This window comes from Poecile atricapillus, chromosome Z (genome assembly GCF_030490865.1).
Source record: "Poecile atricapillus isolate bPoeAtr1 chromosome Z, bPoeAtr1.hap1, whole genome shotgun sequence".
Lineage (NCBI taxonomy): Eukaryota > Metazoa > Chordata > Aves > Passeriformes > Paridae > Poecile > Poecile atricapillus.
Genome location: NC_081289.1, coordinates 15,156,381 through 15,300,559, shown reverse-complemented (window position 1 = coordinate 15,300,559; position 144,179 = coordinate 15,156,381). Strand labels below are relative to the sequence as shown.

Below are 144,179 nucleotides of genomic sequence, written 5' to 3'. Positions count from 1 at the left end.
GCAGCAAAAGGAGGATGGAGAAACTCCCAATCGTTCTGCAGGATGAGAGGGAAAGGGACACTCCCGTCACACTCCTGTCACCCCTCTTCCCTCCCCCACCCCAGTCACTCCCAAGCATCCCTCGGGGCGCGAGGGACAGAGACCCCTCGAGCATCCCCCCGAGGACCAGACAAAATAAAATTGGCAGAAATGCAACTTAACAACACATCAAATGCTCTGACTGATACTAGCTCTCCTAAAGAGTCACCGGTGATGAAAATGCAAACAAATCGCAAAGCCCCGGCTCTCCCCATGGGAAAAGAGGACGGAGACAACCCTGGCCACCCCACAGGGACGTGGAGGAGAGAGGAGCCCCGGTCCCCCATAGGGGAAAGGAGCAGAGAGACCCATGAGCCCTTCCCCTGGGCAAGAGGAGGATGAGACCTCCTGGCAACCGCAAAGGCGAGCTGAGGATGGGGAAGCCCTCACCCCCCCCCAAAATAGAGGAGGACGGAGAACCTCTCTCCCGACCAAAGTTAAGGACAAACACAGTCCCCCTCCATCCCTCCCCCAAAAGGGGAGGAGAACGGAGACCCCCCAAGCCACCTGAAAGGAGAGAGTGGACAAAAGTTCCCTGGTCCCTCATAGGGAAGAAGAGGAGGGAGACCCCATGGATCCCCTTCAGAAGGGAGAAGCACGGAGAAACCCCAGGCACCCCAAAGGGGAGAGAAGGGTGGACAACCCCTGGCGGCCCCAAAAGGGAGGACCATGGAAACTCCCTGGCCACCCCAAAGGGGAGAGGAGGACAGAGAAGCTCCTGTGTCCCCCTCCCTTCCCCCATGCACCACTTCAGGCTGTGGGCTGCTCACAAGAACAGCAGCTTTCCAGAAAACCATTGGGGGTCACACTTGACAAGATCAACGTCACACAGCGATAGGCACTTGAAGCTGTGCAGTGCAAAGATTCCCTGGGCTGCATTATGGGGAATTTTGTCAGGGCAAGGCAGCTGAGAACCAGGCTCTTATCAGGGCTGACCAGTCATGGGCAGCAGAAAATCAGCACAAATTCAAAGAGAAAGAATAAAAGAAAATGCATTTCAGCAGAAGACAAAAGTGCCTTTACTCCAAGAGTGATTGAGCACAGGCACAGATTTCCCAGAGAGGTCATGGAGTCTCCTTCCTTGGGGGTATTTGAAACAGGATTCAACATCTTCCTGGCAAACTGGCCTAGCTGCTTTGAGCAGGGCTTTGGACGAGGCAGTCTCCAGAGGTACATCACAGTGTTAGTAGTTCTCTGATTATGTTATTTAGGTTTACTTGCTGGTAGGTAAAGTTTATGCAAGAGATGGAAAAGTGTGGAGTTCATTTATAGCCATTCTGATGTGGTGGCATCAAGAGCTCATTATAGCAATCATCACCAAACAGCTTCTCAGCTCCACTCAATATTTAGTAAATTAACTGAAACTTAGTGGCTCATTTGTCTTCACTTTGAAACAAATAACTTAAAAAAAAATCCTTGGAAGCAAGGAGATAAAACCAGAATTATGTGGCAAAAAGAGTAAATCAATGTACCTTTCTGAGCAGGGCACGCCTTATTGAAATCCCCCTCTGATTTCTGTGTGGCAGAGCGATGTGGGCCATCCCAAACCCAGGCCTAAGGCAAATTCCATGTTTAGCCTTAAACATAATCTCAGGCTGTCGTGGTTTGATGCTGGCCAAATGTCAGGCACCCATGAAAGTCACTCCCTCACCCTCCCCTGCCACAGCACAGGGAAGACGAGAGAAAAATTTAATGAAGGCTTCCTTAGTTGAGATAAGGACTGTGAGAAAAACACTCCAAAGGCAAAACAGACGCAGCTTAGAAGTACAAAGTGAATGTATCACTAAAAAACCAAAGGAGGATAATGAGAAGTAAAATAAGCCCATAAAACCACCTTTTTTTATTCAATCCCTCCCTCCTTCCCACCAACAGTGCAGGGCCTGGGGGTTTGGTCAGTTGACCACATGAGATCTTTTGCTGCTCAGGGAGAGGAGTCCTTCCCCTGCTGTGCTGTGGGGTCCCTCCCACAGGAGAGAGTTCTCCCTGAAATCTATTTCTCCTGAACTTATTACCAATCAAATCAGATTAGGATAACGACAAAAACAAATTTTATAAACACCTTACTCCCACCCCTCCCTTCTTCCCTGGCTCAGCTTCACTCCTGATCTTCTCTAGTTCCCTGGCTGCAGCTGTATAGGGAGATGAGGAAAGAACATTGTGGTCAGTCCATCACACCTTGTCTCTGCCACTCCTCTCTCCTCAGGGGAAAGAGTCCTTACACTCTCCTCCTGCTCCAGTGCAAGGTCCCTGCCAAGGGAGACAGTCCTCCAGGAACTTCCCCAATGTGAATCCTTCCCAATGGCTGCAGTGCTACGCAAACCTTCCCAGACTGGGTCCCTTCCACTTCAGGAACAGACTGCTCCAGATTGGGTCCCTCATGGGCTCACATGTCCTGCCAGCAAACCTGCTCCAGCCTGGGCTCCTCTTTCCACAAGAGTCTGCTGCAGTGTGAGCTTCCCACAGGGTCACAGCATCCTTCAGGCATGCCCCTGCTCCGGCATGGGCTCCTCCATGGGCTGCAGGAGACCCTCAGCTGCAGTACCTGGAGCACCTCCTGCCCCTCCTTCTGCCCTGACCTGGGTGTCTGCAGGGCTGTTCCTCTCACATGTTCTCCTCTTTCTGGCTGCAACCAATGTTGCTCAGCAACTTTTTTCTCCTGCTAAATGCATCATCCCAACATCCCTGATAGGCTCAGCCTTGGCCAGTGATGGGTCCAGCACAAAGCCAACTGAAATTGACTGTGCTGGACATGGGAGAAGCTTCATCAGCTCCCACAAAAGCCACTGCTGCAGTCTCACTGTGTAGAAGCTAGGGCTCGGCAGCTCGGAAGATATCGGGATGTAACGGAAAGATAGTCACCCCCTCCTCTATAGTGTATGGTAATGACCCCCGTAAATAGCCAATAGCACCTAGCTGTGATGAAAGCAGATGGGACCTAGGTTATGAAATGTCAAATTCTCCAGCAATAAATGCCATTCTGCCATCCATCACATTGATGCCTGTGTGCAGTTTGGACCAAGTGGCCTGAGCGTGGACACCGTGCTGCTCTTGAACCAGGGTGTCTGCCTTGCTGGGCAACAATTTGGTGCCGAAACCCGGGAATCAAATTTGAAAAGCAGGATTCAAATCCAGAAAGCAAGGATCGCCTAGAAAACGGGAGCAGTGGTCAGGATGGCTGGACCAGTCCTGGCGTGAGAGACATTCCTGGGCCCAGAACGAAGATGGAAGCGCTGAAAAAGGTTGGATTGCAATTACATAAACAATGTAGTAGAGATTGTAAATCTAATTCTTTTACTCTTGCTATTGCAAGGCTTTTGTATATTGGGGTCATAAATCAGCTAGTAAAGATTATCCACCCTAAGGTGTGGGACAGATGTACTAAAACCCTTGCCGAAGAGACCTGGAGGGCGGCAAAAAACTGTCTGTAGGCCACCCCAAAATTTGTGGTCAGAGAGGCCACCCAGACATTACAGCCCCCAGATGAGAGCGGCTGGGCTGAGCCAAAAGGGGCCCAAGAGGGTGACAAGTCCCCTCAATCCCTGAATCCTTATCTGGTCTCAGAGAGACAACAGAGAGCAGAGAAGTTTTTTAGAGAAAGTTAACGGAAGAAGCTAGGGGTGCTGCACGAAAAGCCCGGGTGGAACCACTGCCCCATGTACCCCAACATGGTGCTGAGCAAAAAGACATAGGGCGGGAAAGGAATGTCCTCAGTGAGAACAAAGAACAAGCACTGGCATTGATGGATGAACATAGTCGGGGAAAGATAAGGTATGTGAGGAAGAAAGAGAAACTGAAGCGAAAGAGATAAGATTCGGGGAAGGTGCTCAAGGGGAGAGGGAAAGGAATGTAAGAGAGGGGGAAAGGAGAAGGGGGTGGAACAGAGGGCAGAGTGAAAGGCGGAGTGAAAGGCGGAGTGAAGGGCAGAGTGAAAGGCGGAGTGAAGGGCAGAGTGAAAGGCGGAGTGAAAGGCGGAGTGAAAGGCGGAGTGAAGGGCAGAGTGAAAGGCGGAGTGAAAGGCGGAGTGAAAGGCGGAGTGAAAGGCGGAGAGAACCAGGAGGGCGGGAACGGCCCACCCACAGGGGTTGTAGGCTAGGGCTGGAGCCCAACAAAAAGGTACGGGAAACTGGAAATAATGAGCCAGTTGAGCTCCAACTCTGACCAAGATGCTAGCGAAGGCGAACGGTCGGAGACTGACTCCTTAGAGGAGGAAACAACAAAGATAAACAAGAATACCCCCCTCCACATTAAAAAAGAACTGAGAGAGGATACTCCTCTCACAGACTGGGGAGAATAAAAGCAGCATGTGCCAGCTGGATCCCTTCAGCTGCATTAGCGTTCCCAGTCCAGGTGACAGAGGGGAGACAGAGTTCACTCACCAATAAATCCTAAACTGCAAGGCTCCAGCCTGCAGCGGCTGATGAGCACAGACTCAACAATGATTACCCTATGCCTATCAGTTTATAACTTCAGTGTTTCTAATGATTTTCGTGTACAAGTTGTGATTGTTCCCAGGGTCCTGTACCACCCAGATGAAGAGTTGAGCCTGCAAGTGGAGAGACTCATCTGACTTCAGAAAAGAGAACTGGTGACAGGTGTGACCATAGCAATGCTGCTTAACCTAGGAGCAACTGGTGCTGCCACAGGTGTCTCTGTCATCGTGACCCAACAACAGAGACTGTCTCAGCTACAAATGACAATTGATGAAGACTTGCAGATAATCGAAAAACCATGTATTTTAAATAAGCTTGTGTCTTTTGTTAAGAGCCAACTAGAAAAAGTCAACATCCTGTTTGTAGAAAGACAACAGATGCTCTAAGAATACACTTGGTTACCGTGTGTGCCTTATGTTTGTTAATGAAAAACTGCAGTGTCTATTTTATAAGTTTTAAGCCTTTTAGTTAAGTATAGTGTACCTTATATTTTACCCAAGTTTATAATATCTAATTTTAAAACTTTTTATAATATAGATAAGTTAGATAAAATGTTTAGAGATAGATATACATAAAATAACGTTAGAACTTTTAAGACTAATATACCTTATATTCTAGCAAATTTAGTTAGGCATAAAGAGGGGGGAAATGTAGAAGCTAGGGTCTGGTGGCTCGCAAGATATCGGGATGTAACGGAAAGATAGTCACCCCCCTCCTCTTTAGTGTATGGTAATGACCCCCGTAATTAGCCAATAGCACCTAGCTGTGATGAAAGGAGATGGGAGTAACACTGTGAACCTAGGTTATAAAATGTCAAATTCTCCAGCAATAAATGCCATTTCTGCCATCCATCAGATTGATGCCTGTGTGCAGTATGGACCGAGTGGCCTGAGCGTGGCCACCGTGCTGCTCTTGAACCAGGGTGTCTGCCTTGCTGGGCAACACACTGCTACCAAAACCTGGCCACATAAACCCAGTACAATCCATCATAAAAGCTCCAGTTTTCTTTGGCAAATTGGGTGCCCCGTGGAGTGCTATCAGTCAGAGTTGAGTCTCTGCTCATGCTGGCTAAAGAGTGCCTCCCCTGAGCTGGATGCACACCTCCACCCTGATGGATCCAGAAATGAAAGACAATTGCAGAAGAACAAGGTCTCTGAGAAAGAGAGACACTTAAACACTCAAAATAAATACAGATGCCAGGAGTTACATTGTTTTTGGTAGCTGACAGAACTGCTGTTGTGTTAGCTTATCCAACACAATGCCAGGTTGAGTGACATGAATAGACCAAAGATCTCCGGCTGAATACATGGATCTCATCAGGTTATGTGGCTTCTCATTTCATGTCTGTCTTTTTCTCTTTCTTTGTTTTTTTTTTTTAAGTACCATTTATAGGCTATGAATTAATGACACATGTACTTGGTTTTGCAGATTCTGACTATTATTTACTGTTTATTATTTTTATAGCTCTTCGAGGCATCAGGGTCAAGACTCTTCTTTCACTTACAAACGAGTTTAAGGAATCGTATCTCACCCAATGATTACATTGTAAACAATTCTAAAAGGAATAATTTCATGCTCAAATTAGAATTTCTATAATTTTTTTTCCAGAAAAGGAAAGTGTGTTGCTTAGTGTTTCATATGTTTCAGCAGGCAGCACCCTAGCTATTTACAGTTATCATGGATTTAATTTTCCATTTCCATTTATAAGATTATTATTTAATTAAATTGATTCTGTCATTGGCAGAGGACTGAGACGATTTTGCAGAAACAAGGATACTTGAAGCAGAAAAGTATATATCTCACATTTTGATCATTTAGGAGCTTTTTGTTTCTCACACCTCCTTGTTCTTTTTTCCCTCCCTTTTTGCTGACAAGGGAGTTCATCCAATCTTCACCATGACTCTGTTGTGCTTGCCCTGGCATTTGCATTTCAGAGCCACTTATCCCTTGCAAGAAGTTTGTTCCTGGGTACCTTTCCAAGGAAGCTCATGCTGAAGCTATTCTGAGAGCAGTTGGCACTTTTTAGCTTTGGGGTCTGTCAGGCCTTGTTTGTCGGCATCCACCAGGGACGTGCAAATCATCCCTGATGTAATTGTGTTGGTTTCACTTCCAGAACTTTTACAAGTGATTATTGTAAGATGTGTCAGTCACTCATTATATGGTAGGGTAGGGGTGGGTGTGAGACACTTATTAAAAGCAGAGATAGATCTGTCACTGAAATTTCATTACTTGTCCAGTTTCTGTTAAAAGCTTGGCCTTTTTATACAAATGGTAAAAGCAATGTCTGTCTTTAATGTGCACCTTTTGTTTTACATAAACAGAAGCCTACTGTTTATTTCTACTGTATTGGCTTAGATTATTTTTTCTAATATTCTCAGAAGTATGAAGATAAAGAATAGTCTTCTAATTATCAGACTAATGAGCACAAAACTCACTTTCATGCTCTGATATGTTTCTTGTCAGGATGCCACACTGGTGGCTGGGTTCTTTTCCCCCTTGGACTGAGATTGATGAGAGGCAGTTTTCTCTTGTTCGGACTTGGTTGCTTACTCTTATCTATATTACATATACACAGGGTACAAGGAGCTATATACACTAAGATAGAAAGGATCACAATGGGTAACAAAGAACTTCTTTAAGGTCTTTTATATGCCAATTTATCCAATTAACAAATGCCAAGTAAATTATTTTTCTTAGTGACCCAATGACCTGACACCTGTGTGCTGCACTGTGGCATCCTCCATCCAATCACTTATTACTACCCAAAAATCCCTAGAAGAAGATGAAGAAGGAAGAAGAAGGAAGAAGAGACAACACCCTAAATCCTCCATCTTGTCTTTTTTTTTTAAAAAAGAGCTGAAACCTTAAATTCTAACTTCTTCACCTAGCGACTTAAGAAAACTCTCTAACCTTAACACACTCCCAGTTTTTCTAACTAACTTTAGCAGCTGTCTCCATGGTGTTACATGAAATTCAGTGCTTTCTTGGATGTCAGAGCCAAGTATCATAGATAAGGGCACACACTCAGTGCCTCTGACTCCAACAGTTTCTTTCCATACTATTTGGTAGCATAAGATTTGATTTTATCTTCTGTATATCTATAAACTAAACTGGAGAAGATACTACAGTACATGATGCTACTAATTTCCATTAAAAAAAAGAAAAAAAAATCTTTATTTTATTGTTGTTCCATAGGCAATTTTAGAAGTCTCCTTGTAAAAGCAAGGTCCCGTATGTATCTCCACAGATCTGGAAGTTTTAGACACCTGTCTGTCTGTATTAGACACCTGTTCCAAGAGAGCAGACCTGGCATTCTCCAGGTTTGCAGTTAAAAACATTACCTGAGTTCTGCAAGCATGGTTTTATTTCAATCACTGCACTGAGGCTGTGCAGAGGAAGTGTGAGTTATTCTGGAGTACAAGATGGCTTTTTTTGAGACTTACTCCTCACTGTAATTTCACCCAGATATAAGGTCAAGCAGGTCCTGAATGTCAAGGTTCCCTCAGCAGAAAGTCTGGTTTTTCTCCTGCCTCCACCTTCTGTGCAATCCCTCTTCCAGGGCTTCTTTCTGACTCTAGGTTGTTCCTGAACTAGAAGTGCCATAGTGCTCATTCTTCTTGCAGTGCCTCACTGGGTGATAATTTCTTTGGTCAGTAGCATACTCTATTGCTCCGGTCCCAAAACTGCATCAGGATCCCCTTGTATTTTTTCAGCCCCTCTACATCTCAGAGACTGTGGCCATGTGAAAATATTCTCTCAGCTTTCCAGTGGTCTCAGGTCAACACCTTATAGGCCTACAGAGACATCAGGAAGCCACTTTCCTCCAGGACAAATGCACTGAGGAACATCTGGAGACACCTCTGGGATCTGGCCAGTGCTGCATCCCAGAAGTTGGTGGGGGATGCTGTGAGTGGAATAGCCTGGGATGAGACCCCTGTTTGGGAATATTCTCCCACAGTCCCTTGTTGTTCTATGTACCCCAGTTTCCAAGTTACATCATCCCAGTTACATCATCCAAGTTATTTCACTCCTTGTCCCCGCCCCAAAAGTTATGGCATTCCTGTTCTCCACCCCAGTTCCAGAATGTTCCCTTCTCCTGTCATCCCTATTGGTCCCTGTTCCCTGTCACTCTGCCCCTGAACCCTAGTTAGCTGTTACCCTTTGACCCCGCCTTCACACTACCCCTGTGCCCTCAACCCATTGGCCCTCAATCCTGATACTCTGCCCTTCCCTGGTTGTATAACACCCTGGTCCCTCCTTTGTTCTTGGTTCTTTGTCCCTGGTTCCCTTCAGTGTGAGGTTAATAAATCCACTGGAATACCACACAAAGAACCCCTCTCATGTCCTTTGTCAACCATCATATACCAATGCGGTGTGTGAGCGTCTGGTGCCCTGAGCTATCCCCTTTCTGTAGAGACAAAGCTCTCGGGAAGGTGGTGGTTTTGGCAGCTCCTGCTGCACTGCCGCAGACCAGCATAAGGCTCTGTGAAAACACTCACCTGATCAATCTTCTGAGCACCTGTTGAGCTGCCAGAAAGTCCTACACCTGGCACATGCCATGTCCCTCCTCAGCCCTGGACTCCAAAGGCGGCTCTGGAGAAAGGCTGTGGAGCTTCTGTTGCTCTGGAGAACCCTAGGAGCAAAGACGAGGTCCTACAGTGAAGTGAGTGTCTAATGGGATCTGACAGCAGCACTTGTGCGTTAGTCAGCCACCTGTGATCTAACCTGATGCAAAAGAAGTGGGATAACAGCACATCCCTTATAGAACACCTTTTCTTGTGTGTTGGCTTTTCCTTCACAAGTTGCATGGAGCCTGTGTACTGTCCAACAGCCTCCTCCAGCCAGTCCCTGAGCAATTCATTCAAAACCGCCTTCACTTTTCCTGTTTCTCTGCAGGCTTTTCTAGATGCCTTCTGGGGCTTTTCTGTCTTAATCTTTTTGTGGGCATTTTGTCATTCTCTCTTTCCTCCTCTTACCCTCTTCCCACACAAATCCTGTAAAGAAGCTGGTCATGTGTCGTGGTTTTAAAGCATTAGCTAAAAAATCACTAGAAAACTTACTCATTGCTGTGAGATATGGATTAGGAAAAGGGCAAAACAGGCTTAAAACTTAAAAAGGAATATAGAAAATGTATTAACAAAACTACAAGAATAAGAATTCAGAATAAAACCCCCAGAAACCCCTTTTCCCAATTACCTAACCATTTCCCTTGTTCACATGACAACATAGAGACAAAAAAAACCCCTGGTGGTTAAAACAGTCCCAACTTTGCTATAGTCTTTTCATCAGTCTTCGTAGAGAAAAGGTTCTCTTATGTCCATTTATGGAATTTTTCACAAGAAAACCATTTTCCCATGGCTTTCTATTTCTCTGATGCCAGCCTCCCAGAAAACACTGTGTCCTGTGGTGACTTTATGATACTGCTATCCCCAATTGTCTGGTTTATGTTACATATTAAGTTCTGCATCTTTATGACTGGCTCTGAGAACGAAGTGGGAGGGAAGAAGTGCACAGTTTGTGTTGAAAGAAAACATCACTCCCCCATATCCCGCTTCTGGACTGTGGTGTCTGCAGAATGGACAGACAGCGGGACAGAGCTTCTCTTTGGCTTTTAGTTAATTTTAGCTAGCTGAGGCAGAGGAGTTCCATGGATATTTTTTTTTTCTTTCCCTTTTTTTCCTGGATCTGTGCAAACCTGTTTTAGACTGAAAAACACCCAGCCAAACCCCGGGAGCTCACGCCTGTGGCCACTGGGGCCTGGGCCTCGGGACTTTCCGGCACGGGAGGGACTGATAAGAACCTGAGAGAGCCGAGCTACACCACATTAAAAGGACTTTTCTTCCTAGATTTGCCATCCCGTCAAACAGTGAGAAGTTTTATTGTTTAATATTATTCAATTTATATTAAATAAAGGGCTTTTTCCACTTCTCTCCAAAGAATTATTTTTTTTTTCCTGGACCAGTTTGGGGGAGGGGTCATTTGAATTTTTTTTCCCTGAAGAAACCCCCATGTGGAGTTTTCCTCCTAAATTTGCCTCCCAACACTGCCATCAGTCCTTTCCTCCCATTTCACCCCACTCTGAGGTGTGTTCATGGGCCATGGTTCAAGGGGCATCATTTTAAGGATGAGTTATTCAAAGGCAAAAGTTCTCTTCATTTGTCTCTGTGATCATCTCTGGAAACAGAAGTTTTCTCTTTGCCTCTTAAGGGCCACAAATCTTCAACAACTCTCACTTCTCCGTTTCTGTTCCAGCATCTCAGGATCACAACTACTTCACCATTTATTTAGCTCTATGAATGAATTTCGTTCAGATCCACACTTTGAATACTCCATTCCCCCCAAAATACTCTTTCATGAATTAAAGGAGCTTTATCAGAACATTATTATCCATCTCTGTAGCTTTAACAAAAGAATGTTTCGGCTTATTAAGGCATCTCCTTATTTCTCTCCCCCATCTGAAGCTTAATTCCCTTCTTCACTGTCTTTGATAGTTTATGTTGTCTCTTTACATGTTGATCTCTCTCTTCCCCTCTCTCTGAGAAAAAAGATTAATCTGCAAGTCTCATCTGGGTAGTAAAAGGGTTAAAATCTTGCCCAGGCCTTGTGAATGGTCCTGTGATCTCTGCCAGGGCAGCAGCTGGAGCTGTCTGTGGTGGAGGATTTTCGGTGGCTGCTTTGGGGGAGTGTGGCCACTGTCTCAGCCCGCTACAGGTCAATGGCTTTCCCTCCCCTTACTCGGCAGCCCCACTGTACAAGGCCCAGCGAGCCCTCCGAGGGGTTCAGCCCCTCTGGGAAGGGGCTCCTGTCACTTCACAGTCTCCATCCTCCCCGGGAACCACAGAACTCCGGCCAGCCCCGTTCCCCCCGCGGCCTTGTCCGGCCTGGGGAGGGGGGAGGAGGCTGAACTGGAGCTCTGTTACCTCTTCAAAGCCAGAAACCAAAGAGAGCAAGAAATTCCCGGGCTTAGGTCTTAAGGTGGTGTTCACAGGTTCACTTTTCAATGGTCAAAACTACTGTCAGTTCTCAGAAATGACCAGTTATTGGCCAGGAGAAAAACTCCCAGCAGCCTCCAGCAGTTTTAACTTCCTCAGGTGTTTCTCTTTGTTTCTTAAATGTCAATCTATCACATCATGTCTGTCTTCTTTCATGCTGCAGGTACAAAGTTCAAATCAGGAAAGTAAAAAAGTTCAGTAGCCTACTGAGATGTCTGAGAGCTTTCTTTCTGGAACACCCTCTGGAGTTTATTGTGGGATATCACCAACCTGGGTGATAGAACAGGTCTAGATGATGACAAGCATCCTCTTTGCACAGAATGTCCCTGCTAAGAAAGGAACAGACCAGACAAATGGAAACTACTGATTTAAGTAAATAAATACATAAATAAAGAAATAATGGTTGGAAGAGACAGTGCCCCCTTTACATCCCTTGCTAAAATAATTTTTTAACTCTTCAAGGTCTTTGTCAGCCAAAACATTGCAAAACCAGTTGCTCATCACTGGTGCTGCTTAGTGATATTATGCATCAAATCCATTCCTGGTAATCATACAACAGGTAATAGAGCCAAGCACATGTGATGCAGCTCTCTTCCTATTCCTGTTCTTTAGGCTGGGAGTTATTGTTGAAAAAGAACCCCTACAATCTCCTGAATATAATTTTAGATATGAGGCACAACTTTTTCTCTCTCCACCCATCAACCATATCAAATTAATTGTGACAGCTCAAGCTTTGAACCCTGAAAAAACAGGGGTTGCCTGATCACTGTCATTTAACATGACCTGGCTAAGAAGCCATGTAGCGTGACCAACTCTAGTTTCTCCTTGGGGCTGGTTTTTGGTTGGTTGGATGGATGGTTTCCAAAGCGGCCATACCCTGAAACACTGCCTTCCATTCATCCTCTTGTTTCCACAGAACAAGCCACAGCCACCATCTAGGGCTGTTCTGACATGCTTGGTGTTCTGCAAACACAGATCCAGCAAGGGGAAAGGTGCCTTTGTTTCCTCGACTGATGTATTTTGTTACATCCAGCTTAATCAGAGCTCATGGCAAAAACTGGCAGAGCCAGCTGAGCTGTTGATGGATTAGTGGGTTGGAAGGTTACTGATCTGCCTGGGCTGGGACTGCGTTACCCAGAGTCAGGGAGTTGTTACACTCTCCTCATCTCTCATTGCATTTCCTGGCTACACCTTCAGGTCCTCGGGATGGAAAAAGCAGTTCACTTGTCTGCACTGTGTCTGCACTCCTCCCTGCTGGTGAATAAGGTGAATTAACCCCTCTGGTATATTTTCCTTAGCTTCAAGAAGAAATAGAGATCTGGATGTGAACAGATGTTCTACTGCATTATCAACAAAAAAAAATTTGAACACACAACAAAGCAAAATGGAAAAATCAATCTCCCCAAACCCAACTGCACAATGCCATTATAAATTTTCATAGATTTCAAAGGAGCTGTGCTCTGCTCCAGCACTTTCCAAAACTGCTTTCAATGAACTGTGCAGCAGCAGTATGGTCACCTCAGTGTTCTGCAAAAAGAATTTGACTGTCCTTAAAAGGTGTTCAAGGAAAGAAAAGAAAAAGAACACAGGGGAATACTTGCACAGTTGCTTTGCACCTTATTCAAGTGAAGGTTGGATGTTACTGTTCTGTTTCAGTAGCATTTTGTGCTGCTGTAATTGACTGTGCCAAATAGATGGCAGCAAAGAATCCTTTTGAAAGGAAAAATAAACGGAGAGAGAAAATGTGCCAAAGCAGGGTAGGGCAATAAGCTGAAATCAGAGTACAGAGTAAGGCATTGGTAATTGGGTGCATCCTAGAACTGCTATGTAAGTGTGTCAGAGCATGCAGCGCAATGCTGCAGGAAGATCTAAGCTTTCACAGAGCTCATTCAGTGGATTAAATCTCACATTTGCACAGCTTTGAGAATGGAAAACAGCATATAAGGCTTCTTCACAGCAACTGACTTTAGATTCACAAGGACAAACTTACCTACATCTAGAGCAGTGATTTTCAATTCCTGAATTCCTGGATTTTTAATTTCTGTTTGTTGCAGTCTTTAAGAGTTTCTTACTGCAGGTGAAAAATCCTGTAAGCTGAATTCAAATACACTGTGAAAAGGTTTGCTGCTCTGAGGTACACCTTGCAGCACCCTTAGAGGTGGAATACAGGATAGTATTATTGCTTTATGGTTGAGGAAAAATGGAGAAGTTGTCCCAGTGTGCCTTTCAGGACTGAAGGGATGTGCTGTGTCAGACTCTGGACAAGCCTCCCTCTTTGCAGGGCTGCAGAAGGGCTCTGTGAAGACAGGTTTGCTCTGGCTGAATCTGCCCATTGGAGGAAGAGGAAACCTAACTATATTAATTACTGTCCTAATCATGCACTCTAATCAAAATGTGCACTTCACAGAAATTTAATACACACACAACACCCATATGGCCCCCATCCTTTTCCATTCCTGAGAATGAACAACATGCTCACAGATTATCTCAGTGCAAATTCTTATTTATCTAATTAATGATGGCAGAGATGAGGGTTATCCTACTGTTTTTCTCATTTGTTTGTTCTCTTTCATCTGGCCTTACTCAGATCAGACACAGGACACCCCAATCACTTGGATGAGCTGTTCTCTTGACTTGTCATCTTTTACAACACATTTTAAGTACCTGTGCACTCTCTGAAATATGTGTAGTTAAGGCGACCTTGCTGTTTCCTCAGTGTTCTGTAAGTGACAAATTTTTTTTTTTTCCCTACAAAGTGAGGATGTGTTAAGAAGCATCAGGAGGAGCTGAAGGGAAATTTGGAGATGAGATCAGGTGGCTGCAGATGGAGGCCAGGACTCCAACTTGTGTTACTGCTTTCCTATTTAGACACATCTGACAATCTCATGTGTGAATCTGGGTGACAATGCCATGCACCCCAGCTAAAGAAACTGTCTAAACAAGGAGTGAAAGGGATGAATTATCAGAGTGGTTCAAGAGGATTGGGAAGATCAGATAAAGGGGAAAAGTGTTTATTCAAGAGTTGTCTACAAATAGGTTTGGTGCTTATGCATGGGGTTTTATTTTTCACATGATTTGTAACTTCATGATATATTGCCTGGTTTCAGTGTCTTCTTACAGTACTGAAATATACCTTTTCTTCACAAGATTATTAAATACAGTAGCTAATTTGTACTAGGTGAAATATCCCCCCCTCAAAAACTTGAATATTTATGCTGTAGTAATACAAGTAACAGCCAGTCTAATTTACTAAAGAAGATATCTCAGTTCTCATTAAGAGACAACTGTCCATAATACTTAAAAAACCCTCAAATGTTTTACTTCATACTAAACTAGACTACTGGCAGCACTATTATTCTAATGTTGTTATTGTTAGTAGTGAAAAAATCACTAAAAATCAACTTTTTTTTATGCCATGTTCTGGTTGACACTTCATATTTCAATGTGCAATTTAAAAATGGCAAATTCCCTAAAGCAATTTTTCTTCAATGACATTTTCTGAGCACTTAAAAACAAAACCGAAGGAAAACTGGTTCCACAAACTGATTTACATTTGTCATTTAAACAAAGACAAATTTCAAAAATTGACCAAAAAATAGAAACTCAAATTTCAATCAGTTCTACTAATGAATCTCTGCAGAATGCTCTATTTTATAGCTGAATTATATAACAGAACCATATTCTATTGGATGGGACCTTAAAGCCCATCCAGTTCCAACCCCTGCCATGGGCAGGGACACCTTCCACTATCCCAGGTTGCTCCAAGCGCTGTCCAACCTGGCCCTGGACACTGCCAGAGATGGGACAGCCACAGCTGCTCTGGGCAAAAGAAGCTGACAGGATGGGATCCCTTCTGGGTTTTTTTCTAAAAGAAGGGCTGCAATAACTTTATCATTTGCAAAAGGTTCCTGCAGTGGAATTTATTATGATAAAAGATAAAGAACAAACCAACCTTTTGGAATTTAATAACAGCCACAGAGTTGGTATAAATTGCTTTAAATATTTGAAAATTTTATCACCTCTTCTCTCTCTGCTGAGGAAATTGAAACAGCAGGGAGTGCTAGGAGAATGACAGAGTTGGGTACAGAGAGCAGGCATCATGATTTCCAGGTCTTTGTGTTCCTTAGTCCAGTGGTTAAAGTACAGGTAGTAAAACTAAATGGATCATAAGGAAGCTTTTATTGAAACACAATAGCTCAAGAAATGAATAGGAAACATATTCCAATTTAGAGAAGGTGCTTTAGAATAAAACTGAATCAGGAGAGAAGCACATGAAATCTTTTCTCTTTGAAAAAGATTTGTGTTCATGGTATTGAGCTTTTAGAGCTCATGTTGTAGTACTAATAACCCCTACTGGGATCCAGGGCTTTAGTGGTAAAAATAAACTGGGTTCAACACAGTGCTATGAAACCATTTGTTAGATGAACAAGGGAAAAAAAAAACCAACTAAATCAAGCAGACATTAATCTGGCATTTAAAGCAGGTCAGACAAAGCAATGCATTTTATTTTTATATTTTATTCATGCTACTTCCTTCTCCTCTCTCCATCTCTGTTTAGAATATACAAATGATTGAGTCAAAATTTGCTTCCAGGCAATCTAACTCACAGCAACAAGCAGAACAATTAGAAAAAAACACATTAAAATATTAATCTAGAGAAGGAAAGTGTATCTATAAGCTCCCCAAGCAAGAAGGAAAGTGTCTTTCTTACAGAATCCAGAAGAATGGGACTCCAAGGGCAGAAGATGCCCCAGCCCAAAATATGAAATTAGATTCTGAGAACGTGATGCAGTTTGTGGTAGTGGGAAGTTGCCAAAGTGTATCCCTCAACATCATCCCTCAAGTAGTGTGTTTAATTTGCTTTGCTACCTGTTCCCTTGAACTCACAGCAAGATTTCAAAAGCATCTTTATTTGGGGTCTGTTATCAAGATATTTGGGCATCTTGTGCCCAATGATGGTTTTTCAAGCCTCTGTTTAAAAATGTATTTAATTGATGTACATATTTTTCCTTGATCCATTTAATAATAAGTTTGAAGCAGTTTTTATGAGCTGTCTCCTTTTTCAAGCTGCCAAAGCTACCACTAAGCAGAGATTTCAAAGTCCTAATTCTAAAAGTCATGTTCAAGATTTAGCTTTGGTTAATATTTCCACTGAAATCATAAAACGATTTTTTACCTATCTTTCCTTAGGGCCCTGCTGGGATGTGCATGTCCACAAAGGTATACTGTCTCCTGGGGAAATTCCTTGGCATTTCAGAAAAAATGATGTAAATAAGATATTTCACACTTCCTGCAAAATGCTGAAAACCTGCTTGCTTGTGTATATTCAGATTTACTTCTTTCAAAATGGAGGGAGTCTTATTTATACAACATCTGTTTTCAAAAAGACCTTGTGGACCTTGATCCAACAGACCTCTAAATCCTCATGATTTAAACTGTACCCAGGTGTACAGTTTTAGCTAATACACCAGTAAAGGCTCACAGTTTTTATTTGTCAGGAAAAGTGCATGTCAGAAAAATGTCTGCAAGTCTTCATGTATATTTTTACATCATTCCCGAAGTGCTATGGCTTTAGTAAACACAGCTAAGAAAACAAACTTTGAGGGACCACATTCACACATTGAGAGCAATTTTAGAATTTTCCTCTGCTTTAAATGATTTGCAGCTTAAAAAGAAAATGTTTCTGAAAAGCTGGAGCAACATATTTGAAAAATGGTAGGCAGCTGAAGAAGAAAAAGTTTCTGGAAACAAACAGTTTCAGAAATTCTAAGTCTCTCAGGATTCTTGTAAAAGCAGATTGATTAGTCCTCCTGCCATATTTATGAGGCTGACAGGTTTTAATATATCCATTTTCTCTTGGGAGAAGCTGAGGTTTGAATAAAACAAAGTGAAGAGAGATCATAGTTAATGTACAAGAGTCAAAAATAAACAACTGAGTACTTCACCTCATCATTCACCAGGTCAAAGGTACTTCTGTGCTCAAGAATGATCAAAGCTTTGGGTAATAGTCAGACAACATATATTAGGAGCAGTCCCTTATGTCAGCACACAAATACAAGGGTATATTTTCATCACAGCACGATCAGCGTCACTTTGCAGCCCCAAACACTGGCAGCACATCGCCTGAGGAAGAAAAGCTCCATCCCCTGTAAGAAGTGCTGCTTTGGAAACAGCAGAAGGCTTGAGAGGTACATCTCCCCCAGGGAACTGATTCTGGCAGAATCCTTACTAAACAGAGTTAATGCTGCACCACCTGATGCAGAATTATAAGCCAGTGCTGTGTACATTCATTTTTGCTTTTCTGTAGAACAATGAATAACGCTGTTTTATATGCAGAAGGTTTTAGATCTCTTTTTCAAACATCTTGGAACTTTGCAGAGCCTAATAGACAGCATATATTTTCACTGCAGTTTAAAGTCATGGCAGGAGTGCTCTTGCTTTTTCCTCAGAAGTCCTGAGAGCATTATGTTATTTTTTCCTTCCTTTCCTCCCTGGATTACAATATTCCACTTATGTCCCTTGAACTCTCACATTTTTACTGAAGCAATGGCAATAGTAGGTGTTTAGCAGTAGGATTGTTTCTTGCATGCAAATTCAACCTTGAGAGTAGTATGAATGAAGAAAGACAAATGCCATTTCTTCCATGTCAATATGATATTAATTCTCTACCCCTCCATATTAACATTTCAAGAGACTGGGATAATCATTTCGTTAAGTAGATGAAGAAAACTTCTTTATTAAAAATCTAGAGCTGCTTTTATTAATTAATTTTGTTTGTTTTATTCCTTTCTGTTTTCCTCAGGAGTTCAATTGTTCCATTTTTTTAAATTTTTATTTTTAATTTATTATTTTTTAAATTTTATTTTTATTTTCCCCAGTTCCCTTCAGGAAAATCTTATCAAATTCTTAAAAGAAACAATAACATGCCACAGAAGCCATATAAAATTCTGCTGAAGAAAATGTCATGCTAGGAACAGAGTGAATAATGATGACTGGAGGTTTCAAAGTCAGATAACTGGTATGGATGGGGATTGCAAGGAGTTCAGGAAAAGAGAGGGTCCTGTTGCCAAGTAAATCTCCCACTCAGGGTGGAAAGCTGTCCCTTCCCTTCCCTTCCCTTCCCTTCCCTTCCCTTCCCTTCCCTTCCCTTCCCTTCCCTTCCCTTCCCTTCCCTTCCCTTCCCTTCCCTTCCCTTCCCTTCCCTTCCCTTCCCTTCCCTTCCCTTCCCTTCCCTTCCCTTCCCTTCCCTTCCCTTCCCTTCCCTTCCCTTCCCTTCCCTTCCCTTCCCTTCCCTTCCCTTCCCTTCCCTTCCCTTCCCTTCCCTTCCCTTCCCTTCCCTCCATGCTTTTTAAACAACTTTGCAGGTCCAAGAAATGTCAGACATTTGCATTTGTCCTGAAGACTCAGAACTTGCTGCTACAAGAAGGGTTTCAATGACACCTGTGAGGTCACTCAACACCCATTTGTCTTTTCTTCAACGTTGCTGCCTTCAGATACAAACTGCGCGAAAGAGGGAGGGTGAATCATGCAATGCATTTTCCATCTCAAGGGGAGAGAATTGATTTCTCCAACTTCTTTCAAAGCTGGATGATAAATCACTCATTTTTGCATCAGACCTCATAACTTTGGCAAGGAGAGCACTCAGCCTTCTGCACTGCAGTTTTCAAGGGGGGCAAATTCTAAGCCATGTATTGCAAAGCTTAGCCTAGGTGTTGTTTGAAAAAGGAGTGGATAGTGTTATAGATGAGTGATGGGATGATTGGCTCTGGCAATTAAGGGATGAATATTATGTGTACAATTAGGAGAAGTTTTACTGATGTACAGTTATGTTATTGTGGGTCGTTGTTTGGATGGCCTCTGTTCTCCCTCTAATCCCCTTCCCATCCCCTGTGTGCTTGCCAAGGGACGGCCTTGGTAGTCGGGCATGTGGAAGGAGGGCGTGTACCTGTGCCCCTTGCATGGGGCAGCTGGGAGGAGGGCAGGCTTGTTGCTGGGGAGCCTTGACAACACCTGACCTCCAATGAAGCTGCAAGAAAGTCTCCACCAAAAAACGGCAAAGAAGAGTTGACTGATGGACTGTGAGAGGGGCCAGGGTTGCCTGATGCAATCCCAGAGGCATAAAAGGTGGAGAAGCCATTTTGTAGAGGAACACGTGGCAGATGGTCACAAAACTCCCAGTACTGTCATTTTTCCTTATTCTGTCTTTTGTTGTATTTGTTAAGGTTTGAAAAACCTGCTAAAATTTTAAAAGTAAGGGATCATTTCTCACAATAGAGATTGGATGCTCTGTCCATGTCAGATAATCCAGAAATCCACGAGGCATCCCTGGTGCTGCCTAACATCTTCTATGGGTCTCCTCTTCAACCTCTCCCCCCATTCAATCTTTTCATTAAACTAAGCTGTCGCCTCTCCTACTCTGCACACGGTGTTTCCTGAAGGTTTTGGTGACTTTTATTTTTTCTCCAAGCATCCTCTTGGACATGATAGAATAATTCAGCTCCAGCTGTCTCTCCTCCCAAAAATTTGTACATATATTCATCTTTGCTATGAAATTTTATCTTTTTAATTGAGCTAATTCAGAAGCAGGAAAAGTAATCCTTCAAAAAGTCCAGATTGCTGAAATTCCTCTGCTGTCTAGAATCCATTATATAATGACTTCCAAACTCAAAAAGAGCTACAAACAACAACAACAAATCCTATTAAAGTTTAATTTCAAATATAATTTTTCTTTATAATTTTTTTACCACATGAGTAGTGAAATCAGTGGAAGCTTATGGCTTGGTTGATTTCATTGCTTTCTGTACTTGCTATTTTTAATTTCTGAAAGCTAATTTCCTTTCTCTGTCTAGTACAATGATAGACAAGCAAATTTACCATTCTCTCAAGCTTTCTTTGGTTTTTCACACGAACAAATAACTTTTCATGTGAGAAAAATGAGCATTCTCCGTCACAAAATCACACAGGCAGCTTGCGGTTCCTTTTTGTTTTATTTTGCTTTGAAATTTTATTTTTTTTTACAAGCTAATACTCCATCCAGGTTTACCTACTCAGGAAGCTCCTGAGGGCCATGCTTGCAGAGTCAAAATGGTAGAGCCTGACAATCACCACAATTATCAGTGAACGTGTTTCCAGTGAAAGAGTCAAACATTGTGATTGCCCAAAAAGCACTTGCTGAGAGAGTATTTATGCATAGAGGAGGTTGATGCATTTCTCTCTTCTTGCCTTATGAAAATGGCTTTATGAAACGACCTTGCTGTACTGCGCCAAGGTTTGACTGGATGTGCAATCCTATCAGCTTCTGTTGTGGCAGAACACTTCTGTCATGAGAAACATGACAGAAACGAGGCTCGAGCAACAAAGCTCATCACAGATCTGATCACATCACTGGAAGCTGAAGAGGTGGAAGCATTTTGTAGGCAATGGATTGCTGATAATCTACACACACGTGTACATGATCTTCAGAGGTATTTTGCGCTCAGTGCTCTGTTACTTCATGTGTGCACATGGAGGCCCAAGACAAAAATGAAAAACATCACCTTGTGCTTCAATAAACTGTTATTGTTTATTCCAAATGCAGTATTGGCTACCACAGGTAATGCCATGCTGTAGTAACTAAATACATAGAAGAGAATGAAGCAGCCTGCTTGAAATGAACTATCACTGTAAGCTATCAGTGAGATTTTCTGAAGGCAAAATAATGATTTGTTGATATGATAAAAGTATTCCAACCAGACTAAAAGAAAACAGATCCTGAGTCACATGTGAGAAATAAATATTAATATCTAGTTATTATATCTTTGTATTCAGATGGTTGTTTTTTTTCACAGAGTTCCTGTTATGTAGTAGTTAAAAGCAGAAAACAAAACCATCCAGTCATCTTTTAACATCTTAGTCCAACCATCCATATTACCACGGGTACTTCAGCTCTCTCATCTTTGTCTCTGTTGCATGTCTCTGTGCATTCTTTTTTGTTGTGGTCTTCATTTTTATTTTTACCATTTCACAATCAGAGCCCTGTGAAAGAGGAATAGCTACAAGAGCTGAGTGTTCTGAATTCTGAAAAAATTGAAAACTGAAAAATCTTTGATCCTGATTTCTTCTGACAACTCATTTCTGCATTCCTGCATAATTAGTAATTTAAGGCTCCTTTTTGTTAAACTATGGCTAACTAATTTCAGCTGATTTTACTGTGATCTGAATATCTTCCTGCATTTAAAACAATGCATGAAGGAAGCTCATCAGGGAAATTTAGGCTGCCTGAAAATTTGATTCCTTAGGTCGAATCATTTGCTGTTAAAGGGTTCTATCTTGTTAAGTTCTCCACACAACCTGAGGATGTCAGGAAGAGCAGCTTTCATAAAATACACACATCCTTTCAATCATTTACATTACATTTTAATAAAAAGGATGGTGATCTGCTCAAACATGTTCCCATTTTTCTTCTTCCTGATTAATTAGATTGGGCAAATGCTGGGAATAGAGATCTCCAGAGGCAAAGAAATTCTATAAATCCCTTGAGAAGGCTACCCCAGAGGTCCTGCCTTTCCTAAAAGCCTACCATGCCCATGCACACAGATGTTGGGCCTGCTCACCAGGCAGCTGGCAATCCAGTGGGAAACTATTGCCCTGTACTATTTAAACAGGATCATCCTAATTCTTGCTGAGTTCACTTCTGAGTTTACAATATTACAGCTTAAGGTTATTTCCCACGTTATTTTTTCTCTTGATTCTCTTTTTTTCTCGTTGTTGCTGCCTCAATTTCACCTCAATCTTTTTTTACATTGCACGAGACATGAAAAAAATTCAGCAAAAAAGAAAAATCTTCTTTCAAAGTTTGCTGAGATCACACAGCCTGTGCTTCTAGAAGGCAGGCAGTGGTCAAGGATAGATGAACTCCTGTACAGTAGATCATGGCACAGTCATTTGTTCTGGAACTTTTTAAGTGTTTTGTAGTCCAACATTTAATAATTTAGTAATAATATTTACCTGCTGTTTGGTGTTTAAGTCTGGTCTAGTAAGAGTCTGCCACACTGTGAATATCTTGCTGCAATGCTGATACTCCCTACTCATGAAAAGACATGTCAGTAAGAAATTGAAAATAGCCAAAGGAAGAGACTGTGCTACCCAACTGCAAAAAAGACAAAACATCTGTGCTTGTAAAAAATTAATGCTACCAAATGAGATGTAGAAATAACAACCTGAATATTGTATTTGATTATTATGATGACACAGTATTCTGTAGTAATTTTATGAATAAACTAGGTTTGTGCTTTGTTTTAGAAACCCCTCTTTTAGAACGGTTGACAAGGTGTCTGCACTTCCTCTAGTATCCTTGAGGAATATCTGGAATATCACAGACCAGATATCAGTAGGGAATAATGGATAGCATGATCTCATAGATATATAAATATATATATATAAATTGAGTGCCTTGAGAAAATGTAGTGTACATTTCTGACTTTCTGCAAAATACTACTAGGTATTCTCTCATGGTAATATTTTTCTAATTGTATTCCGGCATGGGAGAATCCAGTAAAATGAAAAAGTCTTGTAAATGCATACCCCATAACTGGGTTTTGTCCTGAGTTCTGTAAGGTTTTGGAAGCTCAGTTTCATTTCTGAAACACAGGAAATACTGGGATGTTGTCAGCTCACATTTCTGTCCTGAATTCCAGATTGAACTGTTTTGGATGCAAATCAAAATAATAAAATATTTGCTGTAGGAGAAAACTAGAAAACTGGTCAGAAGTGTAGATTTACAGGTTTAGAGATCAGCTAATCAGGAAATCACCAATCTACTTTTGGATTCCCATTAGAGTTGAAAGATTACAGTACAAACATTCTAAGGTCTATGGTTAAAAAATCAAGATTAAGGCTCGTGTAACATGGAGCCTGTTTGTGTCTGGCATCAATCACTTAATGCAAAGTGGCTAGGCATTTTGTGATGTGAGGCACTTCAGACTTGCACAGACTGTTATTTGTTTAGGCATAATTTGACCTGAAAACATGAGATACTTAACTAATTATTTGCAACACTATGACATTTCACTGCTGGTTATTCAGTACTCAGTGCTGCCACTAAATCAGTGAAAAGCAACAACAAATTTCAAATCACAGAATTATGGAATAGTTTTGGATTGCTTTACAGGAAGGACCTGTAAAGATCATCAAGTTCAACCCTCAACCCAGCACTGCCAAGTCCACCACTCATAACCCACACCTTAACCCACATCCTCAAGTGCCACATCTACATGTTTTTTAACACTTCCAGGGATGGGGACCCCACCACAGCCCTGGGCAGCTTGTACCAATGTTTGATAAACATTTCAGTGAGGAAATTTTCCCTATTATCCAATCTAAACCTTCCCTGATGCAATTTGAGGCTGTTTCCTCTTGCTTGTGTCTTGTTCCCTGGGACCAGAGCCTAGACCCCTCTGAGCACTGCAGTACTTGCACTAGTAGGATCCTTTTAAAAAAATTAACATTTGTCTTTTTTTTGTCTTTTTTTTATTTGCACTCAACATTTACCACTTTCTCTTTCTCTTCAGGTATTATGTCCACATGAGGAAGCTGTTCAATTACTGTTATTTAAGAAATCAACCTGTCCAAAGTCCTTTTGGCGACTTTCCATGCATAGCTATGATCTTCCTTCATCATAAACACCAGGTTTGATACAACTTGATCAGGCTGACAGATGACAAGATCTGTTAATAACATCTTCTTACTTTAAAATATTAATTGCATTTAAATGTAGGCTTAATTTTTAAGTTTTCTTCTCAGAGTCCCTAATCTTCACCTGTACCTTGGCTGAAGGCAAACATATCATTGGGAAAAAAGTGAAACTGTGAAATGTGAATTCCTTGTATTAAGAAAATAAAAGCAACATTGCTTAATTAATTCCCTCTGTCTCACAAGAGAAAATAAATATCAGTAGCAAAAGGATTTTTTAAAACACGTTTGCAGTTATGTGCCAATTAATATTCTGTTTGGAGTTTGACTCCTTTTTAACTCCTTTATAAAATAACTACGTTATATTTGTAACAATATATGTTACTCCATTAATCAGAATGTTAGTATTTGTCTACTAGATGATTCAAAAATCATCAACATCTTCCATTCTGTTTCAGTTTGCTTCACTTGGTCTGTATTATAGAATCATGGAATAATTTAGTCTGGGGTATCTAAAAGTACAGAAGACAGACCCTTTCCAAATCCAGAGGAAGAACCAAATTGAAGAAAACGTTAGAGGGCAAGCTGACTTGCTATCAGAAATATAAGAAGTAGGTATTGGGAGCCATAGAGATAACAAGGGTCCATTTAACATTTTGTTGCTAAATAAGCATTATGTAAAAAATATTTCAATTCAGCCCCTCAGATAATTGAAGCTGGGTGGCCATAAGTAGGAGTGAGTAGTAGGAGGTAAAAATCATTTTAATAGAGACATGATCTTCTGCTTAGAATAAACTTAATACTTACAGCATTTGACTTTTTTTTTTTTTTCCAGCCTCTAAGCAACACAAATCTCATAGGTAAAGCTGCTACTTTGTAAAGCTACAGGTAGAAATGTCTGGGAGAAAAACCAAGGTTAATTACTTTTGCATGTTTTGTATTATATTTTTTTCCCCTCTGGATGCTTAATGGAAAAATTATTGCTTTGCTCAGAGTGAGTACCTCACCAAGATTGAATTGCTTGCATTGGCAAGAATTCAGAGAAAAACTGAAATCTGGGAAAGCCAAGGAAAGCTTATCCTTTAATTAAATGAAATAAAAAACAACAAAAAAATAGATGCTCCAGAGTGAGTTTTGAGGACCTGTAGCATATTTCCCAGTGTATAAAACTACTTGCAGTCCTCTTTAGAGGAAACTGCAGATGTTTTGACTCCGTGCTCTTCTCACACAGTTCATCCTTGTCCATCTCACTCCAAAAAAAGCATGTAACACTTTTTTCCTACGAACTCCCACAAGACTTCAGACAGATTATTACTGCATCTCGAGCTGAAGCCTCCACATTCTCCCCAGCCCTTGACACATTTGAAAGCTTCACTGCTATCTTCATTTCCTGGGTTCAAAGGGCAGCTTCCTCAGGCTGGCACAATTCCCTGTTGTTTCTTCACCTCCTTAATCAAATTATGCTCTCAGCATTTTTTTTCTTGAGATTTCTGGGAAGCTGTCATGAACCGACTCTGACACACAAGCAGTTTAATGTCCTAACAGGTTCTTAGTTGGGAACTGTTCCTCTAACCTGCCTGCTTTTCGGAAATTTCCCAAAGGAATTTTGCTAAGTTTGCAGATTTGTATGTCTCCTATACAATGTCTCTTGGAAGAGTTTCTGCAGGAGCTGATACTTATCAAGCTCTCTATTCGGTGTCCTGAAAGATAATACTTGCAATAGTTCTCTCTCATTCTGGGCTTCCCAAAAACTTCTCTTCTGGTTAGTTTTCAAACTCCAAGATCACAGTCTTTGAACACAGCCACCCCTCACTGACTATTCTTTTAATTCACTTCTCTGTCTACTTGTTCCTCATTTTGGTGTCAAACAGTCACCATCAGTTCAGGTATGGCCTTTTCAGTCTTGACAGAGGCCTGGCCAACCTGTGAAGGCAGATATTTATGTTAAAGAATATGCCTGTGATGCAGACAACCAAAACTCTTTTTACTCAGAACCTTCCCAGCAACCATCAGTAACTTTCTGCAGACAGCTGGGGCCTCCTCTGGTAGAACCACTTCCTGTGGTTTCTTTCCTTGCCAGTTTCCTCCTGCTACATTTTCAGTGAATGAAATCTGAAACTCATTTGCTGGAATGACAGAATCACTGAGGTTGGAAAAGACCCTTAAGATCACAGAGTCCAACCGTAAAAGAAGCTGTAGGTTGTTTTTCCTTGTAAATGCAAAAATTAAATTGAAACAGGGCTTCCACTCTCCTGTTGAGTGCTCCAAACCAATGTGACAGCACCTGGGTATTGGAGAAGGCAGAAGCTTTTCATCCATCAGTATGAATTATGAAGGCAATTTTGATGTTCAACATCTCACCCATTTCTGTGGGACGAATTGCCTGTACACTCTGTATGACCCTACTCCAATCCATAGGTGTAATGTAGAGAGCAGGTGACACAGACCTTGTGTCCTGCTTGGATTTTTATGGTCCGCCTGGCTCTTAAAAGCCCTATGTCCTGTGTCACATGAAGGTACACGTGGCACGCATACCGTAAGGACACCCGGCAGAATGAGGAGAAAATGGGAAGGCTCCGGAGACTCCACCTAGTCTTAGATCGTGCCCACATGTACCAACAGGCACTGGTAGGTCTCATGTGGAAGTGGCAGGCACCCGTAGCCTATAAGCTCCCCAAGCAAGGAGCTAGAGGTGGGAGAGCTGCAGCTGTGGGTGCAGTACCTAATTCCTTTGTGTGGGGTGTTCTGCTGACAGCTCTCATACCGATTCAGTCATCAGTGAGCAGCTTACCTAACCTCTCGGGCTGGCTTTTTCCCAGCACTAATAAACTGAAGGAAATAATGGAATTAAACACAACCTTGTAAAATTAATTAATGCTCATACATGCTCTAAGTGTAATAAGAGGTTATAAAAACGTCACATATTGCTGATTCTGATGCTGAGTTGAAAAGATCTGAGGCTGTATCTTATATTACCGAAGCGAGAAAATTAATGCTGGTGGCAAAAGCAGGTATTCCGGGCTGAGTAGGTATGCAGCGTATCTCAGTTTCTCCCTAGCGCTTATAAGACAAATTGGGTAATTAACGTAATATGCCTATTTTATAACTCTGTTTCTGTGCGCAGCATTCTTCTCAACCATTTTAATCGCAGCCGTAAATTCTGCTGTAAGCTGAAGAGAGTAAGGAGGTGTAATAACCTTGGAGGACACCCAAGGGACCACTCGCCCTGCACCTTCACCATGGATTTAGGAGCTTTCGGGACTCCCCCGCCCTCCTCTGGATGCCTGCGGGGCTCCAGCGCAGCCCGGCCGCGCTTCCCGCATTCCCGGCCGCCGGCTCACGCCGGCGCAGGCGGAGCGGGGGAGGACGAGGGTGGGGAAGGGGCTTGGGGAGGCGCTGAGGAGGAGCCGCCGCCGCCACTCGCTCTGCTCCAGCCCCAGCGAGCCCGGAGGCGGCAGAGGAGCCCCGGCAGCCCGGTAAGGAGGGGAGCCCTCCGGGAGGGATGAAGGGAAAGGCGAGAGAGAGCCTTTTCTTGCCTGCCCTACTGGTTCCTGCACGGCTGGCGCGGCGTGCCCGCACCCCTGCGGCACGGCCGCGGCGGGGAGCGGCCGGGCCGCCGAACGCTCCTGTGCCCCACAGCTGAGGGGCGACGCCGGCGGCGGCCGCGGAGGAAGGGGCGGCCTCAGGCGGGGGTTCACGGGCACACGCGGGGCCGAGCGCTGCCGGGGGTGGCCCCGCTCTCCCGCCCCGGCGGTGCCCGGCGGCTCCTGCTGCAGAGCCCGCGGCGAGGAGCCGGCTGGCCCAGGTCCGCACCCCGGGCGGGCGCGCATCCTCCCCCTCGTCCGGGTTCGGAGCAGCGGGGCAAGCACTGCTGCTCCCCGCTTCCCTCCCCCGGCCGGATACACACTGTCACACCGGGAGCGCCACCGGAGGTTTGTTAATTTTATTTGGGGTGGGTTGTGTTTTTTGTGGATTTTTTGTTTGTTTGTTTGCTTTTTGCTTGCTTGCATTTTCTGTTTTCCTCCTTCTCTTCTTTGCCGGGAGTTGCTTGCGTGCTGGTGAAGGTGGGGGGCAGCGCTTTGGAAACAGGAATTGGTCGGAAAACCGGCAATTGAAGGTAACAACCCGCTGGGGCACGGCGGAGGGAGGCAAAGGAAAAAAGCCAAAAGCACCAAGGAGGCGGTGTGGGGGCGAGGGAGAGGAGGAGGCGACGCTGGAGACGGAGGATGCCCGGGAGGCGGCGGGGCCGGGCCGGCGGCGGGGCTGGGAGGCTCCGGCAGGGCCGAGCCGGGCAGGTACCGCGGCCGGGGAGCCGGGAGCGGCTGGGTCGGGCCCTTGGCACCGGGCGGTGCCCCGGGAGCAGCGGCGGCCCCGGCCCCGCCGGCGTTTCGGCTCTTCCTTGGGTGAGTTGAAGCCGGGATGCGACCCTGTGGAAGAGGAGAGATGTGGCGAGCGGCTCCCGCCCTGCCTCGCCGCAGGGTTGGCTCTGGGTGGGGGTAAATCATCAGTGCGATGCTGTTAAAAATAAAGGAAGATCTGATCTAATTTTGGGGGAGGGTTGCGTTTTTCTTTTCCTGCTGTTAGGCCCGGACGTTGTTTTTGTTTTTTCGTAATAGAAGTGTGGTATTAGCCCTAGAGTTTTAATCGTGAGAGGGAAGTGCCTTACTCAGAGCCTTGATGCTGTTCTCTGTGTCTTGCTTGGGAAATGACTGAATATCCCTGCTTACCCCCCCACCCTCAGGGCACCACAAATGCAAATTTTGGTACAGGAGCCGGTGAGGATATTCTCAGTTCTCTGGAAACTAGAAACATGTGACCTTGTCTTGTCTTATATACAGTTCTGTACTGTAACGTTGTTACTCAGAACAATTTGTTTTTTATGTGTTTGCCTTGGAACCCTTTGAGGGCATAGCTAGGGAAACAAATAACTAATGACAGACCATTATCTTGTGGGGGAAGCAGTAAAATTAAATGGGAATTCACCCAGAAATATTGAGCTATAAATTCAATCAAAAGACTAGTTTTGCATCTTTATTTAGACTATTTATTTGGAGAGTTTGCTATCTCTGAAGGTCATTATTGGGCTAGAAAAATGTGTTCCAAAATCCATATCAGCTCTAATCCTGGTTCACTTGAATTTGTATTAAAACAAGTGTACAGTAGAATTATTAGATGATCCCAGAAACAGAACAAAATACAAAGGCTTTCAGAAACTTTCAATACCAAAGCTCACATTATTTTAGCTTGTTAGTTTAGAGTGTAACTTTCTGTGGGTGCTGGCATTCTGGGAGCCTTCATCCCCACTTAAGAAGTTGGTGGCACAGAGATACGCTACAGGAGTTTGTTTTGATTTGCACTGCTATATCAAAAGCATCATCACTTCCTGCTTACCTATAATGTTTTTGCAAGTTCTGTTCATTACTGAGTTAGGTACTGATCTTCTGTTTGAAGGAGCTACACAGTTTAAAAATCGCACTGATAGTTGCTTTAGTGAAGTTGTAGAATCCCTGCTGCAATGTAGTGCTTTAACCTCTAGATCTTTTATGTTGTTCTGACAACTTGTTTCTGCATAACTATAGTGTTTTAAAACATTTCCTCGGTGATTTGGGGATTTTGTCTAAGTTAAATTCACCATAAATTTCAGTACATAGGTGATGAGAATTGGGGATGAGAAAATTGAGGGGATGGGGATGCTATCTATCACTCAAAGGTATCTGAATTAAACATGAATCAATAGCAGATTTAGGCCAGCCTTCTACTATATTTAGTGTATGTTTGAGGATGCATCTGATATTGTAATAATGCTGCAAATTCTTCAGTTCTTCCAATTCAGGATTCAAGTCTAATTCCCATCAAGGCTTGTTTAAATTAGTGGTGAGGAAATGTAGTTTTAAAACATCTTGAAGATCATGTGAGAAAAGGCTGAGTAAATAGAACCCATAGCATGTCAGCTGGGAAAAAAATATCTAGAGATCAACTGCTAGAAAAGTCATAGGAGATGGCCTGTTAACAAAGGCATAAAGTTTGTGGCTGTTACTTTAGGCAACTTTTACTGATAAGTTTTTTGTATCTTCCCCAAAGTCAGTTCAGATGTGATAAACCTGAATCTTGGGGAGGTGGGTGAGTTGGGAATGTGTGGGAGTCTGGCAGGGAGAACATGGATGGTGGTGGGGCAGAAGGTTTGTGACAGGGACTGTTGGCAATAGGACCAAAGGCACAGAAACTGCATCTGTCTGCATGGTGCAAGTAGAGAACACGAACAAGTGGTCATTGACTTTGGAAGTCTTCTGGATACTGATGATTTCAAGTCCTGTGGCAGGGCGTAGATCTTTGTTCCAGAGGAGCAGCGTGCAGAATTAGACTGTCATTGGAAAAAAAAACCACTTTGGTTCTTTTTCTATACATTTCACATAGAAAGCTTGTAGTTCTGAAGAGTTTGCCAGGTTTTTCCCCAATAGCAAGTTATTTTGACCTGTACAAGGGACAGATCATGTGAGCAACTCACTAGGGTGGATAAAAATGTACTGATGAGTACCTGACTCATCTGGGGACTGTTGCTTATCTTACTATGTTTTGTGGTGTTGCTGTGTTTGGAAGAAAATGTTGGGAATAACAGCTGCAGGGGGATAATGTTAGCTTTCTCCTATAGTTGCATTGTTTTGCATTATCACTGTGAAAAATTATAGCATTCTGTTTCCCTAAGGGTCCTGAGTCCACAAAGGAGGCTTAAGAAATGGAAGTTTGAATATTGTCCAGCAAGATTAAAATTATCTAAATTAGTAGGAGTGAGTTGTGGAAAGAGTCAGTCATCCAATTGTGTCTGTAAATGTTCACTTCCCTGACTCAGGCAGCTATTTCACAAAGACAGTCCTTGTTGGGGAGCTCTTCACCTGTGCCCATGTGGAGCTGTGCTGGCACTCCCCAAACCTTGCTCCCTAAATGTGGGCTCCTGCCTGACCAGGGGGTCAGCCTGCCTGCCTGCCTGACCTCTGGCTACGCATTCCCGACCTCCTGCTTGGGATGGGACTATTACTCCTGGCCAAACGCAAATCTGCTCTTGTTGCTTTTGGCCTGGTTTTCAGTTGGATGAATTCCTGGGTGTGACTCAACGCCTGACTAAAACACTCTGAGGAATCAGCCGAGATCGTGCGCTTGGGGGAAGAGCGGGCTGCTCCCCCTTGCAGCAGGGGACCTTCAATCTCATGAGCTTGCTTGGTGCAGCACTGATGCTTCTGCACGGCCTCCAGATTTAATTTGGCTCCTATCTGGCCAATTTGGAGAGGGAGGAGAGGTGCCTGCCTGTCTCCAGTCACCTGTGTAGACATACCCTTCAAGGGTCTGATGAACTGAGTCCAAAAGGAAACTTTCTGTCCTTCAAGGTAAAACTACAGCAGATGCTTTTTCTTTTATTACTGTTCTTTTCCATTCAGTTTTTGAACGGTAAGCCTATATTTCCCATTTCTTAATGCCATCTTAGGCAGACATTTTGTCTGTGGTGTTTTTTGTATTTTTTTTTTATTTTTATTCTTATTTTTATAGTGCTTTAAGGCTTTCTTTAGAAAATGGAGCTGTCTGTGAGTGACATGAAGCATTAAAATTACAGCCAACTAGATCTTTAATGATGTGAAATGATAATAGCAGACATGTAATTAATGTTCTGTTGAAAACTGGAAACCCTTTCTCCCTCAGATCTGTGGCTACATTTGTTGTTAAAGCATGAGGCGTATTGAAGGTTTGGCAAAAATACTTGTAATTTAGTTATGATCATGTTATGTTCTAAGCTTATATTATCTGTGTTTTGCAAGAGTTGCTTGAATGTGTTTCTCTTTGTATGTACCTCTGCATAGGCAGTTTCAAGTATCTGGAAATTGCATGGGGCTCTGTTCTTCCACCCATGCTCACAGAAAAAGATCTCTTGTGCCTGAAAAATACACTGTTGTGTTTGACTCTAAAGTTTTCTCCTTCCCAATTATTTTTTCTCCTTCCACAATGTAATTGTGGTGCAGCTGTGCCCATAAAATATGGTTATAATAGATTTTCCTCATAATTAATTACTCTCTATACTGGTATCCATCTTCCATATATGCTTTGAGTAGCAGGTGATTATCTTGTGAGGTTAACAGAAAAAATACAAAACTCGATGACTGATTAATGCATTCAAGAATGGCGGGACTGGTCACAAACCAGGGTGCTTACAATGTAATTTCTAAAGACATCTTTCAGCCTTGCGTTTGTCCAAGCCCAGGTCCATGTTTTATTCTGTCCAATGGTAAAAGGCAATTTTACCATGGGGTGTTCTCTGGAAACAAATACAAGGTTTTGATACCAGTTTTAAATGGCTTATGTTTACCTTTGTAGCAGACTCAGTTTTCAGTACTGTTTCTGCAGTGCTGTGTAAAATTTGGACTGGCTGGACTGACAGCTCCTTTTTTTGGTTTGTTTGTTTTCTGTTTTATCTTCCTGAAAGAAGCCATAAACCTAATTGTTTGAAGGAAAGAAATGTTCCCTGATTTAATGTAAAGAAGGGGGATTTATTTTGCTGTAGATGGTTCAAAAAGGCCTCTTCTTATTTGGAGGCTGCTGAATACAATTACACTGTGGTGTTGCAACCCTTTCTAGAATATTCCTTCGTAAAGTACCTTGATACTGTGGGTAAAATTATGAAAATGTTAATTGACTGCAATTTTGGGAACAGTGCAATAGATAAACAAGAAAAAGGTTCTTACAAAGCTACGCAGTTGTATTGTTTAAAGAAATGTAAAGCAAGAATAAGTGTTACGTTGATATTAAGCCAATCACTCCGGTTTCTGAGGAAAACCTGAAAAATGGAAATGCTGTGTAAGAAAAGTACCAGGCCTTTTCAGGAGTGTAGTTCCTGCCCTACACTTTCATAAATATTGAAAGAGAGATTCTTAATTTACTCACAAAATGTATGGGTATTAGCAGAGCAGTGTTCTAAAAGGTTCTTTGGAATAGGTTGTACTGTGGAGGTTATGGCTGAGATGGTTACAGGTGGTTTTGATAGTAGACAGAGGTGGCACTATGTAATGATTCATTGATAGAATGAGAAATTGTCTGAGTCATCTTTTTAGGTGTGCAGTAATAGCTCAGAGAAGAGTTACAGCTGACTGGTGTTGTGCTCCAGCTAAGGCAGCGTGCCCAAAACGACAGCGTGATGCTCATGCTGTCTCTTTGTCATTAGTGGGTCCTTGTTCCCTGAGCATAAATAGCAGTAACTTGGAGAAGGCTGCATCTGTAGCAATCAACATGGCTTTGGCCAAGCACACAACACTCATTGGAAATGCATTTTTCTGGCACTGCTGTAGTTTACACATGAAATAATGTTTTTTTACCTGTTTTCTCTTTTTTGGGATGTAATGTGAATAGCTGTGTTTTAGTGCACTTTGCTCCCATTGCAATATTTCTCTAGGATTAATTGACATGAAGTTATTCACCATTTGTCAAAGTTTGGCTATGCAGGGTTGCAGCATCTGAGATGCCTCCTTCATTACTAGGGGCTTCAGAAGGAAGTGCTGGTGCTTTGAGCAGAGCTCTGGCCTGTGGGCAGGTGTGTGTGCCAGGGCTCAGTGCTGGAGCGTGCTGCGATGCTCTCTCTTGGGCACCATCCCATGGTGTGGTCAGAAGCAAAGTGGTCCTGGTCTGTGATGAATGATTGCCAAACCCAGGAGCTCTGCCCACTCTGATCCTGGCTGGGACCAGCAAACACGGGGGTGGGTTTGTGTCGTGTTAGGTGGCCTCCCGGCTGCTCAGCCTAGAGCGATGGCTTGCGTTCAGCTGGGCTTCTGCAGAGAGGAAAAAGCAGTTTGAAGGTGGGATGAAGAACATGAGTGAGTTTTGCCTGTCCTTTCCTGCCTTTGTGGCAACCAGTGAGATCAGCTGCTTTCTAGAGTAAGGAAAGGAAAGAAAAGAAAACGAACCACTTCTTCTGCCAGTACCCTGTGGAGCTTCTAGGATGGTGGAGCCAGGGACTGCCGCAAATCTTTTCAAAACCATCTGCTTTTACCACCTGTCACTGCTTATTCACTAACATGGGGGCTTGTTGGGCATTAATTTTAAAAATGTTTCTCTGTAAGTACAGAAATGAATAGGTTTCTTCTACAGTCCCATGCTTGAGCTGTGGGTATATAATGGAGGAGTTTCAGAAATGCTCTGTTGTGAGGGAGAGTCAGGGGGTGGGGGTGGAGAGAGAGATAAAAGGACTTGCCTCCCTGACACAAAGCACTTTCTGATGTAGTACATGCTCACAGAGCTCTTTTATTTTTGTTATCTGTTGGTCTGAAATGCATGGCATGATTCTGTTTAAACCTAATTTTAAGGACAATTTTGAGGGTGAAATTTTGTTACAGAAGGAGCCCTTAGCAAAACTATTGCATATACTGATATCAACTTATTCATTGCTTCTAGCTTTAAGTCAAGGGAAACATCACAGTCCAGGACTGTTTCGAGATTTCCTCTGGCTATTGAATTAAATGTCATTGCGGTAAAGGACCTAACTCCTTTGTTGGACAAAAAATTTTTGAAGAGGCTGAGGCTGTTGGTCCCCAGGCCATTAATGTGACACCCAAACTCATGTGAAATGTATTCACATTCCTAAATTGAATGTGACAGACAGAATTACACCCTTAGTTTACCCTCAGCTCATATAACTGCATCCTTGCTGCTCTACTTATGACCCTGCAGACTTCAAAGAAACAACCTGCTTGCTTTTGAGATAAAAGATCTGTTTATGCAGCCTTGGAGCTCTGAGAGTCATGCAGTGTGTGCAGTACATTCTTCTTTATTCCTGTGACTGCAGCTGTAACTTCTCAACCTAGGTCTTTACATGCCCTGTGATCCTTTCTCCAGTAATGTACATTACTGCTCTGATATGTTTCGGTTTCTACTTCCCTGGGCAGCCCTGCTGCAGGAAGATCTGAAATCCCAGGTCAAGATGTTAGAGACATTGAATGATAGTGATTCCCACCAGTGACCTCCTTTGAGTCCTCATTGCTTCTGTCTTCATTAGGTACTCCACAGCAATACATTTCTAGTATGGAACAAAATGTCAGTGATCCCCTCGGCACTTCTTCCTGCCTTTCTTTGTATCTGAAGTAAAGTTGATGACACTTTTAGAAAGGAGAGGGTGAGGAGCCCACAGGGTACAAGGGTGTTTATGCCATGATGTGTTTTGTGTGTAGCAAAGTAACCATCAAATCTTGCACCTAAATGCAGTACTCAAACCTGCCATCTCAGTGGAAAACCTTTGTAGTTCTGCAGATAACCAGTAACATTTGTCATGCTACTGTCTAGCTATGGTTTTAATTTTTCTTTATTTTTAAGTTTATGTTCAGTGGCTACTGCCTTGTCCCGTGCATTCTCAAAGCAGCCAGTGGGTTTCTGCTATGCTTGAATTTAAGGTTTCAGGGTACCCTAAACAACATAGTGTTTTGATAAGAAGTGCTGGATCCTTGATTAATTTCTCAGTTAATATTTTTTCCATTTCCTCTAATATCTGTGTCCTTTCCCTGGCATTTTGGTTTGTTCCTTTGCCTAGTTCTGCTGTCACTTTGCTAAGCTGAGAGAGCTCAGGCTGTGTCCACAGACACAGACTCATTTCCCGCTGGAAGTTCACCTTTGTTTTGGCCTATTCCCGACCCCTCATTCCTCTGTAGTGTCAGGCAGACTCCTAGCTGTGTATTTGTCTCTTTGTCTCAAAGCAGAACTGAACCCATCTCCACCATGTTCTAAAGCTGTCTGTATTCACACTAAAATCAGTGCTTTACAGGCACCTGCCTCAAATCTGGCAATCTGCTACAAGATCCAAATCCGCTGATCTGTGGAGAAGTATCAGTTCCTGGTGCTGGAATGCTCTGTACATGGGGCCTCAGGTCTTTTGGCCCAGCATTTTCTTCTGCTGGATGTTTCTGTTGGCCCATGTACAGCTGAGATTGTTTTCCTGCCATTGGGAATGCTGAATTTTCCTCTGAAGGGAAAGGCTATTGCTTTGGCTGGCTCGTAGTTTTTCAAGAGCTGGTAAGACATAGCTTACAGCTGGTAAACTTGTCCACAGAGTTCCCAGCAAGCAGATCAAGAAGAAGGTGGACCTGTATACTTCCAAGATGATGTGATTGACAACCCACCCATGTTTTAAGGACGAGATGTCTGGACTCAACTCTGCCAACACAGTAATACTGTTGAACCAATCGCATATGCAAAACTAAACTGTGATCTGACAGCAAGTCAGTCACAGCCTACAGATGCATTAGCTGCTCATACTATTCCACTTGGACAGGGGGTGTGTGTATTAATTTTCAGGTTCTTGGAAACTTTTGCCTGTCAATGCTACATTTACTGCAGCATTGGATTTCAAATAATGAATATTTGTGTTTCAGTAGCCAGCCCTCTGCTGGTGAATCATCAATAGGCTGAAGTTGCATTAATACTGAACACACTTGTCACCTTTTCTGGAAGGCCAGAATTCCCCCAGCCCAGGATGCTGATATACATAGGAGGACATGTTGTTTTGCTCTGGACATTCAATATGATTTTAAACTTCCAGTCTTATAGGTTGGCACATCTAGCTGTTGGTATGTAACCTTAAAAATGAGATAAGCGTGTTGAAAAAAATAATACACAGTGCCAGAGATTCCATTGCTGACCATAGATTGCATCCTTGAAGATGGGGAAGCTCTTGCCTTTCTGAAGTGCCATAATCTGCATTAATCCAAACCCAACTCCTCTGCTTGGCACTAACATTTAATTTCCCTGGCAGCCTAGATAAGCCTTGTTCTGGGAGATGAAGTAAGGTGATCTGGAGCCCTTTGTAGGAGCTTGTTTCTGATCTGAGGTTCATGTGTTCAAAATGTTAAAATAGTCACACTTCTGTAAGTCTTTCATTAAATGGCAGGGTGCCTTCAAAGAGAGTAGTTCTCTTAGTTTCTACATACACCTACACTGAGTGTGACTAACGTGATTGTGACTGTGAGCCCTTAAATAAAAAGTGGAATTCTAGAAGTAAGTCTCATAGCATTCCTAGATACAGAGCAGGAAACTTGTACCTTGTTGCCTGGGTAAGGAGAATAAGTTTAATTTATTACATCTTATTGTTGGAATTAAGACAGTAGGATTTAGTTTTGTTAAATGCATGCAAATCCTCATATGGATTTTAACATATAATTTTCAGTGTGTTGTCTATATTATCACTTTAGAGTAGCATTGGCAGCATTTGATGCTTTGCTCCATGCAGCTTTGTAAAAATATCACCCAGTACTGCTGACTCATTTATAAAATAAAATGGGCATATCCTTGCACTTACTTTTCCTTTTTTTCTCTCTTTCAGACTTCAAAAATCCTACCTGCTATATGCAACCTTTCCATGCAAAGTATAGTGCCCAAAATATCCTGTGTGAGATGCTTTTTATCTAAAATGCTTATAGTTGCTAGTAGCACCTTCCTTTAAATCATTTACAGGCTTTTCACTGGTGTGTCTCATAGGTAGATGGGTTTTTATTCTCTACAGTGCTGTGCAAAAGTCTCAGCGAACAAGAAAGTTCCACTTGCACTAATAGAGATATTGCTTCTATTTGATAATTGTTTTGAAATTTCAGGAAGATTAAGGCCAGAAAAATACAGTAAGGATAACTAATTCTGTGATGAAAAGGTCATATTTCATTGCCTTAGCTTTTTAAAATGCCATGTTTTTTCATACTTTATGGAAATTTACCTTCATTCCTTTAAAAAGCAAATTCTGATCTGAGTGCACTGTTTGGTAAAATATATAAATTTTCTGCTGTAAGCCTACAACTGTAGAACTCTTTTGTTTTATTTTGGTTTGTGTGTTTCTTCCTTGATTAAATAATTTCTTTAATATACTGCAAATAAGTATCTGGTATAGCATTAGCGGGGGAACATATGTTCTGATGTTTTAGCATAAACAAGGAAATTCTACTAGTATTTCCCCACCGAGACTGCATGCTACAAGAAAAAGATATTCTGGGCCACAGGTAGTGTGGTCTCTATCCTTTAGAGAATGCTTTTTGCCAGAAAATGTTGATTTTAACGGTCCTCTTAAGTGTGCACTTGGTGTTTACTCGCACACTCATTGGAGATGTGCATTTTCTTTGTTAGAGTGTGGTGTTAGTACTGAAAGCAAAGGGAATACAGCAAAGCACGAGTGATAACAAGTGGTACAAATTATATGAAAATTAGGTGAACATGGTAGATTTGAAATCAAATACAGAGGTCTGCCAGAGGGACACAGGCTGAATGAAGAGGAGCAAGGCAGTGCTTTGCACTTGTGTTTCCCACTTCACTGTTAACAAAGAACATGAGATTAACTCTGCCCAGCCCTGTGAGGCACATCTGGAGAGCTGTGTACAGCCCTGGGCTCCTCAGCACAGGAGGGACAGGGAGCTCCTGGAGCGGGGCCAGCAGAGGCTGCAGAGATGATTTAGGGCCTGGAGCATCTCTGACAGGGAAAGGCTGAGGGAGCTGGGGCTGGTCCCCTGGAGCAGCCACATCCTAACAGAATCCATGCGGAATCTAGTAATTTTAGTCCTGTTAAGTAAGTTTAAGGTCATATATCAGAAAAGCGAATTATTATTTTTCTTCATTCCTTCAGTTACTTCAGAGATACTGTTAAGGGAAGGGTTGGAAGTTTTCTTTGTGCTGTGGGTATTTCCTGACTGTTCTTCTCCCTTAATCAGTATTTTGAGGCTAGTGCTCTGAATATTTGAGATCTCTTATTTTTAATATCACTGGCTAGTTGTGAGGAGCACTTTTTGGTAGATAGCTGGTCATTGAGCTTGAGAGTAGAGCCCTTTCCTGTTTTATAGGGATGGGGTGGGGATAAATGCTGTGTCCTCAGAGCCCAAGTGTGGGATTGAGTGCACAGGCAAGAGGTGGCCTCTCTTGCAATTTGTCCCACCAAGCAAGAGGCATGATACATTCTTGTTCCAAATAAAGTTTTGTACAAAAGCAAAAAAAGATTGCCTAGCGGAACTTAAATAAGCAGTGCAGCACAGGAAACAGAGTATTTTACTACTGAGAACTATTTTTAAAAGCTGGCTGTGTTCAAATCCATCTGGCTGGATGGGATTGATGCTAGGATGATGAAAGACATAGGTGATGCAATTGTAATTCTGCAGTTGCAATTTTCTATGAAAATAAAACAGAGAGGTTCCTGAAAACTAGGGAAAGGCTTTATTTATTACACCTATCTTTTAAAGAAGGGAAAGAAGGGTAATTCAGGGCTAGTTAGCCTTCTGCAATCTTGAGAAATATTATGTATCATGTCTCCAGGGAATTTGTTTCCAAAGTTGAGAAGAATGAGAAGATAATCAAGAATAGTTGACCCAAATGTATCAGGGGCAAGAAGTATTTGATGAACCTGAATGTCTTTTTTAATTAAATGACCATATATGTAGATGTGGGCATATTGGTGGATAAATTCTTTGCTGTGAGGATTGTGAGGCACTGGCACAGGTTGTCCAGAGTTGTGGATGTCCCATCCCAGGGATGGAACTTTTAGCAACCTGGTCTAGTAGAAGGCGTCCCTGGAGATTGGAACTGGCTGATCTTTAAGTACTTGCCGCCCCAAGCCATTCTGTGACTCTCTGACTCCAATTTTTGTTATCATCTCTCACTGAGGAAGTATATGGATTGTTAGATTAATTGAAAATTGTGTGGATGTTGGAGTTCAAAGTGTAGTCTTCCATGGCTCTGTGTCTCACGGGACACAAATAACAAGTGGCCTGTGAGGGATTGGGCCAGTGATGTCACCTTTCTGTTAATTACTTAGATGGTGAGATGGAATGCACCCAGAGAAAAGTTATAGATCACATTAAATTGGCACGAGAGTTCAGTGCATCAAGTGGTAGAAATTCAATTCAGCTGGATCTTAGGAAGGCTGAGATTTGTCTAACAGAAAGCTCTTGAGGTTCATTGAGAACAAACATGAAGTTCTGTGCCCATGCAGATCAACTTCATGCAGCAACGTAGTCTGGGAAGCAGCTGGCTGAACAGAACATTTGTGGGAAATCTATGGGATACGATGATTGCTGCCAAGTTGGAAATGAGTTAGTGATGCGTTTTCATTGCAAATAAGGCAAACAGCATAGTGGTCTCCATGGCCAACAGATCAGGGGAAGTAATTGTCCTTTTCAGCATTGCTGCGTACTCTGTTTCTTCAGTCAGTCCTGAGGTTCCTCAAATGAAAAGCACAATGTTTAGAAAATGGAGAGTGGGCTACCAAGGTGATTCTTAGCCATGGGAACCATAAGGAATGAGGAGAGATTAGGGTCCTTGGGCTGTTTAGTCTGGCAAAAAAAAGAGGCAAAGGGGGCTATCCTATTGAAGAAGCCAGTAGCTTCAATAGTGGACAATGGAAATCATTCTATAAAGATTTCCTCCTTACTGTCAGCTTGAAATATATCCATGTACTAAGAGTCCTTAACTCTGTATGAGATGTGGGTTTATATTGCCTAGCCATTTTTAAATTTTCTGTTCTTTTGACATGCCTTGGGAATAAACACCACAACGTTCACATGACCATAGGAAGCCAGGTAATTTGTATTTCATCCGAATTATTTCATTTGAATTATTTATTGAGCATTACATCTACTGTAGTCATTGTTTCTCTCTTTGTATGTGTTCTAGGAACTGTAGAAATGTATAGAAATCTGCTTTTGAAACTTAATTTGTCAAAAGTAAGAGAGAAAGAGATGTGAGAAAATCTGCTGTCAGAATCATAATAGATCTGTTTTCACAGATCGGTGTTGATGATTGTTTTCAATTGAGTTGATCATTGTTTTAAATCAGATTGTGGTTGATTGCGAGTGCTGCAAGATTTAATTGAAGAGGCCAACTCATGGAAAGGTGAAAAAGTAGTCAGCTAAAAGCCAGGATAATTGGGAGCATGGTTTTATCAGTTATCTAGGGTATGAGCGAAGACAGACAGAATGGGGTCAACCTTTGACAAGCTAGAAAGAAACACCCAAAGTCCTGGTTCTCCAAACCCACAGCCCAAGTCCCATTGCCAGAAACCTGTGGGTGGGAATTCCCTCCTTGAGGCAGGAAAAGATGTTGCAATGGTATGTTGGTCATCCTTTTTGTTTTATCTGACTCTCAGATAAACACTGATGCCAGCTGCATCCCAGGTAGGAACATGGAGATGTGCCTGTATTCACATCAGAGCTGATCCCAGTTCCAAATCAGTTTTATTTCTTTCACTTACTGCCTGAGCCAAGAAACCCTGCAGACCTAAGTCATGCCAGTTGAAGGAGGATCAGTTCTCATTTAGGTTGCTTGGGATTATGTAGAGAACAAGGGGAAAACACCCAGCCAACCCCTAAATGTTTTGTCTTCTGAATCCAGGAGGAGTTGGCTTAGGAAAGCCTGGATTTAAACTCTTGGCTTTAATTGACATAAACTGAATGAAAGTACTAAACCAACCAAAACCTTACTTGATGTGTGGTCATCATTTCCTCTTTCAGGATATTTCTGTGGAATACTTTTCCAGACTTATGTCTATACGATTAAAATTTACTTTAAAATTTATTTTTAGGAATTTAGTTTTTCAACAAGTTGTTCTTAGATGTGAACACAGTTTTTCAGTCTCTGGATTTAATATGTTTAGTGTAGCTTAATTTAAGCATCAATGTTCACTGTTGCAATCTCACTGGAAAGGTTCTTGTTAGGAATATCTCTGCCTCTGCTGGATGTATTGGGGGTGTCAATTATGACCTTGTATCAATCTCAGAGGAGGTGTACAAGAAAAGGAAATTACTTATATGTGGAACATCTTGAAAATATATTTCAAAGAGAAAATGTTCCTGGTAAACATTTCTTCTGTAAATCACATTATTCATGTAACAGGAATATGTCTGTGTTCATATTTCTGTTTTCAGTCTAGAATTAGGAGCAGCAATCAGAAGTAGGGTATGCCCAAGGGATATCTAAGAAGATGCATGGGAAGGTCAGTATCTGTCTTCTTGGGTGTGCTGCCTGAAAGTGCACTGTGTGACTGCAGCCAGCAAATCTCCTTGTTAGACTACATGCACATAGGAATTAGAATGTTCAAACGTGATTCTGGTTCAACCCTGTACATTATGCAAGAGCATTTATGAAATTAACTTAAAAACTACAGAGTGACAGCAGCTAAGGTGAGAGTGCAATCAATCATGTATAATCACATTTTGCTCATGAGGCTGAGGGGTTAGTGTCATGAAAACAAAAGCATAAATCAGTTTTAATTTCTTGGATGTGATCTGCTTGCTCTTGTCTGAGCAGCCAGCTGGGAATTCTGAGCTGAGTTTGCAGTCATATAGCTTTGAAAGAAATTTTAGCTTTACCTGGATTTCTTGGCTCTGTTTGTCTTGTAAAGTGGCTTAGTCATTTTAAATTCCACTTTGTGCTTAGACTTTAGGCTGGATTTTATTTCAGAGATTCAGGGCTCGTGAGGTGTGATATAAATACAGTTCACTGAAAGGCATTTGTCTCCGTAGAATAGGTGAAAAGTGATTTTGGGCTCCTTGTACCAAGGTCATGGTTTTAATATGATCCCACCCCTTCTCTTTATTTTTCAGTGAGTTCTGAGAACAGACTCGTCTCTACCTCAGGCTGTAACTTAGTTGCCCCTCTCCTAAAACTGCCCCTGCAGAAGAGCCCTGCTAATACCTCTCTCTGGGTGCTTGGTGCCCTAAACTGAAAGGAATGACGAGATTATTGTTTTGCCATAAAAAACACGTAGGGTAGAGGTAAAATCACACGTGTTGCTGGAGAGTAGGAGAGGGAGTGAAGCATATGGCTGAAGCTTTATCATCAGGGAGCATCACATTGCACAGATGATTTTTTGAGCCCAAACATGTTTAAAACAACACTGGTTGATGTGCGACTGTGTGGCCACCTGAGCGTTATTGGAAACACACCAGTGCCTCTAAATCTTGTAGTTAAGCTGGTTACAAGTCACTTAACCCAGGAGTCAGCATGAACTTTATACATATGACGAACATACAGTCTGTTTTTATTTTGGAATGCTGTTCCTAATGGAAACTTTATATGAACACCAGCATGAGATTACCAAGTATAAGACAACATTTGTAGGCAAAACTTTTTATGTGCGAATGTGGGTCCCAAAGGCTGTGAGCCACTTCTGACACAAGCCTGTTGAGTCTCATGCTTCACATGTAAGACTTAGTTCATTGGCTTAGTTCATCTCTTCTCTAAAATTCTGTCTTTGTGGATAGCTTCTTTCTAGCTCCAGGCTACTGCTGATGGTGAGTTGGTAGAGTTGGAGAGGCAGTGTTATATGGGACTGTGCTGTAAGCCAGGTTTTGCCTCCCAGCCAAGCCCACCTGTGAGATGTTTGGCATGGAATGCTCACTTTCTTAATGACCTGAAAGCTTAACATGTGCCCTCAGGACCCTGATCTGTTACTTCTTTCCACTATGCTAGTGTGGAGTCTGTCTTTCCCATTGGTGCTGGAATAACCTGGATGGTGTAATTTAATGTTTTGCTGTTATTTTCAGATTATTATTATTACTGTTATTACTATTATTATTATAGATTTTACCTGCAATGGAATTCCATCAGAATGACTGATGTGAATTGGTTTATGGTCACTGAAGCTTTTTGGTTTACTTTTTTTCATAGTTAAAAAAGCTGTTTAAGTAAACTAGAATTGGAGAGAACTTGGTTATCAGCAGAAATCTTTTTTTGTGGGGGATAACTTAGGGGAACAAAAAAGTGTCAAAGTTTCTTCTGATTTCTGACTAGACAATGCATTATTGGTAACCTTAATATCATGACTACAGCAGCTTTCTTTTTAAGGCCTTAGCTAGTACTTCAAGCGATAGGGCTCTCTATATAAGTTTTACTCTGCTTGCCACACTTCCTGTTCATGAATTCTGACTGTCAAGTTGATTGTTTTCGTAAGTGCTAAACAACAGCAGAAACCCAGACCACAAGGCATTACCAGAGCAGCAGTCTGCATTTCTGTGGCCTCCTGCCATGGGATGGAGTCAGTCTGCATGCTGCAAGTGTTACAGATTGCAGAAATGCAGTTTGGCCAAGTTTGAAGGCAAAGCTTTCTTTGGTTTTCTGAGTGTTATACTCTCTTACTAAATCTCCTAATTGTGAAGGTGTGTTTTTATGAACCTGAGTAATTCAAAGGCTCTGTAAAGGGGGTATACTGTCCTACATGGTAGTTACTTGGGTAGATCTAAGGCCTCAAAACTGCCTTGTGTATCCTCCAAATGCCAGGGGGTATTAGTTCCTGTATACTGCAGACTGAAAGGGAAATGCATTATCATGCTGAATGTAAGTTTATTAAATGACTCAAGTAAATGGTTTTCATTCAGGTATGAGGCTTCAATTGTATTAGTTTAGATTTTTTAAAAGTTGTTAAAAATGCTTCATGTTTTTTGCCAGAAAGTGTTACAAATGCTGTGCAAATACAACTGCACAGAGAACTGTCACTTTTCTTTTTAAATTTGCCTGCTATAAATTTAGTTTTGTTTAATGAAGCCTATAAACTGAGCAGATGAGTTGGGAGTGTGAAAACTTGGAACCCTTCCTCTCTGCCTGACTCACAGACATTTTGATTTAGCTTCAGGGATGATTCTCCTTAGATTCTGTTATCCTTAAATGGCACTAGTTATGCCAAACTTGGTTATTCAGGGAGCATAAATCATATCCTCAAAAACCCTGAGAAAGCGCTGAATGAGAAAACAATCAGACAAATTAGCAAATCTGTTTGAATTCCTGAGCTTTAGTCTTCTCACTGCAGTAATTGAGGCTAGAAGAGCAAAATTCATATGTAATCAGGAAGTCCAGGAGCTTGCTGTTCAACAAAAATATTACTGCAAGTATTGTTCTGGTTTTGCTAAGGATGGGAATACTGTAATATGGGCATAGTCTATAACAGACTTTAGCTACAGCTAAAACCAGTACATGATGTGTTGGATGATGTCTACTGGTTCTTCTAGATTCAACTTTATCCATACATAAGCTGTCAATTCAATTTGTTTACAAGTAGGGCAATGTTTCTTTCTTTTACTTAATTGAAGGAAGAAGCCACTAAAATCATATAGGGGTTTACTTACTGCAAAAATTGTGCTATGGGTAAAAAACTTGCCAGAAAATGTAACTGTTTGAAACTTCTCTATCCTTCTTGATGCGAAGTACAATCACAGCTCACCCCAAAAGATCATGATAAGGTCTGGCTGAACTCTGTATAGTTTTAATTTTGATGTTTCTGGTTTATTTGGTTTAGGGACATTTAAGCACCTTGTTTCCTCTGGGCCCAGTGTGCTTTGTGTCCATGATGTCTGCTCAAAGCTTTCATTAGAATACCAAATTTTGGTGATATGCAGTCAGGTATTCTTTTGCTCCCTAGACTTTGGGTGCTTGTATTTTAGAAGTGGAAAGGGGTGAGAAGAGAACCAACTGGTTCATGCATGAGCAAAAATTTGAATTTATCAGTCGTCTTAGAACTCTTTGTTTTCCTCAGTTTTCATTTTAAGGCTGTCTTTTGATATAGCTGAAGATAGAAAGAGAGCTAAAACAAGTTCTTCCCCAGTCTCATGTGTAAACTTCAGATTTTAGTAGTATATGACTAAACATCTTTTAGCAAATGTGGTCTGGGTAGTTACCATTTCAAACCAGATTATGTGGCTTTATGTGTGTGACTGTGGGCATTGTGCAGTTTTATTACCAAATAAACACAATTTAGCTGCTGGTGATTTAATCTTAATTTATATTAAAATATTATAACATTAACATTAATAACATTATAAAATTAATGTTACAGCTCCTGGAATTATGTTTCAACGCAGTCATGGTGAACTTTAAATTAAGATCTAGCAGTCCTATGCATAAGCATCTCCTAAGGGGTTTGTTTTGTTGGTTTTTGTTCTCTCGAGTAGGGAATGTTTATTGTCTCCGTTCCAAGGACTTCCACATCTAATATGTAGCATTTTGATTTACAAAACAATTCACTTGCATTTTAATTTTCATTAAAACTATCACAGAGTTTTATGTTTTTTAGTTGTAAATTTGGACGGGCATGTAGTACTGTAATCTTTCTTTTGACTATTGGCCACAGGCCAAGTGAAATTAAATATTTTGGAACATCTTAATTTTGCTGTCTGACAAGTTTCCTCTAAGTGAAAGCAGATGGGTGTTCATCAGGAAGGGAAAGGAAGTATGGCATGCTTAACAACAACAGCAACCCAATGAGTGTCTGTTCTTTTCATGCAGACTTGTGCAGGTACTTGAAGTCTGTATCTGATAGTGAAGTGCAAAGATCTGAAGTCTACTTTAGGTGTGGATTATCGTAAGAGTTTAAGACAGTGTTTTATTTATTAATATTTTGCATGTAAACATCTTGGGCTTTTGAGTATTTTGTGTCTTCTGTGATTCATATTCAGGTAAAGTCCTATTATCTAAACAGGTACTTATAGTCCTAAATCTCTTTGAGGTGGTAACCTTTTAGAACATTGTAATTTGTGTCCAGTTGAAAGAAGTGCTTCAGATGCTGTCCTGAACAGGAACACTTCCTAAATTCATGGATTTCATGAGGTCAGCCTGTCTTATTCTTTACTATGTTATGGCATGCATAATGTCCTTGTAATTCTCTTACTAGCTCATTCATTATTAAACTCTTAACAATGATTTTTCAGATGATACCAATAAAATTAAATCCATTTGTAGTTTGTGAAATGTAGTCAAGCAAGCAGAGTACGTTTTAAAAATGAGTTACGAAATTTCTTTGTAATTGTTTTGAAGAGGTTTCCTAACAACAGAGTAATTTCTGTAATGTTTTTTAAAAAAAACTCTTTGTGCTCATAGAAAGCTTAGAAAACCATGCTCTAGCATGAATTCTAGATGTAAGAAGTTTGGTTTTACTCTTTCTTTTAAAATAAATCAGTTCAGAAAATAGTACTTGAAGTGAAAAGCCATCCTGACAGTTAAGGATCATTTACAGCACCTGTGTATAACATCACCTGACTTACAGATTATTGGAGTCTGCCCAAAAATAAAGGACATGCACTCCTAGGAGAAAAAAAGTATGGCCAAGCTGGCTGAGGGATGCTACAGTTTTGGTGCAGCAGCTGTGGGAATTCAATACTACTCAAAATGTAGATCACTGAGGGCTTTATCCCCATATGAATTTCCTTATTTCTTCATCTTCTACTTGTGTGAGCTTTTATTACTGCTGAGCTTACAGCTTCATGATGCACTTGGAAAAATCTTTGCACTTCATGCCCCAAGGCCGTCATAGCCTTCTGGGAGAAGCTTGCTCCTGCTCACTCTTTTGCTTCTGAGGCAATCTTCCAGTGGAAACAGAGTTATTTAACCTGATGATGAGGTTTTTCTGGTTTGGTTTCACTCAAAGAAATGGCATGTCGTTATTTAGGGTATGGACTATAGCGTGCTTGAATTACTTTACGAGACTTGATTTGGTAATTGGGCAATTTGAAAGACTTCTCAAAAAACCATTAATTTAGATGACATATAAATGCATTATTTTATTTTCCTGTAACTGCGGTCAACGGCGTACTTAAATAAAACCACAAAGCAAAACCTGTGTTTCACTCGAGGAATGATACACATTCTACCATAAAGTACAGAAAACATTATGGTTAATTAAAAAATTATGTATCTTGGGGAGTCTCTGGTCAACCATTGAATCTCCTCTCTTGATTTGTGGCTGCATTAAGTGCTACTCAATTGTCCTTCCTAATTTGTAATTAAATCTTGTTTTGGATGTGGTTGGCTTTTTGGTTGTTCATAGGGTTTTTTTCCTCTTGCTAAGCAGTACATTAAAGTAAAACCTCTTTTATCCGAGTCATGCTAAAAGTGCTTCAATGTGATCTGAGTCAAACAAATGCTTGACAACCAAGAGGAATTTCTGCTCCATGCTTGTGGAGCTGCTAAACTTCAGGTGCCACAGACCACACCATGGAATAGTGTTAAAAGCAACCAGCTTCCATTATGCATTTCCCTCCAAGACAGATGTTCTCACTATGAGAAGATGCCTTCCAAATGTGCCCTAAAAATCCTACCAGAGCAAAAGTGGCTCTTCTCCTGAGCCACTGCGGATATTTGCAGCTATTTCTGGATACTTCTCTGAGATGAGTGGAACTGGGGAGGGTCAAGAGAATCAGTTGTGCTCCTGTTGTTAGCATCTTCTGTGGCTGGGTGCTGGAAACTGAGCCTCGACCCAAAGTGGTTGGCAGGAGGTGGAGCAGCTTGTGAGGAGCTGCCTATGCCAAGAAGTGATTCTTTCTTTTGAGGTTTGGCTGGGGATGCAGCTCCTGGAGGGCAGTACTGCTGACACGGTGAATACTGAACTGCTATTCAAAGTTGAACAGCTGATAAAAATGGGGGATGAGAGTGCAGCACTCTGCAAGATCCATGTGCTTAACTTTCAAAGCTGTTTTTGAGAAGATAAGAAAACAGAGACTGGAGATGCCACTTCCACTAAGCTGTATGTCTGTATCTTTTAGAATTAAAGCTTCACTAGACTGTAAAAGGCCCACAAGACCTGATAAATGTGCATTTGAAAATAGGAAAGGTCAGCACCATCTCCGTAATTCCTAACTGGCTTTGGAGCCAAGCACTCCCAGTATCATTTATTTGATTCATGGGAGCAGCTAAAACTTAATGACATTACGGAGCATAGTCATCTCTCTAACAGGCTTCCTTTCAGACAACTCAAAAGTTTTTTTAAGCTACTGTTCAAAATTCATTTCACAAGTCGGGCTCAGAATAGAGATGGAAAAGTTAGGGATTTGTATTTTGCTAATTCTGAGTGGAACTGTGCAGAAGGAAAAATTCCTTAGGAAAGCAAATTTTCAGGCTGGCTTAAGAATGTATTAACTTGGTTTGTCATGCTGTCTTTCTGGTTTTATCTGGACTGTTTCTGAATTTATGAACATTGGACAATTTTTTTGTCGAGCATTTCACTTTACCAAGACCTGCTCCCCGAAAGTGCCAGGAAGAATCAAAACAACCACCTTGTCACTGTTATTCAAAATTGTACCTTTGAAACTGTTTTGACACTTGGCCAGGCACCCAGGCGCTGTGTTTTACAGCTTCAGCCAAGCCATTTACATATATGGCAGAAGGGGATCTGATAATCAGATCTAGTTGGAAAAACTCCAATAAAACAACTTTTGCAAATGTTGTGCTCTGGCACATTTCTGCCTGCTTCTGAAGGATCCACAGTGCCTGAACACTGCTGTTCTGTGGGCAGTGCCTGGCCCAGGACAATAAGGTGCTTGTCATGGAGAGGGAAAGCAATGAAGCCCTGGGAGCCTCAGCTCCTGGGAGGCTGTGACCTCAGCCCTCAAGGCTCTCTGGAGCAGAGAGTTGTGAGGGTCATTCCTGAGGATCTTTGAACTGTGTATTAATGATATTTGTGGGTTTTTTTCATGGGAAGGGCATGGTGTCAAAAGCTGAAATTACAGGCTTTGGCATATTTTAAGAAATTTTCTTTGGTTATTGATGTTCTTTTTCAAATTATTTAAAACGGTTATGGGGGTTGTTTTACTTCTGGAATTGTGTTAATCTTCCTGGAAGGGCACTGCAGCCGAGAGATGCTGGGTGTTTCTTACATCTTACTGTGAATATACAGTAGCGTCTTTGAATACCAATACTGATAAAAATAGTAATTATAAATAATTAAGAAATTCCTTAGGAATGACTATCCACCTTCAGGAGCATAGTAGTGCTGCAGACTTGAATAGAGAATCTGAGGTCCCCAACATAGGAAGGACATGGACCTATTGGTGTGAGTCCAGAGGAGGGACCACAGTGACCAGAGGGATGGAGCAGCTCTGCTGGGAGGAAAGGCTGAGGGAATTGGGATTGTTCAGCCTGGGGAAGAGAAGGCTTTGGGGTGACCTCATTGTGGCCTTGCAGTGCCTGAAGGGAACCCACAGGAAAGATGGAGAGAGATTCTTGACAAGGGCCTGGAGTGACAGGACAAGGCAATGGCTTCACAGTGACAGAGAGCAGGGTTAGATTGGATATCAGGAAGAAATTCTTCCCTGTGAGGGTGGTGAGGCCCTGGCACAGGTTGCCCAGAGAAGATGTGGCTGCCCCATCCCTGACAGTGTCCAAGGCCAGGTTGGATGGGACTCTGAGCAACCTGGGATAGTGGAAGGTGTCTCTGCCCATGGCAGGGGTTGGAACAGGATGCGCTTTAAGGTTTCTTCCAACCCAAACCATTCTGTGAGTTCATGACTACAGTGTGTATGTGCCCTGAATATAAGGTAAACACCCATTTTCTGATTTGTCAAACACCTGTAAGAGGATGGAAGGTGGGACTTCTTTATCTCCCTGCCAAGGCACTAATCCTTTTCTGAACTCTAAAGGTTTTTGACTCAGTTGAACGGTTGTGAAAATTAATGGTCTTTGGAATTAGTGATAAATGTACCTTGTAACCACAGTGCCATCATGACTCTGTGTTCAGGCTAACTTACTACTTTTGTCTTCTTTCATGCATACTCCTTTGTCTTTCTTTTCTAAAATCCTGATAAAACTAATTGTCCTACTGTCCTCCCTCATATTCTGCCGTTTAGCAGATCTCAGAGATGGAAATGTACTTGCTACAAAGTCAAAGGTGGATAAACTAGAAAAGGTGTATACACATCTTTTCATTTGGGTTTGTTCCATATTTTTTGTATGTCGTGTTTCCTGAAACATTTTATTTATTTACTAAGGGATAAGCTTTTTTGTACTGGTAAGCATAAGAAAAGATGGCCAAGAATGCTTTCTTTTACCATCTTTTGAAGAATTTTCACTGCAGAAAGGAAAAAGAAAGAAGGAATATCTTAATTATTATTTTTTTTAATCAAACATTGATTATTACTGCATTGATGCAGTAATAACTGCCTTAGCTTCTAGCAGACATGGTATTTTATCTTTTTGGTGAAAAGCATGGATGTGGATACAGCATCCCAGCATGACAGGCTCAAAGAGAAGTAGACCACATGTGACAACAGGGACACCACAGGAACTTCATCTTGTGTCTCAGTGGTGCTAATACATCAAGGTTGTGACCTCTCTCTCAGAGAGCCTAAAAAGATAACTCTTTATATTTAATAGTACCTGTTTGTTTGGCTTTCTGGGGGGTTTTCTTTCAAGTTTAACTCTGTTTGATTTTATATTTTTTTTAAGCTGTGTATCTACCAGTGTAGAAAAATTATTTTCTATTTATTAATAAATGCTGGTGTGAAAGCTTTAAGGGGTGAGGCTAGGTTTAGATAAGAGTATGTAGGAGTGATGAGAGCATTCTTGACTTACAGCATCAAACCTAAGGGCAAAAACATGGAAAATTCAGATAAGTACCAAGAATTGTCATCTACTCAACTTACTGTTTCATGTGTTTCATACTGCCCCAAGCTAGTATGACATGAAAAACAGCAGAAGGTACCAGCATCTATAAAATCTTCAGCTTGGGATCTGATGTTACACTCCTTACAGTTACTGCCTTAGAGTCTCAGCACCTGGTGTGGTGCGCAGTATTAATCCCTTCCTTTCCCAAGCAGTAAATTGGTGGAATTGGCATAAGCAGAGTTTCTGAACCATTTTTGTGGAGTGGAAATTACAATAACTTTGTGGAAATCCCAATATATTACCTATTTTGCACTATATTTCTCTCTGTCCCTTTTACCTGCAGATTTTGGCAATGATTCATAGATCTCCACAGGAGTCTCTGTGTCTGTGGCCACAGTCAGGGGCCTCAACCAGTGGCAGGAAACCAAAAGAGACACGTCAAGAAATAATAGTGTTTGTTGCCTGGTAATTTGATAGTGTCAGGCTGAGAACATCTTCACTGTAAACTATGCAAAGAGTGATTTCCAGCAGAGAAAACTGAGCAGCTGCTCCTTTCCTGGCTCTCCTTGCTTCAAAGCCACTGATTTTTCAGATCAAATGCTACTACCTGGAGTTTTATTGTCATTCACGTGCAGTATGTTCACCTAACAAATCCACTTGCTGGAGATGCTAAGAATTTAACTGCTTCCATCACCTATCCACCTGTGGGAAGGAAAAAGGAGAGATGGCTTTTTAAACTAGGGAGATAAACTAAGTTCCTTTTCCACAGTAACTGGAAAGATGAAAATTAAAAAGCAACCAGACAGGGATAGCTGGAGGCCTTTGCTCAATGCAGTTTAAAGATGTTTCATAGAAATACCATGGAAGGGGGAAGCTTAATGAGAAGTTCTTAACAAGTCATAAATTTTTTTAAAAAATAACTCTTAATGTGGCTTCCTAGAAGCATTTCAAGGCATCCAAGAAATGGAAGGGATCCTGCTGTGATTGGCTTTTTAGGTAATGGCACATTTTCCATAAATAAGATCTACAGACAGTTTTTTTTTTGCTCCTCTCGCCACTCCAATATCCTAAAGTAAGCAGAATTGATATATTGTAGATTGCTAGCTTGTGCCTCTTTTTAAATTTTTGAATAGCAAATATTAAAACAGATTTTTCATTTACATTTTCATTTTCAGTGTTTTCCTATTAGCAAAAGAAGATTACAAATACGTGTATGATATTTAGAGGTATGCTTTTTTTTTTCCCCAAGTAGCTTATTACACAAGCTCATGTGATACTGTGTCACACTGGGTGTGTCAGATAGGTACACATAATTAATTACAAAACTGCCATACATAAATTATTGTTCCTGCCATAATGTGTTAAGTAGAACTAATTGTAATATATTTTCTTCCAGATATGCATACTTTCACTGTCAAAACTTCCTTCCTTCCAGGTACTGCTTTAGACAGTTAGGCTTTTTGCCTAACTTGACTTTTTTGGTTAAGAACTGTTTCACTGCTTTATGTTGAGGCAGACATAAAATAATTAGTTCTGTGCTCATGGCTGCAATTTAGTGATGTGAATTGGAAAGCAGGGTTTTTTGTAGCTTTCAGAACCAAGCAGGAAAACTTTCTGAAATAGATTAACAGAATGAAAAACAGTTTCGCTCATAAAAAGCAGGTTGTTGTTTTCTGCCAGCTGTGATATCACCTCCTTGTTTTTTTAGGTTTGTATGGATTCTTAGACTAAGAGTTACATCTTTTCACCCCTGGAAGGGATAGTTTCACTCCTATAAATGTACCTATAAAGAAATTGCAGTCTTAAATCACACAAAAGAAATTACCTGATTCACAGTTATCTCCATTTGTTAGGCACTGAAGCCCAAATGCCTACAAAATACCAAACTGTAGGAATACCAAGGGGAATTTCTTAAATCACTGGAAAAATTAATAGCACCAAAGTTGGAGCTAAGAACTGGAGTTGTAAGTTGTTTCTTTTTCTTCTGAGAGGGGCTACAGGTTTAAGATCCTCACTGAGAAAAAGCACATTTATGCTTAATGAACACTGTGTGCACTTAGTTGATATTTTTCCTGTTGTTTTCTTTGTCCCTTTCTCTTAAAATATCATTAGATATGTGTTAGTATAAAAACCTCTGCCTGCCATCTCTTTTTTCTTCTTCCTTTCCTGATCAATCTAGTAGTAAGACTCTAGTTAAAAATTAAGTTTGTAGGAGCTGTAAAGTGGGAATGGCTGTGCATTTTGTATCAGATGCAGGTAATATATTCTTTTTTTTCCTCCTGATGTCAGGCAACAGCAATAACAAAGTGATAAACACTTCATCTCATCATCTTCCGCCCTTCCATAAGAATCACTGGTTGCTATGAATGGTCTTACTACTCTGTTGCTTTATCAGCTCCTGTCATCACAGCCATTGTATCAGCCTCAAAAGGGTAATCTGCAGCTTTGATGTTGTACTGGTTTGCTTACATTTTCCATAACACAGTGCCTTCCTTCTGCCAAGTGAATTCTGCAGGGGCCTGCTAGAGTAGGTGAAGGTAACAGCTGTTCCTTGAGTCTAGAGCCCCAAGACAACTCTTGAATAGGAACCACAATCCTTGTGTGGTGCAGGGGTTTGTTACCCTGCTTTTCCATGAAGAGAGAAAGTGATCTAGATGTAGCTGTCAGAAAGAAGCTGCTCATCCTTACACACCAGCAGGACAAGGATGTCTTCACTGGGCAGGGCACTATAAACTGCATTACAAAGAGGCTGATGCATGGATTTAGTCCACCTTGGCACTGCTTGGGAAAAAAAATTGCCTTTCTGTCTGTCTATCCTGTGGGTGTAGCAGCACACACCCATGTGTGCAAAGTTCATAATGTAGTTTGAGGTGCCTGTGAAACACTGGAGGATGTTAACAAAGACTGCAAGATATGTGCAGACCAGTCAAGTTGCATGAACTGCAGGTGAGCTCTGGAATACTCTGTGCCTCTCTGGGGCTTTTGAGGGCAATGTCACAATCATTCTCTCGCTCATGTAAAAGGTGAAGGGTTCAGCCAGGTTTGTGTTGGAGGTGTGATGGCATGGAGAAGCAATGCAACCAGGGAACCTGCTTCCAGCAGCCCTTTCTTCCTGCAGCCTTCTGGGGAAATGCTGCTCTTACTACTAAATCTAGCTTGTGGTGTCCTGTATGCCAAGTGAGGAAAACACTATTGGGAGAGCTGTTGTATTATTCTGAGGTTCTCTAGCCAGCAATCTGCTTTGCTCAGTAGATGCTTCCCAGATACTGGATATGGAATCACAGAATCACAGAATGGTTTTGGTTGAAACAAACCTTAACAATCATCTTGTTCCAATCCCCTGCCATAGGAGGGTAGACCAGGTTCTCCGAGCCCCACCAACCTGGTCTTGAACATTTCCAGGGACAGGGCAGCCTCATCTTCTCTTGATAAACTTCCGGGGCCTCACCACCCTCACAGGGGAGAATTTTTTCTTACTATCCAATCTAAACCAACTCTGTCATTTTGAATCCATTCCCCCTCGTCCTGTCAGTCCAGGCACTTACCAGTAGTCTCTCTCCATCTTTCCTGTTGGCTCCTTCAGGTGCCAGAAAGCTCCAGTGAGGTCACCCCAAAGCCTTCCCTGCTCCATGCTGAGCAATGCCAGTTCTCCCAGCCTTTTCTCTTAGGAGGCTGAGAATTTGAATAATCTAACAGCTGGGAGCAGATAATCCATCTTTCAACATCCCTGTCAGTGAAAGATACATGAAAAACGAGTTTCTTCTGTGGTTTGTGCAGTCATGGGCTGCAGTGTAAAGGCAAAGTGTCTGTAGATAGGTACCTGTAACACTTCATCTTGTTCCAGTGGAGGGAAGTCTTGTCCTTTCTTCTCTGGTTGTTTATGTCCTACAGGAAATGTCACTGAGGCTATATTAATGATACTTAAGAATATTGTTAGAGTCAAGAGGATTTTTAAAATTATTATTAAAATTATTACATATTTGGAGTCTGTGTGGTCTTAAACTAGAATTAAAGGGACATATTATAAGCTTGTTATTCCAAGAAGCTAAAATAGCACAAGCAATAGTATAGTTTCTAAATTTTCCATTGGTTAAAGTAATGTTTAATTAACAGAGGAGGTACAGAAAGGAAGAGTCCTGCTCTTGATGGTATTTTGCAAAGCTTGCAAGTAATAGAGCATCTGTTAAGTGTCCTGCACTTTGCTACATCACAACACATGCACTGGCAGGTAAGAAAAGCCTGGAGATAAATGAAGAGGCTGCATTCCTTTGTAGGTTGGGAGGAAGAAGCTAGAACCCGAACAGTTACTCCACATTTTGATTTTTCACACCCATCTGGTGAGGAGGAGGAGGGGAGCACATTGCAATTCAGATGTGGATAGCTGGAAACATTTCTATCCCTCATTCTGGGCCAGCTTCCCCAGTTCTGCTCCTGAATTTTGTCTGCAGGTGCAGGTGGGAGCTGGGCAGAACAAAAAGAAGCTCCTTCTACAAGTTCTCTTTCTCTTTTCCTTTCCTAAGCAAGGATTAGTTGGTTGGTATTTTGAAACATGAGAGAAAACAAACTGTCTCTGGGCAGATTACACAGGTGAAGGTGCAGTTGTTGGATAAGGATTATATGCTATTAGAATTCAGTGCTATCTGAAAAATCAGAGAGGAAATATTACTGGCCTGTGACTTTGAAGAGGAAAACCGTTCTGGTTAAACTGTCCTAGTTGTCAACCAAAGTGGTAATACTTAAAGCAAAGCTGTTTCACTTTTTAAATTTTGAAACACAACAGTTACAGTTCTCTATCATTTTGAAAGTCTGCTCATCACCCTGAAATACTAAACCTATGACATATAATTAATATAGTTTTGAGAACACCTGTTCATTTTACTCAGACAGCAGTGACAGTTCAGTTGCTTGTCTGTCTTGGCTTTACAAGTGAGAATGTGACTAAGATTTTCTCTGGTTTGCCTCACAATTTCTCCTTAAAGAGCAGATACCAAGTCTTGTGGGAGCATCACGTGTTGGGCTGTTTTCCTTCCACATCAGGACAATGCTGTGGCTGCTCTAGTAAACACATCACCCAGGTTTTGCATTAAATCAAGCTGTAGACCTGACCCTTCCCAGCAGGTAATAAGAAGCATCAGATCTATTCTTTGGTCAGTCCTGGAAAAATCCTTCTTACCTTAGGAGAGCTTCCTATATCACCAGCCAGCTGCTTTTGAAGCAGTCCTAAGCCTCAGGGCTAGGACTATGTTTGTCAGCCAGCTGGGAATCAGAGCATATGTCTCACTTCTTGCACCTCAGTGATGTTTCGTTACAGAGTGCATCAAAGATGCCTTCCTACTCCTACACCCTTTTTTCTTGCAAAACCTCATCTCCCTCTCACTGTTGCCTGGTATTCCTCCTGCTCTCTTGTCAGAAGAGCGCTGGTTCCTGTTAAAGGAACCCATCTAGGAAGAAGGTCCTAGGTCAGTTTTGGTGAAGTATCAGTTTGCAGATGGTACAAACCACTTTAATCTCTATAGACAAAATTAGATTTTGTCTATAGATTTTGTCATCTAGATTAGACACAATAGCTGAAATACCTGTTTCCAGGTGGATCAAGCTGGGAACAGAGCTCTGGATGAGGGCTGACCTCTAATGACAAGCTCTACTGCCTCTTGTCATCATGCCTTTGATAAGACATTATCTTAGGCTTAGCACACTAACACTGCTCACACTGCTGCCAACTGGAATGCAGCCTTTAGCACAGGAAAACTCCCCCTAAATATATATTCCAGAAATTTAACAAGCCTTCTACCTTTCATTTTGTTACGAGAATACCACCAAAATTCTAATAGATTTATCTAAAAATATCATAGACTTTGGGAAAGCGAATGACAGGCTTTTCAAAACCCTTTATGTACCAGCACTGAGTAAAACTCAATTTTTGGCAATTTCTTATAATATTAATGCTATGAATTTGATATTTTCTTCTAATTGCATTTCTCCTAGCCAAGATGCATTTGTTCTCCTTGGGAGAATCTTGCGTTCCTGTCTCATTGCCATGGTACCCATGTGGAAAGACTTCCAGTAGGCAGAATTTACTCCTGTAGTCAGTCACACGCTCTTCCTCATCAGAGCGTTGATTCAAATTAAGTTGCAACAAAGCAAAAAGAAGTTTTGTTACTGAAACTTTCTCTGAATTGCTGACAAAATCTGTTCTGACAATGCAAAGAGAAGGAAACATCCACACACCTACCTCCTCACCCCCCACCTTCTTGGCTTGACGAGTTCCTGGGAGAATCTGACAGGTTTTGGAGTGGTTTTTTGGTGTGTGTCTTAGTGGTTTCTTTAAGTTGTCTTTACAGAACTCTGGTGTTTCTGGTGAATAGGGCAAGCTGACAGCCAACAGGTGGGCACCAGAAATGGCCAAGTCATGAATTCTGATTTGAAACTTTCATCCTATAATAGCTTCATCTAGTCAAAATATGGTTTGACTAAATAAGAATCTTCCTGGTGAGGAAGAGGAATTGTCTCTGTGTTGCAAAGACCCATTTCCCTGGATATGTAAAGTAGCCAAAATAGGAAGGTACTGCCCACAGCTCTAAGTCTTTTGCAGCCCTAAATGTTGCACATATTCGTATTTGTGTTCTCTATTTCAAATCACATCTGCTTGCTTGCCACCTGGGGTTCTTCTTCATGCAGATCCACAATGATGGCCCCAGCATTCAAATCCACTGCTCTGCTTGGCTTGGGGTAAGCAGCAGGATAAGTTTGCTCCAAGTCTGTTACTTGGCTGGCTGAGGTGCTGCATTTCCCTTTTGCAAGGAGATTGCTGATAGATGGAGATGTTTAAAAAAAGAGGGCTAAGAGGTAGTGTCAGCTAAGGGCACGTCTGTGCTGCACCTTAATCTGGCAGCACAGACCACAAACACGTGGCACGGTGTGAACTGAGAGCTTCAAAGGGACACCCAAAGTGTCAGCTGGCATGTGGGTTTAAAGAGCAGTGTTAATTAATTGAGAAGCAGTGCTGTCTGGAGGGGATTTTAGCACTCCTGGTGCTGGAAGCAGCTTGATCACACCTAGACCAGGTTATCCCTGCAGTCCTCTGCTGCTTCAGGGTCATTTCAGAATGTTCTCCCTTTGGTGGTATGGATGCTACAAATGAAAGGGTTTAGTAAACACATCTCTATCTGTTTTGCTTTGGTGAGTGTATCATGTCTTTAGAACACTGACAGTGTTGGGATTGCCTTTGAGCATTTTTGTTTTGTTGTGGGAAGAAGGGATTGGTTTTTTTGGGTTGGTTTGTTGTTTTCTTACACTGGTATTTTGGTTTTTTATTAGTAAAAACAAAGGATCTGGTTTTAGTGTGTGACAGAAGAGCATTGTGTGAAGAATGCTATTAAGAATGGTAGCTGCAGAATGATGTGTGCTTGTTGCATTTTTTTGTTTTGAAAACAAACATGCCCCTCATCTCTAGCTGCAATCTGCTGATTCAGTTGAAGAATCAAGGTCAGCTTTCATCTCTCTTTTTTTCTTTCTTCCTGCAGTCTAGAAATATTTTAGAATATTCATTGTTCACTGCCAGAGAGCTTTGTGCTTTCCTTCTTAGCTCTGCAGTCACCCAGGACTTCTCGGTGCTTCCTGCTACTTCTGCTCCACACCCCACCGCATTTTGAGCTGAAGCAGGTAAAAGAGGCCTAATAGTTGGGAGAGAAGGAGGAAGGTTACAGGTATCCAGCCAGAAGAGGCAGGGCTGCCAGCAGCAAGGGGACAGATTGAGTTTATTTGTATTTGTGTGAAAAATTTTAAAACTGGCCAGTGACCGTATGGTCAACACAATGGTCACTCCCATGCAGTGACATGGGACTTGCCTTACCCTTCTCTGGGAGGGACTGCAGAGATTCACAGCAGAGAATGGCAGTAATTCAGTCCCTTTTGGTGACATCAGATTTCTGAAGAGCGCAGCTGGTGCTTGGCAAAACAAGTGCGTCCTCTGACAGGAAGAGTCAAAGACGTGCGTGGAGGGAAGGCCCCTGGACCAAGATGGGGGAGATGAAGGCGTTACCTCGTTCTCTTCATGAAGAGAAGGAGGTGACACCTTCCGTGCCACATAAGATGTCTTGGGCAACAAAGATTTCAAGTCCTCTCCCAATTAGGTGACTGTTGCAGTTGAAAACAGGCAAATCCACGCCTTTTTTTTTTCCAGGTTGTTGTGAAAAAATGAGGAGGCTTTTCTGATGATGACAGTATGGTCAGGTGGCTTGGAGATAGGGCCTGAATCCTTGGCTCTGTTGGAAGGAGCAGTTCTTGACCAATGCCTGCATCAGAGGCAGGATTTTTCGAGTGTTGTGTCTTTTACCATCTGTTTACCTTGTGAGAGGACTGGGAAAGCATCGCTAATATTTGCAGTTACAATTGAGAATTGTCCACGAACGGCTGTAAGATAAGAACAATTTTCCCTCATAAACTTTCTGGTTATTTGCAGCCTTTGTGGCAGGTGATGGATGGCAACATAGCTGTTAGGGCAGCCAGATAGATGAGCACATTTGGAAAGCTGCCCTGCCTGAACAGATGTTCCTTAGCACAGACAAGTTTGGAAAGCACCTCTGAATGAAAAGTACAACCAGATTAGAGTGTTTAATAGCTCTGACTTTCCTGTCAGAGAAATCAATAATTTTGAGAATGGAAAACTTCATAAAGTTTCTTTTACTGTTGTTCTAATTTAATCAATGAGAAATACAAAAAGCACCCAGCTATGAAATAATTAAAAGTGACAGCCTGTCATAGGATTTTATCCTATTTCTATCCCTTTCTAGACATAGCAAGAAGATTATTTTAATGAAGTAATGAGTATTTTACTTTGTAGTGATGTTTGGAGTAGAAAAGTTCCATGAAAGATTGAGAATATATGCTCATGATGATTTCAGGTGACATTGAAATGGTAAATATTGCACCATTATGAAATAAGTAAATTTTTAAGCTTTCCAGCATTTGAAGTATTTCTTTAAAAGCTGACTTTTTTTGTGTGTGTGTCTGAAAGTAGTTGTGAAAGCAATGCCTCGGTGACTTAAACATGCTGCTGCCACCCAAACCTTTGTAGTGAATTCTGACTCCAGCTCTCATCCCTTGTGTCCTGCAGATATCTGTGTGTGGGTGTAACCTCAGCTCATGTGACTGTGTCTTGCTGTCTTCAAATGTTCTTGCTGACCTGTGGAAGAGTTCCTTCTTTTTCTTATGAATTACAACAGAACTTTGTTGTTTCTATTGCTACCTTTGGTAGATTCTAAGCTTGAGAACAGAGGGGCAAGGTCCAATGGATTTACTCAAGGGTTAAACATTTATATAGTATCAGGATTTTCAAAGAATTCCCTACTTAACTGTTCCCATATAAAACCACAAACAAACCTGGCCTTAAAGGAAAAATGTTCCCTTAACAGTGCCAAAAGAGTAAAACCAGTATTTTTAGTATATGCGGGGTGACAGAGAAAAAGCCTGGTTCTTCAGTGCATGTGAGGACAGTCTGAGGCTTGCACAGGTTCTGGAAGTGGTTATCCAGCAAAATCTATTTCTAACTAGATGCTTTCTGACTTGTGAATTAGAAAAACTCTAAGTCTAGGCTTGGATTAGATGGACTGATTGACTCAAGTGTTCCTAGGCCTGCCTGTAGCTTAGCTCTGGGAAGAGTTTGGTGCCTCCAGAGCAGCTTCACTGGCAGTAAATGTCAAGCTTTTCAATCTTACTGAATTTCCAGGTGAATGCTGTTAACCACTTATTTTGTATCTGTTATGTGTCCCCCCAGCATGTATCCTATGTTCCTCACTCTTCCATGCTTCCTGCCCCCTCCCTGGCCTTAATGCAGCATCAGTGCTTAATTCTGCACAGCACAGCAAGCTTTCCTTCCCAACACTCAGCCAAATTCATCCCATCATCCCTCACTGAGGAGAGAGGCAGCCGAAGAACAGATTTGATGCTGTTTGAGTGATTTGAAGGAAACACTCTGATATATGCTCTAATATTACTTTTAAGACCTACAGATTTTTCTGTTGCCACTCTTAAGTTAGATGAAATTTATTTGTGCACCAGCTCTCTGGGAGTACCAAGAGCTTCTCTGGGTAAGAAGAGCTACAGATAAGGGTATTTTTTTAGATGGCATTAAGCATGATTCTGTCTGTGGTGTGTTAACCCAGACAGGCAAGGAAATCCTGTATCAGACGATGGTGAAGAGTAGGTTGCACTTGAACAGCAATTTTTGTTGTTGCCTTTCTAAACTAACTCTGCTTTTGGGGAAATGATGGATGAACCAAGTTCACATTGTGTGCAGCTGCACTGGCAATTCTGGCTGTTTCAGTTTTGAAGCTGGAAGAAGGAGGTTTCACAAGTCTCAGCCTCTACATCTACAGAATTGTCATACCTAATAGTGGAAAGTCATGAGTCATATTATCACCCTGTTCCATTTTCCTGCCTCCAAAGAGATCTAACACTTAGAATCTGGGTGCTTAATGATATGCTTTGAGGTTATTAACTTTGCAGGACAGGCTCTTTAACTGGTCATTCTGGTACAATTAGAAAATCAGTATTTCAAGTGCACAGGAAAAAGCTTTTCTTTTCTGAGGACTTCTCAGGGGTCATTGCCTTTACTTGTCCTCCCTTAACCCATGAGTTTCTTTTAGTCCTCAGGAAGCTCACCCTTTCCTTTCCTCTCCTCTCACCATGTGGCCTTGTGCACACTCTGTTCACAGCTCCCTGGAGGACACAGCTGGTGTGTTAAACTGTTCGGTCAACAATGCCTTGTCCTCTGCTTCTCACTCCAGATTTGTTCCTCCTTCAGTTCTCTCTGGAATCCCTCCTTAGAACCATAGAATTGTAGAATATACAGAGTTGAAAGGGACCCACAAGGACTTCCAGTTCAGCTCCTGGCCCTGCACAGACACCCCAACAATCCTACCTGAGAGCATTGTCCAAACACTCCTGGAGCTCAGGCAGCCTTGGGGCTGAGACCATTCCCTGGGGAGCCTGTTCAGTGCCCCAGCACCCTCTGGGTAAAGAACCTTTCCCTGATATCCAGCCTAAACCTCCCTGCCACAGCTTCAGCCTGCAGGATGCAGTCTGATTTTGTCAATTGCCATGACAACTTCACCCAACAGTTGCCCAACATCTTCAGCAACTCCAATAGCTGTTTTCAGTTTCTCTATTTGAGCAGGTAAGAGCAAGGTTTTTCTCATAGCTGGGCAGCAACTGAAATTGTTTTGCATATGGTTTGTTAGAAGTTTCTTGCTTTACAGTGTTCCTATTACATCAGAGGGAATGCACCCAAACCTAGGTGCCATCCACATTCCAGCCTTAATTACTAGGCACTGAGTGAAGGCTACAGAAGAATGAAATCCACCAGAGTAGATCTTTCCTGCTCCTTTTTTCCCCATTGATTGATGGGGAAATCACAGAGTGATTTCTGTCTCCTTTGGTGAGATTCCTTATTCTTTTATTAGGTTAAGAAATCTGAATTAAATACAGCACTATTTCTCTACTTTACAGTGATGCAGTGAGCTGGAAACTGCTATGTATGGCTTAGATTAGAAGAGAATAATATGCAGGAGAAGTTAGTAAACATCATGAAGCTTTTTTGGATTTGACTTCGTGAAAGGTTATCCAGAAGGAGTGCAGTGACTAGAAATACAGTCCAGCTATTGCTGAATCTAGTCTTCCAGAGGACATTCTTGAACCAAAAGCCCTATCAAGAAGTTAAAGTCATTATTGCTGTGCATATTGTAATAAATACTACCAGCTGTCCTGCACCTTTAAGAGTTCTGAAAGTAGATAGGCATACCTTCCCTTATTTGTGAAGTGTGCTTTTATGTGGGAAAGTCAGAGGGTGAAAATCAAAAGCTGCAAGGTGGTATGAAATAACTTTCTTAGCAGCAAAGATGCATTTAGTGCATTTTAAAGTAAATTAATTCAAATCTACCATAGCTATTCAGGCAGCTATATTATGGTACCATTTCTCTGCAGTCTTTTACAGAGAATACAAGAATTCTAAGTTTTAGTCATACAGGTTTCCCACTTTACAGGGCTTTTAAATGTTGCATCTTTTCTGGTTTGACTTAATGAAGAAACGTAGAAAAGGTCAGGCAGATGACCCAGGAAGCAGCATTACATTGAAAGTCCTTTACAGCTGCCTCTGGGAGTGCTCTAGGGAAGCAGCAGTTCCTCTATATTTATTTTAAAAGGGAAATATTTCAGAGCTAAGGGAAAAAGCACTCAGGGGAGAAGGAAAGAGATCTGCAAAAAAGGAGAAAAAAGCCCAGAGCAGCACAAGCATCATGGAAAGACAGAGAATTCTCAAGACAAGTAATAAATTTTTCACAAAACAAAGACAAAACATATTTATCTTTTGGTGGTCAGGAAAATATTTTTCGTTAAAGAATTTCTCAAAACACCCTGTCCAAAACCAACTTCCTGATCAATACTTTTTTACTTTTGTTTTGTTGACACACCAGAGCATCTTCAGTTAAACATATTATTTTATTTATATGGTATCTGAAATACTCATTCATCTCTAATAACTTCTCTGCTGTAAGTGCTGATTTATTTCTTACTTTTTGTACTCTTTTCTGTTCACCTTTTGGCCCTTTGTGGGGCTAGTGTCAGTAACAGTAAAGTAGTATTATGCAGTCACTCTGCTCTTGCATATGGGACCTCAAAGTTAGGGGCCAAATACTTCTTGCTCCTCATATTTTCAGTGGGCAGAAAGAGGAGTGTCCAACAAGGAGAGTCAGACTCTCTTTCCAGTTATTTTAACTTTTTTTTTTTTTTTTTTTCTGTATTTTGGGCTGTCCACATTACTGACCTTGAGTGACAGCAGCAGCCAGAAGGAAGAGCACTTGCCTGTGCATGGAACAGAGCCTGTGTTCATCCCAGCTTCCCACAGAAACCTTCATGGAAATATCACTGGAGTAGTAAGATTACATTTGGGATTTTCATTCTGATAAAACAACACTTCAGAAAGATGTCAAAATCTGCTCCAAGTCATTCTGTTGAATTCTGTTGAGAAGGAATAGAATAAGCCAGCTCACAGGCTGTGGCTTCCAGAGAGCAGAGACAAAGCCTTTTTTTCTGAATCAGTCTGCCTGCTTGGACACTCTCTGGTTTTAGTCATTCAGTAGCTATTTGGAAGCTTTCCCAATGCAGGATTTGGTTTTGGTTGTCATTAATCAGGCAGTGTTCCCTCCATGAAAAGGGTTTGTTTTCTTGGGAGCAGGTTGAGGCAGGAGACATCTCAGGAAAGCCTTTCTGGCCAATATAATTATTGGGCTCCATGATAATCTATTGTTCAAAACCGGGAATTGTCATCTCAGAGTCTAGGTGTTTGAATAGTACACTAAAAAAAAAACCAAGCTATAAAAAATTTGCATAACTGTGAAATTCAGTGGTTTTGTAAGTATTTTTATTTCTTTCTGGATAGAGTTCTTTATTTAGCTTGGAAGAATTAGCTACATGGAAAATATAGCTGTATTTATGTCTGTCTATAATGTCTTGAGTTGTTCTTGCCTAAGCTACAGGATTATTTGTATTGAGTTTTGGGGTTGGTTTTTTTTTCATCATTTTCATTAGTGCTAATGAAGGCTGTTTTTAAGGCCTTTGTTTGGAGATACTTACCAGAAGACAGCATACCATTTACAGCAAGCAAAACTGAATGCCAGCCCAGGAAAGAAACTAAACTTAAGCTCCCCTTTCCCCTTTTATGTATTTTTCTTCTTCCTTGTCTTTTTTGAAGGAAAACTGCTATGAAATATGGTTACAATCAGAGTAATATGAAACATAGAATTACAGAAATACAGAATACATCTTTCACCTCTGGAAGTTTCTTTCTTCTTGCCCATCCTGAAGATAGTCTTGACATTTGCCTGCTATTGTCCATGGGTCTGTTCTCAATCTCCATGGCACTCCCAGAATACCAGATTGTTTACTTCCAATGGCATTAACAAATTCATTCAGGCCCCTTGGATGCTTTCTATCCAGTGCCACACTCCATCTTCCTGTAGCCAGGGGTAACGTTTTTCTCCCTCAGATTCCTCTATGAGACACAAGCACCTGAGAAGTCTAGAGCACAGATTTACAGTTTCATATTTTCTACACAGATGTAGCAGAAATTAAGAGAATTTCCTCTACTGAAGTTACAGTTTCTATCAAAATACCTGTGAATGGACATGAGGATTTAGGTAATTTAGCAGCAGAAAAAAAAGGAACTGATGGAACCCTGGTTTTCTCACATCTCATGCTTCGGTTTTTGGCATTTTTGCAAATAATGACTTATTCCCCTCAAACTGGGCAAAACCAGCTGTTACTTCATCAGATTTTTTTCAAAAGTTTTATTATACTGGAGTATGAGATCTGATTTGCCACAGTGCATGAACAAAGGGAATGAAAAGGCAAAATGGAGAAAAACCACAAGAGTGATAATTAGAAAAAGAAGACCTATTTCAAGTACTTTCACATACTATATAAAAATATACAATTTAAAATGTTGTATTTTAAATATAGAGACTTCCATCTGATGGAAGTGTGGAGCTGATCTAAAGCAGCTTGAAAAATGGAGTTTCATTTGACCTTCAAATTGTGGGAAACCTGAAGTGGTTTTTAAAAGGTTGTGAAGGTTTGGTTGGTTGGTTTTGGTTTTTTTTTTTACTCCCAAGGTGAAAACTTTTACCTTAACCTCTTTTCAATTCTGACTACTTTTCCTTCTGTGATTGTGCAGTGCCAGGAAGTGCAGTGCCTGGAGCATGTCCTGCCCTGTGATTCTCCAGCCTCTGTAACTGTTGTAACTGGTGATGCCCCACTCTGACAGAATGGATTTTATGAGCAACCTAAGAAAGTTTTTACTTTTTACACAGGCAGTCCAAAGAAATTAAGGGTTCACAGAAGGTAATAAAATAAAATCCACCTTTGTGGTATGCTGATGAGGAGGGGGGAAGGCTGAGAAAAAGGCAGATGCTGCTCTGTGGTAAACAGACAGGAGAAGCCCCCAAGCTGCTGAAATACAAAATGGTGATGAACCCAATATAGTTTCATGTTTAGGCACCGTGATGCTTCCCTGTGAGGGAGGACTGTAATTCTGTGCCTCATCTCGCTCTGATAACAGTCAGCAAATCAAAGAGAGTTTTTAAAGAACAGCTTAAACAAAAAGATTTGACTGGGAAAGATAAATGAGAAACAGTTTAATAGTGGAAGACATAGCAAGCACTGATGGAGAGGAAATGAGGAGGAGGAATAACTAAAGCTGATTTAAAACTTGGTGTTTCCTTTCCTCAGGGAATTCTCCTAACTTCAGCGTTTATTTTTATGTTGGATAGAAATAATAATAATAAAAAAAACCCTAATTTCTGTGCTAGAATGGAGGGTTATGAAAAATCTTGGTTTTCAGAAGGATGGTGTGGGATTTTTTTTAGGACCAATTTGACATTTTGTCTTCCCCCACCACTTCAGATGAGTCTTGGGAATGGCAATTCAGAGACATCTCCATTGATCACTGCGAGCTGGGGTCATTGACCAAGCATTTTACCCTGGTGAGTGATATCGATGCACCTCCTGCTCTGCATCCAGAGAGCTCTGGCATGGCAGGATTTTTTGTGAGGGTGTCCCTGTTGGGAGATACAGCCTGTCAGGAGGCACAACTGATAGTGATAATGGATTGTAGGTTGTGACAAATGGGGAACATTGTCATGTTGTGTTTAAGAAATGGAGGAAGGTGGTACTCTCTCAAAGGAATGCCATGACGTGTGGTATTCTAGGTAGAAAAGGGAAAATAAAATACATCTTTTCTGGAAGCTTATTGAGATGACAAGTAGGTTTTATAATGAGGGAGGAAAGCAGGACATTTATGCAACCCTTCATACAGTGTATGTTTAATTCGGCTTTGCCACGAAGATCTCCAGATCAGCAGGTGTGCTTCATCCATTGGCTGTGCAACAGCCATCAGCTGTTATTGTGCAGCACATACTTCTGTGAAAGGAGTATTTATGCATGTGGAATAGGATTTGATTTGGATGCGCTTTGTGTAATTTCTTTAGGGAGAAAAGGCCTCCATAGAAGCACAAATATTTGTTGTGTAATAAATAACAAAGTAAAGTAACGAAACTTTGTTGTGAGTCTCGAAAACACCTGCTCTAGGAGTCACAATAGCAGGGGGGAAAAAACCCAATTGGCTCATTTAGGTGTCATGCTACAGAGATAATCAAACTGTTACTTGATTAGTTTTTAGTCTGTGGGCTACAGCAACTCCTGCAAGGAAAATGGAAATTACACTGGGTTGGGAGTAATGAAGTGCAGGCAGCTTGGAGCTGGTCCCTTGATCCACAGCTGAGTTTGAGTGGTCCAGCATTCCATCAGATCTCTGAAGCCTCCTTGGAAACGAGGGCCCTTTCCTGGGTCTTGGAGCGAGGAGGTTCCCTGTACTGATGCCAGCAGACAAGAGACACACGGCGGATTTAAATCACTGATCTTTCTTTTCAAGGTGTTTCATGCCCTTCTCTTCCACCTTCCTCCCTGCAACAATGAATGCCCTGGGAGTCAGGGGAGGCTGGTTTCAGTAGGAGGTTAGAAGCTGCTCAGTCCTTCTTCTTAGGACTGCGGTGTAAGGTCCTTACAGTAACAGCAGCAAGCTCTTCTTGTATATCTTGGCTATGTCAATATTGTCCTTGGTTAGTGGGAGGGCAGGTTGCACGAGTTAAACATAGAGCTTTTCACTTGGACTTTACAATGGTTTTCAAGAAATTATATTGGATATAGCTAAGTATATTCTCTATAGGGAAAGAAAGTGATTTTTATTTTTATCCTGTGTTTCTTCTGCTTCCTTGCTGAACTGAATGATTTTGCCCTAAGATAGGGCACAGGGAAGACTTACAGGAAAGATCTGTTTACTCTGATGTGTGGAGAAGAACATGGAAGCATTATATTAGGCTATTTCAGTGAGAACAAAGATACAGTAAACTCTGGAATAAAGGGGCTGTTCTTCCTAGGCACTTGGAAAAGAGTGTCAAATAGTTTTAATAGATTATACTATGTGCGCAGTAGTTCTGCTCTTGCAGGCTGAAACCTGAGCTATGCTGGAGTTGTTCTGCGATAAAGTGACTTAACTTTCATTTCAGTTGAAAATGAAAAATGCTAAACCCATAGTGGAAAGAGCAGGATATGTCTTCTAGAAATAGCTGTCAAACACAAAGCTCACCTGCGCTATAATGTCCACTTATCTGTAGATGTTGCAATTCTTTTTGTGTGTTTCGTGGAGTGCCATGATTGCATGTGTCCTTAGAGACATTTTATTTCCTAATAACTAATGGCTTCTACTGGAAACCTCACAGTACCTCCCTCATGACAAACAGGAAGGAGTGTCTAGCTGATCCCCACACTATGCAATAAATGTTCCCATGTTACCTGAGAGTTTGGCTGACTTTCTGGACCAAACTAACTGCTTGCAGATAAACCTTGGTAACAGCTGATTTTTTTCAGGTGGGTCACATTCCTAAATCCTTGCCCTTAAGTGGTATTGGACTTCCTCTTCAATGTTGGGCTGGGATTTTCCCTTTCAAGTGATCCTTGGTCCTCACTTCTCTACTACCAGCTGTGACTCTCTCATAGAAGGGATGGATTAAGGTTGATGGTGGCTATCAGGAGTTTCTTTATTCCTTCTTGCTTTGTGGCCATAAAGGTTCCTGCTATAAGTTTTGTAGATTTTCTCAGTTCAGAAGACAAAACTGCAGGCTGGATTTAAAGGTCTTTTCTATTCTAAGCAAAGCTATGCTTCTATAAATAAGGGGAAAGAAAAGAAAGTCTTTGAAGGAGAATTAGCAGAGTATTGGCAAAACATACACAAGGAGATGGAGAGATAGCCTGAAATTATTTGACGCATCATGCAAATCCTGGGGAAAGTTGCTGTAACTGTTAGGATTGTTAAATAGTAGAACTGGAGTCCTTGCTGAAAAAAGGTGGATGAAATGTTCCTGCTGAGAGGCCAGTGTTTCACTGTGGGAAAGTTTTGGCAGTGATACAGAACCAGCAAATTCTTGCTCTTTCCTGCCCCTGCCTCATCCCACTGCTGCTTCACAACAACCTCAGCAGTTCTGACACAGCTCTTTCTCAAGCCACATCATAAACCAGTCCAGTGTATCTGTTTAATTCACAGCATGATCCAAGAATGGAAAAGGCTTAAAAAAGAGAATAATCAGGAGGCATATTTATTTCTGTACCTGTCTGTGGTCCATGAAGCTATGCAACTTTGTGCGGTCCTTTGAGTTTTCAGGGCATGCAAATACTAGTCCTTCCAGAAGCACTACCACCAGCTAGGCCGCAGGGATTGACCCTGGAATGTTCCATAGGATTTGGCCTCCTGAGGCCTGTGAAGTCAGCACACACCTAATTTTCCAGTTTAAAATTATTTCAGAATTTCAACTGAGTTGACTTAATAGGACCGTATGGGATTCCCTAGAAATAAGAAGGATTTATTTATTTTATTCTTTATTTTATAGATCATGCTAGGATGAGATATGGGGTGGGGGACACAGAATTGCAAACTTTGTGGGTATTTTTCTTTATCAGATAATTAAGATAGTGTTTAATATATCAAAAAGTAATTAAAACCTTTATTCTCTATAAGAGCATGGAAATTTTGAATGCAGAGCTTCTTAAGGGTGAGAAGGAAGTTTGTGATTAAGGCAGACCTGTACACTTAACTTGAATCTGGCACTGATTACAACAGGATTATTCAAGTACTTTAAACTTAATTCAGATTTTTCTCAGATGTTTAGAACCAAATCATCATTGAATTTCTTCTTTCCATTCTCTGCATGTCGGTGCACAGAGAATGTATTAGATGGCATTGGTACCCTCTGGTACCAGTGGATGGTACCAAGTCTGACCATCCTTTTCTGATGCTGTACTTACGTTTTATTCAGTGCTGGGTTTTTTTTGAATTTCTGTAAATGTGCCTTGTCATCTCTCAAATATTGGAGAAGAGGGGAAGAAAAGAATTGATCCCTTTATGTGCAAAAGGAGGAAAAGTTTTCACTGTGTCAGTGTGTGCCAGTCAAGAGGCATTTTCTATTGACATTTTATTGTCTCTTCTTTCTGGAGAAGTATGTTTCAAAGGCTCCCAGTGCTGCAGAGCTCTCTGCTGCCTCATTATTTAGAGCTGCTGATATGAAGAGGAACATTCCTTAATGCAACTTTCACTAACTCCAGGGAATTCTCTTAGTTTCCTCTTCCTGCTCTTTTCCCTTTATCTGAAGAGTAAATGTTTGTGTTTCTTGGAGAGCTTAGGGCAGAAAAATCTGCAGGCTGTGCTGCCTGTTTTCCACAGAAACCAAGGACATTTTAGGGGAGTGTTTTTCTTGCAGCTCATGAGAAAATCTAATTTGGAAGGGTATCATTTTGATCTTCTAGTCTGGCTTCTTCCACATATAATTATCATTCCCCTCCTGAATCCACAATTTTGTCTTTTTGCTCTAGAGAGGAGTAACTGAACTGTATGGCAAAAAAAATCTAGCAACTAACCAGAACCCACCAAGAATCAAAACAAGAACAGCAGCAGAATGCTTCTTATAATTAACATACGCAACTGTTAATGATGAAATTGTAATACTGGAACAACAGCTTTGATGAAATCAATGTATCTTACAGCATATATGCTCTTTCTTGCTGTTGTGCTCTTTGGCTTGTGAAATGGATGTTGTTTCTGATCCCTGTTGTAGTGTGGCCTAAACGATCTCAAGAAATTAAACACAACTCTCCAAAACACCAAGGTGGTGTTTGGTTGGCACTGCATCATTAATTCATTAACCTCCCCTTAAATGTCCGTGTTTCAGATAATGGGAATAATAAAATACATATTTACATTGTTTCTCTGGGCTATTTCAGAGCTCATTAATTAAGGTGTATAAAACAAGGATTGTACAAATACAGTATGGCATTAAAAAAAGCATTTTTTGCAGCAGGAGGGAGGGATAAACGTTGCTGTGTTACTGGTGAAAGATTTTGTGAAAATGTTCTCAGTAGAGTGAGTTCTGCATACTTGCAGCTGAGTTTCAAATAAGGGAAGAACTGATGATGGTAGAAAAAGAAGTGTTATTACATTTATAAGTGCAAATAACACCATGGTTTCATGGTGTTTTGTTGATACCTTCTTGCAAACTTCACCTTTAAAATATGTCCCAAAATATTATGGCAGTGGTTGTCAGATGCCAAGAAATGAGGGGCTCTGAGTCCGTTTCCCATTTCCTAGTGAACTGTGTCCTGTTTGACCAAAGCCTGCTTTGATCAGCACCCGTGTTAGCAGACTCTGTTGCCAGCTATCCACAGCAGACCAGTTGACAAATTCCATGAGAAGGATGAATTTAACAAAACATGTGAAGAGACCCTTAGAGGTGGTTTTTAATTTCTTTAATCTGTTGGTCTCGGTGTTGAGGAAATTGTTTTCTGGAAAAGATCCTTTTCTACTTTATCCATGCTGCAGATTGCCAGGATATCTCCTAGGAGTAGTTTTTCTTTGTGTGTTTAGAGATCTCAGAACTGCTTGAAGTTTGAGGCTGCTGTGGGTAATCCTGGGCATAGCATGGTGAGATCTCTTGGATTGGTGCTCACAGTTCACTGTGAGGTGCCTCCTGGTAGAAGCTGAATGGAAAGTCCTCCGCAAGCACACTGACTGAGATACTAATGTGTATACAGGGAGTCCTACAAATTCTCCTCTTTGCTGCTCCCTTGTTTTCTAATTTTATTTTTTAAAGGTACGTTTTGCAATTGCATCTCCAAGACATGATCACCTTGTCTGTGCTCAGTGGGTTTCCTTCAGTTTTCCACTTTGATCAAACAGTGCCTTACTCTGTCTTTACTCTGAAAATCCTAGGAGCTACCTTGGAGCTTTCCTTTAATACTTGGCTTACTTTCATATGGCCAGTGAAGGTTCTGGCTTAGTTGGGATGCTTCTGTATTCCCTGTCAGAATTTCCAGAAAAGAAGGACTGCATGCTGTGCTTGAGATCCCAATGAAAAATAAAACTTGCAAACTCTTAGGATAATGTTTGCTGTTGAAAGGGCAGAGGTGAAGCCAGTAGTCTCTGTGTGTGTGTCATCTCTTAAGCTTTCATTCCCTGCCCTGAGCTATCCCACACCCTCAGGAGGAGCAACAGGGATCAGGTGTGCATGTTACTCCATGTTTCTCTTGCTTAGGAGCACTAGATCAAGGGTTAAAGAGGTTGGGAGTGCATCCAGACAGAGCCAGTCAGACAAAGCAGTGGGAAAAGTCTACCCAGAGTGGTGAGGTGTAATGGGAGGCAGAAATATGTGGAACCTGGGAAGTGCCTTGTGTCTCACTGGTGCATATCTTAAGAACTTGTACACTTTTATAATTTTTCTACATTATACATATAAAGTTTAATTTTTTACTGCTGCCTTTTCCTCACCCTCTCTCCAGAAGCCCACAAGGCCTATAACAGTGTTTCCGTTGCCCTTCCCCAGCGCTCCAACTCTGGACCCATATTGAAGGAAGCAGCCTCTTAGATTCTCCTAGATTGACTGTGGTTTCTTGCTTTTCCAAAGGGGGAGCAAGGTGTTTGTCAGTCCATCACATCTGCACAGTGACAAGGCAACAAGCAGGCTGGACCTGCTTCCGGTCTGCTGCTGGAGCTGTCGTTGTCTCTACAACTTGTAACGCCTTGTTATTCCAATGCCAAAGACTCCAACAGCAAATCTGTCAGTGATTCTGATTCCAGTAGTGCCAGAATTGTCTTTAACAAAACAGAGGATGCAGGGAATTACTGGAGAGCTGGTCACAGGTGCTGATTTCCCAGCTTGCTGCAGAATAAGCCAGCTAGCAGTGTGCAGTAACCAGTGTAAAATTCCCTGTGGACTTCCTGGAATTAAATAAGCTTTGGTCATGCTTCTTCCCTGCTCCTGAAGGGTTCAATCCTGCTCTGGCCAGAACAACTTTGCCAAGTGCCATCAAATGCTCTAAGCCTGAAAGATAGAGATATGTGGGGAAAGTGAAAAAAAATACATGTTTGTTGTTTGTATTTGGCCTGAGGTTTGAGTCAATGATGAGGAAAAAGGCAAAGCTGTGGTCTTTCAATTGATAATGTTATCTTTTAGGTTTCAATTTTAAAAAACTCAACCTGTGGGTATCTTAAATCTTTGGGTTTGAAAATTTGTGTCAATATATATGCTTTGCTATTAAATTAATAGTATATATAGTCTCTCACATTCATATGGTTATCCTTTTAAGACTCTTCTTGGTGGGAAATATTACAAGTATTTTCGTCTTTCAGCTCCAACCAAGACAGTTGTAGGGTTCTAGACTGCACTTCTTAATGAAACCCCAATATAAAACTACTCAGACTGCTGAGCTTGACTTCCTATTGGAAAGAAAAATAATTGCAGTTACTTAATTAACCTTAAATCTTTGTCTGAACACAGCAGATAATCTGAGATCTAAAGTGTGAAATGTCATTTTATCTTGCTGTCACAGGACTGCTGAATTTCTTAGTGTAGTCACCACAGCTGCTGTATTATCTGAACTCATCAAGATATTTCCCTGACAATATGTCAGGAGCTTCTCAGGTGATAAGTGGTTTCCTCTGTCTTATAAGGAAGGTATGAACAAATTCAGATGTCATGAAGGGACAGAGGAAAAGGAATATTTGCCCTGTTACAACTTATAAAAATTCACAGTGTGAGGTATTCTGTGGCCACTGCCATCATGGTCTTGATGACCCAAATATGGATGAGACTCGAGCTAAAAAGCAGTTTACAACCTTTAAAATGGTTTTCTATGCATGTACTGCACAACTACACACATATTCCTAAAGAAAAGACTCCAGTGAAAGCGTTTTTGCTCTGGGAAATCCAGACAGACAGAATGGGGGGACTCTATGGCCATCAGAAATTGGGAATGGTAAGTACATATATGTATATTTGAATCCCTACAGCTGTCTTGCTTTTCTTCAGCTTGTGTTATTCAGCCAATTGTTAATTATTTTGAAGCTTAATACAGACAAAAATACACATTTATAGTGATAAATCTGCACAGGAATACAAAACTACTTGTATTTTCTATTTACATCTTCCACTGGGCATAGCTATAGGAAAATTGTTGTAAAGATAGGTAGTGTGGCTTAGATAATAGTTCTTAAAAGTGTGGTCATTAGGAAGGTCATAATTTTGACCATGTTCCTGTACATTGTCCTCAGTTTCTTTTTTTGTTGTTTTCTGCAGCTTTTCTTACAAAAGCATAGAAATTCAGTTTCATTTGATTTCATTAAGACTTTGGAGTGTCATGCTTAGGTATTTACCTGACAGGAGTGCTGGAGGAAGTAACCATAGAAAAAAGGAAGGCAGTCTCTCCATCATTCCATGGTATAAATTTACTTACTAGATAATGATCAATGATATTGATTTACTTGGATCAATATTGCTGTTGACTCTAAATCTTGAGTGAAGACCATTCTTCATGTCATGACAGTGCCTTTGTGAAGAATGTGGTTGCTGTAATCACATAAGTATTTGCACTGCTGCTGTCAAATCACCATTTCCAATTGTTACAGAAATGTAGGCAGTTTTTAGGCGCCCAGTTCTTATTGGGGCCACTATGGGATAGTTTTCCCTGAGTGTTGGGATGTGGAAATTGCTGGGGAGGTAGCAATCCTCCTGTCATTCAGAGCAGCTGTGCTAGTTGGACTTCTGCAAAAGTGGGCCTTGAAAAAAGACACTAAAACACCTCAGCCACTGGTTACTCTGAATTTGTACGTGAGTATTCTTAAACTGGCTCAGCCACAGAATCGTCTAGGTTGAAAAAGACCTTAAAGATCCTTGGGGAGAGAGACTGGAAGGTGTTGGTGGCTGCAGAGCTCAACATGGCTCTGCAATGTGTGAGTGGGCAGTGACCCCACCCCTGTGCTGGGCTGAGCCGCCAGTGTGGGCAGCAGGGGAGGGGAGTGGGGGATTGTGCCCCTATGACCTGCTCAGGTGAGACCCTCCCACCCCACCCTACCCAACCCTGCCCCACCCTGCAGAGCTGCCTCCGGCCCTGGGATCCCAGCACACTAAGGACAGGGAGCTGCTGGGGCCAGTCCAGAACAGGCACCAAGGGGATCAGAGAGATGGAGCAGCTCTGCCAGGAGGAAAGGGTGAGGGAATTTGGATTGTGCAGCCTGGAGAAGAGAAGGCTCTGGAGTGACCTTAAAGCTGCTTTTCAGTATGTGAAGGGGGCCTATAAGATGCCTGGAGAGGGACTTTTCACATGGATAGATAGTGACAAGGGTAAATGGCCTTAGGCTGACAAGAGAGTAGGTTTAGTTTGTATATTAGGAAGAAATTGTTCCTTTTGAGCATCCTGAGGTCCTGGGAGAGATTGGCCAGAGAAGCTGTGGCTGCCCCATCCCTGGAAGTGGTCCAGACCAGGTTGGACAGGGCTCTAATCAAGCTGGGATAGTGGAATGTGTCCCTGCCAATGGCAGAGGGTTGGAATGAGATGATCTATGAGGTGCCTTCCAACCCAGACCATTCTGTGGGTCTGTGCTTGTGACATTGCCAAATCCACAACTTAACCATGTCCCCAAGTGCCACTTCTACACATCTTTGAGTACCTCCAGGGTTGGTGACTCCACCACTTCCCCAGAGAGCCTATTCCAATGCTTGATAACCATTTCAGGGAATAAAAAAACCAAAATTACAAATGTTATAAATGCTTGTGCCACTCTTTTCGATGTGGGACAAAGATGAGTAGAGGAAAAGGACAGTAAATCTTTGTTAATAATTATCTGCTGGATGCTAATAAGAAGTTATCAACTGAGATGTCTAAAATAAATGTGCCAGTCAAGCCTGTTATCCCACAGAGTTAACTCTTGACTTCATTGAGACATCCCTTGTCAGTGATGGGGTGCTGAGTGATTGGTGTGCAGTGGGTGTGGCAGAGGTTTTGATTTAGGGTTTTGAGAGAGGACTGATGGTTGTAAAGATCCTAGGAGAAATAGCAATACGAGAAGGGCTGTGAAGTGTGAATTGAGGGAATGGTAAGGGGAAGGAATACCTGCAGAAAAGCTCTGATGTAGGATGTCTGCATTTAATTATGGTAAGGCAAAACAAAAATTCCCTTTCAGTCCTGATCTATGCTTTGATCCCATTACCTGCTCAGTGGCTTTACAACAACTAGCTTTAAAGAAGAAAATAGTGGATACATATACTGGACTATGTGATGCAGAAAGGAGCCTGCAGAAGCTGCACCTTTGAAGTTTCTGGTAGCTGCTGTTCTTACCAGGTGGATAATTAAAAAGGGTTGAGGCAGACTACATTGATATTTGAGCTACTGAGAAATATTTCTTTAAGATGCTACATGACACACATAGGTATATTGTATCAGCTCTAAAATGTTTACAGGCTTGTTTTCCTTAATTTTGGAGAGAAAACATAGTGAGACTGAGCAAGATTAACAGGTTTCACTAAAAAATCAAGAGGCTCCTCCTGTATTGTATTGCATCGGTGGTCCTTCTGTTTCCTTCTTTTTTCTCTATTTCTTCTTGGTGGCCAAACAGTTTGTACTGCAAGGGAGAGTCAGAACATCTGTGAAGCTGAGTAGGTGATGATTAAGTAATCCAGAAGTTCCAGCTTTTTCCCACATCTGTCCTGGGGGCAGGTCTTTGGCCAAGCAGCCACAATTCCCTGAGGTTTCTGTGTCTGCCTGCCTGTAATGTAGAGTTCAGCAGTTTGCAGGATCCAGCTGTGCATGCTGCTTCTTGTCTCCAGCTCTTTATTATGCTGTCACACTTCCTTGTCTCTTTAGATTTAACTGCTATAAATTAAAATGGATTGCAAAACTGGTGGGGTTTTTCAAGGCATGAAGGGTTTCTGGGAGCAATGAGTTTCTCTTTGTGTGTTGCTACTTGGGGATGGTGTTATGGATTTGAATTGCTACTGTTGGCAAACAAAAAATGATTTGAAATGTATTAGCTGGAGAGAAGTGATTTAACCTTCAGTCTTCTAACAACAACATTCATATTTGGTGTAAATTGCTTGGAGCGAAATCTCTTTTGCAAAGAGGATTATCATCAGGAGTTCAGTCTGGCTGTAAATGTGCCCATCTTTGAATCACAGGATTTTATTTCTTCATGCTGCATTAGCTTCAATAGTGCCTGTACAAAGGATGGGTTATGACCTTCCTTTTAACTGTAGCTAAATGAGAGGAGCTTTATCTTTGTTGTTGCTGTTAGGTGACATTAAAAAACTGTGGAAATTCAACAAACCATAAGGAACTTTTAATTTTTCTATAGAACAGCCATTTTATCATCCTCTTTGCTTCATTTTCTGTCATCTGTAAAATCTCCCTGACTTCACAGACTACACAAATCTTTCTGTGCCTAAAGACCTTTGGAAATGTGTTATGTAACTCCAGTGCCTCTGTGCTGGTACTTTCTGCTTGTTTGTGTCAGCAGTGCTGTTGTCACAAATGGTGTTCGGTGTTGAATTACAGCCATTTTCTGCTCTGATTCATGATTGCTTATTACTGAAAATGCAGGAGTTATTTTAAATCCAAAGGCTCAAATCTAAAATAATTCATGTTAATCCTCGTTGAAACGTTGGTCATTGCAGTGGAACTTCCCTGGTTGTGAGTTTGGCCCAGAAAATGAAATCAGAGAAGCTGAGTGGCCTTCTCATGGTGTTACTGAGGAGCCAGGAGTCAAGTCGGTATGATGTAAAACAAGTCACTATTTCAGCTATTTCTAGCATGCATGGTTTGTATTTTCTGATGATTAAACAAACAATGAATGCTTTCAGGCAAAAAGCACGTATGAGAAATAATTGCTTTTATGTATTATAATTACTTGTCTACTTTAGAGAGGCTCTGTAATGCATCCTGCGACAAAATGTAAAAGAGAAAATAATTATATGAAGATGTATTGTTCAGCCATCCCCAATGTTCAGTCCATTTTAAACTCATAAAATAATTAATAGACTGAAGAAGTAAATTGATGAGACAGAAATAGTCTGTGACCACTTTATATTGCTTTTTCTGACCTCAGCTGTACAAGTTCTCTGAAGAAACAGAGGAATTTTTCTTTCTCTGTATGTTCCAGGTTAATTATAACTCTTCCAGAATCCTGATTAAAGAAAACTGTCTTATGTATGATTGGATATTTTCACCCAAGACTAAATATTTTCCGAAAGTGGCCAAGAATTACTTTGTCTTAAAGGACTCTTGCTCTCTGTAGCTTTCTTTCAAAAATTATTGCTTGTCATTAAGTGTAATTTTGGTTGAAGCTGGTTCATTACGTTTAATATGATTTCTGGAAGACTCATCTGAACAGGCTGACCCCCTTGTGTATGGAAATTACAGCCCTGCATAAAGTTGTATAAGAAAGAGCTTATCAAAACTAGTGTAAGGAAATCCCAAAGAGACCGTTTATAGGCATATGATCCTTTGCTCTTGCACAAAACTAATTTTTTTTTCCATTTTATACAGCTGAATTGAAAAGACAAATATCTCAACAGATAAGCTTCTGAAATGGCTGCTGTCTTGTTTGAATAGGGCAGTGCTCCAAACCATACTGAAATAATCACCTCTTCCAGTCCATCTCCATTGCTCATCCTCCCTTTTGCTGTCCCTCCTTGACACCCTGCAGTCATGAGGCTGCCGTGGGCAGTGGCAGCATTCAAGTCCACATTTCCCTTTCCACCACTCTGGTTCTGATAGAGGCCAACTCTCTGCATTACACCATTGCAATCTGGCATCACCAAAGTATGTGAAAGATGAGGACAGTGGAGTAGTTGTTCTGTTGAATACCAGTCCAGTCATACCTGCTCTTGGTGTGGGGTAAGTTCTCCTGTGCTATTCAGCTGAGGATACAAGGGTTGTCTTTTGCAGGAGGGAAGTACTAGGTTGGTAAGATTAGGATTCCCACTTTTCCCTTTGCTTGTCCTTTGGCACAGGATCGTGGCTTTGTAACACAGTGCTGTAGCCCGTCCTTTCCGTTTGATCCAGAGGAGACTGTGAGAGGCTGCAGTACCCTCAGAGCAGCTTGTGCACTTGTGTCTGCAGAGATGCTCAGTGGGATTCCTGGCTCGTGGTTTTTTCATGTTCTGGCTGAAGTCAGTGTCAGGGAGATCTGTGCTACTGCAAAGATTCTGCACTCAGTAATTCAGGTGGCATCAGTGATTCCTTTGCTGCTCCATTTAGTGTCTAAAACATCTGGGTTGCCTATATATACTCACTTGAACTGGGCTTCAGGAAAGCCTTACATGTGCTTCTCTCCACAATTCAGTGGCTTTCTCAGCTTCAGTCAGATTTGGAAGAGCCAGGAACTTCAGCCTATGAAATGGTCTTTATCTGCCTCCCTAAGGGTCACCTCACTGCAACTATTGACCATAGTTCAAATATTTCTATCAGGCTCTTAATTCTTTGTAGTTTAATTGACTGGAAAATAGTCAGTGCTCAGTGTTGACTATTTGTTCCTTAAAATTAAAGGCTAAGTATAACCTTCTCCAGGAAACAGTTTGAGTGTAAAAAGCTAAAAAGGCATGCATATAGTTCTCCCCGGTTTGAAGTAGACCTCCAAAGGGTCAAGTCAGCAGGCATTACTTGGGCCATACATTTTGACCTCAGAAATCCTCTGGTTCCTTAAAATCTCCATACATTCTTTAGTGCTTTCTTTACAAAGACCAAGCAAAATCAGTAAAAACAGAGAAAAATCCATCATACTCTTAAAAATATAAAAAAACAAAGATAGTTGTACAAAACTAAAATTTCAAGACTAACTTGAAAGTATCTTAGCAATCCTGAATATAAACTGGAATCTGCCTTTGAATGTGGAATGTAATAAAAGCCTCTTTAAATTTGCTTGAACAGTGGAGATTCAGGGATCTGTCTTAACATTCCACATTGCAGCATTCTGATTTTTGTGTTAAGATTTCAAAACATGACTTTGTTTGCGTGCATTAAACAAATTCACAAATTTTCCTTCCTGATAATTAACATGTCATTGGATGAGTACAATATTTTTATAATTTCTTCTGAATCTCACTTAGAAAATAGAAAAATAAATGTACTGCAAAGAGACACGAATCTGCTTCCATAGCAGGCAAACACCATCTCGTTCTTTGTGGCTTTTTATTGTGGATGAGGCCCTGAACAACTGGATCCAACTCTGAAATTGTCCCTATGAACTCTAGGCTGTATAACTTGGACAGCTTTATTAGGGAAAACAGAAAGGATGGGATTTTTCTTCCCTTTTCATTTAATCCTAGGAGGATAAGCCAGTAATCAAGAGTAACAGCAGACTGCCTTGAAAGTTTGATTTTTCAGTGGCTTTCAGTACATTTGGTACTTCCATTTTCATCAGACCAGAATGGCTTGGGAGATTAAATTTTTGGGGTTTTTTGGAATCATTCAAAATGGTGTCACACTAGAGGGAGAAGAATTCTCAGTTACGTGCATGTAGTCCTTGTCAGAAATACTTAATGAAACATAGCTGCATGGTTAGTTATAGGGACACTTCAAAGTAGTGTGATTTATTTACTTTACTATTCTAGCCAGCACTGAACATCTGGCCAAAACAAATGAAGCCCTTTTTAGGTAACTGAAGCAGGGAAGCCAAATGAAACAACATAATAAATTGATGTCCACATGTAGAAGCCTTTCACGGTTATTTGTTCAGTAGTCTACAGCTCTTAAGTCAAAGCAGCAATGCTTAGTGATGCAGGCTGGAAATGCTCTCTATTCCCGAAGTGTGGGAAGGAGAGTAACTCTTCTGGTAATCTTGTTTGTGGTGAAAAGTACTCTACAAATGTACCACTGTTTGTGCAGATATGATCTTCTGCATACAAATTCAAAGCAAGTATCCAGTGGCTGGAAGTGGTCCTTATATTTTATCTTTTTGTTTCCTGTGGGAAACAAAACCTTTTTGTTCAGTGGAATTGGTATGGTCTCTAGTGTCTAAGGACTTCTCTCCTTCATCTTTCTACACAGCAGCGCATGTGTGTTGCCAAATTTCTGAGGTCTTTTGTCTTCATCTGGCTAAACTACTTGCCCTTCTTCTGGCCCTACACACCTTTCACATGCTTCCAGGCTCTGCAGGTTCCTGTCTTCCAGTATGAATCAGTTTTTCCAAACCGGAACAAGATGGGATATTTTGTTATAAATAAGTTAATTATCCATTAGTTTTAACCTGTTGGTTTAACTTCCCAAGTGGCCAGCTCTTTAATAAGAACAAGTTTTTAATAGGCTTAGATGAGCCTTCTGCATTCATCTAAGTTATAATCTAGATGACATCTGAAGATAGGCTAATAACCAAATTCACTGAGCTAGAATACCCACAGCTATTAGCTTATAAAATAGTGTCCCTGAGAGGTTATTCTGCTTGACCCACTTTCCACACTGGATTCTACACCTCGATGTGTCATGGATAAAGAAATCTGTGGGTTTTCATTGGTTTGATGCTGAGTACTGTGGTCCCAGGCAGCACTGGGAAAGAACAGAAATATTTTGTTAGGCTTGACTCCCTAGTTTGTGTCTCTGAAGCCTCTGCTGGAGGAAGAGCAGTTTTTCTGGGATAATGGAAGATCATGGCTCTGGTTCTTGAATACATGATTGACAGTATCCTACTATTTTTGTTTCTTTTTGTTTCAAATTCAGTAGGCTTTTTTCAAAACACTTACTGATATTTTTCATGAGCCTTTTCCTTGCAGTTTGTGTTTTGTACTTGCTGTGGTCTGCCCCACTTCAAAGATGATTGTTTTGCTTCTGTTTGGCTAACAAGGGAAAGAGAGGGGCTTTTCTAAGGGGATTCAGTCCAGCCTTGTTTGCATTTAATCAACTTAAGAGTTTGAATTAGGATGGCTGGGAACATTCAGGCCTGAAACCATTACATCTAATTCAAATATTTAACTGGGACACGTCATGTGGGAGCCTGGTCTGTGTCAGTGGATCTGCAAAGGGGAGCCTACCATGTCTACACTCCTGAGAGTGAGCTGGAATGAGTTCTGGTCATAACAGCTCATAAAGGGTGGTGACCTGCATATGGTGTTGCAGTTGTGCAGAGCAATGTCACTGCACTGTATCTTCTTGAAGAAGAGCTTTCTTCATGGTGTTACTCCAAGCTAAGGCAACAGGAAAAGACTGAGCATGTAGAAGAGTGATGGCTGACAAGGAATGCCATAGGCACAGTGGAATTGAAGTGGAAAACACAGCAGTGTTTGCGAGGAAATCTCATTCTCCTTTGTATTGTAGAGATAGCTGCGTATCTTCATGGCTGCCACTTCACAGTAGCAGATAAACACTGTTCAGCACTGCAGTGAGCATCTCCTGCTGGGAGCCTTGGACAGCATGAGCTGTGTTTGACCTCTGTGTACAGCTGTGGTGTCATGTGGAGGATAAGGCTGAGCTTGATTTTTTTAAGCTTCTCAGATTTTTGTGGTTTATTTTTGCAATGAAGACTTTTTTTTAAAATAATTTTTTAAATTGCCATTGACTGAACTAATTTGAGTTGATGTAGGTGACTAAAAAAGTTATCCCCAAAGCCTTTAAAGCTTTATTTCTGCATCTTCTCAGGTACCTGCTGCAGGAAGGGACAGAACAAGAAAGCACCATGTCTTCAGTCTCAGCTTATTACAATGGAAAGACTGTACTTATCACAGGAGCTACAGGTTTCATGGGCAAAGTACTGGTGGAAAAACTTCTGCGCTCCAGCCCTGAAGTGAAAGCAGTTTATATTCTTGTCAGGCCAAAGGCTGGACAGTCAATGCAAGAGAGAGTGGCCAACATGTTGAAATGTAAGGTAAGTTCATATGATTTATTCTGGAATCCAATCTGAAATCTGTTTAGCTGGGTGATGCAAAGGGCTGCTGTTCTACTCAGTTCATGAAGATCAAAATGCTGACTTCTGCTGTAACAACTGTCTTTTTGCTATGTCTAAGACAAACAGCCAAAAGAATTGTACATGAACAAAGCTGTATATGTTTGATTTTGATGGGTGCCACAGCATTTTACACTGTAACAATGTAATCTTTTTACTTCCCTCTCTGCATGACTTCCACCCATGTGTCTTGATCCTGTTTCATTTGCCATCCCAGTGAGGAAATCTCTAGTGGCAAGAAGGATGTCAAAGCCCTTTCCCTTTGCTGTATTTAATGTAAACATTTGTAAGGAGACACTGACTTGGCCTGAGGCCCTCAAGATTCTCCATATCTTAAGCCAGTGGTGAGGTTGTGAACTTGCAAAGACTCTTCCAGCTATGATAAATGCCACAGTTCAAGCTCATGCCTAATGCTAGCGTGAATTTGTACATAACTGATGTGAAATGAGAGGAAGAGACAAATTTGGCCCTAGCAGGCAAGGAATTACTTGGAATTAATCTGAGAAATGTCAGCATATCTTTATAGAGTATTGGTCTAAAAGTTTGAACAAGATTTAACTGGAAGAATCCTTCTCCTGCTGCAGAAGTTAGAAGTAAAATAGGTGGTGATTTTGAGACAAGTAGGTCTGGCAGAAAACGTATTTTTCCCTTTTAATGTTTTGAGGCATTAAGCTAGGAAAATCTTACGTATGTCCAAAAACAGAGTTTGTTTGGTTTTGTTTGTTTATAACAGAGGGTAGATTATTTTCATATTCAGGAAAATTTTTGAGTGATATGAAAGGAAACAATCACATTGGTTGATTTTTGCAAGTCTGTTATAGAATGATTTAGGTTGGAAAAGATCCACAAGGTCTTTGAGTCCAACCCTTAATCTCATGCTGCCAAGTCCAAGACCCTCAGTTTTCATCACAGTGGATAATGCTTTTTGTCACCAACTAACAAAATCCCGAATGGGGTGTGTTTTTGCCTTTTGTGTTTTAAAACGCGGGAAATTATAAACGTAGGTACTTATCAAGCCTTCTGTAAACTCTGTTTGCATTTTATGTATAAATACTACTGGCTTATCTCTTCAGTTGGGCAGCACAGCTTGGAGGTGTTGTTAGCTCTAGGTGAGGTTCCCTAATAGCTGTTTTATTGTTACAGCTGTATTAGATGTACCCATTTTTCTTCCTAGCATGAGTCAGCAGTTTTAGACATGCCAACAGCAAACAGGACCTGATAACCTCTTCTTGAACCTTTGGCAACCTGCTCCAACTTGTTTCAAATGAACAAAAGGAGAAGGCAGAGCTCTAAGTTAGGCTGCTGCAGTCTTGGGAAGAAAAAAAGCTCCCACAAGTCATCCAGGTCCTCTCAAGGAAGAAGGTGTCATTCTGATGCTGATAATTTTAAAATTACTCAAAAATCCCTGCCTAAGGCACCTCGAAGGTGTTTGCTGTGTACAAATGCTTATACCCTTGGAGATTTTTTTTTCTAGAAATGAAGCTGTTAATTCCACTAGATGTTAATTTAATGACAGATGAGGAGGACAGGAAGCATTATTCATAACATTTTTGCAGATCTTTTCTAGTTGATCACACTCTAGAGACTGCCCTTTCATTTACAGTTGTGGTTTGCATCCTCCAGTTTGGGAAACCCCTGAGGTATTTAACAAATAAAAATGCAGCAAAACTTTGTTCCAGATCTTGAGACAACATTTGCATTTGAAATTTCTGATCATAATCTCTGATGAGATACATTGAAGTAAGCACAGGAAACTTCAGAATAAAATCCTTTCTCTTATTTATGTGTGCTATTTTTGTGTACCTTTATAATTTCTAAACTCTAATGAATAATTATTCCTTTTCCTCACAAACTACTGATTTAACGCAAAATAGTATTTGTATCTGGGTTTGGGAAAACATACTTTATTTCTTCTTTCATATCCTACCTTACGTAATCTTCTCTACTGACCCATGACATTCACTTTGCAAGTAACTCTTCTTTTGCATTTACCTTTGACCTAGTATTGTCCTCTGAATTTTCTTGATTGCACATCCAGAAAGGAAGTATTCCAGGAACCAAAGGAACGGAGAAATGCAGGCTGCCAACTTCTAAATATTCTAAACAAAGAGATAAAATGAGTATTTGAGAAGAAGTGAGATCAAAGTGAAGCAGACTGGTTAGAATTAGTTGCATAATGTTTAGGTTCTTCAAGTAAGGTCCTCTGAGGACTCCTGATTTTGGTAGTGCTTAGAAATATTTTAAAATAATTCATTTAGAATTTTGATCCCTTTTGATATATCTCTGTGAAATTTACTGGCTTTTATCTGTCTACAGGAGTTTAGACACCGAGGTGTCACACTTGTGCACTGTCTTGTTCACAGTGTGTGCATGTGAATATGCTGGAAGATGACTCTGGTTAAATAGAAGAGCAGCTGTGGGTTACAAAAGGGTGATACAGTGTCAACGGGCAAAATAACTTAGTTTGTGCTTTTCAACAGTTGGTTACTTGGAATATTTCAGCTTCTGAATCCAACATGGAAGGTAAAATACAGAAAATAGTTTGGGCATAAATCAGAATTCTTTTACTTCTGTAGCTGAGTATGCATTGATATTTAATATAAGGCTGTTTTCCTTAGGTCTAGTAAAATTAATTTTACATGCAGGTGCATTAAAGCATTAATATTCAATGTATAATGAACAGACACTCAATTATCTCAGCATCAAATCCAAAACAAGTATGGTGACCTTGCCTATTTATGAAACGAGGTGTTCTATTTTCCAGCAGCAAGTCCCTAAGGGAATCAAACTATTACCCTGTGCTTAATGAAGTGCCACGTTTGCCTTGCACAGAGCACAGCTACTTCACAAAAAATCCCCAGATTTCAGTATTGGCTGCTGCCTGGATGTGTTCGGAGATGTGGATCATGAGGCAAAGCTTGACAGGGCTGTATAATCTTTAGTTGTTGGAAGATGTGTGTTTATCAGGGGTAGGGAATTGTTTCAAGGAGCATTTTTTTGCTGTCTGATCCCTCTGTGCTCAGAAATAGGCAGGAATGCTTGGAAGGGTTGTCTTGGATTCCTTGGAGAGCAGTTACTGGGCTAATGCTGAGTCACTGATGGTAGCTTTCCTGCTGTCCCTGGGAGAGCAGAGCATTTTCCATGCCCTGCATGCAGTGAACCAAGGCCTTGCTGCTGCCAGGCTGTTTCTCAGATATGTTTGTTCAGTGTTCCTAATTAGGAAGATCAGACAAAGTGGAGAGTGGAAAAGGCTCTTATTAATGTCTCTGATAATTCAGAGAGAAAATACGGAGGCTGTGAAAGAGGCTGCTGAAAAGGGGGAATTGGGTGTGACTGTGAAATGCTGCTGCTTTTTACTGTTGTCCAACCACAGTTAACCCTTCTAGTTACAGCAGATGCTACAGACAGACCTTCTCTTCCATGCAAAGCTTTGTCTAGAGCTGCACAATGAGATGGGCAATGCTATCAGACATCTTTGTCTCTTCAGTATTTCCTTTGTGAAGTGTGCTGTGTTTATCAGCAAACATCCAGCAAGGCCCTATAAATTTCAGAAAATCACTCCAGATTTATCTTTCCCCACCTCCTATGATTGTTCTTGGCTTCTCTCCATGCCAAACTGGTGCAGAGTCACTCCATCTGGAACAGCATCCCTGAAATCTGCTGTGACCACTGTAGAGAGGCCTGTCCTTGGATTAGGGTTAATGAGGTTTTTAGGTTGATGGAACATGGTGGTGTTAAGTCATAGGTTGGACTTGATGATCTCTAAGGTCTTTTCCAACCTAACTGATTCTCTGATTCTGTATGTGCCCTGTCCCTCAAAGTGTTCAAGGCCAAGACTGAAATAATATTTTTCCTGTCTTTGAGTGTTTGAAGAACGAATGAGTTATAGAATCATAGAGTCGTAGAATCAGTTATCTTGGGAAAAAACTCTTACGATCAGAGTCCAGCTGTTAACCCAGCACTGCCAAGTCTACCACTAAACCATGTCTTTAAGCATCACATCTTCACATCTTTTAAATACCTCCAGGAATGGTGACTCAGCCACTCCAGACCTGTTTCAATCCTTGGTAACCCTTTTGGTGAAAAAAATATTTCCTGATATCCAGTGTAACCCTTCCCTGACACAACTTGAGACCGTCTCCTTTCCATTCTATCACTTCTTACCTGGAAGAAGAGACCAGCTTCTATGTTAAAACCTTCTTTCAGGTAGTTGTAGAGAGCTGTGGGGTACCCCCTGAGCCTTCTTTTCTCCAGGCTAAACAACCCCAACTCTCTAAGCCACTCCTCCTAAGACTTGTGCTCTGGCCCCTTCCTGAAGGTATTTCTGACTGCAGGAAGGTGTTTCCCTTATATTACGTGGCTTCTCCTTGTACTCCTGTATGACTCTCTCCCTGAGACATCAGTCTCTGATCACTTAGAGATGCAGTTCTGTGGTGGTATCTGCATGGTTCCTGTTGATCTTGCCCCTTAAAAGCAGAACTTGCAGTACTGGAACCTCTCAGAAGGATTATGATCTAATGGTGGGATACATTGTCATAAGAAAGAGGCAGTGCTGCTGAAACCCAGACAAGCCTTGGGGATGCCATTTGTCTCCAGGTCACAAGTTCTGCCAGATGGTACAGAATTCAAACCTCAGTCACAGGTCACAGCGTAATGCTCCATCTTTGCTAATCATCTTCAGTCCTTCTGCTCCTGTGGATATTCACAGTAGTAAAATCAACTCTTTTGATTCATCACCCACTCAGTTGTACCTTTCTCGATGCAAAAGCTTGAGTCGATGGTAAATCCCATGCGACTCATGATTGTGAGCCAGGGTCGTGAGACATGGGTCACCAGTCCCTTTACCCACAGGGTGGTGACGTTGGGTAAGGTGGGCAGTGCTTGGGAGGTAGTGGTGCTTGGCTCTCAGGACCCCCCCATTCCAACCTGAACGAAGTGTGCCGTGCATTCACTAGTGCCAGCCTGGTTGACCTCTGTGTTTGGAGGGGAATATACATCAAGCAGGTAACTGTGGCAGGGCTGTAGATCCCTCGATGAAACTGTGCTGTGGTTGCAGTACATCTCTCCAAGTGGGAGCAGGCCTGGACTAGTGCCATGCACTGCCACCTAAGGCTCCGCACTGGATACAACCCTGTGGCATCGAGTGCTGGAGACTCGTGGTAGGGTACCAGACCCCACGGTGTACTTGCCTTCGGTTCTGGCCAGTCCCGAAGGGCTGCAGCTTTCATGCTGTGCAGGGCCACATCACTGGTAGTGCACAGTTCCACCAGGGTCCGTGACGAAGTGGACCCCCAGTGGGCCATCTCAAATCTGCACACAGCGTGCTGTGATCATGACGTTGTCAGTGTAACACCTCCATTTGGCGCAATTTACTGATTGTGACGCCGGTGGGTGGGCCACCGTTACTTAACCCAGAAAAAGTGCTCAAAAAATAGACTGCAGTTTTCAGTTTCCTCCAGTTATACAAAGGTACACAGTAGATCACAAAGGAATTAAGAATGTTTAAATGACATAAGGTTCTAAATGAAAAACAAAAACACAGTACGATATGAAACTGTAGAAACAAGGTGGATTACTCTGAAATTAGTAAGTCATTGAAAGCAAAGATGCTTCTCAGTTCATTTTAAGTGAGCTCATCATTCGGTGAAGAAAAATATTTTGGAGTCAAAACCTGACACATCAGTTTCCTCTTCTTTCACCGGAAAGAGAAACCCAGAATTAATCAGGGTAGTCCAGCATCAACCAGGGGCTACCTGCCTGGCAGCAGCTGCCAGCTCAGCAGAGTCTTGATCCTTGCAGGGTGTGTGTGCAGAAAATTTGCCTTGTATGAAGCGTAAAACAAGATCTTTTTGTGCACCTCAGCTTTCTCCATGCCTACCTGCTCAGCTGCAACAGTAAGGAGATTAATAGTTTCTGTCTTCATGTCATTCTACACACATACCCACCACTTGCAGAGCAATCTGTAAAAGCTGCCCCTCAATTTTATCTTTACTTCCTGCTTCATGCAAATTTCCTGTGGCCAGGACTGGAACCACAATAATTCATCAGATTTCAGAAGGGATTTTTTTGTTTGTTTTTCTGGGTTTTTTTCCCCTTAGAATCACTTCATGATGTCAAGTAGATCATGACCTAAACAGCAGCACCTCCAGGAGAGAATACAGAGCCTCAAATAGAAGCATTCCAGAAAAATTCCTATAGCCAATTGTATGCTAATCCATGTGCTGCTCATGCAGTAAAGTTTAAAAATCCCTGGAAACAAAGGAGAATTTTCTGTTTTACATAAAGATATCTAACAAGAGATGTGTATATGTTAAAATAATAATATTCAGTTATTCTACTAAATCTGTAAAGATATTGTGGTTAATTGTGTGCTGCTCTCTGAGAACTCTGATATAAGAGACCTCATTTTGTACAAGGAATGTTTTGGATGAGCTTTTTATGCACCCAGCAAAAAATTGGGCTCTGCAGCCCAATTAATACATACATATTTGTACAGACACAAATGCACATATGTGCATAAAGGCACTCTCTTTCAAATTAGTAATTTTTAGTTAGTTTTAGTTAGTTTTGGGTATCCCAAGGGATTTGTGTGTTAGTGAAGATTCTGCAGTGAAGATTCTGCTAGCTGATGAAAGTTCAGCCCTTGAAGCAAATGAGCAGGCAGTACCTTGAGAGTGAAGCAATTAAAAAACATCAACAATAAGATTTTCTCTTGTCAGTAACAGTGTAGAGGTTGCAGTTAAGCTGCATTTGCTGCCATCTGTAAAATGAAATGCATTTTTAGTGCTCCATAAGCAGTGATATTTTGGGACACTTACAGCCTGTAACTTCACAATATTTTTTCTTTAATGTGCAAGGGTGTCATACAGAAGAAAGTGCGAATCTCATAAGGGAGTTAGCAAACTAAGATTGCAGTTGAGTCACAGCTTTAAAGTATCTTCATAACATTGCTTGAATTTGCATTTATGCCTGCGTACTTTCTGGTGTGCAGCCAAGGCCCGGTTCCTGGAATCAGTAGAATTTCACTTGGTGCCTTCATTTAGCTTTGCTTGAGTATCTTGTGAAAGGTAGATTTTGAAGAGGTGATGGACCCAAGTAAGTAGTTTACAAGTTGTCCTTTTAATTCTTTGGCATTCTGGTGGATTTTCATTTTGTTCAGGATAATTACATGTATGAGTTTGATTTCCCTGCCAGTATTTCAACTTTAGATGATAGCAATTTAAACACAGGAGAAAACACAGAGTGTTTGGTACAGAGATGAAAATGCAGTTAATCACTCTTTGAAATCTAGGTAACCAACACTGTCTGATTCCAGCCTTGGAGCATAAGTAGGCTAGGCAGTTTCTGAGTTTGCAGACGACAAAACCCAAGAAATCATTGTTTTACTGGCACTGCTGATCATCCACCTTTATTGGTACTGCTTTCATCCACCTCTTTTCTCATGTGATTGCATCTGAACTGTGTGTCAAGTTGGAGATGGACATAGTATCCTAATGTTAGAATTTTTTTCATGTGACTGAAGGGAGGCCTTAGATTCTCTAATCCACAAGATTTACTTTTATGCCAGTCGGAGATCTCTCCATCCAGGTCTCTTTCCTAGGAGAAAACCTTCAGTATCAGCACCACTGCTGTCTACATATCCTGAAGGAAAAAATCAAGGAAGTGGGAGAGTGTGCATGAGGGGGATGGAGGAGTTCAGCATGGCATTTTCAAAGAGGATGGGAAAAGAACAAAGAGCATTGAAGAGAAAAGCTCTCCTATGCAGGCTTGAGAGTTTTACATCAGTAGCAGAAATCAGAGCCATTTCCCAGCAGCAAGGCCATGGAGCAACATCATTAGAGAAGTCCTGTTGGGCATCCTTTGTAGGCCACTAATTTCTCCTGGATCCTGGTTTTGCTGAGGCACACAGGAGAGCTGAGCTTTTTAGGCAGCTGCACAGCATGCCTTGTGTTCAGTTTTGCCAAGTGACCCGTTCACCAACAAGGCCTTCAGCAAACATGTTTTTAAACAATGTTTGTCATTTTGCTGGAGCCCAGGACTTGGCTCTTGATGTGTGCGAGTTGGCACAATTCCTTTTTGGGCTGTTGTACTTCAGAACCTCTCTGGACACTGGCGGAGCGGCTCTTGTACCGCAGGTCATCTGCAGGCGTGGTTTCTCTGCTTGGAATTGGGGCTGAATGAGGACAGCTGACCTCAGACAACCTCTGAGGGCCTTCAAATTGTACTTAAGAATACAGGCTCATCTTTTTCTGGAGTGAGTTGGCAGTGGAGCCATCAGTCAGTACCTAGAGACCAGAACTGCCTATTTGGTCATTCAACACAATGTAAAGTTAACTCATGTTTTATCCTTTGTGTTTGATTTTATTCCATTGTATCCTCAGCTCTTTCTTCCCTTTTTTTCTTAAAGAAAGCTTTTCTGTTTTCCTAAATTGAACTCTGGCCTTCCTTGCCAGTATTTTTTTTCCTCTGGCAGCAGACTGTGGCTGAATGATGAAGGCTAAGACCAATTTTGTCAGAAGACCCCGTGTAGTGAGTTGAGTGGGACACTCTGCAAAGAAACAAATTTTGTTGTGAACAAAACACATTTCTTCTTTTAAGAAGAAATCCAAAAGATAGTGGGGCAGAATCTTTAAACTTCTGTTTTTACTTCCCTCTCAAACCCTGATCCCTGGCTAGTACATGGATAAAGATGTTGAAATACTGGGGAGAAGGGGGGGAGCAGTACTCTGGTCCTTGGGGCCTCTGAGAAAGCTCCCACTTGTGACGCAGGGGTGCATCTTGATATTCACAATCCAGAGCTTTTGATCTTCTGGGTGTCCCACAAGTGGTCCTAAAATCCATCCTCCAGAGGATCACACAACTTGAAAGTTGTATGGAGGTCACCTTTGACTGTAGTTTACTCTGGCAAACCCAACCTGCTGTTCTTATTACATTTACCAGACCTGTAAGAACTGCCAAATATATTAGGGAGATTGCTTTAAAAAACAGTGAGGTTCTGACTTGCGTCATTGAAAACACAAATCAAAATGTGTGAATTGTGCCAAGGAGCCCAAGCCTGAAAATTGGGCTTTGGTAATTTTCTGGGGGCTTGTATTAGGCCTTTTGTTTTCTTTTAAGGGGAGATGGGAGCGAGAGTATTATTAGTGTTGTAAATTAATTTTGCTTCTTGAAGCGAAACAGCTCTTCCATTCATAGTTAAATGTGAACGATGGTGTGACTGTGAGCAGCACAAACTGACTGCAGCCAGACTACCAGAATGAGCTGGTCTGACTCTGCAGAAGAAAACCCTATTAATTCTGGGAACAGGGATAATTCACTGCTGCACTCTGGAATGTGGAGGTGGTTGTCCAGAGCCTGCTGTTCTGGCCTAATTTGTGTTTAATCTGGAGCTGGCAAAGGGAAAGGGTTGCTAGTCTAGCTAAATATTTTTAAAATAAAGGCATACTTTATTCACTCTATTGAAAATTTTCATTAGGCTGATTTTTGATCCTATATATGTTCAGTTACTAAAAGTTTTTACTTGTTTTCATTGAAGAAGGTTGGTGTGTCTTCAGTGGTGCATCAGTCTTGTGCTGCAGTTTGGGTCTGTTTTATCCTAAATTCAAGGAGATTGTGTCAAAGTGAGTGCCACTGAAGAGTTAACAGAAATTTGCCTTGTGTTGTTACAATCTGAATTGGGTGAATTTTGCCAAGTGTGTGTCTTACTATTTATATGATTTAGATGAGAGAGAAAATTTAGAGTGATCTCCTCATACATGAAGCTTTTGCGGTAGTCAGTGTCTGATTACATCAAGATTTAGAAGCAGGGACCAAGCGTGGGATGTCTGGATGGGACTTCTGGGCACTGCTGCAGTAGAAATAGCAAATATGGATAATAAAAACAAGCACTGACTTGTGGCTTGTTTCTAAACCAAACAAACCTTTGATACTAGCTAACTGTGTGTGTACTTTTGATCTTCATTATTTTGTGTCGTCTCATTTTTCTTGTCTTTTCTGCTGGCTGTCTCCTTATGTTGCCATCTCATCTTAAAAGTGGGATTTCACAGCTTAGTTTAAGAAAAAAGGTCTCTTATTTTGATTTTTTTATCTGCAAAATATCAAAATGTGTTTTTCAGCCTCCAATCTACTGCTGAGTTCAGCAAAACAAGAGCCTGGATCTGGCTCCAAGCTGGGCAGAGTTGTGTATAATACTACAAGTACTTCATCTGTATATTATATAAATGTTTACAGTGAACATTCAGTATCTTCCTAGTTGGGAGGGAGAAAAAAATGCCTCCTACATGTTTTTTTGACAAAGAAAATATGGGTAAGGACAATCAAAAAGAACTTTTTCCTAGAATTACCTTGATTGCTTTGGTAGATCCCCAGCCCCAGGGCCCTAAAAAGAGGGGGAAAAAAATTCCCAAAACTCAAGATACCCTTCCAAAGTAACAATTTACTTTTTAAACTATTTTAAACTATTTTTTGGTTTCATAATTGCAGGACTAGAGGTCTAAATTGTAGTGAAATTTTTAGTCAGTCATATTTTTCCATTACATTGAAAATTTCCCCTTTGGATGAAGCAAGAATAAGTTATTTAGGTTCTCTTTTTTTTGGTGAATGCGTCTTGAAAAATTATGGTGTCCAGAGGGCTTTGTACTTGTCTGAAGTTTATATTGTTTTATTTATTAAGGATGTATTGAAATTTTCTAACACACACACATTGTAAATATGGGTAGTTACACCTTCACTCAAAAGTTTCATGATACTTTCTGTAACAGCTCTTAGTCTGACTTCTTTAAACCTTTTCTAGAAGTACCACACTCATTATTCAGTGTTCAGGTATAAAGCAGGTTGTGAGAGCACAATAGGGATGCAGGAGGGTAAGAAAAGGGTTTATCATTCTTCAAGGGATAAGCTTGTGTTTCAAAAGACCACATGAATATAACTGTGCCACTTCTGGCATTGTATGTGTGTCCACACCTGGGGAATTAACCACCTGAACTATCTACCCACAAATAATTTCAGCATTGGGAAGGGCATTTTCATACAAAGAGTGACAAAATTCTCAATGGTGGAGGAGGGAAAAACATTCTTATGGGTAGATTTCTGCCCGGGGAGGTTGCCTGGAGAAAGGCAATAACCTGTTCAGAAAGCTGATGTGTTCCTTGTTGTGCCGTATCCATGCCTGGAGGCATGCTGTCTCCCTGATGGTTGACTCCCTGTTGGATGTGGGCAGTTCCCAAGCTGCTGCCCTTGCTTTGATCTCCAGGAAGCTAGAACTCGGTGTGTGGGTATGTTTTGCAGCAAATTTCTTTGCCAGAGGGGTAAAGAGAGCATGAAAAACTGTATTCAATTTATTTCAGAAGCCTTCAGGATTTCTACATTCTAGAGAACACTTATGGCTGGAAAAAAGGGTAAATGCTTCACCCTTTGTCAGAAGGGGCAAGAGGGACAATCCAGGCAAATGCTAACAAGGCAGTTTCACTTCTGTCCCTGAAAAAGAAAATCATGGTGTGAATTTTCTTGACGTATTTCTGGAAAAGGAGGTGACTTGAAGGTCAGCATGGATTTGGAAAAGAGGTGACCTAATTGCAGCCTTCCAGTACCTGAAGGGAGCCTGCAAGAAAGATGAAGAGACTCTGTTGACAAGGGCCTGGAGTGGCAGGACAAGGGGAAACAGTTTCAAATTGAAATGAAATAAATTTAGATTGGATGTTGGAAAGAAATTCGTCCCTCTTAGAGTTGTGAGGCCCTGGCACAGGTTGTCCAGAGAAGCTGTGGCTGCCCCTGGATCCCTGATCTTTTTAAGTCACTTCCAACCTAAACTCTTCCATGATTTTATGATTTACCCTTGGTACACTTAGCTGGACCCATCTGGTCCTGTGATAAAATGACTGAATCTGTGGATGAGGGGAAAGCCATGAGTATCATCTACTTTGTGAATAGCGAAGCTTTCAGCATTGTCTCCATCAGATTGCCAAAATGCAGATAAGGATGTTATAGTCAAGGTGGGGAAAAGAAACCTGGCTGGACATTCAGACTGCAATAATTTAATGTCTCATGCTTTGCCTGGAGGTTACTTATAAGCAAAATTCCCTAAGGATTTGGCTGTGAACTTACCCTGTTTAGTACCTTAAAAAAAGAAAAAAATCTCTAGCTTGTAGTGCATTCTTTATGCCACAGGCCCTACTGGTAACTGGAAGTGCTGTCATAAGTAATATATAACTTAGGAAGCTGGAGAAGGGAAACAGGGTCTGGATCTCTGAGCTCCTGGGTGCTGGTAGCTTTCCTAGTCTTTTTATACTTCCTTGGCTTTTACTTTTCTGCCTCTGCTGGGCGGTGTTCATTACAAGGAGGTCTCCGTGTTCCAGAGGTCACTCCCTAAACAAACCTTAGATAAGTCCTTCCAGCTACCTCAGCATGTCCTGGTGGGGTGTTTTAAATCACTTGAGTTTTAAGTTTAATTACTGCACTTGGTGATAGTGAAGCAAGTGAGTGGCTGGCAGCAAAGGGATTAAAACAGAGGCAGTGCCATTAACAGCACTTAATATTCACGTTCACTGTCCCTGGTCCTCATGGGGGATTTCAACCACAGGGAGCAGGTTAGGAAGGACAAAGCCCTTCCAATGCCTAAAGGAGGCCCATGAAAAAGCTGAAGAAGGACTTGAGAAGATATGAGATACATCAAAACTTCATATTCTTCCTTCAGGACAACTGTTTAAGTATCTAGATTAATCAGTTACTCCTTCTGTCAAATAAATGAAAATTGTTTTTCCTCTTAATGTGGGATAAAACAGAATTCCACACTACGCTACCGGAGGTACCCAGAATGTGTTTGAGAGCTCATTCATGTGGCTGCTTGTTCAAATATGCTCTTGCCAGCTGGTTTCTCTACTGAACTTAATGCTCAAGGTGCAACTCAGGTTTCCAGGTACACTATCCAAGTTACCCAAGTTTCTAAGAACGTGGAGGTGGGGCTTGTAACTTCTTCCTGTAAAATGTTATTGTCACTTGGCATGTCACATTCTCTCCACATTGTGGTATCAGGAAAGTGATGCATCTTTTTGAGAGGTAAGGCCTAAATCCACAACATACCTTCTCTGAGATACCCAGGGGTTTTCTCTGTGGAAACAGCATTTGCTATATTATTGTTGTCAAGGTAGTAGGAAAGCTGAGATAGGTTTGGGGTTTTTTGGTTGGTTGGTTTGTTCAGGGTATTTTGTTTGGTTGGTTTGTTTTGGGGGGTATGTGTTCGTTTATTTGGGGTTTTGTTTTGTTTTATTTTCCAGAAAGAGCAGAGAACAATAAATAAATAAATGTACATGTAGCTATTCATGTCATAAAGATTGTGATGAACCATAGAAATAGCCTGCAGAGAAAACCTGTATTGTAGATAGGAATTTGTAGTGGGAGACCACTGTAACATCACTGGCTGTATCCAGAAAGATAAGCAGGGAAAATACAGGCTTGCTCAAAGGACTGAGACATAAGACTTTCTTCTTCTTCTCCATCCTGTTTGATTCATCCATCTCCTTCATGTTGTCATCATACAGGTTCCTCAAGGACAGGATTTTCTCTTCATGGGGCTCTTGCTTTGTCCAATGAAGAAAGGACAACAGGCTCTGATTTCTGTCTTTCCATCAATTTAAAGGTCTGGTCCTTACCATTTCATATCAGTTAGCAAAATAAATGACCATCCTTTTTTGTATCTGTGTAGAATAAATAGAATATCTTAATCACTTCATAAACACCTGTCAAAATATTGCTTTAGCATCTCTTCCTAGCATCAAATAAGTGGTTCTTTAAATATAATCTATTTAAAGGATTTACACTAAGAAAGAATGCACAAGAGATCAAGGTATGGAATTTCAGAGGGGGGAAGAATGTGTGTATGTGCTAAAAGTACATTGTGACATGTAGGTATGAGTCTCATTCTAATAATTTTAACCCATTAAACCTGATCCTTTAAAATATTAATGTCTCCACAAATCCTGAATACTGATTTTGCTTGTTTCTGTTTCATGGTGAGCAGAAATACAAACTGATCAAAGGCAATGGGCTGGATTCTATTGGGATGTCCAAAGGGCATCAGGACTCTGCACTGCAGCCTGAACAGGAAAGGAATACAGAATAAATCACGTTTGCAGCAGTTCAGAATTGTTAATATAGTGCCTGTACTATTCTGATGGAGTTTTATCAATGGAGAGTCTCTGAGCCTTTAGGGAATGGTAATTAGATTCTTCCCTGTCAGATTTTTTTATGTGCACAGTACATTGAGTGAGAGGACAGTAACCATTCTTAGCAGCATGGAGACCCTGAGCTTCCATAGGGCATGGAAGCAGTAAATCATTTTGTCAGCCTTCCAAAATTCTGCCCTTCAGCCCTTCCTTTTGATGCTTGGAAGATGATCATTCTTTCTGCCCTTTCACTATCACTTCTTCCATTTCTTTCTGACAGACAGGATTTGCTGCCTTGGGGCCTAGCAACCCATTTCCCCACTTTCCAATAACCCCAGAAATCTCCGGGGATGGTTTTGGTCAGAACATCACTCAATCATCTGCAATTCTATCTGCACCTTTTCCAAGTCAGCTCTGCCCCAAATCCAATGTGCAAGCTCTAGTACTCATATCTCTTTAATGATCTGCAGATCCTTACAACCATGATCTGCTTGGTCCCGTCTTCACAAAATGGAATGGTTTGGTTTGGAAGGGACCTTCAAGCACATCTTGTTCCAGCCCTCTGCCATGCTGGTGCACCTTTCACTAAACCAGGTGATCTTAAAGGCTGCCTCCCTTTAGGAAGCAGAGCCCTTTATACCATACCCCTCTGTTTATCTTTGCTGCCTCTCAGCATAATACAAACCTCTTAACTCCTGAATGTCTGTCCTTTTTCCAAATGGGGTTAACTACTTAGTCGCCTTTTCTTAAGTTTTCTGTGTGTCTTTCTTCCAGTTCATAACTGAAGTGCACTGCAGGAATATTAGCCATGCAGCCCCACAGATACCAACCAGAAAAATGCTCTGTGGTTTGGGATTTGTCCAGCTGGGAAGACTTCCCAGTAGAATTTATATCAGTGTCTTGATATGCTGAGCTAAGCCCACATTGCTTGTGTCTTACTGAAGTGGTTTAGGTGGTATCTATAGCTCCATAATGAGAAGTTGTAGTCATAAAGATGTAGATCAGTTATTGAGTTGTTCGATGGAGACAATTCTCAGCTTTTACGTCAGGCAGCTGATGTGTCTCAAAGGTTATCATTTTACTGGGAGCCTCAAAAGGGAAGGTGTTGGCCTCAGATTGTTATCAAATAGGAACATATTTAATGTTGATTGCTGTGAAATATTAACCATAAATAAACAGTGGAATTTGTCGATGGACATATTCCATCTCCTGAAAGTACTAGTAATGCATTCACATCCCTGGACAGAAGGTGCGTCGTGCTGAGAACGGAAATGCATAAAATAAACAAACTTTTGTAATGTTCAGTATCAACTGGGTGAATCTTGCTGCAGGCTCTAAGTGAAATTACAGCATTTTGCTTCTCCAACAATTTCAGTGTTGATTAGTACCAAAAAATTATACCGCTCTTGTGCTACCCACAGATTTTTCATAATAATGCAATAACTCCAGGTAGTTTAGCTCAGGAGAGAAAGGTGAGCCCTTACAGTGTTCTGGCATTCCTGTTTCAATCACATAATTGGAAAAGTTTCACCTTTACCCCTGTAATCCAAAATTATGGATGTCTAAAGGGAAAATTCACAGAGTAAGTGTTGCTCTGTGGGAATCAAGGAGGCCATTTCACAAGGGCAGATTCAGCTCCTAGCAGCGTTGGTGTTTGTGCTTTCTACACAAGCAGAACGGGTCTTGCTCCAGTTTTGAGGTTATTAGGCCTGGGTCATCACCCAGTTATTAACATAAAGCACAATCTTTAACCTCTGCTCCTGGTTGCCTTAATTGTTACTGGGTGCATGAGCTGAAGGAGTCCTGTAAAGTATAATGGAAAGACACTGGAAATGTTGTCTGCTAAACAAAAAAAAACCCATAAAAACAATACCCACTTGCATGCCCATTTTTTATAAGTGAAACAGCTGAGGAAAGAGACTGGGTATTTAATGGGCATAAAGGGAAAAGGTCCTAGAAATTTTCTCTAATGTCTGAAGGATGTAGTGTCCTTAAAAATAGCCGTACCCGCCTTCTGCCATTAGTGGTAGAATACCCGCGGTAGATTTGGAATAGATAGAAGAACTGCAAAAATACTACAGTCTGAGTTCAGGTGAATGTCCTAGGCAGAAGGGATGGGTCCAATCAACTTCCATCAGGGAAGAAGAAGGGAACCACCACCACAGTTGCCTGTATTTTTCCACGCCAAATCACAAAGAGCAAGCAGAGAAACACAAGTGACAAAAGAAGTAGAAACAGAAGCAGCGATATATCTTTGAGTCCACATAACTTCATTAAGCACTGCAAGCAAGGTTTCATTACTGTGTTCATGAAAACATCCAGCTGCCCTCTCTTTCTTTAGAGCAGTCACTTATTTTGTTAAGAAATAAAGCTAGGAAGGTTCCAGACTAAGGCACTCTACCCAGGTCAAAGCCTGTCTGTGGGGCTGGGATCTGCTTTCTCTTCTGTAGATATACTCCAGTGTGTTTTGCCTCTTGTCTTCAAAGAGCATTGGGGATAGATTTTCTGCAGTCCTTGTTGTCTGTAATGCTTTAATTTTCGAAAATGTAGGTGTTCTAAAGGGTTGTAAAATCTCCCCTAAGTAACACATTCAGTTAAAAACTTGTCCACATATTCCTAAATTCTTCCTTGTTTCATTTTTGTTTTCAGAATGTGTTTATACTCTTGTAAATGGCAATGCAAAAACCCATCTGTTTGTTAGGGGTAAATAGTAAAAGTTTAGATTATCTCTAGCAGATATTTATCAACATTGTGCAGACTCAAACATATACAAATCTGGATATCACGTTTTAAATTAATTCAAATAACTTAATTTCATTTATTCTTCTTTAATCAGTTTGTGTCTCTCTTCTGGGGAGGCTGTTTGGGAAATACTGATTACTTTGCATGTATTAAGGAACCCTTCCCCCTATATTAGATGTATTTCTGTAGGGAAGACCAGATAAAAGAAATCAAAAAGATGGACCGGGAACAAAGGAAATCGTGGGCTTGACAGTCAACCTGTAGCCTTCACCAATAGTAGCTGGAAGTGTTTCCTAGGAAACCAGGCTGAAAACCAAATTCTCTCATGTTAAATTTTCCATTTAACTGAGAAGCCAATTGTATATTGTGATATTATCTCTCCATGTGTGCCATTGTGTATTTTAAATAGCAGCACATAACCTGAAGTAGGTGCACATGGGATATGTTTCTGTGTTCCTGTGAATCTGTACATTAGTTTTTATTCAAAGGTGGATATTTCTCCAGTAACAGTAGGAGAAAACAAATAATTCTGGTAGAAGTCCCAGCTTCTACACAGAAATACATGCTGTGAAATTACCCTTTGTGCTGTACAGAATCAGTTGCAGAAGAAAAGCACTGGTATGTAATTTGTCAAAATGAAACGTTACTTTTCCTGGGAGGATCCAGATTTTAGAGAATGTGTTGGATTCCTTATTTGGAATAAGAGCGGGGGATGACTGAACTGTTGTAAGATCAAACATTTTTTGTGCTAGAGCCCAAAGGTGTGGCTAAACTGAAGCTTTGCTTATGTCTGTGATAAAAATTAACTTCCTGTTGAAGTGGACGTGGAAAAACAAGCACCAACAATCCTGGGGCATCGCTTCCCTGCTGTTGTTTATGGCAGTGGTAGACATTTAACCTCATCCAGTTGTGTGTTACCCATCCATCTGCACAAAATGGACTCTATGAAAAGCCTTGGAATAGGTGCTTTTGAGAGCTGTGACTCTTTCTGTCAGTGTTTTTCATGGACCATTTCAGCTCTGATTTGGGATCTCTCTCAAACAAAAGTTGATACAGCCGCCTCTGTGCTCATCTGTGCATTGCAGAGAAGATTTGATTTTCTACCTTAGTTGCTATCCATCAATTTTTTTCCATTTACCAGTGTCTGCTTTGGCACACGTCACTCACTCCTTGGTCCCTCTCAGATGTGTTCTCTGAGTACAAGTTTTACTGCTTTCCTTAGTTTAGATGAAACCCCTGGATCACCAAATGTCAATTACTGTGTTCCCTATCCATGTTAACTCTGCAGACACATCAGGATTTCTCCCTCTGGGCACTTTTCCTCCAGATAAAAGTTAGCTCCTGATTAGAACGGGTCAAAAGCAGTTTATGATGGGTTGGAAAGGCATGGAGAGTGAAGCAGTTACTTGTATCCTCTTAGTAAGCCTGGAGCTGGAGTGATGTTCCCAGCCTGCTTGGATGCAAGAGGCATTCCACAGTTAACTTAATCTTTACCCAGGGTTGGTAGGTATTCTCTGGGGCTGGCATTCCTCTGCCTCACCCATGTGCTTCTCTCTTGGCTCTCCCTGGGGGCCTGTTCTTTCCCATCACAGGACTGAAAAACAATGAATAATGTTAGAGGAGAGCACGTGGAACCTACAAAACGAGCAGATTTTTCCACAAGCCTGTTACCCAAGTTTTCTACTATTCACTTCAATGAATATTGCTTTACTCAAACAAAAATTCTTATTATCCATTTACAGAGAGATAATATTCCCAGTACATGTGCTGCATGTTTTTATTTTTAAGCGTAAATCAGGCTTTGAGTTACTGCCAAAATTTTGATGTTAATTTGACCCTCAAAAGGCAGCTCTCAGGAAAGAAGCACTTGGTTAAGGAAGGTATATTGCCTCCTAAAGGGCTTTAAAATAGCTAGGTTTTTCTTTCACTTGTGTGACCTTGGGTAAGTCACTTCCAATATATGTGTCTGTTTCTACCTGTGAAAAATTATGTGGCTCTTCTTTATAAAAAACTTAGTGATAAAGAAGACTATGTAATAGGTATTAATGGAATATATAATAGAAAAGCTATTTGAAATCCAAAATACATGTCTGGAGACCTTTATTTATCCTTCTCTTCCTTCTACCTAATATCTGATCTGGAGGTTGAGGGTCATTTAATCAGTGTCATTCCCTGGTCACTTGATACAACTTTGAGACCATCCTCTTTGTGTGCACCCATGGAAGCACTGAGTTCCTTGGAGTACAGGTACTCTAGGAAAGCAGTCAGCTTTATGTGCTTGTCTGCAGATTGTTTAGGTACTAATAGATTTTCAAATCCCTGGTATCAGGGGAATCAGAGGAACATGAAACCAATGTGGTGAGAGACATCTGTGCTAAAAATAGATAAACCTGAAGTAAGAGAAGCTCAGTGTCCAGTAAAGGCAATGTTCAGTGAAAGTAATTCAGCACTGAAGAAGGAAAGAGTATTTTGCTAAATAATAGCTAGATTTTAAAATTAATTATGTATGGTATTTAGTCAATGAAATGAGGCTTTGAGCTGTACTAAACATTTGTTTGGCTAAAAATACATATTTTAATATATATTGAAGATAATGTTATAAATGAAACACTTAAACTACTCCCTTCCTTCTATAAACCATAATGAGACCTGACTGGGAGGATGTAATTTGCTGAATTACGTCCTTCTGTGAAACATTTCTTGTAGCTCTTGTCAGATGGTGGCTCAAATCAAATACATCTTTGCTCTGCTCCTGCATGGTAGTTCTTATGCCCCTGGATAATTTCTCTGCCTACACCTGCTTTTGTGCTCCCATCTTCTGACAGGAGCTGCAGTTAATTAAATGACCAGTCCTTTCCCCTTCTTTTTGTTAGTCTTTATTCTGCCAGCAAGGCTAGATAGATTCCAGCTCCAAAGGAACAGCCAAGCCCATGCACTGGGAAGATGCCAGGACTTTTGAGCTGCAACACTGAAAAGAGGAAATGTCAAGAAATGCCATTTCTGTTCTGAAAAAATTGATGTTTTGTAAAAAGCGACGAGATTTTCTGAGGCCAGCAGCACACCTCCAGGGAGTTGGTTCAGCAGGTCACTTTAGGGACTGAGGGGAAATGTTGTGAAAGGGAAGCTGTCTTTAACCTGAAATCAGCAATTCCCTTTCTCAGTCCTTCCCATGAGAGTCGTTCCTGTGGAAGGCAAGGCATGTATTTACTCGCTCTCTCCACTGCAATTTGGCAATTTGGCTTCTTGCTTGAGTGACAGAGGTGGAGGTGACAGCTACCCAGGGTGCACTTGATCCTGGTCTTGGAATGCCTGGCATGGGCTGCTGTCCAGTTTCTGCCTGTCTGTGTCCTGCACTTGGATGAGGCTCCTACTTCATTGCTGTTATTTGGCAGATGTCATGGATTTGATTTGAGGTGATACCTTTATAATTGATCTGTCAGCTTGTTCAGTTTAATCTGATTAAACTCTCCCCGTCACCTACTTAGGTAAGGTAGATGGGATGAGTCGGAGTCAGAAAGATTAGGAGACTTCTGCATGATCATGAAAAGGTTGGAGGCAGAGGAAGGAATTTGAGGAGCATCACCCCTAAGTCACACATAAACGCACTCCATGAAGTCGGGGCCCAGGCTGTGGGAGGAGAAGAAAGGCTGCCATGGCATCATCCACTTGTTCCCCATTCCCACTTCTTGGACAGGTCTTGACCTTTTGGTACTGTAGCAAGAGAGTGGGAGGGAAGGTGTAGATAGGTTCAGTTACCCTCCAGGGTCAGTCCTTAAGCAATAGGTATTGCTTTATAATAATGATGAACAAAGTTATGAGTTCTTGTGTAGTCTCCCTGGGGACTCATGTCACCCAGCTTGTTACAGTTGTTTCTTTCCTAATACAAGAAACTGGTTGTAGGCATAATTCTGCCATGGTGTGTGGGAGGGAAATCTTGGGGAACAGATGGTTCTTGGTGAACAGACTCTAGTGACTAAGACTGACTCTCAAAAAAGAATTAATCTATCAAGCTGATTTTCTGATGAACAGAAATAGGAAAAATAACCATAATGCAAATGAAAAAACGAACAATGAAGCAAGGCTGCCTTTTGTATGTTTGACAGTGGTATTTCTCCCTGGTAAAGAAATTGCTTTTTAATAGCTTTCTTATGGAAGGGATTCTCTAAGCTGTTTCTTCTTCAAATGCTAATGTATTTATCATTGAGCACAAGAGGGCAGAAAACCAGGCACTCAAAACTCAGAATGAAAAAAAAGAATTCTGCACTTGGAGAAACTTTGCATCCACACGTTTGTGTCTGCCTACTTGAAGGTGGAAACCATTAAGGATGGAAGAGCCACCAAAGCGTACAGTTGGAAAGGACAAATTCTTCACTTAAGCTCATTTCAGTCCACCTGTGTTGATAAAAACAGACTTATCCCTTAAAGGTCATGGTTTAATTATTGGCACTGATAATGACTTTCGTGGCCAACACTGAAAAATTTTTGAGTGGGTGGATTAAAGTCTCTCCCCATGAAACAGGTTTTCCTTTACAAAAGAAGTATCCAGGACTGTGGGCTAGTCCTAAATAATCTCTTAAGAGCTCTTTGTCAGCCATTTGATATGCTGATGTTTCATTTTCAGGGTGTTTAGCAATCCCACCAACTGGGAGTTAGCATCTCAATTTTACCAGCATGACATCTGAAAGTGGTTCAAAGCCCTTTCTGATATGGCACTATTTTTTCAGGACTTCTTTGGTTGCTATATTGATTGAAATACAATTTTAGGCCTGTTTGGCCTGCAGACCCAGCACAGCAGAGATTATTTAGAAGTCCATATCTATGGGACACTTCTCAGTTTAGGACTGACTGCAATGTTGCAGGGAATTCCCAACCTCTTATGTTAACTAGTAGTCTGGGATACTCTGCTGCTGCTACTAAAAATGTAGCAGACAAGGCAGAGTTTCACTTGAGTTTCATAGAAGCAGTGCTAAGCAATCTGAGACTTAAATTCTCCTTCCCCTCGGCATTACAGTAAAAATGTCCATTTTTAAAATAAATGACTGTGCATGCTCTAAACCATTCTTAGCTACAATAACTGATATTAAACTTCAGGGCGAAGTAGTGTTTCAGAAATGGAATCTGTCCTAGTAAAATCATACCTAAACTGGCAAGGTCTTTTGAGCAACATGCAAGGAAATGCAGATTTCCATGACTGCAGTGCTGAATGGAGATTAGCATCCTTTTGGAATCGGACTTTAATCTTGGAGATAATCTCCTGAGCTGCTGTTCCTGTGGCGGTGCATCACTGATCTTCATACCCTATAGGACACAAATAACTTCAGAATTGTCAGTGTTGTATATTAGTTATTTCTCTTGATTCAGAGTTATGAGCAGGTATTATTATATAAATTGAACCTTTTCAGGAGATGCTTTTAGGCATGTGGGAGGGAAGGAAACAGAGTGTTTTGGAGAGTCATCTCTTCCAGTGTAAAAGGGAAGAAGATATTCTTGGTTTAGTACATTTTTACTCTCTGAATTAGACAAAATTGAAATGCTCTGAGTGATGAATTGGGCAAATGATGGGGAGATAATAGCTGTGCTATTATCCCCGGAGAGAAGATGCCAAAACGGAATGCCTTTCGTTTGAAAGGGATGAGTTGCCATAAAACATTCCACATAAGGAAAATTGCATGGACTAGGATTTTTCTTGTCCTTTCCTCATAGTTCTGCTGATCTGGTGAGCTAAAACCTTTTTGCTCTGAAAATAAGTCTGAAAGCAGCATATCTCTGCAGTTAGAACAATCTACGTGAGATACTTGGCCATTAACTCGAATACTTCTGGAGAATACAAAGCACACATTTACCACTGGGGCACGTGCCTCTTCAGAGGTCATTTTCTGCAGCTGCACCACAGCAGTATTTCTCCTTTCCTGCTTGGGCACCCTGTACAGCTGCTCAGGAGACCCTGACTTGTGGGTGGTACAAAGGGTCCCAGACAGGTGGAGATTCAGTGGTATGGCAGCACCAAAAAAGGGTTCTGCAAAAGCACAGAGGAAGGTGGAGTGCCAGTAGAGTACAGAAGTCCCCCCATCACAATTAAAACTTAAGTGGTGAAGATCTTTTTGTGCTGTTGTGGTTCCCTCAGGCTGACAGGGCTGACACCATGAAACGATTACAGAATCTCTCTTAGATCAAAACACACCAGTGGGCTTGTCATTTTCTGGTACACGTGTGAGAAGCAGAAATGTCGTGAGCTGAGCACAGAAAATCCAAGAACACCAAGATTAGTGTTTTCTCATTCTGTTACAAATGCTTTGGAATTACAGGTGTGATTTGGTGGAAAGATGGAGACAGAGCCTGGTTGGGTGTGAGGCTGAGCATCCAGCTGGAGGTGGGTTAAAGGCTGTCCCTGTTGATTGAAGGATAGAGCTGGTCTTTCAGGCTGGTGAGCCAAAGCTGATAGCCATAGGTTACCTTACGAGCCTGGCTCTCCCCTTCAGGGTCCAGGCTTGAGACATAACCTGAATTAAGAGATTATGATAATATTAAATTAAGCAATACACTGCTGAGAGAGTAATAAAGCTATTAAATGATAACTAATCTAAAAGCACACACAACTGTAAAGCTACTAATTATCATTATAATTATTATGAATTACATCCAACTTCTGTTGAGTTATAACTCTACTTCCCTAACCCCTTCAAGTCTCTCCCCCCCTTTCTCCACTGTCTCACACCAGGTCTTTTCAGATGAAGACATGATGGAAGCTCCAGCAGCTTATCCAGTATGGGTCTTTTCAACATCACTGTGGGCTGGGATTCATCACCATTTGTAGGTGCCCCCACTCCAGAAAAAAAAAAAAGCTCCCCGTCCTCTTTTATTTTGTCCCTGATTTTACATATTCCTATTTCCTGTTTTCTATTTTTGGGTGTTTGGTTTTTGGACCACACTTGCATTTCCCTTTCTCTGTTCAAACTCCTTTGAAACAGACAGTCTGTCCCCAGTTACTTCTCCTAGTTGGTCCCATTACTGCTGTATTCATACTCAAGTTTGGTGGATTTTTTCAGTGCTTTTATTCAGGCAGTCTTGATTTGTATAGTTTTACTTACATGCTTGCCTGGGTACAGGTGACTTTGAAGTCTTTGCACCACAAAACTCCCCTGCCAGCATCCAGTTCATGCTGGCATCATATTGTTTACCATATTTACTCACTAAGACAATTTTATTTTAGTCTTGACTCTTCTACCCAGGTCTAATTAAGCACAAGCAGTTTCTCCTCTTGTGTATAGCCTGCATAACACAGCACCAGAGTAACCAATTTGTCACACTCTGGTTTTGTGCTCCTGCAGCTTGTCCTTGAGCTGTTTTAATCACTTTGCTCATTCTCAGGAGATGCATTTCTTGGTGCTCCATCACGACCTCCTGCATACACCTTATCATACTGTGGCAGTTAGTTGTACTGTATGCCCTAGAGATCCTAACTTTAGAACCACATATTTCGGGGCAGATCTTTCAGTATTGGGTTGGGTTTTTTTCTCCCCAGGAAACTGGAAAACCAATAGGCTGCCTCTACCAACTGCAGCAGGACTGGTGGAGAAATGACCTGTACTCTCAGTTAAATACGTCGTTAGGATATATAGTATAGCCTCATGCAAGTAGTATTTGCAAACATTGTGTATTTCTTACTTGTGTGGGGTGGCAGGTGCATTTCAGTACCTCAGGATGGTTGGATGGGGCATGTTCTGTTTGTTTCTCCTCCACTCCTTCCACCAGGGTTTTTTGTTGGGGAGAATGAAACAGGGAAACCTTATGAATGTGATTATTTGGCAGAAGATTCTGAAAATGTGTAGCCTAGAATCGAAGTAGAAATGAAAGCCTGCTTTGAGTCATAAGATACTGAGTACTAGTTACTATATGACCAAAGAACAATAGCCTAGCCAGCTAAAGGAGAGTCCCTGATGATGAAACAATGTCCTTCTGCTGATAGAGAATCCAAAGGTCAAGAAGCAAGGGAAGAATTTGTAAAGCTTTTAGAGTTTGAAATGCAACGCTGTATGTTAATGTATTAATTCTCATAGGCTGTATGTAAATTATTTAGTGGGTGTATCTCGTAGTGATTGGTTACTGGGAATTAGAATATTCACTATAGGAAAGCATATAATGGATTGTAACAGGAACTTCGCTCTCTTAGTTTTTCCCTACTCTTACCCTCTGGTTTTTGCTGCTCTCTTGCCTCTTCTTTCTCCCTCTCTCCCTATCTTACCCTCTTAGTTTTTCCCTCTTACCCCTCTCTTGTTCTCCCCCTCTCTCCTAAGCCTCCCTGGTTCTCCCTGCTCTCCCTCTGTTGCTCTTGTTTCTTCCCTCCCCATCTTTAACCTCACCTCTCCTGCTCTCCCTGCTCTCTCTCCCCTCCCCCTGGGACCACGTGGACGCCGAGGCTGGCGGCGGACACGGGTCTCTCCCTCTCTTTACCCTTATAATAAATTGCTTATACCTGAACAGTTTGACCCAGGAGAAGTCTCTCACCGTGAGCGAGTGTTTTGTACATCAATATTTTTTTCACTGGTAGATTAAAGCATTAAAGGAATTTATAACCTCGTGGGACCACAGCCAAGGACACAGGCTCATTACTGGTAATCCCTGCTCAGACGGATGGGGAAGCTTTGTGTACAAACAGCTTTTTGTTGTTCATAGAATCACAGAATACCCCAAGATGGAAAGGGCCTACAAGGATCATCAAATTTAACTCCTGGCCCTGCACAGTTCAACCTGATTGGAAATGTTGCTCATTCTGGTGATACGTGGTCAAGTGATTTGTTACACCTGAAGCATAATTAGCCTGAGTGTTCACTTTTCTGCCTTGTATGGACTGGCTAACATAAAATCCATGTGCAATCTAGAGCTGGAAGCTAAAGGCAGCGAGCATGAATTCCAGTTCAGCTTACATGGATTATCCTCTTTGGCCTCCCTTGGAAGCAGTATGAGTTGAAAATAAACTTGCAGAGAAAAGTAACATTTCACTTGATAAATGTATTGAAAAGTGCATGTCAGTGTGAAGGATGTCTCAAGCCAGAAGTCCTGTGCTCAGAAAGTTTTAACATTCTGGCTTTAGCTGGAAAAATTAGTAGAGTGCCAGAGATGATAAGTTTGGCTTATTGATTCAGTAGTCTCTGAGGTGCCAGAGCAAGCTAAAACCTGATCCTGGTTTAAGGACACTTGATATGGCTTTCTCAATTCTGTTTAAAATGTGTATGTGTTTCTTTCCATACTAAAATATTTGGATTTCTCTACTGTTAAAAAAAACCCCAAACCAAGCAAAAACAAAAACAAAAAAACAAACCAAAAACAAGAAAAAAAACAAACAAAAAAACACCCAACCAAAACAAAACAACAAAACACAGACTAAGTCCTACCTGACTGCAGACAAAACTCATCTTTCTCTGCCTTAAAGAGGAACAATCTTGCTGGGTGTGTAAAACATCATCTGACTTGTCTTTTACCATCAGGCCTGTCAGAACATTCTAGTGGGTTGCAACTGCAATGGCAGGAGAGGGAGAAACACTTCAGAGGGTGTAGCTGAGCCATCTGTGGCAACGCTCTGATCTTTGTATGGGGAAGTGAGCGACATCTGCTCCTGGCAGACGTGTTACTATTGCAGGCTGACGGGAAATGGCCCTCCTGACAACAGGTATCTTTGTTGTGAAACAAGACAACACCTCCTGCTTGATGAGACCCGAGCAATTGGAAAAGGGAGTCTGCATGCCAAAAGGCTGCTACAGACTTCCCGGGGCAATTCTGCCTTTTCCTTACATCCAGATAACTTGACAAAGTTCAGTGGAATTGATTTTTTAATAAATTTTTTTTGGTTTTGTTTCAACCCATGGCCAGGAATTGGTGAATTTTAAGAATGTTCACTATGGGTAGAACTAATTGAGCCAAGCGTTATTAAAAAGAAGTCCATCTTTTGAATAGCAAACAAAGAGGCTGGATTCAGAGAGAAGGTTTGAGCTGTGTTTCCAGAGGGGCTTCTGCAACCATATCCAAAAGGTTTCTATGGATTCTTGAGAGAGCTGGCCACAATCAGAGGCATAGGTTACAGCTTGTCTCCAGTAGCAGGGGTACTTGCAGAGCCAGACTGTGCTGTAAGTAGCTGACTCTATTTGGACAGATGGTTCTATCTTCTTAAAGAAGTTTTAATTTCCTTAAGCTGAAGGCTCCTTGGGTGGAAATCAAGGATTACTTGTAACTCTTTTACTTCCTTGCTTGCTTGGAATAGTGACACTACAGAAAATCGGTTTATGATGATTAAGAGATCCTTTCTTAGATGTTTTCTTAGAATATCAACTGTTTTCTTCTTCACTGGGTTGATCTCTTTTTCACAAAGGCCCTCACTTCTAGTAGTGTCCCTGTTCTTCCTATCAGTCTTCTAAATTGCATTAGCTTCCAATAATCTCTCAGGGATTTCCCCATTTGTTTTCTCACTGTGTGTGCTGCCTGTAGCCTGACTGTTGGAATATGGTCCTAGTTAAGTGATAAGAAAGAAAAAAGACAGGTATTTAACAGGCTGGGGTACCCCAACTTAGGGATTTTCTCTTAAGCACCACTCAAGAAATTTTGTTTTCATGATGAAGCTAACAAAAATATATGTGGGATGACATAAGGCAGCCAAAATATTTGTGTCAGATGTGAGCACTAAAGAAAAATGCTGAAATGAGAAATTATTCTAGGTAAATCACAAAATCATCCAATGGTTTTGGTTGGAAGGGACTATAAAAATCATCCCAGTAGGTGGCCATAGGCAGGGACACCTTCCAATATACCAGGTTACTCCAAGCACTGTCCAACCTAGCCTGGAACATTTCCAGGCATGGGGCAGCCACAGCTGCTCTGTACAACTTGTGCCAGGGCCTCCCACCCTCACAGGGGGGAATTTCCAAGAATATCCCATCTGAACCTGTTGATGAGAGCAAGAGGTCCTGCACAGCACCTCTCCTCACTGACTCCTCTATCACTTGGAGAAGGAAGTTTTCATCAATGCATTCCAGGAACCTCCTGCAAAACTTCCATCTTTAATCAATTGTACCGTTTGACACATCTATAAATTCAGTAGTCTTGGCATGACTTTCAGTCATTGAGACCACCTGGCAAGAAATGGCTCGCACTCATGCCAGAAACCTTTTGTACCTTCCAAGACATCACGGCCACAGGTAGGATATCTGTTTGGGAAAAGCCCTGGTTCTGGGCTAGCTCCTGACCGGGCTAACTCCTCACTTGTGACCAGTGACTTGTTCTTTTTTCCGGTAATCTTCTAGCAGAGTTCATTCTAGAAGAGTGAATTACTGTTCTACTGTACTCATTTCCCAGCTGTTCAGCTCTCTACACTTGAGTGCCCTCTCACTGCAATGCTTGAAGAATCTCTGGCTCTGATTTGAGTAGCTTTAAATATTTGATGCATTTGTCTTGATCTGTTCAGCTTCTGCTGTGTGTGACATCAAAGGATTTTTACCTCCATTTACCATTTCAGTTAAGGTGCAGTTTGGTGCCCACATTACCCCTGATCCTCTTCATGGTGATGTTCTCTGCTTTCTGGCTCAGAAGGAGGGCAGGGTGAGGAAGTGCAGGACACCCACCCTAGGCTGCCATTCCTTTGGAAGAGCTTTTTGGAAGGACCAAAGTTCAGAAGACTGCATCTCAAGACTTGCCCAGATACACTCCTAGGAGCTCAATGGCCCAGATGTTTTTGTCCTTGAAGCAAAATTTGAAATTGCATCCCAGCACTGTTTTGTACAGTGCTGCCTCCTCTGTGTGTCTGTGTGACAGCCAATATGCTCTCAAATGGGAAAGTAATTTTTGGTAATGTCTTTAAATATCTTTCCAAGTATTTTTTGGTAATTTCTGACATCCCCAAGAAGTTTGACACAGTCCTTAGTCCCAGCTGGTTATCCTCGGGAACTCAGCAAACACTCCTGAAGTTCCCTGGTGTCCAAGCAAATCTGGCAGTGGAGCTTGGAAGATCTGTGATTAAAGGCAATGTGTATGGAAAAGGAGATAAAGATCCTGTGTCTGGATAACTTTATATTTACTGGTATTTCCAAGTCCATACAGTGATTCTGAAACCCTGTGGTAATCAATTCTGCAAGGCAGGAACTGAGGAAGGGCACAGGGATCTGACTCCAGTTGTGACTGCTGACATCCTTTGGCAATTGACTCCTGTTGACCCATGGCCTCATTGGGGCATAGTTACAGAGAAGGTTGAGAAAGAAAACAGTCCTAGGAAATGTGTGGGAAGAAACATTTTCAGTGGTTCCTGTAGGAAAAGCTCCAAGTGTTGCCATTCTCCTTCCCTGCACTTACATTCTCCCCCATCAAACATTGATGCTGATCTCAAAGTATCACCTAGGGGCACCGGGAAGATCTGTGATAAACATCAGAAAACTTCTTGTTCTATCCGTGACTTGTCCACACACACCTATAAGATGTCACTAGAGACAATGGAAAGCTTTTCCATGTGTCTCAAATCCCTCACGCTCCTGTCCACAGCATCTGACTTGGAAAGTGTTCCAGATTCACTGCTGTGTAATTCAAGTATTCTTTCTAGAAAACAGCAGGCTTGGTCAGCAGCCAATTTTCAAGGAAACTGGCTATTCAAAACCTCATCCCAAATAGCTGGATATACATATATATATACTTAGCTGACCTTTATTGGAACTTTCTGTCCCTCTCTTTCTTTCTGTAGTCTTCATCTTTAAATAATCAGCTGTTTTGTTTACTAGATTTTGGTTGTGAGTCCTGTATTTCCACTACATTAGCTCTACTCAGGGGAGAATAATAGCTCTGGATTGAAGCATAAGCCAATTGTTTTTCTGTAATGAGGAATGCTTTGCTGCCTGCTTTCCAGCTGAAGAGATGAATTATGCTTTATTTGCCTTGAGAAGCACTGTACTTAAAAGCAATTTTCTGAAGAGGAAATGAGTCAGAGAGTGCAAAAAGGGGGAGAAAAAAAGGCTCTATCCCAATTAAAGCTTCCTGATCTGCATTTTCACACATTTCTTGACTGAATAATCCTGGTGTTTATTGCTGGAAATCTACCAGGCGAAAGATTAATTGCTGGATAATTACTTTGAAGCTGACAAGTTCTATCTCAAATTTGTTACAATGGCAATTCAGAAATAGTTGTGTACCTTCCTTCCTTAAATGTATTGGAGGATTTTATCAATAGCAAACACAAGTGATAAACTCTTTCAGCAAGACTAAACTGCAGGCATTCGGTGTTTTTTTTAAGAGTTTTTTCCATGACTTTCAGTAGTTTAAATTTCTGATGATCACTTGTGTATTTATGATGCTGTCATTGAAATCACCGAAGGATGGATGCACACCCTGGGGGATGTTATTTTGTGTATTTATATATAGGCTGTTCCCCTGCATTTGTGCACCAATGCTCTTTTCATAAGAGGGATTTCAAACACCCTGGGTTTAAAATTGTTCCACATACCCAGTGGACACCTTTTTCTTTGAAGAAATTCTTTGCCCTCATTCTTGCCCTTGGTCTGTGTCTCTCTTAGGATAAATTATATATTTCCTTTACAAGGAGCAAGTCTTGCCTATATTTTCCTGCATCATGCTAAGCAATCCCTTCCATTTCTTTATCTGAGAGATGGAAGCTTTTTACCTGTTTTGGGGTTTTTTTTCTCTTTTCTCTTTTTTTTTTTTTAATTGAGCTCTATCAATCTTAGTGTTCTCTTGGTTCATTGTATATGAGTTCCATTTTGTGGAAATTCTCTGGATTTTCTCCATTTTAAAGGTTGTCTTACAGTAATGCCTTGAAATGTTCATGTTGTAATGTAAGTTACCAATCCTCCAAAAGAAGCCTGATTTCCTGGCACCTATTAAACACACCTGAGGAAAAAAGGTTGCCTATCTTGGCCACACTTAAAAACTTGATGCTTTCTGGGTCAGTCACCAGTGCCTGATGGGGTAGAGGGAGATCCAGGAGTGCTGTACAAAAAAGAAAGGACTACCCAAGCCTTTGAGAAGGCTTTGAAAAGGCTAAACTCATGCAAGCTCTTTTTTTAAAGTGGACCATGGCTTAGGCACTCTACTTTTCATTAGTTTGTATTTGCTTCACTGAAAATGCCTCTTAAGATGTGAAGCCTTTGGCATTTTGCAGTGTTCAGTGATTCCTTTATTTTTCAGCTGTTCCAGAGATGTGCAATTTGCCCTTTCTTTGACGTTTTTGTATCTTTGTGGCATGGAAAAAATTCTGGTTGAAGGATTGGTAGGCAGAAACTTTTCTGAATTATTACATGCTTTAAGGCAAGAGCAGAGAACACCAAGAACTGCGGATATCCTTTGGAATGGGAGGTCAGAGCTTAGGAGGGCAGGAATAGGGAAAGTGTCCATCAGACACACTCAGCTAGAATGTTGGGAGAAATTCCTGATGTCCTGTTTCCACATTTTTGACAATGTACAGTGAAAACACAGAGATCTGATTAGTACTATAAAGGGGAATTGCCTGATTACAAAATCAGAAATAAGAAATTTTCCCTTCTGTTGAGGGGCAGCACAGCCCATGCTGAACTTACATCCTGTTTTGAGGTTAAAAATGAGGACAGCAGCATTAGGATGCTCAAAAAGACAATGAAATCAGGGTAAAGTTATAACTCATTTCACTCTCAGTTTCATTCATATTGGACAACTTGAAGTCAAAGGCCTTTCCTTTCTCTTCACTGTAATTTTGTGGCAATTTCTGTATCCCTTCAGAAGTGCTGCTGACCTGGCCAGTCTTTTCATGTAATTTCAACAGTACATCAAGCCAGTCCACTGACTATTTTATATTGCCTGATGGCTTCTAAAAAGGAAAGACAGAACAATCCTTAGGCCTCACACAGTTACTGGGGATTTATTATTTATGTTCTTTGTGAGTTCATCAGAATTTAGAGATGCAATTACAGTTTACCTTCAGACTAAGCATCATCTTTATGTTAAGTACTCCTTGAACTTCAGGAAGCAGTATAAAATAAGCTGCATTTGTTTTGCCGTTAAATCTTCCCTCATTTCCCTGTAAAGCACTGACAAGTCTGAACCCTTCAGCTTCCATAAAAGAAGCAGGAGACTTTGAATAAACATCTGCTCCCGTTATCTGATTTAATGGTGACAATGTACTGAATGTTCCTGTGGTGCAGAAGGTTTCCAAAGCAGTGTGCTGACTTGTATGCTTGCATTTGGAAATTGCCTTCATCCTTCAGAGGAATGCAGTGAATCATTGGAGGGGATGAAAAACTGCAGCAGCTGAGTGGCACGTGGTAGCAGCAGGCACAGAAGCCGCAGGGGAGATTATCTGCAGCAGGAATGTCAGGAGGAGATGTAAGAAGAATTTAGCTGTCAGTGGTTGGCACTGCAGAAATATTACTCTTACTTTATATGCCGTGACTGAAATGGAGAAAGGGCTGATTCATTCTTTCTCTGCCTTTGCATTATTTATGCTAAACAAGTGGAAAATAACTCTGATTTTGTAGTGTTTTGCACCCTCTTTGCAACAGAACAAACAAATTAAAAATAATATTCCTGATAGTTACACAAGATAGACTTGGTCTCGTGTGTGTTCTCTGAGAAACCTTTGCATTTTGTGTCCCATCAGGGTTTGCTGGCATCTCTCAGGAGATGATGCATATTTGGAGAGCCAGCCATCGTATTAGAGAACATGCAGACATTAGGACTGTTGGTGCCTGGGAATTCAGTTCCTACAGTCCAGCCAGCTCTCACCAACACCTTTGCCCATGAATAACTCTCTCTAGAGATCTATTTTCTGGCCTAGCCACACTGATGAAAGATGTGTGCACTCAAGTGCAGCTGAGAACAGTGAAATGGCTTTGTATTGTCCTAACTTGGGCTAAAGTTTCGTGTTTATAAAGGATGTGCAGCTGTGTGGGAATTTAAAATAAGTACAGAGTGTAGTGCATAATGGGGAAGGCTAATGATTCTTTTATCACCTCTTTATCCGTAGGAACCTCAAGGTTTACCTAGATTTGCTTGTCAGATAAGCAGAAAGATGATAATCCTTTAGTCAAACAAACAGACAAAAAAAATACTGCTATTAGGATCAATTTAATATTTCACATGTCTCTTAGTATGTTTAATTTATGTCACACAATTTCTGCTCATACATAAGCACTGGGCATATCAAAGGTAGAAGAAACTCTAAGAAAAATAGAGGCCATGGTAGTGAAGATAATTCCAAACTCGGTGTTACTGGTGTGTAGGCTACAGAGAAGGGGAGACAGCCCTAAAACACAGAGCTACTGAAAAGTCAGCTGGTCCATCCTCCTGCCCCAAGGCAGGTTCAGCTGTTCCCTCCCTTTCCTGGCACTACTTACCTAGACAGCTCTTAAAGGTGTCCAGAGGTGGTGTGATTTGTCCTTTGCATCCCTCAGTAATCTCTCTCAGTATTAGGTGTTCTGTCAGTAGACTTGTTACCTTGGAGGTGTGATTATCCTTTAGAATCTAGATTATACTGCTTCAGATCCCACAGCCGTTCCATTATACTGATTCTTTCTACCTTTCTTGGTAGAAATGACATGCCACTTCACTCAAACCCCCAGATCTCTCCCCACCCCCCCCCCCCCCCCAAAAAAAAAGAAAAAAGGAAGAATCTTTTTGTACTTAACAGTTTCTATTAATTCAGTTGAAATGGCTCAAATATAATTATGCAGAAATGTGTCTTGGAGTCATATGATCTATGGATTATACTTGTAGGAAAAAAAAGGCTGGAAGACAGCTTGAGAGGCCAAACAGCTGCACACATGTTCAGTTTTGCAAAAGTGCTGGTGGCACTCAGCAGCTTCAGCAGTGGGGATTATTAAGATGCCCCATCCATCCCAAAAAGCAGATCCTGGACTCCTCTGACATGAACGAAGAGTGACAGTAGACAAGGAGCAGCAAAGGAAGAGAGGAGGAGGAGGATCAGGACTGTGCCCAGTTCCTCTCCTCTCTGCAAGTCCTTTGTAGAACCATCTAGCCTGAGTCTAAAGCTGCACAGGTTTTCCCACTCCATACTCTGCCCTCCTGCTCTTCAGCTCCTGTTTTGGCCCTATGGGCAGCCCTTGAGGTCAAGTAGCAAGTGGTTGCAGGAGATGTGGATGTAGAGGAATTTTGGTGGCTGTCTGAGGAAATGAGTGGTGGCAGAGAAGATTCATTAATCTCTTCAGAGCAGTGCATTACCCCCATATTTTTGTTCTGTTTCCCTTGGGAGGGAACAAGTGAATGGACTATTTTATCATCTCACCTGTGTCCCCCCAAACAGGAATTCTCTTTTGTGCCAGTTGCATTGATTGATGTAATTGGACTGGCTGCTAATCAAAGTGATCTCAGCAGCCTAATTCTGTACCTGATCTCTCTCTGTTTGTGCTTCAAGGTCTTTGACAGGGTCCGAGAAGATTGCCCTAATTTCCATGAGAAGATTAAGCCTATTAATGCTGAACTCACTCAGCCCAAGCTGGCCATCAGTGCTGAAGACGAGGAGGAGCTTCTGACCCGGGTCAATGTTGTCTTCCACTGTGCAGCCACAGTTCGCTTTGACGAACCCCTCAAGTACGTCCTGCTTTTCTGTGTTTGCTGAGTGTGATCCAGGGTGCACCATGGCACTGTCCAGAGCATCCCTTGCATGGCTGCACTGCTAATTCCCCACTTCCATGTTCGTGCTCCCTGTGGTTCTGTGCTGAATATACAGGGGGTGTGCTCTGGGAGCTGTCTTGGCACAGTCCCATGGGAACAGAAGGAAGAACTACAGGATTGGGTTGTAATACTGTAAGGGAGTTAAGTATGACCTAAAACTGGAGTGGGGAAATAGGTGGTTTAGGCCATCAGGGAGATGTTTTGCCAGAGCTGGAGACAGCTTGAAGTGAAATGGTGTTTTGTCTATCTCTAAAGCTGGTGTTGTTAATGGCCTTTCTTTGTCATTGAGTAGATGGAGAGGGAAATGAGCTGGTTTGAAAAAACAGCCCATCACAACCTTTAAAACACCCAGCTCTCACTGTGATTAACTGTTTACAATAAGTGCTAGGTTTCTAGGTTTCTGAAGGAGTTCCCTTGGGAGTGCCTGTCCAGGCAGGCTTTTCCATTGAGAAAAAACAGCAGAAATATGCCACTGAAACAAGCTTAAATGTGTAAGTGCCCATTGTCCAGTTAAGCAGAGATGGATGATCTGCGTTGCCAGATCCTCATATTTCTTTTGAAAAACACTAAAGCTGTGATAGTAGAAAACACAATTTGTAATATCAATCTTTATTTGCACATGGGCTAAGGAGATATCTACTGTGTCCACCATAAATATTTGCGTTTTAGAACAACTGATTGGAGAAACACCAGAAAGGAAGCAGCTCTTGACGTAATCTTGAGCCAGTATGTAGGTAGCCATAAATGTATTTAAATCAATGGACAAATAAACCCACTTTAAAAATAAGTGTTAGTGGCGTGAAACATCACAAGGAAACCATATTTTTAATAGGGAGGATAGCTAGAAAGAAGTTAAAAGTTTAAAAGGTCATCAGCTTGCAGGCAGTGTAGATACTATTTAAAGACTGCTTGTATGTGATCTGTCAAAATCTCTCTAACAAGGAAAATGATGATTAGAAGGCAAAGTGTATAAGAAGTTCTTCAGCTCAAATTATTCCTGACTGAATAATAAAATATATCAGATGGATAAAAGTTTTAGCAAGTATGAAAGTACAATATTGCTGCTCAGTTAAGAATTTCAAGCAGCAACTTGATGATGACACAAATAAAATTATTTTTTCAACATGGCATAAGCTCCAAGATTACAACAGAATATATAAAATCACTAGATAAGGAAGGAGCAAAAGCATTGCTGTGAAAATACTGGAAAAGTAGCAGTGGAGACACTAAATTAATTATTGGCATCAACATGCAGTATATTTAGGGAATTCTCCAGATGGAATTCTTGAGGGCAGAAATCTCAGAAATTGTGCTATATTAAAATATTAATAGATGCTGTTTTAACAGAAATAGAAAAAAAATAAAGACATAATGACAAAAATAATGACAAAACAAATAGCAAACCACTAGGGTTAGATGATACTCCCTTTGAAGGCTAAAGGAGCTCTGAACAATTCAGCAGTAATCTGTCCTAGGCCCATATTATGAGCACAGTTCTGTTCTCCTCTGAAGGGATGCAGTCAAACAGAAATGTGCATGGAAAAGTAACTTTTGTCTGAAGGGTTATTCAAGTAGAAATATTGGTCCTGCTAGAAGGGCAGGAGAAAATAGAAATCTACAGAAAAGGCTTTCCTTTAATAACAGTGTGTAAAAGGAAAAGTATCTCTAGCTTTAGATACAGTGGTCCAAATATTGATTGTACTCTTCAGCTGATGTTTTCATTCCTTTGGACTATTCACATTTTCTCTTCAACATAATTAAGTTTTTTTAGCATACACTGTGCTTGATGGCATAATTCCTAACATTGTATATGTCTTTGAAAGCTTCTACTCCTGGGCTGAGCAGATTGCATATTCCTGAGGTTTCTCCCTTCTGGGAGGCAAAGTGTCTCTATTCCAGTACAAAGCATGCAACAGAGTCTGCTGGCTGGTCTGTTGCAGATTGTCTCTAGGACAACTTCTAGCTATGCTGAGTGCTTGAAGGTCAGCCTTGCTAACCAGGACATTCTTTCTCTTACGCTTATCAGTTCTTGTCTCCATTGCTTAGGAACTTAAGCTGTTATTTCTAATTCTGTCTTCTTTGATTATGAGTAGCTTTAAACTAAATGAGAGTGTGTTTATATTAGATATTAGGAGGAGATTCCTTGCTGTAAGGGTCCTGAGGCCTTGGCACAGGTTTCCCAGAGCAGTTGTGGGTGCCCCACCCTTGGAAGTGTCCAAGGCCAGGCTGGATGGGGCTCTGAGCAAACTGGGATAGTGGAAGGTGTCCCTGCCCATGGCAGGGAGTGGAACTGGATGATCTTTGAAGTCCCTTCCAAGCCAGGTCATTCTATATCTATAATGCTATGAATCTGGGCTTTTTTGGGCCCAAGGACCCTTTTCTGCTTTCTGAAACCATGTGTTCATCTGGTTTAGCAGTGGTCCCTCCAGAGAGCACTGAATGTGTGCCATAGGAACCGTAGTGCCATTTCTAACCAATAGGGGTTAGAAATACATGTTCCAGGGACAGGTGGCCAACATGTCACATTTAGAGATGTTAGTAAAGTCTTACTTGTCACCCTTTCAAATTGAGTAAAAATACTTGAGAGACATTCAGTGTTCAGAACAGCGAATCCAACAGCATTGCTTTCAAAGCTGGTTTCACACTTGCATTTCACTGACATTTTCTGCTCCACCATGTCCCCTGCTCCTCCCTGACTTCCCTTTCCGTGATGAGGTTTGGGTAAGGCTCAGCCTTCATACGTTCTTTGCAGTGAAATGCCTTTTGCTTGTTTCCCCTGTGTTCGTTAGACATGCCCTGCAGCTGAACGTGATGGGCACACAGCGGCTCCTCGAGCTGGCCCGGCAGATGCAGAATCTCGAGGCCTTCATCCACATCTCCACTGCCTATGCAAACTGCGTCCGGAAGTGCATCGAGGAGATCATTTACCCACCCCCAGCCGAGCCCCAGAAGCTCTTTGATTTAGTAGAGTAAGTAGGAGTTGCATTGCCCCTTCCAGTGCTGGCTTCCCTTCATCCTGCAGCAGACCTGGAAGCTGTTCACAGAATTGGGTGGGATTTCTGTTCAGAGGTGCTGTTACTGCTGTTTCTTTGTGTTTATTTAAAGACTGTGATTTCATGAGCGTCCAGTATTAAGTTCTGCAGGAGGGTATTTTCTGCCAGGAGTGAAGTTGCTGCTTTCTGTAACACTCAGCTCTGCTGCTGCCTTAGTAAGAACTGATTTTTTTCGTAAACCTTATTTCTTTTATCTTTTCAGCTTCCCAGTGTTGTTTCCACTTCTTTCAGAAATCCTGTGGTATTTAACTGGAGTTATGTGGGGATGAGTAAGAAACAGGCTATTTTAGACAGTTCAGTGTGAATCATTTAGGTTGGAAAAGACCTCTAAGATCACCAAGTACAAGGTTTGACTGATCATCACCTTGTCAACAAAAACAGAGCACAGAATGCAACATACAGTGGGGTTTTGAACATTTACAGGATTGGTGACTCCACCACGTCCTTGGGCAACCCCTTCCGATGCCTGGCCACCCTTTCAGTGAAGAAAATCTTCCTGATTTCCACCTCTCCTGGCATAGCATGAGGCTATGTCCTCTCAACCTGGACAGGAATACAGGGCTTTGATGAAACAACAAAAAAAGCTTGATTAGCTGAATTTACCAAAATAAAGAATAATTAGAAAGAATAACAAAATCAGATGATAACGGTCCCAGGAGACATTCTCCTTAAAATAATTTTCCCACAACTGTTATTGTGTTTTCATTAATTTTTTAGGGGTGATATAAGCAGCTGATCTGTCATCTATTAACCCAAAGAGCTGGTATAAAATCTTTATTCTTCTTGATTTAGGATAATGGAAGATGAAATTGATTAATGCCCACTAAGAGAACTGCTGCCTTTTTTAAATATATTTTTTTTTTTATAAAAAAAGTTTGACTTAAGAAATACTTTAACTGTCTAAGCATTACTCCAGGAAAGTTAGTACAAACTATTTTTCCTATTTGAATTTCTCTAGTAGCCCATATTCTTGGATATGTTTACTTCCAGCTAGTAGTCATCAATCATTTATCATTTATTCAGTAAGTGGAGCATGATAAAAACTTGAGAAATGTCTTAGTGCTTTAGAGCAATGGGGCTCCCTGGCTCAGTGTCTTTACCTCAGGAGTGTCACTGAGAGATGCTATTTAGAGTAACTACACCAGCCTGAATACTCTTTTCTGTTCCACTCACAGAAGAGTCTCAACCTTTTTAATGTCTCCTCATGTGCTGATGGCTCTGTCTTTGTGCTGATGTTAGTTGTCCTTCCTCTCTACCTGTTCTTTAACTCTACTCCCTCCCTGAGGTGTGGGGGTCAGACAGAACTTCATGCAGTCAAGGTGTGGTCACTCAGCTTCAAAATCACATCATTGATCTCATTCTCATGATTCTCTGATGATGGCCAGCATTTCACTGATTTTTTGTCTGCTTCGGCTTACTGACATGGAGGTTTCAGAGCTGTCAGCTGTGATTCAAAAGCCTTTGCTGAGCTACAGTTGCCAGTTCTGAGCTCAGCCACCTCTAACACCAGTTCTGATAGACTGCTTTTCCGTAAAAGTGAAGCTGCTCTGTCATCTTTTTGCCCACTGACTCAGTTTTTTGTCCTTTGATGTTCATCACTGTTAGTACTCTATTTCATAGTCCCAAAAAGCTTACCATCACTTGCAGCTCTGAAAACAATTAGTGTTGATGGCTCAGATTCAAAAAAAGACTGCAGCACAGGTCTGACTGATAGTCAGAAGTGTGGAGAAGGGCATGGCTACCTCAGAGGTTCTTACTTGATCTGCTTCATATAAAACACTAAGAATTTAAGTATCTTAGCTTGAAAATACTGCAGAGAGGATGATGTTTGAGATGCGCCTTTAATATTTGCCATTTAAGTGAAAGAAGTAGTGTGTGGATATCTGGGTGCAGAAGGTTTCAGAGAGGGGAGTAACAAGTATCAGAATTTTACCTTCAAAAGGGAGGGAGGGAAAGTAGACAAAGAAATATAAACTACCTTCAAAAATGGGGAGAAATACAGATTATGTTTTGCATCAGCCAGCTGTGGATGATTCCAATCACAAGCCTTGTCTTAAGGTGCTGCTCTGCAAGTGCTTTGAGAGGGATAATTGAACAACTGGATGCAATAAGAGATCCATTTAACAGTGCTTTTGGCCATGCACTTGATAGATGCTTATTCACTTGAAATCTCAAGGAGGACTCCCAGTTGTTTATTTTTCAGCTTTTATCTTCCTGTTACATCTTGCTGTTTCAGTATTCTGATATTTAACCTGCACGTAAACCCTGAGGCTTAAGCTGTGTAAACCAAAAGTCACACTTCTAAGTGCTGCCAGGCCAATGGGGGAAACATATAATCTGCTGGATCAAGCATGGTTTGCCTTAATCTAAAGCTGAGGGAAATCAGCTTTGTGCTGAAGGGTGTGCTGAGGTAAGGAACACAGCAAAGTCTCGGCTGAAGATGTGGGTTGGTTATTGCAGAAAATATAAATCCATCATTGCTTACAAGAAAGAGTCTTATTAATGCAAAGCCATCAACACAGAAAGTTGTGTTTTCCTGTGGCAGAGTAATTTGGTGCATATAATGGAGAAGTTATTAATAGTTTAATTTGCATCATTTGCTAGGAAGGGACAAATGCATCAGTGAGCCGAAGCAGCAGCTTTTGTGAGTGAGCATTCCAGAATCTTCCAAGTAGGTCACAGAGCAGTTCTCCTTGCTGAAGTGTCAGCTCAGCTTCCCTTATGGGAATTTTGGTCAATCAAATCACCCGGCAAGCTGGTACCCTTGGGACAGGGCCTCAGGTGATGCAGTAGCTCTCTGGAAGGATGAGGGTGAAGGGAAATTGCTTCTGCTTGTACTTCTGCACCTGTCTGCTTTGTGAGAATGCAATCCTGCAACCCTCTATTATGAAAATTAAGAAAAAAAGAAAAGGGGAAAAAGACTTGCACACAGCTTAATGAATTCCCAAATGAACTTAGTGTTCCTCCAGGCTCTGCAAAAATAGCCATCTCCGTTTGGTAGGTTGGTAATTAGCTACTCCACTGATTCAAACAATAGCAGTTTAGCTGAGAGCCTGAGGTTCAATGGCTGCCTAAGCGGCTTTGCAAATCATGTCAATATTATGTGCTGCTTGTAACCTCTGTGTAGTTCATATTTTACGTTTAAATGCTTTCTTCTGCCTTGTTTCTGCAGCGCAGGGCCAGGCTTGCAAAGGAAGGCGTTTATGCCGCTATAGGGCTTTTTTATTTAAAGAAAAAATCCTATATACTAAAATTTTTCAGATTTTTAACACATTCCAAAACTTAGAGATTTGCTGCATCCAGCGCTCCCCTGTGAATCAGTGCTCTCTCATACAGCAATTTCCCATCTGTGCCAAATTAGAGCCATCTGAAAAGTGCTGGGCCACCTGAGCCACCATGTCTTTGAAGGGTTGACAGAATCAAGGAGTTTTTCAGGTGTGACAGCCAGCATTGTATTTCTCTCCCCTTGACCTCTGCCTTTTTCTGAAATTCAAGACAAGGAGGGGTGAAGTGAGGATCTGCCGGAAGCAGTATCCTTGCAGTGCCCCTGGGAAGAGTCCACCTCTTCAGACTGAACTCTAAGTCCGTTGACTTAATTACAAATTGGATTATAGGAGCTAATCCTTGATTCTGTGGTGTAACACCAGGCTGCTGGGAGCCTGTCAGGGACTGGCAGTGAGGGCTTTGGAAGCACAGCCAGTTCTTGTCCTTTAGACCCAGGTGCTGGCAGGACCTGTGAGGTCCTGGTGCTATGCCAGGGAAGAGCCTTTGGGCATTAGGCCCTTCCTGCAGCTCCATTGTGATAAGGGCTGCTTTTTAAAAGCTATCTGCAGAACTGCTTCTGATGGATTAGGTACTTGAATATCTTCAAAAAATAAAAAAACAACTTGGAAGAGTTCTTTTGGGTTTTTCTGGTGATTTGGTTTTGGTTGTTTTTTTTTAAGCACCAGCAGTTTCCTGTGTGAACAAACCTGTGGAAAGCCTGGTAGAAGGAACATCTAACACTGCTAATGGTGGAAATCCACTGTTGGAATAATATCTCTGTAGGACATTGTTCCAGCTTTTGAGACCTTTGTCTTGTTACACAACTTGCCTTAACTCTAGGTTACCCGGAATATCCAGAAATATATTTGGGAGTGTACAGGGACTGTGTTGGCTAAGGATGAACACTGCTGAATTCCTAGGCTGGAAAGCTCCATCAGGCTGTAGACCCTGGCAATATTTATGTTACAGATTCCAGTGAAACATTAATTAAGCAAGAGATTGCTCTGAAGGAAGTTTGTAGAGGTACCTTTATTGGAGCTGGACACTGTAGCATGAAGCTCAGGGTTTATTTTGCATCATGAAGAAAGTAGCCTTCTCCCACAGAACTATTTTAAATCCAAACCTTAAATAGCTTTGGCTGTTTTGTCCTCTGTTTCACGTGAGGATTCCTGTCTCACTGGTCTGCTTTGCCCAAATATTTTTCTCTCCCTGCACGGTGGATGATGGTGTTCTCCTTGTTTCCTGTAGGTGGCTGGATGAATCTATCATTCAAGACATCACACCCAAGCTCCTTGGGGAGTGGCCCAACACTTACACCTACACCAAAGCCTTGTCAGAGTACCTGATTCAGCAAGAGAAAGGAAACTTGAACGTTGCTATCATCAGGCCGTCCATTGTGGGAGCCAGCTGGCATGAGCCTTTCCCAGTAAGCCTGAATATCCAATTCCCTACTGAGAGTCTTTGGATGCAGCTGGAACTGTGGTACTGTCAGGAATCTGTCTCTCCTTGTAGCAGTGTCTTGAGAAACAGGTGTCAAGTTCATAGGGAAATGTATGGAAAAGGTGAAGATCCTGTGCTGGAGTAGAACAGCAAGCCTTCTTCAGCATCTTGAGGAAGAACTCCTGTGAGAAGACCACATTTAAACAATAACAAGAGCTGGGATAGTTATGGTGCAGAATGCTGGGCTTGCAACTGGATTGTCCATTCAGGCACACCAGGGGTTTCTGTGCTCAAAACATAGGATCTGAGGGTTGGTTGTACTCCTGGTGCATTCTGGTTGAGGTACAAATGCCAGACACTCAGTAATTAAATGCAGCTGTACTTTGGAATGAGATAATTCATTAAGCTGAATATACTGATAGGAATTATGTGCCCTAACATTGCAGCCAAATTGGAAAGGCAGCACAAAGTCACCTTTGACTTTCATGCAGCCTGAAGTGTGCCAGAGATGGCTGAGATACAGCCAAGGCTCTGGGCCAAGCTCCCCATCTTGGAGAGACAGAGAGTTCTGTTTGCTGTCACAACCTGTTCCAGGTCAAACAGCTCATCACTGCTCTGATCTCCAGCTCCCACAGGTGGCAGCTTACCTGACCTGAAGTAGGATGGGTTTCAAAATGAGTGGTATGGTTTGGTTTGGTTTTGGGGGTTTTTTATTTCCTTGCTTTAGAAATTAGCTGCTGTGACCAAATCACTCTTGGTGACAGCTTCATGTTATTTGTCAAAGGTAAATATCACTCCAGCTGTTTTCAGCAAATGTGGCAGCACCAAGACACTGTGGTGTTTAAAGCCAGATTTTATTCCTGAGGCCAGGGAGTAGGAAAGAAGTGGTTTCTAAGAATAAACTTAGATTCTGTTGATGTGTAAATTGCAGGCAATGCATCCCCTGGTACTGGTTGGCATGCTGGCAGCTGTCCCAGATGAGCTGGCATCCATCTAAACTGGTGTCTTCTTGCTTCTTTGTCTACACCATACTACTGTCATCATTTAGAAGCCTGTGTAAGCAACATATCATTGAAGGGAACACTAATCATTCTCCTTTTCCACAGGGTTGGATTGACAACTTCAATGGGACCAGTGGAATATTTATTGCGGTATGTCTGGTTACTATTTTATCTCCCTTAAAGCAGAGTTTGTTACTAAAATAGAAATTCTGATTGCTATTCACTTAGAAACTGTGTGCAGTCAAGGACCACAGGAGTTTTCTGAGTCTGGGAGAAAGATGTCCCACACTTGCCACGGGTTTGTCAGCCGGAGGATGGTCTGTTTGTGTTGAGGTCAAAAAAAGGACATTGAGAGACTATTCATGTTGCTGGTTCACTAAAATGTGAATTGCAGTTCCTAAAAACTCCAAAAAATCTAAAGGTTTGGTCACATTTAGCCAGATTTTCAAAGAAAAGGCAAAAGATGTATCCTTGACATGAGGGTAATGCATGGGTATCACAGCTTGAGTCTTTTAACACAACTTTATTTTCTAGGACAGGTTACCACAGTGTCAATACAAGGCAGCAGTTCCATTTGTCTCTATGTGTATTGTTTCCAAATCCACTGCTATACCTTGTTATCCCTCCACAATACCAAAGATTCTGGCTCCCACTGCTTTGTGCAAGATTTTTCCCTGTACAGACTACACCTATAGTATGATTGATTCAGACTCTGCCAGTCACATTGATGATTCATTATATTTTTTCCTAACTTGATAAAATATTCCCTGTAAGATGAAAATAATCATTACTATTAATACCTGAAAAGAGTAAAGTTGCATACCTTTTCTCCTGCCTTACAATTTCTTTTTTTTCTGAGCTAAAATCACTGCCTTAGGTCTCTCTGTCAGTCCATAACACTGTATAGCTCTTGGCAGATATGTATGTTTATGTATGAGTTGTCCAACTTCATTACTTTGTCAAAACTATGTTCTAATCAGCCTGGTGCAGTGTATAAAAGGATTAGTGGTCTGCAATCATAGGAGAGCAGAATAAAATTCAGATATGATCTTGTAAAAAAAACTCATTTATATCTGAAGCAGAGCATAAATAGAAACTGTTACAGTTAGGGAATGCACAGGACAAATAATGCTTTCATCTGAACCCCATCTATGCATTTCAGAGGCATTCAATTTTTGTTCACAAATTACTGACTTTTTCCTTCGGAAGGAGGGGAATTAATAATTACATGAATTAATGTGCTTGAATGTGGTGAGTTGTTTGAAAATGAACCCTTAAACATCTGAGTGTTTTTGATTACCTGAAAGTTGTGTCAGTACAACCAGCTCTCCTGGCCAAATGTATTTTAACCTGGGATTATTAGATGAGTAGCTTTATTTGCTTTAATGAAGTGTTGAAAAAAGCAAAAGGGAGGTGGTGTTGGTGGTTTGGTTTTGTGAATTTGAAGTATCAAAATACTCACTTTCAACTTCAAGGCAAACTCATCTTATAGGGAGAACATCTCCCAGATTCAGATTTGGTTCAGATGATCTTTGATGTCACTTGGGCAGAATCTGCACTCCAAATCTTGCAAAGACTTTTTTCCTCAGTTGCAGTGTTTGAGTCTGATCATTTCATTCCATAAATAGACACATTTATTTTAAATATTCATGAAATATGGGAGTCCAAGATATTTTTGATAATCTAATTATGTTCCTTTCGCCTACAGTTGCTCCAGCTGTTGTGGGGAGCTGTGTTTGTTGATTGAGGAACAAAATTAAATTAATTACATTTCTGCTGGAGTGTAATTAAGGCATTTTGTCTCACTGTTCCCTATTACATGCAGTGACCTTCCTCCCTGCAAGGCAGTGAAGCTGTAGGGCACAACTGGTTTAATTTGTGGTCTGGACAGTGGCTGGCCCCCAAGCACCTCAGCTGAGAGGCTGTCCAGAAACATCAGAGTCTGACCAGGAAATTATTTTGGAGGCATCACTTTGCAGTAGCTTCTATTTCACTAAAGAGAAGAATGTCAGCATGTATAAGTAGAAACCAAGCCATACCTGATGGAAGTACCACTGAACCATTTTCAGTGTAAAAAGTAACCTAAAACACTTAAACCCCAACCTTTGTTAAATACAAAATGTAAGAAATCTTGAAATCATTCATGTGTGTATGACCATCACATGCTGCTCTGAACACATTTTGCAGCAGACCCGTCAAACATCCTTATTTTGAAGAGCTCAGAAAGGTCTTTAGTGTGAAGATGTGATAGTTGATCACACAGTGGTCTCTAGTGGGCACATGTTCATAGCAGTGGAAAATTCAGAGCTGAGCTTGGTTGCTTCCTTTGTTTCTTTCTGCCTTTTTTTCCCGTTGAATAAAGCCAGTAGTAAGAACCCAAAGAAAATCATAGTGGTGTTTAAAGTTGTAGTTTTAGTGTCTGAGCCTAACCATAGTTCAGCTTAGGGCAGCAGAATTCGATGTGTGACACAGGTTTGAGGAGGATGGAGTGAGCCATGTGGGGAATCTTGCACTCTTGTCTATGGCAGAGTATGTGATCCCTCTGCCAGATGCACCGAGGATGAGATAGGACTGCTCAGAAGTCCTAGTTCCTGAAAATTAAATCAGTCAGAAGTGGTATTCCCTTACTTGCAAGCTGTGAAATGCAACAAACACATCTCATTGCAGAAGGGGAAAGGAGTATGAGAACAGCCACCAAAAAGACCCCAAAAGATAAATACCTCCCAGAGAGGGAATACAGTGTCCCTTAAAATCCACCAGTGACCATTAGACAATGGCATGTGCTTTACAAGTCTTAAATGCTTCTTTAATGATTTTTTTTCTCTTCTCAGACTTCAGGCAAGGGGTTTTCCACAACTAGGCACTTCCTGTTTAGTTGCTGTAGAAAATATTAATCTATTTTATAATGAAATTGGAGTTACAGATTGTATGAAAATCAAATAAGAAAAGCTATAATGTTTCCTTTGCCCTAACTTTTAAATATTGATGGATCTGTAGCAGATGTTCTTTTGCTCCTTCACTAAATCCTTCCCTCTGCTTTTGCACAGATCTAGATTACAAGAGCTTTTATCCTTCCTTGCTTCACTTTTATCCTCTCAGCGTTTACCCTGGCTCCTCAGCTTCACTTCATTGTTTCCCACATGAGAAATAACTTGAATACAACCTTGATTCTGCCGTGTGGGGCTTCTTCTCTTATGTGCTCTGTTCAGCTCTCACGTTTGATGCACCAAGTAAAGTGCCTTCACCCCATTTCACCCCCACGTTTCTGCATTTTGCCTTGTCCTCTCTGATGAAGTCTGCCATGCTGTTGCCATGTCTCTCCTGTGGAACCTCCAAAGCCTGATTGGTCATCATGGAAATCCTTTGATAAACATTCAGGTTACATGTATATAATTTGCGGTGCCTGATCCCCTGAGAATGCACTTCCAACCAAAGCAAGGTGAACATTTTTTGTTCTTGCCTATTTCTTCTATTTGGTTGTCAGTATTTCATATTTGTACTGATTCCTTTTACTGAGTTTTGGTGGGTGATGTGTTTTTCAAGGCAGGGACCATCCTTTATATCTTTGTGCTTAACAGACAGCTTTGGAAAAGAGGAGAGTGTGAATACATCCAAAGGAAATGTAGTCAACTTTTCAAAAATCCTACTGGTGTCATGTGCAAAGTGACGGCAGTCTCTGAGGGACACTCAGACCTGTGTCTGCCTGTGTCATTTAAGAAAAATGTAACTTCCAGCCATCACTGAGAATTTTACAGCAGCAAATTCAGATACATTTCTTTCCTCAGGTCTTTCTTTCATTTTGAGTTAAATTAAGAGTCCCAGCTTTTCTTGTACACAGCACAGACATCATCATGTTTGCAGGCATCCTCTGAAAATGCAGGATAGTGGGCTCCACAGGAGATGCATCTTTGCTGTCACAGAAACCAAATAATCTGCAGCAGAAAAAATTCGCTTTGGTGCTGGCCTGTGCCCAGTGCACGCTGCTGGAGTCCTGCCAGTTAAATTTCAGCCCAGTCTGAAGTGGGTGACTGTTTCCCTGTCTCCCTGTGTCCCACAGGCAGGCAAAGGGATCCTGCGGACCGTCATTGCCAACAACGAAGCGGTGGCAGACATGATTCCTGTTGACGTTGCCATCAACCTGACTCTGGCAGCTGGGTGGTACACAGCTGTGCACAGGTGGGAGGACATCCCTGTTCGTAGCATTCCTCTTTGGCCACACACCTGGAATATTTGCTTCCTGCACCAGCACTTTAAAGGGAATGAGAAGCTGATTAAAAACCAGTGCAAGAGGCTGGCTGATGGATTTTCTGGTTGGTGTTTTCTCCCTGTGGGTGGGCAAGGACTGAAAGTGTAGACGCAATAAAGGCAGGGTTTAGAGTTAGGAAATCTCTACAGCTGCAGGTGAGACCTGTTTCTTGCCTCTCAGAAGTCACTCTTCTGAAGGCCAAGAGCTTTACAGCAGTGGTTTTTTGAGCCTCCTTTTGATTGAGTTGCTTTTCAAGTGTCTTCCGGAGTTTTCTTGGTAAAAAAGCCCTGCGAGTTTTCATTGCGAAACACTGCACAATGTAAATATATTATGGGCTTATATATTATATGATCTAAAAAATCTCCCTTCTTTGCATTGCTGAGAAGAGTATGTAGAAGTGATATTAAAGATTTAAGGTCTTTTCCTGTGAACCTCTGGCCTGGCCTTTAATCATTAGGTAGGAGTACAAAGAATAAACTACATGAACTATTCTGGAGGTTTATGCAACTCTGAGAAATCAAACCCAGGCAAATAAAAGAGGTGTTTTACTTTGAAAGACAGAATAAGCCCTCTGAGCTGAGGGTAGAGCTACATCCAGTAAGCTAAATAAACAGCCTAAAAGGACCTTGAAGAGCAGCTCACCAGCTTTCCCCTCAAAGCATTTTTAAGAAATCCACCAAATTAAAACTGTCCAGTTTTCAAGTATGCAGTAAGACGAAATCTGTATTGATGACATCACTTGACACCCTTGGCAAGGCAGGCTTAGGTTAAGAAAACTTTTCCATTAATTCTTGACTTATGCTGAAGGAAGAAATAAAACCAGTGTGATCCATGTTTAGTTCCACAACAGCAAATGCAAAATTTATTTGGTTTTAAACCGGGAATTTTCTTGAAATTGATTGATTTTGTAATCCCTTCCCTAAAAAATGTAGTTTTTCTTCACATCACAAAATAATACTTCTTTCTGTTTTCCAGGCCAAAAAACTTGTTGGTGTACAACTGTACAACAGGGGGAATTAACCCTTTCTTCTGGGGAGAAATGGGTAAGGTCTCATTTAAATGGAGAACATCCATTAGTGTTCCTTACACTTTGAAGAGTTCATTTCCTCAATTTAGGTGGCATTCATTGTCTGCCATTCATACTGCATTTTGGGGACCCAGCTGCAGTAGGTGAAGGTCCTGTGAGGCAAAGGGTACTTCCAAACCAAACCATTGTAGGATTCTGTGACATTATGGAAGTGAAGTGGTCTTTCTTGCCCATCAGAAAATTCTGAACAGAAATAACAGGTGTGCACTTGAGGAGGAGAACATTGAGATGACACATGAGCTTCAAGAAGAGTTTGTATTTTGATCATGAGTTTTGTGGAAAAAAAAAATCAAATTATTTTCATGGCTGATTTTTCTTCAAGTGAATGTACTTCCAAGGCAGGGGTGAAAGAAAGGGAGACAGATCCTGACACCCTTACTGAGAAAAATATATGCTGAAGCCAAGAAGCAGAATTTGTCTCAGCTGTGTACTGTGAAATACTGTGTACAGTTAGTACATTCATGGACAGATGTGCCTGGTTTACTTTCTGTTACCCCTGCATTCATATCTTCGTGCTTTAAATACAGGAGGCTGGCTACTCCATCTCTCATCTCTTTGCTTTGCTTTTCTCCTTCCATTATTTACATGGCAAATTAAGTCAGCAGAGAATGAGACATTTACAGAGAATGAGACAATTGCATTTACAGAATAAATGTCTTAACCATGATACTTGATCATGTGGCCTAGCAGGGAAGAGAAGAGGTTCCAGCAATTGGCTTTTCAGTCACAAATCTTTTGTGACTTTTTCACAGGAGTGAGTGCAAAGCTCTTCACAGGCTGCTGCTTCAGCAAAAGCCACCATAGCACCACTTTCTGAGGTTTGCCTTTCTTAACCCTTTTTCAGAAAACAGCAATGTATTAGTGCATTATCATTGATTTTATTCTGTTCCTCTGCTTATAGCTGTGGATATAGCCATGAAATCATCTGGGTGTAGCAGCAGCAGCTTAGCTGTGTGGTGGTACTGAAGGCAAAGTTTTCTCCTTGGGTGACACTATGAAAGCTTTTTCTACCACATGTTGCAGCCACAGTTTTCCTGAGAGCAGCATACTGCAGAGAATTAGGATGGAGTATTAAAGTGCAAAATTTTGCCTTTAAAGATGTTGCATGGCTAAATAAATGAGTTTGGGAAAGATTCATTGCATCACAGTGTTAAAACTGCATCCAGTCTGAATCCTCAATTCAGTCTCCTACCAATTTCATTTTAGGAAATAGACATAATTCTGTTCAAGGAGTCAGGGTGTGTGACTGGTCATCAGAGTGGAGGGTTCTGAGCGTCTGGAAGCTGCTGAAGAACCAGGGAGGGGAATGGGAGTCACCTGGCATGGGACTGAACATTTCAGTGCAAAGCAAAACGTGGGGTTTGCAGAGGAGAGGGCCTGGACTACCTGGTTAGGTCAGATGACACCAGGACCTGCTGTAGGAGTGACAGGTGGACACAATGGAGTATGGATTTTTCAAGGGGAGAAAGATCAAATAGAGAAATTGAGGCTGGATTAGGCTGAGGAAACTGAGGGTTGGGAACAGAAGTGACTGAGATGGTGACTGACACTTTGAGTACGCTTTGAGTGATGAGCTTGGAGGGAGGGAGGGAGGAGAAAGAGATCTAGAAGAGAGTTTATGCTTAAACATTCATTGCAAAGCAGTTCATTTTGAAGCTCCTCAGACATAGACAAAACCTCTTAGTGTTAAAAGGCACCTTAACTGATTTCTTTCTTTTCCAAATAATGCTATGCCTTGGGGTTTTTTCTTTTCCCTTTTACTTTCTCATTACTTTTCATGCTCTTACAAAGATGTGGTTAAATAACTAAATTTTTATCTGAAGAAGCATACTGGGCTTTGCTGCAGTGTGAATCTGGTTAGTCTGACTTTGTGACATACATTTAGCAGTTTCTCCTCAAAACTAAACCTTAAAACAGGCTGGAAAATTATGTTCAGCAAGGCATAAATTAAGTTCAGTTTATTCTTGATAGTCTACCAGGGTGAGACCTTTGTCTGATTCTCCTTCTGCAGAACTTGCCTTTGAGCTGTAGGATTTGCTGCTGCATTTTTGTCTTCAGGTTGGGGGGGAAGGACCACCAACCTACGAGTCATTGCAGTAGCTCCTAGAGGTGACAAAAAGGTGGTTTGGGGTTCTTAGAAGAAGTACAGCAAAAGTCACTACTTGAAGTGCAGTAATGAGCTGACCACAGACACTGGAGAGTTCTGTCTGAATGTTATGACTGGAATCTGCTTATCTGAGGATGATCTGGATGTTTCTTGTGGCTTGCAAATTCTCATCTGATTTTCTATTTGTAACATAAGCTTAGAGACTAAACTATAATATAAGCACAGACTGATGTTGTTAACTTTCAAATCAGTTTTTTAGAAAGTGAAAAAAGCCCACATATTCTTCTTTCTTGAGCTTGCTGGTGCTCAGGAATAGGAGCACCATCTGTTTATCAGTCCCTAGGATGATAGTCTTACACTCAACTACTGCTGTTGTATTAAGCCTCTGCAATATGCAAATGTCCCAGATATGCACATCTAGATGCCACTTTGTGGCACTGTGCCATTGCCAGAGCTCAGAATCAGACCCAGCCTATTTTATGCCTTAACGTACAAAGGGAAGGAAAGGGAATATTCCCATGCTATCATTTGTTTTGAAGTTAAGAATGCAAGAGAGTTTGCTGCCTTAGAGCAGCAGAGGTCTGAAAACAGGCAGACATTTGGTGGTGTGGGTCAGATGTGGTTTGAAAGCATATAATGAAGTCTTTTTAAAGCTATCACCCTGTGTAAGGAACAGACTAACTTGGACATCAGCCCTTTGGAAAATCTGATTGAAAATTAGAAATGTAATTTTTATTTTATGCTAGCAGATCAAAGTTTGCTTTCAGTGATCTAAAGAAATGACAGCACTTACCAATTTCTTTCACATTTGCTGTAGGTGAAAGCAGAGCTGTAGCTTCTTGAAGCTCTTAGGGCTGCCTGCTTTTCCTCCTTTATGTTTTGGTGCTTTGACAAGGAGGTTTTTGTCTGCCAGTCTGTCAGTGTCAGGCAGGATTAGGTTTCAAATGGGCAATAGATGGAGTCATCAATTTTCATGGCAGAAGGGACAACCTGGTCCAAGCTCTTGTGACACAGTTCAGAGAGCTGTGGGCTGGAGGTGAGAAGCATAATAACTTGGGCTGTGCTGCACCGTGGTTCCAGCCCAGCTGGAAGTGAGTGATTGCCAGTTAAAAATGCCTCTTCCCTTGCAGGGCAGTACGTCATGTCCACGTTCAAAAGGAACCCCCTGGAGCAGGCCTTTCGAACACCCAATGCTCACATGACCTCCAGCTACTTGATAAACCAGTACTGGATCACTGTCAGCCACAAGGCACCTGCCATCCTCTATGACCTGTACATGAGGCTCACAGGGAGAAAGCCCAGGTAAGGAATGGTGCTCTCAGTCACTCCTGTAGAAGGCAGAGCTCAAGCCACTGATGAGAACTGGAGAACTGGAGCCCTTGAGCTTCTTCCCGTTTCCTTCTCTTGAGGAAAATGAGGAAAATACATAGCTAGGCACTGCCTAGGGCTTGCACCCTTCCCAGCACCTGGAGAACAGCACATCTCTTGAACTCAGTTTTACACACTTCAGAGTTTCCCAAGGCAGAGGAGGACTGGTAGTCTTCTGTCTTCTCTATATCCAGATCTCTACCACTTCAACTTTCCAATGGGATCACCTCTGTCTGACATGAGCTTGCATAAGGACCTGAGACAGGCAAGGTTTAGAACATACCAGCTAATACATTTTTTTTCCCCATAAATCAGATGCCTAAGTAGCTGGTTGCAGCACTGGCCTAAAATCTAGGAAGTAGTTATCTCTGAGTATGATTAAATTCTAATTGTGTTTAGGAGGGCTGTTCACCATTTCAGGTGGTATTTGAGCCCTGGCAGTGGTATGGCTTGGAGGAACAGCAATATGCATGTCCCATGTGGAAGGAATCCTCTTGTAAGTAACGTTACTCCAGACATTGTCCTCCTTTACTCCCTGCCACCACAGAGGAGGATTTACTGTGCAATGTGAGAACAGGATGACAGTGTTGTGTTGATCTCAGCTGCTCTTGTTCTCCTCTGCTAGTGAGAAAGCTGGCTTCAGATGTTTCCAAGGAAATCACTGGCATTGCTTTGATTTATCCCTGTGTGATAGATTTTAGCTAGTGCTTTAAAATGACTACACCCTGACATTCTGCTTCAGAGGCAGATTGGTCTGTAAAAAGACTTCCAGTTATCCAGGAGGAAAGAATTACCGTGGAAATACAGGCAAACTGAAAATGAGGATGGAATTTTTAAGCTTTGTTGAAATGTGCAGCAGTAGGATCTTGGCACTGCCATTACAATTGACATTTCTTTTTATGAAACTGATTGGCATAATTAACCAGTGGACACTGCCTGCAATGCTGTAGTTAAATGTCGGACAGACCTCAGCCTGATCTTCTGAACTTTAAGATTTGCAGCCACAGCAAAGACAGCTCACCAATGAAGTTGGGAGTTTTCCAAGTCTTTTTTGTTTGTTTGTTTTTGGTTTTTTTTAATACTCCTTTTCTTTTGACACACTCCTTCAGCTACCACATCCAGGTATTGCTGCAGTATGGTAGAAAGCATTCATTGTTTCTTGTAGGTAGCAGCTCATTGTTTCTTCTTTTCCAGCTACCTGAATATCAGACCTTTATGGTCTAAGGGCAGTAAACCAATTCAAATAAATAAATAAATAAAATTAAATAACCTTTTTTTTTTAAAAAAAGCCTTTTTAGGTGTAAGCTTATTTCACATAAACTTCCAGATATCATCTGGAATTATCATGCCGTAAATAGTTTCCTGTGAGTGCTGCACATCCATCCATGACTGAGGGCATAATGTGCTATACCCTTAGCAGTCTCTTGGGGCAGTCCTGTCTCACTTGAGCATCTGCTCGTGCAAGGCTCTGTGTGGGAGCAATTAAAGAATCTTTATCATTGCTGGAAACAGTTTTCTAGAAGACAAAAAGCATGTCTGAAGTGTGACTACAGTGAGAGCTAATACTTGATTTATTCCCGTCAATTCCTCCCCAGTGGAAGATGAGACTTCCTGCAAGAAATCTTTGCATGTTTCTACTCAGTTGATGTTTTTCAGAAGACCTTTCCTTCATACAAATTATTAGTCAGTGTTTTGAATGTGATCACAACAATTGAGCTCAGGCAGTTGACATGAAGCACAGTTTTCACACATATCTCTTCAGATCATAGAATCAGACTGGTTTAGGTTGAAAGGGACCTTAAACATCATTCAGTTCTACCCTTTCCGTGGGCAGGGACACTTTCCACTGAGGTTGCTCAGAGCCCTGTCCAGCCTGGCCTTGGATACTTCCAGGGATGGGGCAGCCACAGCTTCTCTGGGCAACCTGTGCCAGGTTCTTTCTCACACTCTTCTCAAAGGGAAGAATTTTTTCCATATACTAAAGAGTTGATTCTTTTATCCTTTCTTTTTTTTCTGGCAGTTTCCATTAGTCCTAAGCACTTTAAAGATGTTGGGGAGTCAGTTTGAGGGGCAGCTTCAGATCTTTCCAATCTAACTGCATACTTCTTTTTTTTTTCCCAAGTTCCCAAAATGTATTAAAATATTCACAAAGCTTTGCCCCATGGTGCTTGCCCTACACAAGAAGATTAATCTGAAAGAACTGTAAAGCAGTTCAGATAAACTGCATTCAGTCAACGTGCACATAATTATTCAGAATGAAGGTTCCTTTAATCTGATAGTCTGCTTTGCCTCTAAAATGAAAGCCACTTTAAGAAGGAGTGCCTGTCTAAGGTTTTAGTGCTCTTTCTAGTTGGTTTGGGTGAGCTGCACAGTTTTGGTCTGAGCTGATGGATTCATTGTGTGTCTTTCTGTACTGTGCTGAGTGCTTATCGTCGTGGCAGTCATGTCTGTATGGGGAGAGGCCAGCCTGGCACCATTCTCCTCCAGACTGCCACCTTTTATTTGTCACAGGAACTGTGTTTCCCTCTGGGGCAGCTCAATATTTTGCATGAAAATAGCTCTGTTTTCCACGAAAATCAGCCTTTTAATACTTTCTTTTGCCCTTATCCAGTCTGAGAGGACGTGGTGTCCTCTCGGAATTGATCAAGCCCTGTACATCACACTTCAAAACAACTGCCAGAGGCCTTTTTCACTCATGACTGGGACAATTAAAATAATCCTTCAGGGTAGGGGACAGCATTATTGTCATCCACTTTTATATTAAAAGAATTAGTAAGAAAAGGCCAAGACACACGAGAGGACCTGAACCTACATTTCCCAAGTCCTTAAGCAGTTATGCCTCTGAAGCAAGACAACAATGACATGGAGCTGTTGGAGTGGGTCCAGAGGAGGGCCATACAGATTGTCAGAGGGCTGGAGCACCTCTCCTATGAGGACAGGTTGAGAGAGCCAGGACTGTTGAGGCTGGAGAAGGCACATGGGAAACCTGGTAACAGTTTTTCAGTACTTTAAGCAAACCAGTGGGAAAGAAGGTGAGGGACTCTTACCGTGGAGCATAATCATAGGATGGGGGCAATGGTTTCAAACAGAAAGAAGGTACATTTAGACTACATAGGAGGAAATCTTCCCTGTGAGGGTGGTGAGGCCCTGGCACAGGTTGCCCAGAGAAGCTGTGGCTGCCCCATCCCTGGCAGTGTCCAAGGCCAAGTTCGATAGGGCTTGGAGCAACCTGGGATAGTGGAAGGTGGCCCTGCACATGGCAGAGGGTTGGAACAAGATGATCTTTAAGGTCCCTTCCAACTCGAACCACTCTGATTCTTTGGTTCTGTCTGAAAACTGAAGTTGAGCAAATGACTTCGGAGCTCAGTGTCCATACTGCAGATGTGGTCACCAAATACTGGAGCTAATGCCAAAAATCAGAGCCTTGCTTCAGTACACAATTCAGGCTTAGGAGCAGAAGAGAATTCCTGTAGCAGAAAAAGAAGTATCTGCCTTGGGAACAGAAGCACTGTACCTTTGTGGTGCAGACTTCATGCTGGCTCAGATGGACTCTTCCCTACACAGTGGTTCATTAGGTAGATGCAGCTTCCAACCCTTGCTTAGGCCAGACCAGTGAGTTGGACATCAGTGGCAAACACATTTGCTGCCATGTTTGAGCCAACAGTAAAAGCTGAGTAGCTCTAGGCTCAAGAGCTCAGCTGGAACAGTTTGGACTTGTTGAGCAAGTTCTCAGCCTAGTGAGTAGCAGGGCAGTGCTCAGGAGGAATTGCAATGTTTATTCACCTGGATTGGTGGAAACACAAACCAGCAGCTTCTACATAAGGTCAGACTTCCTGCTCACCTCTGATACTCCCCCTTTGTTTCAGAATGATGAAGATCATCAATCGGCTGCACAAGTCTATGACACTCCTGCAGTATTTCTCCACCCAGTCCTGGAACTGGTCTTCGGATAATATGAATATGTTAATGAGTCACCTTAACACAGAGGACAAAAAGGTAAATATGTCTTGAATATGGGTTGCTAATCTCAGATTCTGTTCATCTGCAGCAATTAGTTTTGGTGTGTTCTTGAGTTTTTAAATGATATCTAGATGATTGAAATTTATTTCAGTTTGAAATATTTATTTCAGGAGCTTTCCATTTATTACTGGAGAATGTTTTCAGGTCCTTTACAACCCAACCTATTTTGTGAAAACTTCTTCCTCTCTACAAAGCCTTTCTTTGCTCTAAGAGACAGACAGCTGCCTGAGAACTTACTAACAGTTTGTCCGGTATGAGCACCTAGAATGAACTGGGGTAGTTGGCTCTGCAATGAGATCTTGTTTATGCCAAACACCAAAGTGACCCATTTCCAGGACTTCTGTTGATCTAGCTGCCAAAAGAGAATGCAGCACAGCTGAGAGTAACACTGATGCAGAGGCACCTGTTGACTCAATGTCCCGTTAATTTATTTACACATAATTCTAGTGACACATTAAAACTGCGTGGAGGTTTTCATTTGAATCTGTTTGCCTGTGTGGAATGTCATTTTTCTTCCATGATTCTGTGTGTGTGTGTGTGTACAAAACATGTATTTATGGAAAAGTTGCCACCTGAAAGATAAACACCTTTATTTTCTGCCAGCTAGCACTACACTTCTGCTTGCTTTTCCCAGATTCCCAGCTGGGTGGGACATTAATCAGTACCTGTGAAACACAGTCTGGCACTGCTTGGTGGCTTTGACAATTTCAGAGACAGGACCTTCTCAGGAACAGAGATCAATGAGGAGTTGATGCTTCAAGTGAACTGGTTTTGAACTCTGGTGTTTAGCTTTCACACTTTGTCTTTAAATCCCAGTTATACAACTTTGATGTTCGCCAGCTGCACTGGTCAGAGTACATCGAGAGCTACTGCATAGGTGCTAAGAAGTATTTGCTAAATGAGGACATGGCTGGCATTCCAGCAGCAAAGCAGCATCTACGCAAGTAAGTCACACCCAGGGACAAAGATAAGAGCTCCTGACTACCTTTGGGGAAAATAAGCCTAGCTATGATGCAAAAAAAAAAAAAAAAAATTATTATTTATTAAAATGGAGATAAATAACTTACCACTTATCACAGTGGTTTGTCAGTATTTACAAACATAGAATAAGGGAATAGTTCGCCATAGCTAGGAATCCTAAACAAGTTCATCACTCATGGATTGTTTTTAGGAGGTTTTTTAAGGACCTCAGGAATGGACTACTGACTGCCTCAGACCATGGGCTGTGGTGCAGTGATAAAGTTTACCTTAAAATAAAAGGGCTCTTATAAAAACGAAACAAGTCTTGAGGTCTTTAGGTGGTTTTTTTCCTTTGATCAAGCACTGGGAAATTGAGAATTAGAACTGTAGAAACTTTTGCTTGACAGAAAGAAGACAGGATCATTAGATCTGTAAATTCAATAACATTGAAACTGATGCTGTAAACTAACCCACTCCCCCCAAAAATAAAAAATCCCAGTGCTGCAGTATTGCAACAGTGAAGACCATTTATGATCATTACATAATTTCACAATTCTAAAGATGGGGTTTCACCCAATTAAGAAAACTTTGCTTGTCAACTCCTGTGAAGGTTCTCTAGCCTGCCCCAAACCCTGCAAAGTGAGAGATAGCCAATATATGAAACCGATGCAGAAAGTATTGGACACAGACTGTCCTAAAGAAAAACCTCTCCATATGGCTGCTCTGGTTTGAAATGAGATTACAGAACAAGAGAGAATTCCACTACAGCCATTCCACCTACACCATGAACTATTCACTGTGCTCCAGCTTCAGCATAGTCCTTGGAAAGACCAAGGACTCCAGCACAGCATCTCCAATAGAACAGGAATGGCAAAAAGCCCGAGGCCCACTTGTAAATAGGATCTATTCCTGAATTACCTATAGAAAATGCAGGGGGCTGGTGAGCTTCTTGTTGTTGTGTGGTTCTTGATAAGATGCCTCTTTCCCAGGCTGAGGAACATTCGATACGCATTCAACACCACCCTCCTTGTGATCATCTGGCGCATCTTCATTGCAAGGTCACAGATGGCTCGAAACATCTGGTACTTTGTGGTGAGCCTCTGCTACAAGTTCCTGTCCTACTTCAGGGCATCCAGCACCCTCAGGCACTGAAGCCATCCATCAGCAACCAGCCTCTTCCAGAAGGACCTCCATCTCCTCTAATCAGAAACTGTGGGCATCGGGGTCTGAAAGTAGCAGAAAAATCCACTCCGTCGAACAGCAGCTGGCATTTATTGTGCACTGTTACATGCTCACCTTTTTAATTTTAACTAATGCTTTAATACATGGTGGTCTTTCTTCCATAGGACCAGGCCAATTTTTAAAGCCATAACTGAAGCTTTAGGAACAGGTCAAGCTGGGACCCTTCATCTAGAATCTGATGTGCAAGAGTAAGGATTAACCAAAGTCATTGTCTTCCCATGTACTACTCCCTAGGCTATCTTAATTCTATCTTCCTCAAAAGAATCAAATGTAAAGCATGACCTTGGAAGACAAGGATGCCACCAGAGAAGACCCAGCCAAGGAAGTTAACCTGTAAGAGGTCTTCCTAAAGCAGCTGTTCCTTCATTCTCATTCAGTGAAATACTATCTTATTGAAAAAAAAAAAAAAATTGCACCTTCTCAGTTCTTCTAAACTTTAGGAAGGGGAAAGATCAGTCATATGAGGCCAGTGAACACAGGGAGCAATTTTCAGATCTTGTCTTTTATTGCTGCTGAGGACTGATGCTTTCAAGCCATACCTGAAGACACACATAAAATTCATGCACCTGTGTTAACTCATAAGCTGCTTTCTTACAGGAAGGTGTTCTTTTCTCCCTGTAGTTAAGGTATTAAAAAATTCCTGGTCTTGCATCTATCACATTTGCTTGGAACATTTTTGGGGTCTTGAAAAATGCTTTATTAACCCTGAGAATGAAGAGAAGACTTCATTAAAATCAGAAGAATACAGAAACCCATCATTATTTTTGAAGTATAGGTCTTTTTTTCCTCTGCAGGAAACCTCTCTCCCTGCAGCTCAAAACCAGCCTGATACTAGGCTTTCATTACAGCTAAATAACTTTGCAGTTGATCATTTCCACTGGCAAAGAAATGTAAAGACACACATGGAGGAAACATCATTGGGCCTGTTCTGCTGCCACTCCTGTCAGGAGGCATTAAAAGTCTGAAACTTGTTTTTTTTGAGAATAGTTTAAATGTTGGATTTAATGATCTTAAAGGTCTTTTCTGACCTAAGCAGCTCTTTGATTCTTTGACTTCTCTATAAGAACAGTCATGCAACTGTGAAGGTAATGTACTTTGTCCTGGAGTTTACAATTTTCAGAATTTGATTTTTCAGAGTTTTAGAATTAAATTGTAATTTAGAAAGGACACCAAGGACCTTCCCAATGCTCATGGCTGTTGGAGATCCTTATTTCTTGTAGTGAATTGTAAATTCCTGTGGGGGCAGAGAGAGAGAGCCTTCTTCAAAGTAGCTGGTGGAACAACAGCAATAAAGTTACTGTGTTGTCAGATTTTCAGAGTAAAATCTTACACCAAAATATTTTTTATTCAGATAACACTGAATAAGCATTTTTAAGATGATCAGTCCTCAGTGCAGCACCCAGTTTCTCTAGTCTTGTGTCATGCCAGCTGTCTGAAAAAGTAATGCTACATAAAAACCACAACAAAGTGACACAGGTGCTCTTTTGTGAGCTGAGAATAGCAGAATATTTACAAACCTGGCATTCCTCAAAAATTATACTTGGTCTTGGTAGTGAAGGTAAGAGCAAACTTCGAGTGTATTTATACCTGAGCACTTCAAGCTGGTTCAGAAACCTTTCTAAAGGTTGAAGGAATTAATCTTTCCCCCTATGCCCCAGAGGTCTTGTTCCAAGCAATTGCCAAAGGATGCCTGCAGCAGAACCTGACCAGAAATGTGGTGTCCAGGATGGCAGGACTCTAGCATTGTCTGCCACTGACCTGTGTGTTTGTCACACACTGCTTTTGATCTGTGCTTAACTAGGTCAAGCCAGTTTACAAAGATGCAAATTTCTGAAGCTCTTGCCTTGGAAATGTGCATCCTGAAACTAGTGAAACTGGCTGTTGTGTCTGAGTTTTCCAGCTTCAGGACATGCTGTGCAAGGTGTCACCACCTGGGAAACCTGGAGCTATGTGTTCAGAGGCTGGGGACTGGTTCACTGTCCAGTGCTGCCAGAGCAATGCTGTGGTGAAGGTTGTGGCACTGTACTTTGCTACCTTGGTGATGGTGAGGCAGGTTGATGCAGGGATTCCTCCAGGAAGACTGCATTCCCTCAGTTACATAATCGGGTCATCAGGCAGCTCACAGTCCTCATAGGAAAGGCTAAAAAACAAAGCAAACCAAAACTATAGATCACTTTGAAACAAACTTCCACTCAAACATTAGGAATTATTTTCAACACTTATCCTGAAAGTCTTTTTAAGTGCCTGCCTTATGGACAAAGAGAAACAACAGTAAAGGGGATTGTAAGACTTGGGCTGTGCACGTAACAGACGAAAGAATGAAAAAAGGCAAAGGTGCAGAGCTGCTACACCAACGTTAGTCAGCTCTCCTGAGAGTAAAGTGTCCCATCTTTTCTTCCCCTTCCCTACTCAGGCCAGGAATTCTTCTCAATATACCTGTTGTCATTCACACTTGTGTGCACAGGCTGTATT

General features: G+C 41.4%; 1 protein-coding gene across 1 annotated transcript; it reads left to right on the top strand.

Moving 5' to 3' along the window:
- Positions 1 to 27,559: 27,559 nt before the first annotated feature.
- Positions 27,560 to 143,832, top strand: LOC131592595 (fatty acyl-CoA reductase 1-like). Its single transcript, XM_058864195.1, has 12 exons — positions 27,560 to 27,645; positions 83,066 to 83,291; positions 117,660 to 117,835; positions 120,709 to 120,888; positions 125,485 to 125,662; positions 126,783 to 126,827; positions 130,735 to 130,853; positions 131,899 to 131,966; positions 135,248 to 135,419; positions 139,352 to 139,481; positions 140,322 to 140,449; positions 141,455 to 143,832. Exons 2-12 carry the CDS (start codon positions 83,103 to 83,105, stop codon positions 141,615 to 141,617), a joined length of 1,548 nt encoding a protein of 515 aa, XP_058720178.1. The 5' UTR covers positions 27,560 to 27,645; positions 83,066 to 83,102; the 3' UTR covers positions 141,618 to 143,832.
- Positions 143,833 to 144,179: the final 347 nt, after the last annotated feature.

Excerpts from the sequence above, each read along its gene's own strand:
- LOC131592595 (XM_058864195.1), top strand. The coding sequence starts at position 83,103 with ATGTCTTCAGTCTCAGCTTATTACAATGGAAAGACTGTACTTATCACA. Across the intron at positions 120,889-125,484 it reads AAGCTCTTTGATTTAGTAGA|GTGGCTGGATGAATCTATCA; the intron begins GTAAGTAGGAGT and ends TGTTTCCTGTAG. Across the intron at positions 135,420-139,351 it reads CTCACAGGGAGAAAGCCCAG|AATGATGAAGATCATCAATC; the intron begins GTAAGGAATGGT and ends CCTTTGTTTCAG.